Genomic DNA, 144179 nt, shown 5'->3' with positions numbered 1-144179 from the left:
ACATTTAAAATCTACATTCACTACATAACTACTTCTAAAGTCTATAAAAATTAAAAAAATCAAAAACTCTAAGGCATCACCCCAAAAAACATTTAGTTCATTATAATTTTCTCCATAGTTTCAAAATAAACACTGTATTATTAGCATTCTTTTAGTGCAGTAGCTGTAGAAATAGAGGAGAAAACATTCTCTGCAAGTTCTGCAAAATTTAGAGTACGATTATTTTCTTCTTACCTACTTTGCCAGGCAGTTTAGATTTGTTTGGACATATTATTAATCATAATTTTTTATTTCTTTTCTACCACAGTACTGTGGTAGTGCATACTTCTGTGGTACAGTCTCAGATCTATTTTAAAAAAAGCTTAAAACAAAATGCTGGAAAAATTCAAGTCCATTTACCTGCCAAAAATGTTTATTTTATAATCTATTGAGTCATAAGACATTTATAGCTTCTTTAACAATTCATAATAACAACAGAATTGGCACTTCCATATACATCTATAAAGATGTTAAAAGTGTATTATGGTGTAGTGGTTTGGACTTTGTTTTCCCCCAGAGGCTAAGAAAAGTGGTAGACCCCAAGGGGTGGAAACCCCTAGAAGTTTTGAAATTTTGTCCAATGGGCGCTCCTGCAGAAATGTAAACATATCACAACAGACCGGAAGAGAAGAGTTGTAGTTTTGGTTGTTGAGGAGAGGTGGCCATGTTGTGAGCCACGAGGAAGGGGCTCTAAGCCCCTTGGGCCCTCTGGGGCCTCCCAGCCCCTGGCTGGGGGGGGCTGCAGGGACCTGGAACAGCATAAAGCTGGGCTAGGTGCCTGTAGTTATGCCGGGAGATGTTTTTTCCTCCATGGGCACAGAGCAGCAGCCGGGACTGCCCAGAGAAACGGTGGCAGAGAGCCAGAGATAAGGACCTGAACTGAAGGAGCAGCAGAAGCAACATGCAGCACCAGAGAAAAGACTCCTGGAAAGGGAGAGAGAGAGAGAACCAGCAGCTGAGAGACAGAGTTTGGGGTAAGACTGTACCAGATTCCCCAAAACTCCCTTGGAGACCCTCTTGGAGAAGAGGGACATGGACTCCTATTTAGGAGAAGAGTTTTAGACATGCAGCACCAGAGAGAGAGGAGCTGAGAAGCTCAGAGAGTCCCGGAGCTGGACCGGGACGGCCAGATGGAATGCGGGGGGAGTTGACCTTGGCTCCCCCCCCTTGCACTGCTGCCACGGTGGCAGCCTGAGAGATAGGGCACAGAGGCCCTGCAAGCTTGAATCTCTTGAGATACCAGACCATCACGAAGACCCCGCTGTGTCTTCGTGATAAGACGTGGTGATACGACCTTGTCTGGGGTTACGAAGCCCACGGAAGACCCCTCGGTTGGAGGCAATGGGGCCGAGAGAGAGACTTGGATATCTCCCTCGTTGAGTGCTGGCAGAAAGCCAGCTATCAGCTGCTGCATGTGGAGAAGAGAGACAGACTGCTGCCTCAGAAGATGCTGCTGCTCAGAGACTGGAAGGGATCTGTCCTTCTTTCCCTCCTGGACTTTTATTTGGAGGGGAGAGGAGACCTGATCCACTGTAAATACTATATGTCATGGTAGAGATAGTTATGATCGTGTGTAATGTGATATGGTATTTATTTGTACAGTCACTGTAATATATTCCCTTTCCCCCACTTTGAGTCTGGTGTGTTTTGTCTGGAAAAACCCATCTCACATTAGGTTGAGATGTGGGAGGGGGGATGGAGCTAGGGAATTGGATTTTGGGACTATCTCAAACCATGACATATGGTTATAACAAAGGCATTAATGGGCAATAGTGCAGGGCATCACATGTCTATGCCAAGCCATAGTCACAGTAAACTCCGAGTGTGAGGTCCTGGCCCTGATGAAGTAAATGAAAAGTCTCACACTGGCTCTAGAGCCAATATTTCATCCTGTATGAACAAGCTATTAAAAAGGAACTGATTGGAAAGGAGAAACCCTAGTAGCTAGTGACCACAGAAAGGAAAACAGGAAGAGTACATGACATCTTAATGTGGCTTTAGTTTAGCAACATATTTTATTCTCTTAGGTACTGATGTAGTGTAAGAGTAATTCTTTGACTAAAACTGTAGCTTGGTGGTCTTTATATGATAAAGAAATGGACTCAGCTCTCCGATGAGATGGTAATCAAAGAGCTTTACTCAAACTCACCGCTCCCTCTTATCCCTTAAAACCATGTGACCTTGTGACCAATGGGGTTGTCTATTTCGGCGCATTCCTCTCGGGCTTCTCTGCCCTCGGTGCGTCCTCTGCATCCTTGGACATGCCTCCTACATAAATCTATCTACTTTACTGGTTTTGTGTCATTGCCACAATTTTATCAAATTTTATTTTTTAACAGTGATACCATAAGAGGCCTCTAAAGCTCAAAACACAGTGAGTAAACTCCTACATTCATTTAATGTTTCAGGCTCCTATGTTTAAATTTGGTGTTTCAAGGTGCACTTTGAGGCTTGTTGTAGCTTTATAAATGGTCATTATGAGATCATAGGAATGGGAGAATTCCATCCTCAAGACTCTTTTTTGATGTTACTCTGATTTGAGATTATTACCACAGTATGTTGCATAAGCCATGTTGGATATGCAGTAAATGACCTTGACTGGTAGGAAACCATTAAACAGCAAATCATCAACAAGATAAAACTTAGTGTCTCCTCTTGTGCATTTGGACATGAAGGACAGTGCGTGATTCTTCCCGAGCTGCTATAATTAGAAGAAAAATAATGCTGACTTCCTGGTGAGTTAGTGCAGTTTCGTTTTCATGATATCACGTTTTCCTGGTGAGGACAGGAAATCCTGCAGGCTGATATAGAGAATGTTTTGCTGACTGCTCTCCTGTTGCCAAGGAAATTCAGAACCTGGAATTTCTTGTTTTTATGCATTTGAACAAGTTGTTTGGAATAGTTTGTCTGGGACCCCAAGCTGAAGGCAAATACAAGAGCAACTTTGTTTGGAATAGTGACTTTTAAGCATGAAGAAGTGTCAAAAAACAGTGTAGTATGTGCTTCTACTAAAGCAGTTGAGGATTATTGTATCTCCCTTTCTCAAGAGGTGCAGGTGGACAAGGAAAACATGTTTTATAATCTTGGAGTGGAAGAAGATTAATATTCAGAATCCATTTTTTTTTGTGTTGCTGGTCCAGAGCACTGGCTACTTCGGTGATTGCCTTCATTATAGCTCCAAGCTCAGTTCAATTTTTCTGTCATATATATTTACATTTTATGTTTAGTAGAGTTAGATCTTAAAATAAGCATTGTCTTTTGAAATATTTCTGCTGCTTATGAGAATGCCTTAGTTAAACTAGCAGATATGGCTGATAGAAGAGGGAGAGTATCAGGAAAACTTGACATGAACCATCCTGAAATATGGTACACAAGCCTGTAACATGACCCAGTGTGATGCACTCACTCCTGATATATTTTTAAAATACTTGAGAGTCAAACTCAGCCAATGTAGGTTTGTGTACCTCTTTCTAACATACTTGAATAAAGTAGAAGACCCACTGAGGGGTCATAAAGTGGGAAGACCCACTGAGGGGTCTCCTTTATGCTGTTGACGTGTTTGAACAAGTCAGTTGAACCGCCCTCTGATCCAGTAGGACTGTTCAGTGAAGACTGGTTGGGTAAAGGGGTCTTGTCTTTCCTGGGTTGCTGACAGACAAATCAAACACGAAGGGTCGAGGAAATCTCCCCACACTAAGGGTTGAGGAAATCTCCCCTTTTCATGTGACAGTAAATTGGCATCATGGACAGGATTGCTATGGATAGCCTGCTGCAAAATCTAAATGTGCCCCTGTCCAGGCTGGGAAGGAGCAGGCTCAAAACTTTTGGAAGGATGAAGAGAAAGTAGTGGAATGTATTGAACAATGTCAGGCTAAACAGAAGTGTAAAGAAGGAAAAAGTAAAGGTGCCATTTGTGGAGTTTTAGAAGCCTGTTTGTCTTGTGCACAACAAGAAGCTAAAGATTCACTTGCTTCTGAATGGATTTCTGATGTAGAGTATACTGTTTTGAAATCAGAAAATGAGGTGTTGAAGTCATCATTAGCCTCTGAAAGGAATTTAAAAGAGAAAATGGGAGCTCAAGTTGATAAACTTGTTGCTGAAAATAAGCATCTTAAAACTGAGGTTGACCACCTTAAAACTCTGCTTGTGTTGCTAGAAAAACAGCCTCCTGTTTTGGTCAGGCAACTCTGAAAATCAATATCTTATCTGGATATTGAGACTTGGAATGGGGATATTAGGAGTGGTAGTGATGATGATGAATGTAGTTGGACCCCGGATTCCAACTCTTGGCTAGTTTCATTGTGACCCTTAATTTAAGATCGAGACTGCTGGCAATAGTTGTCATGGGTTGAGATCCCCCAAAAATCTAATTCCCTAGTCTAAGCCCCCTTCCACATCTCAACCTAATGTGAGATGGGTTTTCCAGACAAAACACACCAGACTCAAAATGGGGAAAGGGAATATATTACAATGACTGTACAAATAAATAAATATTATAATACATTATACACACGATCTCAACTATCTCTACCATGACAGATCAGTATTTACAATGGATCAGATCTCTTCTCCCCTCCAAATAAAAGTCCAGGAGGGAAGAAGGACAGATCCCTTCTAGTCTCTGAGGAGTTTCTCTATGGCAGCAGTCATCTGTCCTCTTCACATGCAGCAGCTGATAGCTGGATTTCTGCCAGCACTCACAAGGGGGGTATCCAAGCCCCGACCCCGTCATTTCCAAGCGAGGGGTCTTCCGTGGGCTACGTTCACCCCAGACAAAGGTCGTTCCACCACAGTCATATCAAGAGCACAGGGGGTCTTCGTGACAGTCTGGTATCTTCAGGGGACTCAAGCCCCTTGCAGAACTTCTGTGCCCTGCCTCAAGATGGCTGCGAGCTTCTTTGTAGCTTGCAGCAAGGGAGGGCCCCAAGGTCAACCTCCACACACTGTCCTGGCTGAGCTCTCAGGACAACCGAGCTTCTTAGCTCCTTTACTCTCTCTGGTGCTGTAGCACTCCAAGGCTCTTTCAAGTAAGAGTCCATCATCTTCCTCCTTTCCAGGAGGGGTCTCAAAGGAGTCTGGGGTCTTTTTTTCAGTTCTTACCCCAGCTTCCTCTCTCTCCCTGCTGCTCTCTCGGCTTTCTCTCTCTTCATTAGACATCTCTGTGTCTGCTTGCCTGACTGCAAGCCGCCTCTGCTACGTTCTTATCTTTTTGGCTCTCTGCCATCGCTTCTGGACGCTGCTTCTGCCACTGCTGTCTCTGCTCACTCACAGTGGAGAAAACTTTCTTAGCTCTCAACTGCAGGCACCTAGCCCAGCTTTATGCTGTTCCAGGTCCCTGCAGGCCCCCGCTGGGGGCTGGGGGGCCAAAGCCCCCCAGGGGGCTTCTGCCCTCTGCTCCTCGTGGCCTCAGAACATGGCTACCACTTCTACAACCAAACTACAACTAACCTTCTCTTCCGTTTGCTTGTGGTATGTTTACATTTCGCAGAAACGCCCATTGGACAAAACTTCAAAACTTCCAGGGGTCACCACTCCCTGGGGTTTACCACTTTCTTAGCTTCAGGGGGAAAACCTGGTTCAAACCACTACAACACTGATGATGAGACTCATACCATGATGTGTACAATTCCCTGGATGCCAGCAAAGTTATTAAAGTTACAGGAAAAATATTCCAGGCAACCAGGTGAATCTGAAGTCAAATATGTGTGGTGAGTTTGTTGAGTGAGGAGGGAGTGAAAGGCTTTTGGGGACCCAGAGTGTTTCTAACTACCACACTGGGACATCATGATTACTCCTTAACTGCATGGGCTGCGTACTGGGCAGGTGGTATAGATCCTCAGGAGAGAGGAGACCCACTGGTAATCAAAACTAACAGTCTCTCTGAGTTGGCTGCATCAGTGCAGAAGGCAGCATGCATACAGGCAATGTATGAGAGAGATCCTACAAGGAAATCCCTGATGCAAGCCCTTATTGACAGCACAGCTAACCCCCCTCATTTGTGGACTCCCTGAAAGTTTAAAGATGTATGTTGCAGATATTCAAGACCATCTGCAAAATAATAGACACAGTCCTCATAGTCGCAGACAGAGTCAGCAAGACCCCAAACCTCACTTGGGATGAGTTATTGGGCATCGTATGGACTGGACTTTTAAATCATCTGCAGAACAGTCTCTGGACCGTACATGGGGAGTCCACCAACTTAACATTTCACAGCACAAATTTAATGAAAAGTCTAAGGAAAGACCCAAATTCGATAAAGAGTGGAGTGACCTATGGCATCAGGCTTAGGAACTGGGAGTACCCCAGTTTTGGTTGCATGGTGCCTCAAAGGATGCCCTCTGCCCTCTGTAAGTTATTTCAGTCTTTAGTTGCAGTAAAGAAAAATAGTGGAAATGGAGAAAAAACAAAAATTGGCATAGTCCTCCCACAATCTCAGGAAAAATCTCTGCCTTGGGATGAGTGCATACCTTTCTGCAGTGAACAGGACTTAATTGATTTGGCAGAATCCCTGGTAAAAAACCTCATATCCCCCAGGAGGACAGTGAGCCACCCTGCTCATAGGATAACAGCAGTACAGTGGCTCCCAAATGAATACCATGAACCTTCAATTAATATCCTAGTTGGTCCTCAGAAAATTATGGTTCAATTTCTAATTGATACAGGGGCTCAAAGGTCAGTAATTATAAAATATACAACAAATATTTTAGGAATTATACCTAGTTGTCGCAAAGTTGAATTTACTGGAATTGATGGTATAATAAGGAAATGTCTCACAGTAAAAATTTCCATCCGGCTTCTGGAAGAAAAACAGTTAACAAGAGCTGAAGTACTTGTGGGAGTTGCCCAAACAAACTTTCTAGGATTTGATTTACTGTATGGGCAAATCTGGAAACTCCTGGACAGAACTCTATGGAGTTTCACAGTGAGAGACACTGGATTGCCAGGAATGCAAACAGATTTTGAAATAATGTGGGACAAATCAGACTCTAAGAAATGTATTAATCTATTAGAATCATCAATACCATTGCCTCCTTCCAAGGTTACTAATGTAAAGCAATACCCCTTGACTACAGCACCACTTACAGGCACTGACGGGGTGGTAACAGACTTGGAAAAAAGGGCATCATTAAAAGGACTCATTTACCTTACAATTCACTGGTGTGGTCAGTAAAGAAACCAACTGGGCAGTGGTGTTTTACAGTTTATTATTGACAGTTGAATGCTAATACTGCACGTTTAACTGCTGCAGTTCCAAGCATTGCTGAAATAGTAACACTAATACGAGGAGCCGCTCACACTTGGATGGCTGCCCTAGATGTCAGAGATATGTTTTTCATGGTTCCTTTCTGTGTGCAGGACAAAACACAGTTTGCTTTTACGTGGAGAGGTACTCAGTACACTTTCAACAGGCTTCTGCAAGGATACAAACATTCTCCAACTATTGCTCACAATGCTTTGGCTAAAGTCTTAGCAGAAATTCCCATTCCACCTGATGTTACAGTATATCAATACATTGATGATATCCTGATTGGGGGAAATGGTCAAGAAAGTGTAAGAGACACGATGAAAACCATTTGAGAAACACTAACTGAACTGGGACTGGAAGTTCCAGAATCAAAACACCAGGGACCAGCACAAGAGGTTAAATTCCTAGGAGTCTGGTGGATTAAAGGAGCTGCTTCTGTTCCTCTAGATACTCTGGAGAAGATAGAACATGGACAGAATACATCTAATGTAAAAGAGCTACAGGAAATTCTGGGAACTTTGGGCTATTGGCATAAACATATTCCTGTTTTTTCTATTATTGTCCATCCCTTATACAACCTGCTCAGAAAGGGAAGATCATGGGAATGGACTGAACAGCATACAAATGCACTGGAGTTATTAATAAAGGAACTATTTCAGCAGTTTGATCCTATACACCTGACTGACCCTATCCATGTAGAATGGGGGTTCAGAGAACATGACTCTCACTGCAACCTGTGGCAGAAGGGACCAGAAGGGACAGAAAGACCACTAGAATTCAGTTCTCTATCTTTGATACTGAAATGAGGTATTCAGATCTTGAGAAAGCTTTGCTGTCTCTGGTGTGAGTGGTAAAACAAGCAGAACAAATAAGGAGAGAACAGAGAATGTGGTCGTTCGGGAACCCTTCCGCCTCCTAGATGTAGTTCATAAAGGTACAATGCCACCAGCAGATATTGCTCAGAAACCTGCAGTCTATAAATGGTATACTTATCTAGAAGGCATTAATGAAATTATGCCAATCACTGAAGATAGTGTTAAAGCCAGAACAAGGACATTTGCCCCAGAAAAGTGCTGCCCTACCTCTGTATGGCCCCCTTCTCCTGCCACATCTTGTTCTTTCTTACAGCATGTTCTTATCAACAATCCTTGGTTGGCTCCACAACTATCTGGCTATTGGTGTTTGAGACAGACACATTAGTCCCTTATCTTCTGAGCCTCTATAACTGTTATCAGTAGTTTTGGTCTTAATCAGGGGTCTCATCCTCACTTCAGAATATCTTTTGGCAGGTCTCCACCTCCTTAGTCAGATATAAGGGTCAGTAGGCTTGCCTTTCAACTAGTTGTGCCAACTTGAAAATCCTGGTTCACTATTGGGAATAGTTTCAAGATCTGTCCAGTTGGGGGTTCCTTGTTCCCTCTCCTCTGTTTCAGACCATGGAATTTTTTTCTCAGTCCAGAGCATCAGAGACGGTGGTATGAAGCCATTGATTAGTATTCTGTTCCACAGCTAATTGATCTTGTAACACTTTACCAAGTCCTGCAAAGACTTAATTGTTTCTTCTTCTGCATGTCTAGTCAGATGGTAAACCTTTTGTGCTGCTGTAAGTGCCGCACCCAGCATGCCACACACCATAGCCTTTCCTTTCTCCTATCACCACCTCTGTTCCTTTGCAAGGGTGGTGATTTTCTGCCACAGCCTCTGGACTGTGCCAATTATTGGGTGCCTAAGTCATTCCTGGTGAGGAAGGATGTGCATTATATTCTTTCAGCTTTTCCAAAAGTGGGGAGCAGTCAAGCTCTGACATTTGCCAACCAGTCATGGCTTGCCACTGCTTGGACCTCTCCCAGATTTATTGCTAAGAGGTCTATTTCTAACTCTCCCTGCCCACTTATTGGGTGGAGGGTCAGTATCCCAATGAACTTTGTAACACGAGGGTATCCTGTCTGTGACATCAATTAATTGTCCTGACAAGGGAGGGGGAGGTAACTCAGGTTTGTGGATTCCCGGAGTTGGAGATGACAACTTTAAACAGGGGAGCAGTCAAGTACTGGCATTTTGTGGGCAGCCATGGCTTGCCACTGCTCAAATGCTTCCTGGCTTAAAGCTGAGAGTTCACTTCCTGGCTGTCCCTGCCCTGTCCCTTACTGGATGAATAGTCAGTATCCCTTAGGACTTTCCAACACGGGAGGGGTAGGAAAGCGACTCAGATTCAAAAATACCCTTGGTTAGAGAGGCAGTGAAACATTAGAGATCCTTTAACAAGTGACAATTTTATTTTGAGGAATACTCACAGTGGTGAATGATGAAGGCTAGCAAACAGCTGTATTGGTAAACATTGGAGTATTATATGAGAAAGGGGATAGGGGGAAAGGAGAGAGAGAGAGAGATATCACTGGTCCTGGATGTGAAAAATGAATAAGACGGTTTTATTATAAGCAGGGATTTCCATGGTTACCTCATGTTGAGATACCTGGAGGTCATTTTGTTTGGAGAGATTGAAGAACCATTTTGTGGTCAGAAGCCTGATGGGTTGCATGTTGTTCTGGTCACTTACTGACTGCTTTGTTTGCTGTTCTTATTGTTCTGGTTGTACTGATCACTGATCCCCATCCTTCCATGATGCTCAACCTTGCACACCCACCACTGTCTGTAAGCCTGCAGTGTCTTAACAGCCAGACACAGTAACCAGAATATGTAAAATTTCCTATAGGAACCCTGTAGGCCCATGGTAGTTACAGATAAACTGTGGTGTTGGTTGGGACTGTGCTGTAATTACCAGCAGCAAAGATAAAACCTCTGAACAGGCTCTCAAGCTATTTAAATTACTCCACTCAGTTTAGCAGCATTCTCCACAACAGCATCCATCTTTCAGCAATGTCATGTGCCAAAAGATGAGCCAACGGGGAAGAAGACCAGCTTGGCTGAACAGAGAACTTTGACTGGAACTCAGGGAGAAAAAGTGGGTTTATCACCTCTGGAAAAAGGGGCAGGCAGCTCAGAAGGACTACAAGGATGTTGTGAGGTCATGCAGGGGGAAAATTAGAAGGGCCAAAGCCCAGCTAGAACTAAGTCTGGCCACTGCTGTAAAAGAGAACAAAAAAATGTATCTACAAATACATCAGCAACAGACTGTGTGAGTTTCGTGGGAAGAACCCCTTTTTTTCCCCTTTTCCCCTTCCCCTTCTCTGTGGGGGTGGAGATCTCCATTTTCGGCTTCTCCTGCGCACCAGGACCCCAACGTGGCAACCGCCAGAGCCCAACAGCGCCCCCTGCCGGTCACCACAGAGCAACTGCAGGCTCTGCTCCTCCAGTGATCCAACAGTGCCCCCTGCTGATCATGGTTAGAATTGTACCAAAAGGTAGAAAGTATTGAACTGTTTCCTTTTTGAAGGGGACTTTTGAGTACAGGATTATTATTTAGTTGTTTTTGTGTTCTTTTGTTGTTCTACCAATACACATATATCCTTTAATAAAGGGCTGTTATTGTTTCCTTTCTCCATACTTCCTCAACTGGAACCTCTTAATTTCAGATTTACAATTGCTTAGAGGGAGGAGTTTGGTCTTCCTCATAACTCATCCTCCTTAGCAAAACACTTCAGTCTCATTAAACTGAGGCAGGTAGTTGATGCCTTCTTTGCCTCAGTCTTTAATAACAAGACCAGTTGTCATCAAGCTGGAAGAGAGAGAGTGCAGAATGAAGCCCCCACAATCCAGGAGGGAATGGTCAACAACCTACTATGCCACATAGACATGCACAAGTCCATGGGGCCAGATGGGATTCACCCGAGTACTAAGGGAGCTGGTGGAAGAACTCACCAAGTCACTTTCAATCATTTATCAGCACTCCTAGCTAACTGGGGAGGTCCCAGGCGACTGGAAGTTGGCAAATGTGATGCCCATCTATAAGAAGGGTTGGAAGGAGAATCCAGGGAACTACAGGCCTTTCAGTCTGACCTCAGTGCCTGGGAAGGTCATGGAACAGATCATCCTGAGTGCCCTCATGTGGAATATACAGGACAACCAGGTGATCAGACCCAGCCATCATGGGGTTATGAAAGGCAGGTTCTGCTTGACTAACCTGATCTCCTTCTACAACAAAGTGACCTGCTTAGTGGATGAGGGAAAGGTTGTGGATGTTGTCTACCTAGACTTTAGTAAAGCCTCTGACACAGTTTCCCACAGCATTCTCCTGGAAAAACTGACTTACCATGGTGTGAACAGGTGTATTCTTCTCTGGGTAAAAAAACTGGCTGCTTGCTTTTTCCATATAATAAACTCTTATTCAAAAACTTATAGAAACTCGAGACTTTGTTTATCACAGTCAGGATACCAGCCTTAGAAATGTAGGACACTGGTACAAGTATCAGAACCAGGTTAACCCTATCCAAATAAAGCTACTGAAGCATGAAAAAGAAGCATAAAGCTTCCAGTATCTTGTTGTAAAGTAAGATACATGCAGGTATTCCCCCAAAATGTGAAGGCAGTGGAAAGAATTCAAAAAGGTTTATTTAGAAGGCAAGAACACTAAAAAACTTCCAAAGCAAAATATCTGCACCATCAGCAAAAACTGGGCCTGAGAAAGTCACACCTCCTGTTTCTTCTTCAAGTTTTATTATCTCTACTCCCCTATAGCTTTATTAATATCATAAGTAAATAAACCATATGGACTTGGCTAGCTTGGGGGTTCAGAGCCAAATCCTCTTTATTCAAATGAGACAACAGCTTATATACGGGTTAACACGTCACACCATGTGGCCTTAACAACCAATTACTAGGAGGTAAGCACTACCCATGTGTGGGAGTACTTGGGAAACTACATCTCCCAGGGTGCTGTTTGGCACTGTTATAGATTAGGAATTCAGGGGAATTTTTCTTCCCCTGCCCCACTCCAAGGGAAAACAGAGTGGGGGGGGGGGGGGGGAAGGGAGGTCATTAGCTTTACAAAAGATGTACCCTGACCCTGCTGATGGACCATTTAGAGAGGCTGGGGAGAGAGGAGGGGCTGGCTCTGTTCTGAGCAGAGAGAGGCAGACTGCGTTGTTGGCTCTCGGGGTGGACAGGGGTTTGGGGAGGGGGACTGGAGGTCTAGTTTTTCTTTTGACTGCTCATCCTGGTCAGCTCAACTTCTCATCCTGATGGCTTCGACCTGCCTGACTGTCCCACTCCCCGGATCTGCTGTGTCTCATTGGAGAGTTTGCATGCCCGCGGGAGAGGAGGGGGAGTTTTTGAGATGCCATCACCTGAGACAGCGGTGAGTCCCTGTCACTTAAGACAGCGGTGAGTCCCGTGGGAGTGTACTGCCTTCCTTCCCTTTCTCCCCCACGGAGGGAAGGACCCCCATTTCCTTCTCGACTTCCTCCCGCGGTCTGGGACCGCTCCCTCCAGACCCCTCTTCCCGCGTGGTGACTGCCAGAGCCCAACAGCGCCCCCTGCTGACCACGACAGGGTACTGCAGGTCCTACAGCTCCAGCGATCCCACAGCACCCCCTGCAGGCAACAATTAGAACTGCGCTAAGGGACAAAGAAGTATTCCTTTAGTTTGTTTTTTTTCTAGGGCTACTGTCTAATTTTTTCATGTTCTATTACTTTTTTTGCCAACATACATATATCTTTTAATAAAGGGTTGTTATTTCTTCTGTTTTTTCCACACTTCCTCGATTAAAGCCCCTTAATTTTGAATTTACAATTGCTGAGAGAGAGGAGTTTGGTATATCTCATAACTCATCCTCTTTAGCAAACATTCCAGTCTCATCAGACTGAGACAATCTTGGCGTCCAATGTGGGGCCTGGAAAGCGGAAAGGTGGAAAAAGAATAACTACCCTTTGTGTGAGTTACGCGCATTTTGAACCCCTTGTGTGATTGACACGCGTTTTGAACTTTTAAGCATCATGATGTTAGGGGTTGTTGCTTTCCTCTGGCATATAACCATGCCAAGATACCTGTCACACCTGTCAATGTGTTTCAGTTCAGATACTAGTACTCTCATTGCGATAAGTACCTTTGAGTTTGTGCATTGGGTATATGACACAGTAAACTCAGCCTCTGTGATTTTCATCTGGAATATGTCCTCAAGGATGCACTAGTGTTCTAGCCTAAGCTGTTTTCTCTGGGGTTTTAAAAATAATAGCACCCATTCCTATGGAGAAACACAGGGGAATGCATGCGCCCAACCCTTTATTCTGTTTCCTTTTGGATACAATGCAATGGCCTCTGGGAAGTTTAAATCCTTTTTAGATGTCAGAGACGTTTCAATTGTTGGGCTTTTCATCCTAGTTTGTGCCATTATAGTATACCTGATATACGAAGCCAAGGTCAAGAATTACCGAGAAGGCATCCAGGAGCCTGCCCCAGGGGTGGAAAACCTCGAGTGGCATGGATTATGGGAGGACATGGGTAAATTCCTAGAAAGTTACTCAGCTCCCATAACATGGAAGTTCACCCTTGAACAACTCTTGAACCCTACAAAAATAATGAAAGCCGTGAGGGAGAGAGGTCGTGATGGATTCATGGAGAGGCAGTTGGCAGCTGCATGTGGGGCTTTGGCCATTGCCTACAGGAAGTTGCTCGGTATGGTGCAGCACTTCCAGGGGAAAGGAAAGGATGAGAACAAAATGCCTAATACCAAGGTCACTCAGGATAAGGCCAAAGCAAAGGGGCAGACCAAGCCAACAGAGGTTACCTCTATCCAAAGGAAGAAATATAAAGCCAAACCAGCTCGCTCAGTTGACGATGATGGGGAGGCAGGATCCTCACAAGTAGCTGCTCCAGAGCCAGAAATCATCACTGAGTCTTTATCGTATAACAACCTCCGGAACTTACGGACAGACATTGCTCATCGCCTGAATGAGCCCATTCTGGCCTGGATGATCCGAGTTTGGGACTCTACAGGTGATGCCGTAAACCTTGATGGCGGTGAAGCGAGGTTCTTGAGGTCTATTGCCCAGGATGTGGGTATTGAGGAGGCATTTGTGAGGCAATGGAAGTCCCTGTCTCTCTGGGCATGGCTTTTGAATGGTGTGAGGGGGAGGTTCATTTACAGAGATTCTTTGCAGGCAGATCATTATACCACAGGCTGGAAGACCATAGAAGAAGGAATTCTATGGTTGAGGGAAATGGCATTGCTGGAAGTATTGTTTGGAGGGGATGGGCAACCCACCAACAATCTTGACAAGGTTAAGTGTACACCACAGATGTGGTGGAGCTTCACACGTATGGGGCTGTCCACACTTAAGGTTACCTGACATCATTGCAGGCTGGGGAGAAGTGGGAGCCAGTGATGTCTGTAATAAATAAACTTTGGTTGTACGACAGTATGATCAAAGGACCACTACAGGCCCGCATCTCCTCTGTAGAGACAATGATTAATGAGCTCAAGGAATTAACTACAGGGTTGAAAGAGAGGATTGAGGGAAACAATTTCCATATGGCCCCAGTGAGAACCAGACGCCCCCCAGCTAGAGAGAGCGGACAGACCTCACGAACTGAGTTGTGGTACTTCCTAACTGACCATGGAGAAGACATGAGACGGTGGGACAGGAAACCTACCCGGGCCCTGGCATCCCAAGTACAAGAGTTGAAAGAGAAAGAAAAAGGGAAGTCTGCGAAAGTGAGTGCCGTATCAGTATACTGCGGGCAGGGATCTGACCCGCTAGAGGGCACCTCCCATCGGTATTCACAAGAGGAAAACGGTGACTGGCAGGATGAAGACGAATGTTAGAGGGACCCTGCCTCTAGCCAGGTAGAGGCAGGGGACAATCGTGTCTATTGGACTGTGTGGATCAGATGGCCTGGCACGTCAGACTCACAGAAATACCAGGCTTTGGTTGATACTGGCGCTCAGTGTATGTTAATGCCCTCAGGACATGTGGGACCAGAGACCATTTCCATTTCTGGGGTGACTGGAGGGTCTCAAGAGTTGACCATGGTGGAAGCTGAGGTGAGCTTGACCAGGAAAGACTGGCAGAAATACCCCATTGTGACTGGTCCAGATGCCCCATGTATCCTGGGCATTGACTATCTCAAGAACAGGTACTTCAAGGACCCCAAGGGACATAGATGGGCTTTTGGAATAGCTGCTGTGGAGATGCCCATGTGTGCAAATGAGGAGCACAAGTCAAGGCGTCACAGGTGGACCTGGACTAGCAGCACAAAGGAGAGTTGTTCCTAGCACGGTGGTCCCATGATGCCTCAGGCCATCAGGGCAGAGATGCCACCCATAGATGGGCACGAGACCGAGGGGTGGACTTAACCAAGGACATTATTTCCCAGATTATCCAAGGTAAGCGCTATGTGCTCACCATGGTGGAAGCCACCACCGGATGGCTGGAAACTTATCCGGTGCCTCACGCTGCTGCCCGAAATACCATCCTGGGCCTTGAAAAGAAAGTCTTGTGGCGACATGGCACCCCAGAGCACATCGAATCATCCATGACTGTGAGACCTGCGCTGCCATCAAACAGGCTAAGAGACTGAAGCCCCTATGGTATGGTGGACATTGGAGTAAGTATAAATATGGGAGGCCTGGCAAGTTGATTACATCACACTGCCACAATCAGAGTCCCTCCACACCATGGATGGAGACAAGGTCCCAGTGATTCACATGAGGAGTATGTTAGGGAAAAAGTTTTGGATTAACCCTGCCTCAAGCAAAAGCAAACCCATTCGTGGGATTGTTTTTGCCCAAGGGCCCGGTTGCACCTGGTGGGTGATGCAGGAAGATGGAGAAACCTGGTGCATAACCCAAGGGGACCTCATTCTCGGGTGAACTGGCTGTAACCGTATATTTGCATCTGTGTGTAACACTGTATCTGTATCTGTTTTTGTATATATCTATTAGTAGATGTGTACATAGTTAGAATAATGCATGTACTTATGAGGTTCAAAGATTTAATCTGATAAAGTGTGGTAGCATGGGAAAGAAAAATTAGGGGTGGATAATGTTATAGATTAGGAATTCAGGGGAATTTTTCTTCCCCTGCCCCACTCCAAGGGAAAACAGAGTGGGGGGGGGGGGGGGGAAGGGAGGTCATTAGCTTTACAAAAGATGTACCCTGACCCTGCTGATGGACCATTTAGAGAGGCTGGGGAGAGAGGAGGGGCTGGCTCTGTTCTGAGCAGAGAGAGGCAGACTGCGTTGTTGGCTCTCGGGGTGGACAGGGGTTTGGGGAGGGGGACTGGAGGTCTAGTTTTTCTTTTGACTGCTCATCCTGGTCAGCTCAATTTCTCATCCTGCTGGCTTCGACCTGCCTGACTGTCCCGCTCCCTGGATATGCTGTGTCTCATCGGAGAGTTTGCATGCCCGCGGGAGAGGAGGGGGAGTTTTTGAGATGCCATCACCTGAGACAGCGGTGAGTCCCCGTCACTTGAGACAGTGGTGAGTCCCGTGGGAGTGTACTGCCTTCCTTCCCTTTCTCCCCCACGGAGGGAAGGACCCCCATTTCCTTCTCGACTTCCTCCCGTGGTCCAGGACCGCTCCCTCCAGACCCCGCTTCCCGCGTGGTGACTGCCAGAGCCCAACAGCGCCCCCTGCTGACCATGACAGGGTACTTCAGGCTCTACACCTCTAGCAATCCAACAGCTCCCCCTGCAGGACTGCGCTAAGGGACAAAGAAGTATTCCTTTAGACTTTTTTTTTGTTTGTTTGTTCTAGGAATACTGTCTAGTTTTTTCGTGTTCTGTTACTGGTTTTGCCAACATATATATATCTTTTAATAAGGGGTTATTATTTCTTCTGTTTTTTCCACACTTCCTCGATTAAAGCCCCTTAATTTTGAATTTACAATTGCTGAGAGAGAGGAGTTTGGTATATCTCATAACTCATCCTCTTTAGCAAACATTCCAGTCTCATCAGAATGAGACAGGCACCCTTCCTGAAACCCGATCCCTACACTCCCCCCTCTCTCCCTACTGGATGGGACAACCTGTGGCTTCTGCTCTCTCCTCACATATCAGAGAGCAAGCTCCTGGAGCGTGAGGGGCGACAGAACAGCACTGTTTTGAGAAAGCAGCAGGGAAGCCTTTCCTAAGCGAAATTACCAACTCCTCTGCAGTGATGGTCCCTCACTCAGCACCCTTTTAGGCGACTGAATCCACAGGAGACAGACTTTGTCCAGGCAGAGCTCTCTTGTAACTTTGTTACTCCATTTATATACAGAAGAAGGATCCGAGCTATCAAGCCAGGTCAGGTGTTACTTATCTGCACACATTCCACACAGACACTCCCGTGGCTGCCTTCAGCCACAAAGAACAATGTAGCTGTTTACTTTGGCTGAATGCCAGGCGTCCACTGAGCCTGTGAAGGTTCCCCCCCCCAAAGGGGAGACAAAAGAAAAAAAAACGTGAAAACCCAGCGCTTACCACGAAAGAAAGTTTATATTAGAGAAAAAAAAAGGAAGAGACTAATAACACTACAAACACACAGGCAAAGGAAATTAACGATAAAAATTCTACCTCCCCCACGGAACAGCATCTCGGACAGGCGCAGCTGTCTATCGGGCTATCCTGGAAGGAGAAGAAGGGATGAGTTACCATTCCCTCCCCTTTTATAGCCTGGTTGAAGTAACATGGTATGAAATATCCTGTTCCTCTCAGGAAAGGAAGTGTTATTTAACTACATAAACCCACTACAAACAGTCATGCTTCAAGCGGCTTTCCAGCTTGACCTCGTGATTCTTTTCACACACACACAAATCTTAGCTCTGGCTCACTCAGGACCACAATATTTTTGCTTTAATATTTTCACTTTAATATTTTTGCTTTAATATTTTCTTCTTCTATCATCCAGGTGGATGGTGTTGTCTTGTTTAGCTGCTACTACATCTCTTCCTTTTTTGTTTTAGAACATCAGGTTCACAATGAGAGCAGCCAGCACCTTATCTTCAGTTCTTCTCATTTTCTTGATTGCTCCCCAGATGATTCACAGGACTATAAGAAAAAACAAGAGAAACACACATCCTATCCCTATAAACTATTTGTACTGTAGTTAGCATATAAAGGATTAGTTGCATTAATCTGATAGCTACCATTAACTAATTTAACATCTAAATTACTTGTCGCAAGACAAGCATAAAGTCATGAAGTGCAAATCATGATAGAATCATTATGCCAGCCAGTAAGATTTAACTACACAAGATTCCATTCTCTTCCTTCAATAATGACCCAGCAGGAGTCATGTATCCCCTGTCCAGGTAGAATCATTATTTAAAATGGGTACTTCTGAATTCCACCATGACAATTATCTAAAACCAGGTGGGTTTAAAACATGAACCTAATAATGCTGTTGACCATTGGCAAAAAAAATTAAATTGAAAACCATTGAATATTTCAGGCCCTGTCTTCAGTATTGTTGGAGACAGCAGCCAAATAGGCTAAGAAGGTGTTAATTGGATTGGGTTCAGCACCTGTCACTGCCATGATAGTACTTGCTTTTTGATGCAACTTCTTCACTTGACCCCATGTAATATCAGGGATGTCTTCAGTCCTCTTCCTCATGGTCTTCTGCTGCAATGACAGGTTCTGCATTTCTGGCCTCGGATTTTGTGTGGAGTCTTTCCAGCTCATGATATGGTTTGATGTATTTCACAGGAAACCACCGTGGGCCTGTTGGTAGAAGAACACAAGCATATCACCTCCCCCACAACCCTTTATTAAAAGAGATATGTATATTGGTAAGAACAGTAACAGAACATAAGAACAGCTAAACAATAGTCCTGTACCCAGAAGTTCCCTTCAAACAAAAGTCCGAATACTTCTCTGTCTTCTAGTGCAGTTCTATTCGCGGTTGGCAGGGGGCACTGTTGGATCACTGGAGGTGCAGAGCCTGCAGTACTCTGTGTTGACCTGCAGGGGGCACTGTTGGATCACTGGAGGTCACCATGCGGGGAGAGGGGTCTCGGGGTGGGGTGGTCTCAGGTCGCAGGAGAAGCCGAAAAGAAGATGGGGGACCCTTCCCCCAATGGAAGGAAGGGGAAAGGAAAGCAGTTCACCCGTAACAGGACTCACTGTTGTTCTCAGTTGATGGCACCCCAAAAGCTCCTCCTTTTCTCCCAGAGAGCACAGAGACTCTCCGATGAAAATGCAGCAGGTCCGGGCTGGAGACAAAAGACAGTTCGCAGGCAAGTTGAGGCCAGCAGTCAGGGCTGACCAGGATGGGAAGCCAGAAAGACAGGCTTCCAGGCCTTCTCTCCAAATGCACCGAACTAGACCCTGTCTCCGTCCCCAAAAAAGAACCCAGCAGTCTGAATCTCTCCCCTCCGAGCAGAGGCAGCCAGCCCCTCCCAGAACTCCTCCCCTCTCCCCCCAGCCTCTGATGGGCCATCAATGAGGAATGTGGCCTGGCCATCAACGAGGAATGTGGCCTGGCTAGCTAGTTCTTTTGTAAGGCTAATTAACTCCCTTCCCCCTTTCCATTCAAAGTCTGTCTTTCCTACAGTGGGGGGCAAGGGAAAGAAAAATTCTCCTGAAGTTCTAACCTATAACGGGGAGACATATTCCTCCTTTTTTGTTTTAAAAGCATTTGCTTCAACACTAAATCCATACGTTCAATGATTGCCTGCCCTGTAGGTGAATGTGGAATACCTGTAACATGTTGAACTCCCCATTGCTGTAAAAAATCCTGTGTCCAGCAAGAGACATAGCCTGGTCCATTATCAGTTTTAATTTGCTTGGGTAGGCCAAGAATAGCAAACGCCCGAGACCAATGCCTTTGTACATCTTTGCTCTTCTTCCCTGCATGTGCAGATGCACAAATCATATGCGAGAATGTGAGGGGGTTTTTTTGGTTTTTGTGTGGGTTTTTTTTTTCCATGCAGTACCATTATTCTTTGCATAGTTGACCTAGATCTCCCAATTATTAACCCCATCAATCCTTTCGGCAAAGGCCCCCAAACCGATGTATTTATTGCATATAGTTTAGGTTCTGTCAGTATTAATTCTGTTGTGGTTGCCAAGTCCAACCCAGCACTCCCTGCTGTTGAGGGGGTGAGGTCACAGACTGAGTGTTTGCACTGTAGACCCTGTTGTATTGAGATTTACACTGATTCCCCCAATGATAGCCTTTCAAACACCTAGGACATAATTTACTAGGCTGCTTCCTCATCTGTTTTTTTAGTTTCCTAGGACAGATTTTACTGATATGATCTTCCCAATCGCAATTAAAACATTTTATTGAGGTGTTCCTGACACTGAGATTAGACAGTGCTGTGGCCAAAACATCTGCCCGGTGCTGACATTCTGACAAGTTTTTATATACTCCCTGATGTCAGAAACTTTGTCTCTAATAGGAGCCAAAGTAGCCTTAAAATCAGCATTTGCATTTTCATATGCTAGTTGAAAAAGCAAAACTATGGCTGCCTCTGGGTTATCTATCTGGCATGCTGTAGCCGATCTACAAATGACACATAAGATTCTCGCGGCCCCTGTCTAACAGTAGCAAACGATGTTGTTGTCTTCCCTGCCTCTGGAACTTGTCTCCAGGCTGTCATAGCCATCCACGCTGCCTGTTCAAAAACTCTGCAGTCTAAGTGCACCTGTACTTGAGGAGAGACATATGGTCCCATCCCCACTAACATGTTTTCATGTGTGGGCACTCCATTCTGAATATTATCTAAAGCCTGTAAGACAACCATGTTTTGATATTCTAATTGCCACATCAAAAACTGCGCTGGTGTCAGTATTGTTCACATAAGAGTTTTCCAATCCCATGGCACCATAGAATTACTAGAAGCAATCATTTCTACCAGTCCCAGTGTGAAAGGACATTGAATGCCATTTTCCATTACAGATTTTTTCAATTCCTTGAAAATTGGATACGGAACCAGCTCATGTGTAGGAGGCTTATTCAGATAGTAAACCGCAGGGAAAGTGAAAGAAAAATCCCCTTGCTTTAACGCTTCCTCCATACAGAATTGCATAACTGTTTTTGCCATGTGTCGAATATGGTCATCAGTGTGATAAATTGAGAAAATAATTCGAGCTGATTAAGAGGAAACAGTGAAGGGTCAATATGACCTGGAGAGAAAAGAAAAACAAGTCGTAAAACTTAATTGGGCCCCTATAAAGAGATAAAACAAGTTACCTCCCTTTTACCTTGTGTAGGATTTATAGTGAGAGAATTTTGTTTAGTTAGCTAGATAATAGCACCTTTCTTAAAATTTATAACTTTGTATAGATAACAAGCGAACATCTACTGAAAGTCTAATTTAACAATGTGTAATGTTTATACTTATGTATAATGAATATTCATGTAGTAGCTGGAAATAAATGTAGAACAAATGTCTTCTTCGGGTGTGACAGGCGTTGGGAGTTGTTGGACCCCTTCCCTGATCACCCAGCGCTGAATTTGCTTTTATCATATAATAAAATTCTGATTGGAAATTGCCCGATTGGGTTTCTATTTCTCACAAACTTGGTGACTTCGCCCGACGTGATACCCTTTGTGTTCTGGGAGATACTTAGCGCCTGAGATAGGAGCGCGCCCGCTGCTTTTCAGCGGCCTATTCACAGGCCTAATATTTCAACAAGGACCAAGGGTAACACATGTATATGATAAAAGCAAGGAATTAAAAGCTCCTGGAGTGCTGCAGCAAAAAGCCCATAATTCTTGTGCACGAAGACCCGAGTGAGAACAACGGACTGTGAGTATCACTTCGGGGGGCGAATAAAGAGGTCGGAGTGAATGGTGAATGAGACGCAGAGTAGCTGTGACCCGAGAGCAGAGTCCTTCTAACCTCGTTTCCGTTTTTCCGCGAGGAATGCGGCAGGTGAAGGGACGAAGCGGTTGAATTGATGAGTGGACCTCTGGGGTCGGTGGGAGTTTTTCAGAAAGGACCACTGAGTCGGTGAAAAATTCTAGAGGGGATCCCAGAGGATCGGTGGAAAGGTAGGAAAACTTTAGAAGGGACCTCAGGAATATGGGGCAGGGAATTAGTAAATTAAGTTGCCCCAGGAAGGAAAGGAGCAGGCAGGCATTGCCGGATATACCCTTAGACAGTCCTCTAGGGGTAAGGATTTTAAACTGGGAAAAAAGGGAGAGTACTAAAAATAAAGAAAAACCAAAAATGATTCAGTACTGAATGATTGAGTGGACTAAAGAAAAATAAGGAAACGGTACCTATCTGGTTAGTTAGCAGCTGCGGGAAAGTTTTGTGTCCCGGGATAGGGGGCACGGATTCCTGAAAATTTTGACTTGGGCCCTCGGAACAGTCTAGAGAGTCAATTTTCAGGGGAGGCGAACAGGGGTTCGCCAGTTACCCAGGTCAGAGCGGGTCAACCTAGGGCTGTGTGGTTTGGAGGGGACGCCCTCCGGTGCTCTGACGCTGTGGGAGAGCCAGTGGGGCTCTGGAGTCGGTGTGACTCGGTAAATAGCCGAGAGGTTGCAAAACAGCCTTGTAACCTAAAGGTAGCAAGTTCGAAACCCCGTGTGTGACTGTGGTTTGCTTTTGTTTTGCAAGCATGGGTGGTGTGGATTCAAAATTTAAGATCCCTAAAGAATCCCCCCTGAGTTTGGTTTTAAAACATTGGAAGACGTTAGCTGGTTCTGAGACATCTTTAAAGAAGGAAGAGCTGTGTAGGCTGTCTCTAAATGCTTGGTCGTTGTTTGGACAAATGAGAGGAGTAGCATGGCCGGAATTTGGTCCGTTTGAACTGAACACAGTGTTTCAATTAATCTCGCTTTTACATGTAGAACAGAGGTGGCGGGAAATTCGATACGCAGAGTTGTTTTTGTTCCTATTAACATGCCCTGGATTGGGGGTGGAAGGTAAGAGAAATGGAAGCTCAGAAAGGGCAGAAAAATCGGAAATAGAGTTAGAAAAAGAGGGAAAAAGAAAGATCGAGTCAAAGCTGCTCCTATCCCACAAATCCTATTTAAGAACACCAGAGAGGATGATTTAGATATGTTGATATCACCTGACAGGAGAGAGAGTAGCCCGGGAGTTCCACTAATCGGACTCCCTGCTGCAGCAGCGGTGGGGGGAGTTGGAGCTGCCGGGGTGGTGGTTGCTCCTCCTGGACCGGCTCTGGCTGAGCAGGAAGGAGCCATTGAAGGACCCCCTGGTGCGGATCTGGCTGCACCGGGAGGGATTAGGCAAATTAAAGCCTCTGGAGAAGTTAGCTCGGGTCCAGCGGGAGTGAGTCCTGTCGGTTTAGTTGGAGTACGCACAGAGGTGCAGGTGAAATCAACTTTTGTTGAAGCCGCTTTCAGCGCGGCAGAGCAGAGGGAGGCTTACGCAGACGCTGCGGGGCTGGCTAGCCCAGAAATAACATCTAGTTTGATTGCAACGGGAGTAACAGCAAGAGAAACTCCCGGCCCCACAGGGGCAATGGCTGCGGGGTCTGCCCTGTCTGTTCCACCGAGCAAAGAAGCAGTCTGTAGCTCTGCAGCAGCTGGCAGCTTTGCCGGGGTAGATAAAGTTGCCATAACAACGGCAGAAGTGAGCTCAAAAGTAGAGAAACTAGTAACAGCTAAGGTTGATAGTTGTATCAGTAGCAGTGAAGAGAAGGCGTCGGCCCCAGGGGGGGCGACGGCCCCAAATGTAGAGGTGTTTCTGAGAACGAGTAGCCCAGCACCACTGATGGGTGCTCAGGCAGTTGATTCTGTTGGTGACGCTACTGATATGAGAGCTGTAAGAAAGTGCAAGAGAGTGTAAGAGAGTGCAAGAGAGTGTAAGAAAGTACAAGAGAGTGTAAGAGAGTGCAAGAGAGACCCCAAAGTTTGCTGCGGGCTGTACTGTTGTAGAGGAAACAACAAGAGAAATAAGTTGGGTCAAAATGTATGAAGCCAGGCAAAAAGCAAATGAGTCGCCCACAGACTTTTTGAGCAGATTGAAAGATGCTGTTAGAGAATATATTGATATTGATTTAGAATCAGACTTGGGAAAGAAACAGCTGGCATACCTGTTTGTGGGGCAGTCCACAAACGATATAAAGAAGAAATTATTAGAGATAGCTTGGGCAGTATATCAGAACAGAAAGCAGAAAGTTAGTACGGTGGGCGGTGAGGCGATTATAAGAACAGCCGTTACTGCGGCAACAGAACTCCCGGCTCAGAGAGCAGGGGAGGCTTCCGGAATGGCCGTTACCATGGCGACAGAACTGGCTGGCGCCGTGAAGAAAAAAGTGTTACCTGTGTGTGATACAGTGAGAATGCGTGTGACAGGAAAAGATCTGGGGACAGAGCGAGCGAAATTAGAGCAGAAAGCAATCCCGAAGTTTAAAACTGTGGCGAGCACAATAAAGCGAAGACAGGAAAAGCTAGTCCTAGTTGTTGCTCTGACTAGTGAAGAAGTTTTAGTTCCTGCTATTGTGGTCCAGGCAGAGACAGCAGATGCGAGTGCCGGGACAGCGTTAACCACGCGCACAGAAAGGATAAATCCAACTGTGGGACAGGTAAAATCTAAGTTTAGTACAGGAGCTGCTGCCACCTTCGCAGACAGAGCGGGGGCCGTAGCAGGGGCAAAGGCAAATTATTTCCTGGCTGTGGCCAACACGAGCGGAGCAACTCATAACACCTTAGCGGCTGCGAGCAAGAGATCGGCTGGGGTGCAGAGGCTGCAAGAGAACAAAAGAGCGGTGTCAGTAGCTAGAGTCCCAGTCCAGTCTAACTCGGGACCCTCCGCTCCCCCATCAGACCGAAAGGGGAGGGAAGACAAAAGCAGTGTAAATTCCCGGCGAACACAAAAACTAAAACCCACCGGTGCAATATATATATCATAAGGTAATAAGGTGATGCTTTGAAAACTGTGAGAACTATCTAAGGGAAAAGAAACTATTTACTAACCCTTGCATCCCCTGTCTTTTAAAACTGCCGCAGGCTCATAACTTGTGAAAGAATATTTCCTACCCTAACTCAGAAAGGGGTTTTGTCTTAAATGTAAACTAACAATGTGTCAGGAGTTAAATGTTCACAGGCAGTTTGTTCCAGCAAACAACCCTGGAAGCTGTACCACTAAAATTCAAACTGAGAAGCCAAGAGAACAACTTTTATGCAGGAGTAGACACATGTCTCAACTGCAAATGCAAACACGCGACCAGAGTGAAGGGACTTGTTGCTCCATCACCTCTGAAAGAGTGGACTGTGTCGTCAGCGCCTGGGGACCTACGACTTAAACTCCAAAAAGGACCTTTATGAATCCATCACCTGAATGGAGAAAACATATCGAAGGCTGGAATGAGTTATCCCCAGAACAAAGAGACTTAAAGACCCAAGAAGTATTTCCTGAAAGTTTCTGTATAAAACCTAGCCTGAGATCTTGGTTTCAATTAGTCCCAGGACAAATTCTTAGGAGACAGCGTTTTGTTTCCTGAAAAGAAGGAGCCATCCCCTGGCAGAGTGGAGGGGCAGGTGCATATTTTACTAATCGTTTAGTTAACCTAATCCTGGTGTTAGCTTGTGACCTTGAAAAAGAAGATCCCCTAACTCCTGGACCACCACCACCAGATCACATACGCTGTATAAAACATCCGTGGGCTCAGCATGATGGTTGGGTAGAGTGTCAGTGTAGGCACTGTCACCGTAAATGGTCCTGTGTGGCCTTTAACTGACATATACATTGCCCTGTGTGTCGTGACACACAAGGAGGTCAACCCCAATTGGAGTCAGTACAGATAAATAAGCTGTTCTGTGGGTGGGAATTGTTATTACCAGTAAATTGGGAAATATTTGAAACTGACTGGTATGCAGCATTAAGATACAGTGCGAAGAAATTCTCTGAAGAAACAGCCCAAATTGACTGCCCGCTGGATGACTTTAACTTTATAGACCCCATGTAAAGAATGTCACAATGGCTAACAATTTATATATTGACTAATTAGTGGGAATAATTTTGTTGACAGAATCCGTTGTTGTGAGATAAAGCGAACATTAACCTGGAAAAGGAAAAACTGAGCCTTAATTAACTTAGAAAATCTAAAAGGGGCAAGACCAGGTTAACCTCTGAACCTGCCACTGACAGCCAGCCACGGGATGCAACCCCGTTTGGGCATGGGCCGTGGAGGCTTAAGTTATGCTGGACCCTTTTGGATACTCTGCTGCTTTTGAGCTCACATCCTGTCTGAGGAGTGTACAAAATGCTACCAAATTACATGATATAGAGGCCGTATGATTCAAAGCTTAAGCTGCCACTCATTTGTCAACAACGTCTGCTATGACTCTACACAACTGAACACTTGCAACACGGGTTCTCGGCAACTATGGGTAGCAAAAATTAATAAAAGGGGGAACCAGGCTGGGACTTAGTTGTCCTAAGGGAGAGGAATAGATTTGTTTCACTCAAGAAGGCCATTGGGACATTTCTGACGGTGGTGGAAGGCAGGACATGAAAAGGGAGGAAATAATAAAACAGAGGGTGCAAACTTCATTAAAAGAAACGGCACAAGGAAAGCCTTCCAACACAAGTGACTTATACCAGAAATTGAAAGACAAGCTAGGAGAAGATTGGCAACTCCCGAGTTATGGAACTAACCTATATATTGATCTAATGGAACATATTATTCAAACCTTAAATTTACCTAAGTGCTGGATTTGTAATGGACCTTTGATGACAGCCCTTGTTTCATTAGATTGATAGTTTCTGTGGTACAAGGAATGCAAATATCAGCAATGCTGATAGATCCAAAGACGGCTCAAAGTGCCAAAGTACTGTTAGTCACCAGAACTCCACCTTCTCGGGACGAAGAAAATGTCAAATTAATATTGTCCAGATTAGAGCAAAAAACTCGAATTAATGATTTTATAGAAAGAGAGGAGGGATTGTGATAAATTGAGAAAATAATTCGAGTTGATTAAGAGGAAACAGTGAAGGGTCAATATGACCTGGAGAGAAAAGAAAAACAAGTCGTAAAACTTAATTGGGCCCCTATAAAGAGATAAAACAAGTTACCTCCCTTTTACCTTGTGTAGGATTTATAGTGAGAGAATTTTGTTTAGTTAGCTAGATAATAGCACCTTTCTTAAAATTTATAACTTTGTATAGATAACAAGCGAACATCTGCTGAAAGTCTAATTTAACAATGTGTAATGTTTATACTTATGTATAATGAATATTCATGTAGTAGCTGGAAATAAATGTAGAACAAATGTCTTCTTCGGGTGTGACAGGCGTTGGGAGTTGTTGGACCCCTTCCCTGATCACCCAGCGCTGAATTTGCTTTTATCATATAATAAAATTCTGATTGGAAATTGCCCGATTGGGTTTCTATTTCTCACATCAGCATCATTAACCTGCTTATTCGCAAAGTCAATAAGAGGGGGTGCCGTAGGGGGCACCGAATACAGATTCTTGGATTTCTCATTATCCGCTTAAAATGTCCGCATAGGTGTAAGGGGAAGGCATAAATCAGGTCCCATACCAGGGTTTACAAGTCCTGGATCAAAAGGACTGACATCAGGACCATCATCTTTAACATTTTTCTCTCTGGACAAATCACAAACATGTTCCCTATTGTCCCCCTGTTCACCTTGTTTTTCAAGAACTCTTTCTGCAGATTGCAACTGAGACAATGCTGTAAAAATAAATGTCCAAGTCAATAACAATTCGTCTGCAACATCAAGTCCCATTTGTTTCATAGCTTGTAAATGTTCACCAACACGTTCCCATATTTTACTATTAAATGAACCTTCTTCCCGGAACCAATTACAATTACTTTTTACCCATAATAATAGGGAAGTCACTTGTCTGTCACTTAAATGATATGATGAAGATTTTAAAATCTGCTGCAAAACTCGAAAATACACCTCATGTTCACTAGAAGCAGTCTGCCCCATCTCTAACACAACCCCACGGCTCCTTGTTCAACAAGTGCCGCTGTGCTCTATTCTGACAGAGCTCTGGACACAAAAAAAAAATTCCTCCCTTTTTATTTTTTTTTCTATTTCTTTTTTCTTTCTCTCTCTTTTTCTATTTTTTCCTGTCTTTTTTTTTTCTTCTCTACTCACCCTTTGGGTTGTGTGTTCACCACGGTGCAGAAAAACGGCTCACACAGGACACCAATTGCGGCGACGGTCCCTCACTCAGCACCCTTTTTTGGCGAATGAATCCACAGGAGACAGACTTTGTCCAGACAGAACTCTCTTGTAACTTTATTACTCCATTTATATACAGAAGAAGGATCCGAGCTATCAAGTCGGGCCAGGTGTTACTTATCTGCACACATTCCACACAGACACTCCTGTGGCTGTCTTCAGCCACAAAGAACAATCATGCTTCAAGCGGCTTTCCAGCTTGACCTTGCGATTCTTTTCACACACACACTAATCTTAGCTCTGGCTCACTCAGGACCACAATATTTTTGCTTTAAAATTTTCTTCTTCTATCATCCAGGTGGCTGGTGTTGCCTTGTTTAGCTGCTATTACACTCCTCAGTGCTTCCACCACGTGCAGGGTCTCTCTCTCCCCCCCCCCCTTCCGCCGCCCGGGCGTCCATGGGGCAGTCCCCGGGCAGGACAAAGGAGAGAGGTGGAGCTTCGCAGGCAAGGACTGAGCCCTGGTGGGAGAGAAGAGGGAGAACCTCAAAGCACACAGAGGTTTGGCGGTCCAGTTTGGGGGAGGGGTGGGATGTCGGGTCGGCCATGGGGGCCCTCGGGCTGGCAGGAGGCTGGGCGGGGCAGTCCTGTATGGAGTGTATGGTGTGTCGCGGGTGAGCACTGCATGGGTAGATCTGTGGTAACACAGTGAGGGGAGAATAAGGTTAGGGTGGGTAGTGGGTTCGTCTGGGGGTTGGGGGGTCTCGGCCAGGCTGGGGCCTTGGGAAGTACCCGAGCCCCGGGTGGGTGCGAGGACTGGAACATTTTTGGTTTTGGCTCTCCTGCGGCTACTGCCCAGGTTCGGTATGTTTTGGATATATTTACTGCATCCTGCATGGATGGTCAGGACAAAGCGATGTTCCTGGGCCTAGAAAAGGTGGTCTAAACAAAGCTTATCTCCACCTTCACCCGGTTGGTTAACCACAGACCAAGGGGTATCTTCTTCCAATGCAGTCGCACAAAGATCAAAAGACAAAGGCATGCACCTGCCTCCAAAGATGTACCTAAATTAACTCTTGCATGCTGGAACATCAGAACCATGCTCGATTCTGCAGATAGTGGATGTCTTGAGTGACGTTCTGCCCTAATCACCCATGAACTGGCTCGTCTCAACATCGACATTGCTGTTCCCAGTGAAGTTCACCTTCACGAGGAAGGCAGTCTCAGAGAACATGGTGCCGGTTACACACTCTTTTGGTCAGGTAAGCCCAGAACCAAAAAACGTCTCTTAGGAGTTGGCTTCATGATCAAAAACTCTATTCTTCCTAAACTCGAAAATCTGCCGACAGGTCACTCTGACCGCGTTATCTCCCTACTCCTTCCACTCCACAACAAGCAACACGTTGTCCTCTTTAGTATATATGCCCCAACTCTCCAAGCTGACCCTGCTGAAAAAGATAAATTTTACACTGACCTGCGCCGCCTTACACAAAAGGTGCCTGCAGATGATAAGATCATTATGCTTGGTGATTTCAATGCCAGAGTAGGTAAGAATTTTGAAGCATGGAAAGGAATATTAGGCAAGCATGGTGTTGGAAACTGCAATGATAATGGTCGCCTTCTGCTAGAATTCTGTGCGGAGCAACAGCTCACCATCACTAATACTATCTTTCAGCAGAAAAATAGTCTGAAGACAACCTGGATGCATCCTAGATCTAAGCATTGGCACCTCATCAGTTAGGTCTTGGTGCGACGGAGAGATGTCTGCGAGTTCCACCATACCCGCATGATGCCCAGTGCAGAATGCCAAACAGACCATCGGCTTGTGCGCTGTAAACTCAACTTCAATCTCAAATTCAAACCTAAAAGGGGCGGTATCCCAAGGAGGAGAATCCAAGTTAACAATCTCCAATCAGCCACAGTGAGAGACAAATTCCAGGCAAACCTTCAAACTAGGCTCGAAAACTATTCCACAGATTCTGCAGATTCCTCTCCTGAAACAGTTTGGCACCATATTAAAAACAGCATCCTGCAATCCTCTGAAGAATCCTTAGTGTTCTCCCTCAAGAAGCACAAGGACTGGTTTGATGAAAACATCAAGAAATCCAGGACTTGTTGAGGAGGAAGAGAACTGCCTACCAAGCACACCTTGCACTGCCATTCTGTCACGCATGAAAAATAGCCTTTCATCTTGCATGCAGCAAACTCCAACAGAAACTCCGTGGCATCCAGAAAAAGTGGTGGATCGATCTAGCTGAAAAAACTCAATTATGTGCAGATATGGGTGATCACAAAGGATTCTATGAGGCCCTGAAAACAGCATACAGGCCTATATACCAAGTCCAAAGCCCTCTACTCAGTGTAGATGGACAAATGCTTCTAACAGATAAAACCTCCATTCTGAATTGATTGTCTGAACACTTTCAGACTCTTTTCAGTACCAACCGTGCAGTCCAAGACTCAACAATTTAGTCCATCACACAACAACTGGTGAAATACGAATTGGATACTGCCCCCATTTTAGGAGAAACTGTCAAGACCATACAGCAGGAGAAAATCGGTAAGGCAGGTGGGGTTGATGGAATACCACCTGAAGTCTGGAAACATGGGGGCCTTGCACTCCATGCTAAATTTCATGAGTTCTTACTATGCTGTTGGGAACTGGGCAAACTATCATCAGACCTTCGTGATGCAGTCATCATCACCTTGTATAAGAAGAAAGCAATTAAATCAGACTGCTCAAATTACGATGGTATTACTCTGCTCTCCATTGCTGGCAAAATCCTGGCAAGAATACTTTTGAACAGACTAATACCCGCTATAGCAGAAGGAATTCTACTTGAAAGTCAGTGTGGTTTCAGAGCCAACAGGAGCACCACAGACATGGTATTTGTTCTCAGACAACTGCAAGAGAAGTGTAGGGAACAGAACAAAGGTTTCTATGTAACCTTTGTCGACCTCACCAAGGCTTTCGTTACTGTGACAGAAAAGGTCTGTGGCAGATTTTGGAACATTTAAGTTGTCCCCCTAAATTCCTTAAAATGATCATCTCACTCCATGAGGATCAGCACGACCAAGTCAGATATGGCGACGCACTTTCTGAGCCCTTTCTAATAAAGAATGGTGTGAAACAAGGCTGCGTTCTTGCTCCAACCCTTTTCACAGTCTTTTTCAGCATGATGCTCCAAAGGGCCATGGCAGACCTCGATGATCAGGACGGTATCTACATTCGATACTGTACCGATGGAAGCCTTTTCAACCTAAGGCGACTGAAGGCCCACACCAAGACCTTAAACCATCTTGCCCGGGAGCTGCTTTATGCTGATGACGCCGCCCTTGTTGCTCACACAGAAGCAGCTCTGCAACGTTTAACATCCTGCTTTGCAGATGCTGCTGAGCTCTTTGGGCTGGAAGTCAGCTTAAAGAAGACAGAAGCTCTCTATCAACCTGCACCTCAGGAAGTCTTCCATCATCCCCATATCACCATTGGCCAATCAGAGCTTAAATCAGTCCAACAGTTTAATTACCTAGGTAGCCTCATCTCCTCAGATGGCAAGATTGATGGGGACATAGACAACAGGTTAGCAAAGGCATATAGTGCTTTTGGAAAACTCCATAAAAGAGTATGACGTAATAAACACTTGAAGAAAAGTACCAAGATCAGTGTTTACAAAGCCATAGTGTTGTCTACTCTCTTATATGGTTCCGAATCATGGGTCGCCTACCGCCACCACCTGCGTCTCCTAGAACGCTTCCATCAATGCTGCCTCCGAACAATCCTAAACATCCACTGGTCAGATTATGTGACTAATACATCTGTTCTAGAACAAGCAGCAGTCACAAGTATTGAGGCCATGTTGCTGAGAACAGCTGCGCTGGGCAGGGCACATCTCAAGGATTAAAGATCACCACCTCCCTAAGATCTTGCTTTATGGTGAACTTGCCACCAGCTGCTGCAAGAGAGGAGCCCCAAAGAAAAGATACAAGGACTCCTTGAAACAACATCTCAGCCTTGGTCATATTGATCATCATCACTGGTCTACTCTGGCCTCAAATCGGGAGGCCTGGAGACACACCATCTATAACGCTGCCGTTTCCTTTGAGAACACACGCAGAATCACTCTCGAGGAGAAAAGACAACGCAGAAAGAATCGTGTCTTGCTGAATATACCACCTAAGGAGTCTTTCTGCTGTGCCTTTTGCAACCGGATGTGTCTATCTCGTATTGGCCTTATAAGCCACCAGTGTGCTTGTAACAAACGTGGATAGAGCCTTCCTAAATCTTCGTTCATGAAACCTAGCCATGATGATGATGATGATGACACTCCTCAGTAGCAAAATCTTCTGGAAAAGGCTTATTTACTCCTACACTTGTTATCGTCACATCAAGGCAGGATGTCTTACCAGAAAATCTAATTTAGCCAAAACCTGTGATGCACAGTAGGGAAACAGATACAGCTTTTGGTTAGGAGACTGGAGTAAATGTACTAGCTGTCTCTCTTCACCTTCAAAGTCACCTTTATTAACAGCCACTTCACAAGTTCCTGAAGCTTCAAGGAGAAATTTAGACATTTCAGAGCAAGGGAAGTGATAATGTAGATATTTATAAATATCCCAATGACTCTCAACCACATGGAATATTTGACTTACCTGGTAAGGAAGATTTCCACTGAAACTGCTGGATTGGCTGATGGGCTGAACCTGTCTTCACCCCATCCAGGGACACCTGTCAGGTGAGAAACTTATGCTATGTGTGCTAACTACTGCTTTAAGGACTAAAGCTTGTGTTTTGTTCAGCAATATATTAGTAGATTGTTTTGTTTTAGAGTTTGTGCTTGTGTTTGCTTTATAGCATTATTAGATTGTTTTAAATGTTTTTGCAGACAGGCCCTGTCACCGATGACCACGAACCTTATTGACTTGTCACAATTTGTGTTAATAAAGAGTGTGATTCTGTAAACTGTTAGAATGAGTCCTTTATAAGGTGCTGACAGTTTGCCGGCAGCGGGATAACATGTAGGAAGACCTGCTGAGGGGTCTCCCTTACACTGTTATGTGACAGTCTCTGAAAAAGAGCAATTGAATTACCTCAATCTTGTGAATCTGCTTGGTGAAGGGTTCCTGTGCGGGATACCTGACAGACTGGGTCGGACATATATGGTTTCCTTTTCCCTGGGGCACTAACAGACAAATAAATCTCTGTGGGTCAATAAAATCTCCCTACTCTAAGGGTTGGACATACCCCCCCCTTTCAAGTGACACAGCTCCATCCCTTCCCTTTTGCTCCTGTCTCTGGTACATCCCAACATGTTTCTAGAGACCCTGACTGGGGAGGGGGGTGGGACAATGGATGACCTCTTCCAGTTTCTAGTGGCAGCTGTAAATCATTCTTTACATTAACATGGGACACCTGCTTTAAAACTTTGCCTTTTTTTTCTCAAAAAAAATATTTTAATGGTCTTCAGGAAGGCTGTTTCATGTCCCCTGTGACCAAAGCAGACAGAGAGCGAGACTGAAAGTGGTGGGCTGTTCCTAAAGAAATATAGAATGTCTACATGTTTTTAATTGCATAGCTATGTGTGTACTTAATTAAATTTTAAAAAATTACCACAATTTATTACATAAATAGCTCTTTAGCAAACTGGGTTTGCAGTTGTTTTTGCTTTTTGACTCATTCTTTTGACAACTGTTTGTAAATGATCCTGGCTGATGTTTCACCTTACAGTGGAATAACAAAAGACAATTATTTAGTAGCGACAGAGGCCATTCATTTCTGGAGTGACATTAACATTTTTTTCTTTCTGAGGGAGGTTGGATGGAGGTGGCAATTTGTTTATTGGACTTAAATGAGGTTGAATTGTGTCCTGGTTACAAAGAAAGGGTGTGGACTTTTAGCGCTGTGTGGGTGTGACCAAGTTGTTTATTCCATACCACCCACATCATCGTTGGGGGTGTGGTTTTGGCAGGAAAAGCTGGGGGACAGAACCAGAAGTTGGCCATCTTGCCTGGCTCGCCAGAGTGGAGGGACTGTCCTCATCAACCCCGGCACACTTGGTTCCTCTGCTGCCTGCCAGTTCCCCCCTCCTGTTTTCTCCAGAGCATGACTACAGGACCTGTGGTGCTGAAGGGACATCTCTGAGGCGTGACTAAGCCAGTGGGGCCAGGTGGTGGCACAGGGTCGGCACCCTGGCAGGGATGTTTTTCCCCCCTCACATGGCACAGTGGAGAGTTGGAGGCAGCAGTGCAAGCATGTCATGGTTAAAATAGGTTTTGTATTCTATCCCCTTTTTACAACATTATTTTGGAGAAACTGTTCCTTTAAGAGCAAATCCCTTGCCACAGCTGGGCATGGTGGCTCACACCTATAGTGTCAGCTGCAAGAGTGGAAGCGGAACTCTCGATCTTGTTTGGAACCACATTTTTCTTGCTGGTAGGGTGGAGAGAGAGGGACAAAGACACACAGGCTGCCACAGCTGATCAATTTGGGAAACCTCACTACCGAGAACTCTTGCATCAGTACTGAGAAAGTGGCCACCACCATCCTGCGTCTTGGGAGTTGCGAGAAGTCATAACCGTTACCAAAACCGGAAAAACTGTAACTGTTGCCAGGCTCACGGGGCAGATCGGAGCCATCCCCGGGGAACCACCTCCACCTCAGCTGTTTCTCTGCAAGCTGTGCTTAAGAACAGCCCAACCATAGCGCCTGCATCGGAACCACCTGTGGTGGTTTGAGACCCCCAAAATCCAAATCTTGAGTCCAAGCCCCCCTCCCACATCTCAGCCCAGTGTGAGATGGGTTTTCCAGACAAAACACAAGACTCAATATGGGGGGAAAGGGAATTATATTACACTCACTGTACAAATAAATATTACAATACATCATATACATAATCTTAACCATCTCTCCTATGATAAATCAGTATTTACAATGGATCAATCTCTTCTCCCTCCAATAAAAGTCCAGAAGGGAAAAGGAAAGATCCTTTCCACTCTCAGGGCAGCAGCCTCTCTTCCTCCATGCAGCAGCTATAGCTGGACTATTGTAGCTGGATCTCCTTCCATTACACACAAGGGGGTCTCCTCTCCCCCCTCTCTTCCATGGACTGCGATATCAGGGACAAGCTCGCATCACCACATCATATCACGAAGTGCAGGGGCATCTTTGTGACAGTCCCTTTCCTCAGGGGATTCACCCCTGAGTCAGAACGTCTTGGGCAGCTTTCAGTTGAAAGCCTTTGCCTCAAGAGTTCTACCAGAGCTCCTGTGCTCTGTCTCAGGCTGCTAGCTTGGCAGCAGCAGCGCCCCCCAGCCAAGGTCACTCCCTCCGCATTCCGTCTGGCCGTCCCAGTCCAGCTCCGGGACGTCTTGAGCTTCTTAGCTCCTCTCTCCAGTGCATGCTGCATTTTAGGACTTTCATCCAGTAGGAGTCCACCGCTTCCACTTAGGAGGGGTCTCAAAAGGGTTTTGGGGGATTTGGCTCAGTTCTTACCCCAAAACTCTCAGTAGAGCTTTCTCTGCTCTGTGCCGTCTCTCTCCTCTCAGACCTCTCTGTGTCTCTGCTTAGCTGCATGCTTGTTCTTTATCTTCTTGGCTTTCTGCCACAGTCTCTCTGTTCACTGCTGCTCTGCCGCTGCTCCTACTGCCCACTCACAGTGGAGAAAGACTCCCAGCTTCTCAGTCACAGACCTCAGTCCAGTTTAACACTGTTTCCGAGTTTCTATGATCCCAGCTGGGGACTGGGGGGCCATGGCCCCCCACAGGGGCTCCTACCCCTTCTCCTCGTGGCTTTACAACATGACCACTTCTCTCCAACCACAACTACAACATCCTCCTTTTCTGGTCTGGTTGTGATATGTTTATATTTTGCAGGAGTGCTCATTGGCTCAACCCCAAGGGACACCACCCCCTCGGGGGTTACCATTTTTTTAACTCCAGGGGGAAAACTTTTTTCCCCACCACACCACCACAGCAGCAGTGTAGAGCAAAGCCCTGCAGAACTGTGGCTGCAGCTGCCACAGCTGGAGAGAAAATGAAAGTAAAACTAGCACTGCAGCCACTGCCACCTCACAAATCCTGCTCCACTAAATCTCGCTTTGGAGTCCCAGCTGAGGGTAAGCTGCATGGAGCCATCTGCTGTTCCAGCACTTTTGCCCCACTGTTTGCCATTTCTGCAGTCCCTGCCACTGTCCTGCCTGGGAGCCAAGCAGAACAGGAACTGAGCTTAGCCAGGTGATATGAACTGAGCAGTTTGATAGTATAACTTTTTGTGGACAAACAGTTTTTCCTAGGTTTTGCTTTTGTCCTGGAATTTTGGGGAGGAGGGGAGACTAGAGGCGATTTCTGCCTATTATTGGTTTAAATCATTCTCCATTCTGTTTGTATTGTCGTTGTTGCTGCTATATTTCTTGTCAGTAAACTGTTATTTTTTCCACTTATATCTCCTCTCATTTTGTCTCTCTGCATTGGTGCAAAGTGGAGGGGGCTCATTTGTTGGAGTCTCTGCCCCAGCATTTTTCTTAAACCAAGGCAAAGCAACTGCAGAGAACTGAGTTCAGTGGAGAAGCTGCAGGGCCCCTATTTGGATGAACCAGCTTAGGGGTATTTTTTGTGCCTGCTTTTCATTGGTTTTGGGCTGGGGGGGAGGAAACACATGTTAGCCGGGGGAGCTCTCATTGCCATATTGCCTTTGTTTCCTGAATACCACCTGGTGCGGGTACAGGAACAGTCGCCCTATTGCCTTTTTTTCCTGAATACCACCTGGTGCTGGTACAGGAACAGTCGCCCTATTGCCTTTGTCTGGAGACCATGAGGGCACAATCTATGGGGAAGCATCTGCCAACTTGCTTTTTTTGTTCCCAATGGTGAATCCCCTTTTGTGGGTAAAACACCTTCTCTTTTGCTGTTAATACTGCTGTTGTTATCGTGTGTGTCTTATTCCATTGCTTTGTGCTTTTAGTAAATTGTTATTTCAACCCATAATCTCTCCTTTATTGTCCCTCCCTTACCGTAAGGGGTCGGGGAATGGGAGTGGCTTATTTGGAATTTAGTTCCCTGCTGCTGTTAAAACCAGCACAAATTGAAAAATAAGAGATGCCAAGAACCTATGTTAAAAAACATGGTGTAAATGAGAAAGTCTCTTACTATACATACTGATTAGGAGAGACCTCAATAGGGAAAACAAATTCACGCTGCACCACTAAATTCCTTGAGATTAATTCACAAGTATGGATGGATATTAATTAGGAAAGGCAAGTATTTCACCAGTGCAGATATGCAATACTGTCCTTGAAGAAAGTGACAGGTGAATGCATTTGCTGAAAATATCCCAGAAAATCATGATTTTTTTCAAAATGATCCTTTTGTTTAAGTAAAGTATCCACAATAAAGGTCTTTCTAATGTGGGAGACAAATACTTGAAGTAGCAAAAGAACTTTATAAATAACACCTTTGGACTTGCATGACTTTGCAGAAGCTCAAAAAAACCTCTCAGCCCAAGCTAATCTTACAGTAGTGGCTGGAGATGCAGAGACTTTCCCCCTCCCCATGCCATGTTACAGTCAGGTCTGGTGCCTTGCTTGGGGTTTGCTGCCTGGATGAGACCACCTTGGTGCATTTTCTGCCTGGTGTTGACATTGCCTTGCAAAAGAAATCTTGATGCTGGTAGTTTGGCTGGCAATATCTCCAGTCCATCAGTCAAAGTAGACATTCAAAGTCTGCATCTAAATCCAGTTCCATGAAATAACAATATTTCTAGCTGTAGTGGTTTGAACCAGGTTTTCCCCCTGAAACTAAGAAAAGTGGTAAACCCCAGGGGATGGTGACCCCTGGAAGTTTTGAAGTTTTGTCCAATGGGCGCTTCTGTGAAATGTAAACATACCACAAGCAAACGGAAGAGAAGGTTAGTTGTAGTTTGGTTGTAGAAATGGTAGCCATGTTCTGAGGCCATGAGGAGCAGAGGACAGAAGCCCCCTGAGGGGGCTTTGGCCCCCCAGCCCCCAGCAGGGGCCTGCAGGGACCTGGAACAGCATAAAGCTGGGCTAGGTGCCTGCAGTTGAGAGCTAAGAAAGTTTTCTCCACTGTGAGTGAGCAGCAGCAGCAGCGGTGGCGGCAGAAGCAACACTGGCCGGAGAAGGTGGCAGAGAGCCAGGAGAGATAAGACCAAGCAGCAACAAAGGCATGCAGCACCAGAGAAAGAACTCCTGCAAGGAGAGAGAGAGAGAGAGGGAGAGAGAGAGAGAGAGAGCAGCAGAGAAACAGAGTTTTGGGGGTAAGAACTGAACCAGACCCCCCAAACTCCTTGGAGACCCCTCATGTCCTAGAAGGGAGGGGTGAAGTGCGACATGCACTGCAGAGAGGAGCTGAGAAGCTCAGAGCATCCTGGAAAGCTGGACCGGGACGGAGAGGAATGCAGAGAGGGGTGACCTTGGCCTTCCCCCCCCCTCGCCACTGCTGCCAAGGTGGCAGCCTGAAACAGAGCACAGGAGCTCTGGTAGAACTCTTGAGGCAAAGGCTTTCAACTGAAAGCTGCCCAAGATGTTCTGACTCAGGGGTGAACCCCTGAGGAAGGGACTTTCACGAAGATGCCCCTGCACTTTGTGATATGCCTGTCGTGAAGCGAGTTTTGTCCCTGCTGGCAGTCCACAGGTAAGGCCTTCGCTTGGAGTCGAAGGAGAGCCAAGAGGGGTGAAAGGAGACCCCCTTGTGTGTATTGAGAAGAAAATCCAGCTACAATAATCCAGCTATCAGCTGCTGCATGCATGAGATAAGGAGAACCTGCTGCCTTAGAAGATACAACTGCTCAGAGACTAGAAGGGATCTGTCCTTCTTCCCTCCTGGACTTTTATTTGGAGGGGAGAAGAGATCTGATCCATTGTAAATACTGATCTGTCATGGTAGAGATAGTTGAGATTGTGTGTATAATGTATTATAATATTTATTTATTTGTACAGTGATTGTAATATATTCCCTTTCCCCCATTTGGAGTCTTGTGTGTTTTGTCTGGAAAAAACCCATCTCACACTGAATTGAGATGTGACGGGGGCTAGGACTAGGGAATTAGATTTTGGGGATCTCAAACCATGACACTAGCACATGTAAAATTCTAGGGCATTCTGGACAAAGCAGAATAATATTGTGAGTACTGCTTTTTTTTTTTCTGTTCAAATAAAAAAAACCAGACTACCATAGTACTCTATTCCCCAATCTCTCCCTCTGCTATTTGGCCAGCGTGTTGGATGGGAAACCTGTTTCTTGAGGGTGAATGCATGCAGGTAACCCCAGGCACCAGGCACCCTGGTAGTAAAAGTTTCCTTGAGTGGACATTAAGCTTTTCCCTCCTTGGAATTTCTTCCAAAGGTTTTCTATACCTACACTGTGGAAGTATCCAACTTAGTGGTCAAAGTTATGAAGATCATCACAGGATTACAGAAATGTTGGCTGAGAATGATCTTTGGAGGCCATCCAGCTCAACCTTTTACTTGGAGTGGGGTTTTTGCCAACACTGAATCCAGTCAGCTGTGGCTTTGTCTAGATAAGTGTGTGAGACCTCCAAGGATGGAGATACCACAACACCTCTGGTTAGTCTGTTCCAGGGCTGCACCACCATGCTAGTGAAGACATTTTCCAATCTAAAACTCCAAAGGTGTAGTTTGATGCTATCACCCACTGGTATATTATCTGCTACTACTGAGACCAGTTGGTCCCTGGTTTTTTTTTTTGTAACTCACTCCAAGTAGTTGTGGACCCCTAGGCCTCCTCTTCCTCTGATTAAACAAACTTGCCTCCTTCTATGTCTGCTTGTAGGCCATGTCGTCCAGGCTCATGACCATCCTGATAGCCCTTTGCTGGACCCTATTTTCTCAACATCCTTTTTGAACCAGGGGACCCAAATATGGACATGGTATTGCTGATGTAGAGTGTCTGGTGGCTCATATTCAACATGGTCCATGGCCTTTCCACTCTCACTTGGCTCCCAGCCTGCACCAGTACATTGTTTTTAATCCACCATTGGCACAGCACTCTGCACTTCTCCTTGCTGAACTCCCTCAGATGTCTGTTGTCCCTCTGAATCTCTTTCTTTTTGCATGTCAACCACTCTCCCCTGACTTATTATCATTCACAATGAGGATGCACCTTGTCTTTTCATGCAGGTGGTTGATAACGGTACTGAACAATATTAGCCCCATTCTACTACTTGAGCCCAGTGGTCCAGTCAGTTTTCACCCCACCTAACAGTCCAGTCTTCCAGTCCATACTTCCACAGCTTCCTTCCAAGAGTGCTGTAAGGATGGTGTTGAAAGCTTTATTGTAGCCAAGACATTTCTATTGTTCATAGTTCACAAATCCTTAACCCTTGTGCTGACTGTCACGCATGTGATCTTGGCAGCAGGTCCTGTCCATTCTCTACAGAAGAAAAAAATTAAAAACAAAAAAAAGAGAGGATTCTTTAGTATAATCAAAACAGGACTTTGCTGCTTCTTAAAGAAAAATGTAATAAGTTAGTTTAAATGTCTATAAATGTTGAATACAAATTCCCCTGCATGTCAGTGCTGCTCATACAGAAAGGATTCTCCATGTCTTTGGCTGCATGTCTCAGATTTGGGTATATTAAAAAGCATGTAAATCTTCAGCTGAATCTCAGAAGGAAACTCTCAATAGCTAGTGCCTAACATCAGGCAACATATTTGCAGCAAGTAATTTATTAATGTAGTGAATTTAGTTCCATTTCCTGTTTGCAATGTAACCAACAAACAGACCTCAGTTGTTATTCCAAATGTGTTCATCATCACATTTTATTTCAGGTCTGGTTTATTTGTACATATTCCAGTTTACAGAAGGTCACATGCACTCCCTTGTTTCAAGTACAACTGTTCACTTGCATGATGTGGTGTAGGGTTGTGGCTTTATTAATATAATAAATAAACCCCACAACCCGGTTGCTTGGATTTCCAACAACCAAATCTGTTTATTGGAAGCGAACATCACCTTTTATATGCCTTCAAACAACATGTGATTTGCTTAGCCAACCACCATGGGACTTGCCACTGTCCATGTGTATTAGGGTATATTTTGGGGACTACATCTCCCAGGATGCATCGTCCAGCATCCCTAAAACATGTTCCCCACATCTCCCCCAACTTTATTATTAAGACGAATCATAGAACAGTGCAAATAATAAAACAGTACATTTTTAAACCTTGTAAAACCTTTAACAATTACCATAGTATCACAGTGACCCAGTTCACTGCTTACCTTGGTTCTTCAATAAATCTACTTATTTATTAGAATTTTTCTCTAACCTTTTGAACCTGCTTAATATAAACTTGAAACTTTATTTTCCTAAGGGATATAACGTAACTGGGATAAACAACAACTTTATTGATCTGAGGGTTTTGGCATAACTGGGTAGAACATTGATTTTACTTTTCTAAGGGTTTACGTGTAATTGGTAGAAGCATCAACTTTAATTTTCTGAGGGTTTTTATAAAACTGAGTGGTACTTATGTAACTGGGAACCTTTATTTGTCTAAGGGTTTGTGTAGAACAGGGGAAATTCAACTTTATTTCAACAACAGGGTAAATGTCATGAACTGAATTCTTCTAGTGTGACTGTGTGGCTGAGGTAATGTTACCTTTTTAAGGCTTAGTGTTTATAGTGCTTGTACACTCACACAATTCTCTTTCATTCACTCATACACATTCATACTGGCGGCCGTCACTCTCTTTCTTCACATGCACACATGGCTTTTAGCAAGACTGTATTTTGCCACATTGGTCATTTTCAGTAGTAAACATCAAGTGGTAAACATCAGTTGTGCGTCTCTGTCTGCAGTTTCTTCAATTATTATTCTGGTTCTTGCTGCTGCTGTGAGGGTGTACCTATGTAGGGTCTGACACACCTGGAGGGAATCCATTTTAGTTCTTTACCTGTAGATATACACGCATACCCCCTTCCCCATGTCACGAGATTCACTGGTCCCATCCATTGCCCTGAGATTGTCTTTTATCATGACTGGTGGTTTGGGAGAGGAGAATGCCTCAGGTCTGTGTTGTCTCTCATACCTGCTTTTCTCTGCACTGTCACAATTTAAAAAATTTATGACATATGTTGCCTTCCACAGACGTTCCTGTGGGCTACAGATGGACTCCCCCTTTCTTTGTTTTTTTAGCATGTCTTTTAGGGTACGGTGTGCTCTGTCTACCATGGCCTGCCCCATGGGTGAATGTGGTATGTCTGTGGAATGAGAGATTCCCCAGTCTGTTAGGAAAGTTTTGACTTTTGCTGAAATGTGTGCCCGGTCATTGTCAGTTTTGATCTTTTTTTGGGGTCCCTAGAGTTGCAAAGCAGTTAAGGCAGTGCCTTATGACATCCCTTACTTTTTCCCCAGTGTGTGCGGTGGCAGTTATATATTTGGAGTGTGTGTCGACTGTAACATGAACATATTTCAGCTGACCAAACTCTGGTATGTGCGTGATATCTGTCTGCCATACCTCATTAGCTATCAGTCCTCTGGGGTTAACTCCTTCCTGGGATGGCACTGGAGTAATTTGCTGGCAGTTTGGACATGACATGACTATGTCTCAAGCCTGATTGAGGGTGATTTGAAATTGTCTCTTCAAAGAATGTACATTCTGGTGGAAAAAGGAATGAGACAATTTAGCCTGCTCAAGTGTCCTAGGCACTGTAGTGAATATGGCTGCTGCATCAGCCCTTTGGTTCCCTTCTGCTACAGGCCTCGGCATTTCTGTGTGTGACCTAACATGCATTATGTAGAAATCAAACCTTCTGTGATTAACAAGAACCCATACAGTATGTATCTCAATGAGTAAGTGTGGATTTGCAACATCTCGAAGGAAGGAAGCCTCGAGAGGTGAAACCAAACCAGCTGCATAACGAGTCAGTAACAATGTTAATGGGTTGATCTGAAAACAGTTCAAAGGCAGTGTGAATAGCTGCGAGTTCTAGGACCTGTACAGAACCATAGTTTATGGTCTGTACCTCCTGTTCCCACTGTCCTGTGGCAGGGTTTACCCAAGTCACTGCAGCCTTTTTGGACTGTCCTGATGCATCAGTAAAAACCGTGAGGCCTTTTACTGGTTGGTGTTGGCATCTGCGTGCAGCTTTTAAGGGTAGGTTACCCATTTCTGCCCAAAGTCTGTGTTTAGGATAGTGAGTGGAAATGTCACCGTCATAGCCTGCCAAGGCAGCCTGGAATCCAGCGTCTTTGGCCAGCAGCCAGTTGAGGTTGTCCTTCGTCGCTGGGATGTAGATGGTCGCAGGATCCTGTCCGTCCAGCTACTGAAGACGTCCTCTGCCTTTAATGACAAGCTTGACAAACATTTCGTTAGTTCTCCGCACAGTTTTAGGTGGTGAGTGGGGCAGAAACAGCCACTCCAGGACTCTCAGTGGATCCAATTCAGCCTGGTCCCACTGAAACAAAACTGCAGTTGGCTGGAACCTGCTCGGAACAAGGGCAAGGTAGATTTGAAGTTCAGGATTTCTCCTTCTGCCTTGTCTGCTCTCGATTGTCTGAGAACGTCTTTAATGCCTGCTTTGCCTCTGTGGTCAGAGATCGACTAGATGTCAAGTCTGGATCGCCTTTCAGCAGCTCAAATAGGGGGTGCAGCTCCTCTGTGGTCAAGCCTAAGATAGGCCTTAACCAGTTGATGGCTCCTAAAAGTTTCTGCAAATCGTTTAAGGTTAAAGTGTCCTTTACCTTAATTGTCAGTGGCTGGGGCGAGATCTCCTGCTGCGTGATCCTCCATCCAAGGTAGGTCCAGGGCTGAGATCGTTGGATCTTCTCTGGAGCGACCTGCAACCCTGCTTCTTGGACAGCATTAATCAGAGCAGTTATAACAGTTTGTAACTCAGTTTCTTTGGCCGTGGCAACCAAGATGTCGTCCATGTAGTGGTAAATGATTGCTGAGGGGTGAAGCTTTCTGATAGAGTGAATAGCCTTTGCCACAACAGTCTGACAAATCGTCAGGCTGTTTCTCATCCCCTGAGGCAAAACAACCCAGTGGTACCTCTGCATGGGCTGCACGTGGTTTAGAGCAGGGATGGAGAAAGTGAATCGTGGCGCATCGTCGGGGTGTAGAAAAATGGTGAAGAAACAGTCTTTTAAATCAATTACCACTAAAGGCCATCCTGCTGGGAGCATAGCAGGTGAGAGAAGCCCTGGTTGTAATGCCCCCATAGGTTCTATTACTGAGTTAACTGTTCTTAGGTCATGCAGCATCCTCCACTTGCCACTTTTCTTGGGTATGCAGAACACCGGAGTGTTCCATGGACTGGAGGTTGGCACTGTATGTCCTGCATCGAGTTGCTCTTGGACTAAATCTCTTAAGTGAACAAGTCGTTCCTTTTTAATGGGCCATTGATTCACTCATATTAATCATGAGTTTTCCATGTCAGCTTAATTTGTCCTTGGAACGGCTGGTCAATGGCCCTTACTGAAAATTTTGAGCATCTCCAGTTGCAATTTGCGTGACAGTGCCGAATTGTCCCAGCACATCTCTTCCCCACAAAGTGCATGGAATAGGAGCAACAAAAGGAGCTACCTTGGCAACCTGGCCCTCTGGCCCCAACACTGTGCGTAGTTGTGCACTCTGCCTAGGCTTTTGTGTGCCTCCAACCCCCTGGATAGTCGAAGCAGGATAAACAGTGGGTCAGTCAGCTGGCCACTCAGTGTCCTTAACAATTGTAGTGTCTGCTCCTGTGTCCACCAGGCCTTTGAATCTGTGTCCGCCTATCCGACAGGTCATCATTTGTTGTGCCGCAGAAATGGTTTTAGCCCAGAATATTTGAGGCTCGCCTGTGCTCACGAAAGCCCCCGAGTCCTTTTCCCCTCCCCAGTCGGTGACATGCTGTAAAAGGGGATTAGCTGAGTGTGGGGAATCTCGGTTTGACCAAGACCCTTAATATAGAACAAAAAGCTGACTGGGAATGGAGGCCTTGGTCCTGGCAACATGCACCCTGGGAAGAGGAGAAAAACATCAGGAGAACAAGAACACTGTCTCGTGAGAACAAGGACACTGTTTCCATGAGAATAGAGACTTATTTTGAACAGACTGACTGAGAAAAATATAAACATCAAAGGAAAATAAGGACAGATGCGCAGAAATGTTGTGAGAAAGTAGAACTAAGAAAGTCCAGCTAAAATCTACCTATTGGCTGTGAGAATTGTCGTTTGTGTATTTAAATTGACCTATCTGTGTAATATACGTGTGCCTAAAGAGCTTTATTTAAGAGGTTGTAAACAGCAGCTCGTGGCTGCTGCTGCTTCCTATTCTTTCCAATAAACTTTCTTACTGAATATTATGTGTCGTACTCCGTCCTGACCACGACAGCTAAGCAAGCCGTTGTCCCTCAGGTATGTAACAGGGAGGCACTGGAATCCATGCCATGACTTGTATCTCGCTGTGAGAGTCAATCATTCTGGGTAAGACAAACAAACCAATCCTGGTGGTTGACGATCATCCGATTAGAAGGGCATGGACTCCTGGGCTTAAAGGTCCCTAAATCCCTGTAGGGATCAACACTACGGTGGTAGATGTTATAGTTACTGGCTCTCTGGAGGCCAGGTCCAGCCCAGCGCTGCCTGAGGTGGTGGTGAGCAGATTGCTAACCTGTTTTCTTGGGCCGTATTTATTTGTTGAACCGGGGCGCGCGGCCTCACGCCCCGTCTGCAGTTCCCTGATTGGAAGGGTTTTTAGACCCCCACTTCCCACAGTGACATTTTTGGCACATTGCCAAGGGGGGTTTCTTGGGGCAGTCCTTATAAAAATGATCAGCAGGACCACATCAGTAGCAGCTGCCTCTCCCTCTTGCCCCATCCTGCAACGTCAGCTGGGCACTTAAAGCTGTTGCTAGAGAGGCTGTGTGATGTTCAACCGATCCGACACCCTGGCACGCTCAGACCATCTTGGCAATGGTGCAGCTTTCCCTTTTAGGGATAGCCTGCAGAGCTCGCTTGCAGTCCGGGTTCGAATTCTCATAAGCAAGCTGCCTAGAAAGCATCTCTCTAGCCTCTTCATGTTCTATTTGCCTGTTTAAAGCTGCCTGCAGCCGACCGAGGAACTGGGAGAAGGATTCAGTCGATCCCTGAAGCCCCTTTGTGAAGGACAGGTTGCTGTCCCTGTCTGTGCTAGGGAGCTTTCTTATCACCCTCAAAGCCAATTTTGCAATCACCTCATATATCTCCCAGGGGTAGCCTGCCTGTGAATCAGCTGCCACATAATCCCCCTCTCCTGCCAAATGATTGCAAGTCATGCCTGTTTGTGAACCGCCTGGGTCATTTGCATATGCTGAGCAATTCTCCCGATAGTCTGTTAACCAGACACTGTACTGAGTGGTAGTTAAAACCATTTTCAACAGCATCTTCCAATCATGTGGTGTGAATACATAAGTGGTACTCAGTGTCTCCAGGTATGAAAACGTGTGAGACGAGGAAACGTCACTTTCTTTAACAATTTGCCTCAGTTCCTCTGTTACCTCATAGGGCAAGCTTTGGAACTGAGGGTTTTGGCACGGCTGGTATATAACTGGGCATGTTTTAATAACCTGCGAGTCTCCCGTCCGCATTGCTTCCTCATGGCATCTTTCCCACAGGTTAACTGACACCCCCGCGCCTGCACTTTCGCCCTCGCCTGGAGGAACCACCTCTGGTTCCTCCTCAGCATCCTCTGATGCCTCACTATCTGCGGTTCCGATATACTCGGCTCCCGGTGGCGGCATGGCAGAAGATGGTTGCCATGGTGGGAAAGCACGTCCCCCCCTGCGCACGCGGCTGGGACAAGATGGCTGTGGGGCCAGAAGAGACGGCTCCAGTTTCGGTCCGTTTCGCACTCAAGATGGCTGCGCCCAGGTCACATTTCTTTCAGCATGCAGCTGCGAGTCATCAGCGACAAGAGGGGTTGAGTTAGCTGGGTTCCCCTCCCCCAAATCACCCCTATATACTGGATTTGTGACTTAAAATGCTCAAAGCCATATCCAATCTGGCCTTAAATACTTCCAGGGATGGGGCATCCACAACTTCTCTGGGCAATCTGTTCTAGTGCTTCACCACCTTCCCATGAAAGAATTTCTCCCTAATGTCTAATCTAAACCAACTCTCTTTCAGTTTAAAGCCATTCCCCCTTGTCCTGTCACTACACAGTGTCCTAATTACAGGGGTTGGGACCAGTTTATCACTATGTGGGTATAATCAAAACTGTGTATTCCACACCCTCTATGTCATTTCTGATGGACTGTTAATAAATTCATTGTTTGCAGCAGCTGCCCAGGGCACACCTGACACCTCGGGCTACAAGCTGGGTGTTAAAGAAACCCTGAGAGGTAGGGGAGTGTTCATTTGTCTTCACACCAATGACTCAGCTGTGATAAGTCCCCTTCGGAAAGGCATTAACACTTTCACACCCAGCCTGAGGGGGTCATCTCTGCTAATGGGCCACCTTGGACTGGTATAATAGGCAGTTGCAAGGACCTAGACCATCAAAGATTCCAAAAATATCCCATGACTTACAGAGTTAAATCACCCATTGTGAAACTCCCCATCCTGGGGGAGGTACTGGGCATTCCCACCTGAACTTGAGCATATATAAACTTTGGGTTTTGGGACCTGGTACCACTCATCAGATTGAGAGGAGGACCAGAACTCCAACAGGACTGTGACTGCCACTCTCCACAAGACTGTGATCATTACCTCAACAGAACTGCCACCATCATCTGGACCAACAGGTTTTCCTTTCCTTTTATTTTGCACCCAGGGGGCCACGTGGTGCTCAGCACAGGGGCCAATGAACACTTCTGTTCTTGTCCCAGAGGGCTGGGTTATACTTCTGTTTTTGTGGATTAAAACCAGTTTTTCTCTGTATCATTGCATCTATTGTAATTTATTTTTAGTAAATTGTAACTCTGACTTATAATCTCTCTAGAATTGGGTTCATTTCTCCCGCCGGTTTACTTTTAAACTAGCACACATGGCCTTGTAAGAAGTCCCTCTCGAGATTTCTTATAGGCTCCCTTTGGGTACTGAAAGGCCGCAATAAGGTCTCCGCAGAGCCTTCTCTTTTCCGGGCTGAACAATCCCAATTCTCTCAGCCTTTCCTCATAAGTGAGGTGCTCCATCCCTGTAATAATCTTCGTGGCCCTCCTCTGGACTCACTCCAACAGGTCTATGTCCTTCCTGTGCTGGGGGCCCCAGAGGTGGATGCAGCACTCCAGGTGTGGTCTCACCAGAATGGAGTAGAGGGGCAGAATCATTTCTCTTGAGCTTCTTTTCATGCAGTCCAGAATATGGTTGACTTTCTAGGATGCAAGCGCACATTGCTGGTTCATGTCCAGCCTCTCATCCACCAGCACCCCCAAGTCCTTCTCAGCAGGGCTACTCTCAATCTGGTCATCCCCCAGCCTCTATTGATACTGGGAGTTATCATGGTATCCCTGATATGAGCCCCTGGTAAGCAACACACTCCTCTAGAGGGGTGGCAAATGGGTGCCCCCCCTACCTCTCAGGAGAGTCTCCTACTGCTATCATGTTTGCCTTTTCTTAGTTGTTATATGGGGAGCAGATTAGGTGTCCTTACTCAGCTCCAGCATCTCCTGATGTGATGGGTCTCTCTTCTTCAGTCTGCTTCAACCTTTCAAACAATTTAAGTGTCTACAACTGTTACGCCCCAGTCCAGAAGCTCCAAGCTCTTACCAGGTGTACACTTTAATTTTAGACTTCAAGAGATTTCACCCACATGAACCCTTGCAAAGTCTTTGATACCTTGAGTTCATGTCTGGAGAAAAAACACACATTTTTCTCCAAGAGATTTCTTTTAATTTGGTGAGAAAATAGGTGTTTTGGCAAAAAAGGTTTTACAGAAATAACATGCAACTTCCCAAAAGCATTACAACAGATTACTGAGACTAGCAAGCATTACTATAGCAGGGGAACCTTTGTTACACCCAGCAAACACAAACTCCATACAACTTAAATGAAATACAGACAATAGATGTTTAAGTTGTCCAAAAGAGTAAAGGAAGAGAGATTAGGAGAAGAAAGAATAAAGAGAGAAAGAGAGGAGAGAAACATATTTACCACTCTGGAGGTCACATGTTGACAGGTCAAAAGGGCAGAGACCAAGGGCAGATGGAGACCATGTGCATGTCTGTTTAGAGACTCTGGCTATTGTGGCCACTCCCTCTAGGTGGGACATTTGGTTCACTGCCATTCACTGTCCCCCTAGCTCAAGTGAGGCATTCCACAGCCAATCAGAGGCTCCAGGGGGAATGGTGTGGGCAGGCAACCAGGAGGACCTTACTGACAGCCCAGCCACATGGCTTTCCCTGCCATGTGCTCTGCATGGGTGCGGCCATGTTGGCTACAGGCCTTACATGTGCCTTCCTGCCATGGGCCTGCAGATCATTTGTCTGCAGGCCTGGCCTAGCCCTTCCCCCTCCCCCCCAACACACACATACCCCCACAAGGTGGTTCTGACACAATAATAACTGATCTGGTGTCTAACAACAAATTCCATAAAAATAAATGGCCAAATAGAGAAGATGCTTTTTGGAGTTGTAAACTCAGCTCATTTTTTTTTAACAAGCAGAGAGCCCCAAAGGGAAAATTGTTCTTGTATATATGCTCTCATTGCAGGAAAAGCTTGAGTAAGAGATAGAAAGTCCTTAGAGCACTGACTCAGGAACAAGATCTAGTACATTAGAGAACTGGCAAAATCAGGATCCTCAGATGTAAGTCCTCCTTGCTGCATGGAGAACTGCTTGTTTTTGAGTAAAGAGAAGTTTCAAGGTTTTGTTCACTTTAACAAACCATGTGTTATAAGGGAAAAAAACCAACAAAGGCTACTACTCATCAGCATTTCTTTCCCTATTCTTTTCTTCACACTATTACTACAGAAGCTCTTTTTCCACCTGAGTCAGAAGGTATTTCTTACCAGCAGCTTTTCACAGGCTTCATGCTGCTGCTTTGTAGGCAGGAAAAAGCAAGATCCAATGGGAGTAAACTCCAAGGGCAGTAGCTCTGACCATGCTTCTACCCCATCCAAAGATCCTCCCCTCCTACCCAAGGAGGCTACCTCTTACACACCCCTGGAATCACATTATATATTTGACACTTACAAAGGACTTGACAGGAAATGAGATGTTAAGTAATTAAACTATTGTATACATTAAGCATTACCACAGAATAAATGAGTTACTTTTAAAAGAAATTTGTACTTGTCTGAATCTGTGTCTCAGTTTAATGAGACAAAAGTGTTTGCTAAGGAGGGCGGGATAGGAGAAAAACCAAACTCCTCCCTCTGAGTAATTATAACTTCGAAATTAAGAGGCTTCAGTCAAAAAGGTGTGGAAAAGAAAATAACAGCTCTTTACTAAAAATATATATATATGTAACACAACAGAACAAGCAACAATTCCATAACCAAACTTCCACTGAAAACAATTGAGTACTTTTTGCCTTTCGGTGCAGTTATAATCACAAACAGCAGGAGCCACTGGCATGTCTCAGAAGGCAGGGGCTGCAGTGACTCACTCACCATCACCAGGTGGTGCTGTTTGGCCTCCGGAGGAGTGAAGGTTGCAGTTACTCACTGATGGTGGGCAGGTGGTGGTGTTGGACCTCCGGGAAGTGCAGGTGGAGGGGGGACACCAAGGCAGCGGTTGCTGACCTCCAGATGAGCCCCACGTGGCAAATGGCGGATCTCAGCTGCAGCAGCTGGTCTGAGACGCCAAGGCGAGCCCCCCCACAAGGATTATCTTGCTGTATCCCAGAGTGGGGGTGGTTGGAAGCTCCCCTCGACTGGTGGCAGCTGGCAAGGGACAGAGGTGCTGGTCCATCCAGCGAAGAGCTGGGAGACCCAAAGAGAAACCCACAAGGCACTGGCAGCCTCTTTGACAACAGAGGTGGTGTGAGACCCCCTCAGTGACTCTCTCAAGGGGGGACGAACAGGAGCTCCTTTGGTCCTTGGCAGCTCCGAAGAGCTCCCAGGCAGTGCTGGAAGTCTGCAGAGAAAAAAACAACTAAGGTCTCCCTTCCCCTTCAACTGTGGCTACAGGGGGGATGGAGTTTCCCTTATGCAATTTAGCTGGCGAGGTTATTTAGCATTTCAATAGGGAAATCATTAAGGCCCAAGCTAGACAAACAATGAAGTCTGAGTTTACCTCGCCCTAGCAAGAGACTGTTGATATGGAAAAATTCACTAGGAAAAATAGAAAGGTATAAAACTATAACAGTCTGGAAACCCCATTCTGTCGGGGTTGACAGAGAACCTGTCAGCAGCCTGGCAATTAGTGATGAGGAATTTAAACAACTTTTAGGAAATATTTACTGTAATGCCGGACGGAACAAACGTAATGCAACCTAGACCAAAGGTCACCAATCAAAATGTGTATAGTGTCACCAATAGCATGTCACAGCATGCACAGTGTCTTCAGTGTCACCAATAAGAGTGTGTGCAGTGTCTTCTGTATTACCAATTAAAGTATATACAGTGTTTTATGCTTGAGACTTTTGACCGATTGTGTTGTGGCACGATAGTGTACAAAGAGTATAAAAGAAACACTCAAGAGCAATAAACAGCTTCCTGATCACCTTACACCTGGACTACATCTGATATCTGTGTCGTTTTGGCCGTTCCGACTTTAATAACGACACCATTCCATATAGAAAAATAGATGGACACAATAAGGGAAACTAGGACGTAACAAGCTTTGACTATTCAAAGTGCCTGAAGCCCAGTTTAGGCAGAACTGAGGTATTGATCTTAAAGTTCTGTTTCCCAAACTGGTGAAGACCAGAGCCTCAGGAAAAATTGGAAATTACTTAGAAATTGAAAACAAATTCCATCAAGTATTGCATGCCTGTTGTGGGAAATAAATAAGGCAGTTTTATTACAAGCAGGGATTTCCATGGTTACCTTGTGTTGAGATACCTGGAGGTCATTTTGTCTGGGGAGATTGAAGAGCCATTTTGTGGTCAAGAGCTGGTGAGTTGCATGTTATTCTGTTCACTGTTACTTACTGCTGACTTACTGTTTTAGTAGAGAGGCAAATCGGAAAGCATGTAAGGCAGTAAGACCAATTTGGGCTTGCTGCTAAGGGGCGATGCGGCTGGGGGCAGGGAAACAACCTGATAGGTGGATGGGGACAGCCAATGAACTGCACCAAAAGGCAAAGATTACCTTTTAAGGAAGAAAAGAGCGAGGGCTGGCATGGGAGGAGCGAGGGAGTGGTTATGTAAATCAAGAGACCTTAAAAAGGGCTTGTCCCTCCTGGTCTGGTGTGCTCAAACCGGGTCATGAGTTCAGTGCACCCAGCTTGCTGTTAATAAAGTTCTTTGTTTCCCTTTATTTAGCCATCTTCTAAATTTTAATTAGAGATATTTCTCACACCTGTGATATACTGTAACCATTTGCAGCTCTTTAGCTTGAAAGGGTGCTTTATTTTGTTTTGGTACAGATTCAGTCCAGTTCACAGAGAACATAATAATTAATATGTCTTCACTTTGTAGGAGAAATGGGCATGACCACATGAGCACTCAGTCACCATCCTTTTGTAGCTAATTTATGCAACTTTTGCCTCTAAAGCATCATGTATGGCACACAAGTTTCACTGTAAAATCATCTCTAGAAACACAGGAGAAGTGGATGTAAATCACAAGGACTGTAAAATTATATATATGCTGCTTATGGATTTATCTTTCAGAATCATGTTTTTGACATTCACTTTAAATTTTGTTTTAAAAGAATGAGTCCCCCTCCTTGAGGCACAGGTTCAGTTCAGGTTATGACAGCGATCTTTGCTTTAAGCAACCATTGAGAGTTGAGGATCCAGAGCAGCCAAATATGTCTGAAAACCAGGTCTCCAGGTCTCTATAAGCTGCAGTAGCAGCTAACAGAAGGAAGGGTACCTGAATCTCATCAGAACAAAGCAGTCTCCCATGTTTAATCATTTTATTAGAACCTGAAATGACAACAAAGGTAAGGATGTTTGCTAAATCAGTCCCTGTTAACCTACCAAACATACCTTCTTTGTTAGATATAAGGTCTGGTAGCACTCATGAGGTTCTGGGGTTTTTAAAGCACAACATAGGACTTGATGCCTTAAGCCCCTAGTGGTTTTTTATTTTTCTAATATTTGTAAGACTTGTAAATTTTATAGGTAGGTTTTAAAAAGCAGAAACCCCTTTGTCCCTTGTTCCTTTCCCTTGTTTACACATTCCCTAACCCTCTTACCCCATTCTATGCTTTCCATATCAATCCTGCTTCTGAATACAGCAGAGTGTTTAGTCTTCTGTCAAGGCAAAGGCCTAAACAGTTGACAGAACAGCATATCAGGGCCTAAACCACAGAATACGGTCAAAAATTAGGTAACTATGTACCCTTTGTGCTCTGATGAAGCTGAAGATGATGAAGTAGGTGGTCCCAAAAAGTCCCCAGACCCAATTCTCAGGGGGAGGACCCAGGGCGGACCAGAGGAAGGGCCAAAGGGTGGACACATCTGGGATTGGATGGATAATGTTATAAAATGTAACCTCTCAGGCACGCCCGGGGCACGTCGTATAACATCTTGGCAAATAAACCCTTTCTTATCTCACCCCTAATTAACTGCTCTGGAGATTTTTTTCAGCACCAAAATACACAGGCAACAGACTCAAGACTCCAAAAGCTCATATATTTCCCCTAAACATCCAGGCTTATGCCAGGTGGTCTAGCAAAAGATACTGTCACTCTTCACAAACCCTTTGTGACTTAAAGTTCTTTGATACACCAAATACAATCTCTCCCCATCACAGACAGAGGTTCTATCTTTAAGCAAAATAAAAGTGATAAATATTGTAGGCACTTATCTTCTATGTGAACCCCCCCTCCCCCACAAAACCCCAAAACAAAACAACAAAAACCCTCTCTCTGGAAGGCATTAAAGAACAGTGACTTTATTTTAAACCATGTTGCCTATAAGGGTGACAAAATCCCAATATCTTTCACAATGTAACATGAATCTAGCAGGAACATGAAAAATACTGACAGAATGAAGATGAGAGGACAGAAAAAGGACTACAAAAGACACTTTCAGTCTGAAGCATGTTTCAAGTAGCTTAGATTTTCAAAGCCATTTTTAAAGTTTTGTGCACTCAACTTGCTCACAAATACTTTACTATTTTTCTGATTTTTCCACCTAATTAATTTTCTCTCCTCTCAAACGGCAACAGAAAATGAGAAAACAGACCATAGGAGAGAGAGAGACAATGAAAGCAATGAGTTAACATATACTATAAAGTAAAGAAAGTATTCTGTTAGTTTTCAAATATGAGCAACAGAGCAACTTTCATTTTTCCTCCACTTAAAGCAATCACTTTTTGAAAATGTTTAAAAGAAAATGTCCAAAGTTTATGCCGAAGGTCCTCAAGGTTTTAAACACAGCATCTTACAGATGGGGGAACACTTTATCTTTTTATTTGTAAACCAAAGTTTGAAATACCTTACAATATACTTTAAGTTTAATTTTTCTAAAGAAACATAATTCAAGAACTGAAAGAACAGTATGCCACTAAATGTTAAGGACCACGTTTTAAAAATCTTTATTAAAGAAAGGTTATATACGTATGATGAATTTAAGTTGTATTTTAAAATCAACTACTTAAGCATTTAAATTATTTAAAATTAAGTGCAAAATTGGAAGTCCAGTCACAGATGAGGCCATAGAGTTCTGCTTAAGATAGAAGAGGTCCACCTATGGCAGGCACAGCTGCACACTTATAAGCTAACTCTGTCCGTCTCAGCCATGAATCCTGCAGATCTGAGTGACACTGCTGATTAGGTCAGTTCAATCTACTTAATACAAACTCTCTCTTTCTAAGAAGAAGGACATTAACTAAAGCTTTCAGTTAAGCAATAAAACCTTTCTAATTAGCAACAACAACAAAAAAATTACATGCTTGCTCTGTTTCAGGCACTTTTAAGATCATAGTTTATTTACTGTAGGTAAAAAGTTAGTATACAGATAAAGGGATCCCTTAAATTTTAACTCTAAAGTTATATACCATCTAGCATTGTTGTTCTGAATATTAACTAAAAAAAGTTTCTAGACACCTGTAAGCCCCTCTATAAATCTTCATTGTTATGGGGAAAAAGAATGCATATAAATCGATGCTCAATTTGTTCAATGCATAATATTTGCACTGTGAAATCAATGGGAGATAACAAGCAGTGGCAAAGAGGCAATAAATTTTTAAAAAGACAAAGTTTTATATGTATATATTTTACAATAGTGTGCTAATCAGCATAATTGTATACAAAAAATTAAAATATAGCACAGCATCCCATTACAGAAATTTTAATCATCTGAATTGCAGTCATTACTTGCAAACCATTTACATGCAACACCTGCTAGAACTGACTTTTTGTTTTATAAGTGTAAAATAGATTGAGAGGTTTAAGAAACAAATATTAATTTGTGTACAACCAAAATTAAAAACTGCATTAAAGAATTGTACTAGTCACAAGCCTCTTCCATACAGGAGGGGGAAAAATCGAAGAAAAAAAAGTACAGATAATGATAGAAAGTGGTCTCTTTCTATATGGTAATTATCAAAGGCAATGCATAGGCTTAGAATATCTGGATGGCAAACTCCGTAGACACTGGAAACAAACAGCTTTCACATACATACTCTTTATAGGAGGCCTTTCTTTCTATCAAATGGCTGATGGCAAATAAGGGGGACCAGGTGTAAAACTAAGTAGATCTTGCAAAATAGTAAGATAGGTCAGTTATTAATTTACAATTTGAACTATATATACAATATAATGGAATGTATCCCATCCCAAAACAGGTTTATGAAACAATTGGACCTTTCAACACTAGACTTATGACTCAGTTATCATTTTAACGTAAACATAAGTACACAAGAGACTTGCATGAAAAGTAAAATTTATGGGACATTTTACAGGAACTATTGAAAAAGCTGCTTAATGGAATTTCTGCTTTTAAAGTAATTTTGTGAGATATAATTGAAACAACATCTGTATATAAAATGCCCTGACAGACACTTCAGCATGAAGCTTTGGTGATTTTAAAAGGCCCTTCTTCAATCTGTTAGAAGTTGTACTGCAGAAGTATTGATGCATGCACACATCTGTGTCAGCTGAGACTAGTGATCCAACTGCATGCACATTTCCTCCTTGAGGTACTTTCCGTGTTAAACCACTTCAATAACAGTAAGATGAAAAATAGATTGAACAAAGTATTTCGTATAACTCAAAACTGAATAGGAAATAGAATGCCAATATGGCAGTAAAAACTTCTTCTGTTGTTTTCAACTGGGAAAGTCTCTTGTACCAGCAGAATCCTGTATACAGGTACACAGAGAAGGAGGGAATACACCACATAATTCCTATCATACAAGAGTTGATTCATCATGTGAGAAGGTAGAAATTACATAAAACATGAATAGTCAATAGAAGAAAAACAACTGGTTTACATGAGAGAAGAGAGAACACCAGTCTGAGCACAGTTATTTTGTGAAAGCTGCTACAACAGCCCATAGAACCTCATTCATGTTGGCTTTCATGCATTCAACCTCGGGGTCTAAATCCAAAAGCTGCCGCACTCTCTTTGTGGCTAAATCATACTGCTCATCCAGAAGAGGGGCAAAAGCATTCTCCAGAACATCTGAAGCATGGGCTAAATAAACAAGTGCCAGCAAGCGTTTGTCCATGCGGTGGGGGTCATTCACCCATTTGTCAAGAACCGCTTCTTGAACCTTTTTGATGAGGCGCTGTTTGATATTGTTGTTGGTGAGAGGGTGTGTAGTCATGTCAAAAAGAAGGAAGTTCTGTTTTTCTGTTGTCAGTACGCCTTTTTCCACTAGATTTTTAGCTAACCTTTCACGGACATTTCGCAACTGGTAGTGCAACTTCAGTGGGTTCCATGTTTCACCTAAAAAAAAAGAAAAAAAGCCAAGAGTCAGGCAAAGTTTAAGCTGTATTTATTACGGCGATTCTTCCCCCCTCCTCCCGCCCCCCAGCTGCAGAATGAGCTGTCAAATTCATATAGCTGACTATTACACTAAGATATTGTGCTCATGTCAGCATTTGGATGAAATGCTACTAAGCCATGTCTTGATTAGGGATATGACAAATAAGCATTCTTGTAGTGAAGGGAAAGAAAAAAACCCCACAAACCCCCCAAACAAACCCCCAAACAAAACACCACAAACAGTCATGAAGACAGAGTTAATAAAACCAAAAATAAACATCTCCTCCAATCTTGTCCCTTTTGTCTACTTCCAGGCTTTTATCAATTCAGAAGCTGGAAGAAGTGCCATTGCCATTCTTTCTGCCACAGAGTAAGCTACACCTACACTATATGTCCTCCTCACTTCTCTATTTCTTCATATTTATATTCTTCTCTCTCTTCCTGCCCTCAGCAGATGAAACAGTGACATGCACTGTGTGAGTGTAGGTGCGTGCATTACACACAGGCACATGTTGGGCAGGGGTTTTGATGTTTCTATAAAAATTATTTCTAAATTTTTTTTGTAAAGGCAGGAGAACTGGGCACTTCGAAGTGTGTGTGCTTAGGGGAGGAAATTTTAAAAGCACAAAATCAGCATCAACAACTACCAAGAAAGACAAAGTTGCTAAGCACTTGATGGGGTCCTCACCTTGAATATTGTGTGCAGTTTTGGTCACCACAATATAAGAAAGTGTGGTGAGCTGACCTTGGCTGGACACCAGGTGCCCACCAAGCCGCTCTGTCACTCCCCTTCCAAGCCGTAAAGGGGAGAGAGAATAAGATGGAAAACAACTCATGGGTTGGGATAAGGCAGTTTATTAAAGCAGAAGCAAAGTAAAAGCTTGCACATGCAAAAGCAAAGTGAAAAATAACAAGATTTATTCTCTACTTCCCATCAGCAATGATGGCCAGCCACTTCTGAGAAGCAGGGCTTCAGCAATGCATAATGGTTTCTTAGCAGGCAACCATTGCAGACAATGAATGCCCCCCCTTCCTCCTCCTTTCCTTAGCTTTTATATCTGAGCTGATGTCATATGGTATGGAATACCCCTTTGGTTAGTTTGGGTCAGCTGGCCTGCTTGTGTCCTGTCCCACAATCTTGCCCTCGATTGGGGAAGGAATGTTACAGTGCTGATGCTGTGCTCAGCAGTAGCCAAAACACTGTTGTGTTATCAACACCCTTCTAGCTACCAATGCAAAGCACAGCACTGTGAGAGCTGCTATGGGGAAATGAACTCCATCTCAGCCAGACCCAATACAGAAAGATATTAAGCTATTAGAGAACGTCTAAAGGAGGGCAACGAAAGTGATGAAGGGACTTGAGGGGAAGCCTTATGAGGAGCATCTGAAGTCACTTGGTTTGTTCAGCCTGGAGGAGACTGAGGGGAGACCTCATCGCAGTCTACAACTTCCTCATGAGGGGAAAAGGAGGGACAGGCACTGATCTCTTCTCTGTGGTGACCAGTGACAGGACCTAAGGGAATGGCCTGAAGCTGTGTCAGGGAGGTTTAGGTTGGGTAATAGAAAGAGATTCTTCACCCAGAAGGTGGTTGGGTACTGGAACAAGCTCCCCAGGGAAGTGGTCACAGCCCCAAGCCTGCCAGAGTTCAAGAAGCATTTGGATGATACTCTCAGGCACACGGTGTGACTCCTGGGGATCGTCCTTTGCAGGGCTAAGTGTTGGACTCAACAATCCTTGCGGGTCCCTTCCAACTCAGCATATTCTGTGAAATATATCTTTGCTTAAGGGTTTACTTAACAAGCTAAAATTTTAGGTCCAGCGTACCTAAGTATTTATTGTAAGTATTAAAATCCCCTCGTGATATAAAAAAGCATATGCATTTTAAGAGGTGAGTGAAAAAACAGCGTAAAACATTTCATAGATAGATGAGGGTTTTCCCATAAATGATGTGAGAATTTCTATCATGGAGTCATAGAATGGCTTGGGTGAGAAGGGACCTTAAAGATCATCTAGTTCCAACCCCCCTGACATGGGCAGGGATGTTACCCACTAGATCAGGTTGCCCAGGGCCCCATCCAACCTGGCCTTTTTATATAAGAAAGCTTTTTAAAAAATCATTGGTTAATGAATAATAATAATACACAGATTACTTTAAGGTTTCTCCCATTGTGATGGAAGGTGATGTACACTGTATTCAAGTAATGGACAAGTAAACAAATTAGGTGACACCAACTGCATAGTGAAAGGTAGAAAACCCATCCAGGCCTGAACTCCACAAGTCCATTTAAGAATCACATTCTCATTTGATGTGATTCCCCAGTTTGACCATGAATGAAGCTATCACACACCAAAGAACCAACAAAAAAAAATTCGTCCCCTTACATTGTTTCACAGGGCAAAGGTAATTTCCTAGATGTTTCTAAATTTATTAGGTGGATGTGGCTATACAAGAATAAAAATCAATGCTGTGGTGACACCTTGTGATCAATCCCCTCAATTACACTGGCACTTGCTTCAAACACAGACAGATGTTTGTTACATCTGACATTTTGATTCAAGCTTCTGTATTCCCTATACTTGCTTCCCTTAGAGGCTATCTTATAAACAAGATCAGCCTAGAAAACACCACCTTAAATGTCCATATAAATATTTCCATGATGACTTTGAACACTAACTTCAAGCAGCGTTCTTCACATCGCTGATAATTATGGATAGAGTAGCTATTTTCCAGGATCAGGCCCTAAAGCAAAATTATAAAAGATTTTATCAAAAATCCAAAACAAAACACCAAAATATTTTTCTTTAAACGACAGTTCTCTAAAGCACAGGAAACACAAAGAACCTTAATGCCATACATGTAAATAAAAATGAGTGATCTAAGTCTCAGCCACAGCACTGATGATAACTATCTTCCCAGAGCCAAAGCTCAACAGGGTCAGAAAAACCTTAGCTTAGCTCAAGGAAAACCTACAACACTGTTCATTCATTAGTTGACCTTTTTGGAATCAATACTAACTTGATGTGATCTACACTGTGAGAGAAGGTGAAATGTCAGCACAAATTATGTATTTGGGACAAGAAAAATAGTTTTTTCAAAGGCTATAAAAGTGAAGGAGAACTGAGCAAGAACTAAACTGCAAGGCTATGCAGCAGACACACCTGGCAAGCCCCTGACAAGGGCTACTTTGTTCTACTGTCTCCCCCCTTTGCCTGACAGACAATAAGCAAGATGGAAGGGATGGCAAGGACATCAAGTATGAACTGTATGCAAGTATGCAAGGAAGGTTACTTCAAGTGGTATGGGACAAATGGGAAGAACATAATGAAAACAAGAAGGCAGAGAAAGCAGAAGGCATTTTGGTCATTATTTGAACTCTTACTTTTCTGTTGTTACAAGTAACAATTAGATGTATAACTTCATCTAATTACCCCCTACCTCCCAAAGTCATACTGTTAACAAAACTGGGTTTTTTTCCTACAATGTTTACACAAATAAGTACAGCTCCGATCTACTCCAGGGAAGCTGCATTTTGTGTATTTGTAAAAAAAGGACAAACCTTAGTCATGAATTTGGTAAAACCCTAAAAAAACCCCCCAAAAAACCCCAAACAAACAAAAAATAAAAGCACTGCATGTTAAAAGATGGTCATTGTTAATTTCAGATTAATTTATGCATCCTGAGAAAAGAAATGTTGGCAAGGTGTATGAAAAGTGCTAACTGCAATTGTAAAGACGAGATCTAATTGTGGTCAACGGCTCGATGTCCAAGAGGAGACCAGTGACAAGTGGCGTTCCTCAGGGGATGGTTTTGGGACTGGTGCTGTTTAACATTTTTTTTGGCAACATGAACAGTGGGATTGAGTGCAACCTCAGCAAGTTTACCGATGTCACCAAGCTGTGTGGTGCAGTCGACATGCTGGAGGGGAAGGGATGCCATCCAGAGGGACCTGGACAGGACTGAGGGGTGGGCCTGTGAAAACCTCATGAGGTTCAACAAGGCCAAGTGAAGGGTGCGGCACCTGGGTTGAGGCAATCCCAAACACAAATACAGGCTGGGTGGAAAATGGATTGAGGGTAGCCCTGAGGGGAAGGACTTGGGGGTGCTGGTGAATGAGAACCCTGTGACATGACCCAGCAACATGCACTTGCAGCCCAGAAAGCCAACCGTATCCTGGGCTGCATCAAAAGAGGCATGACCAAAAGGTCAAGGGAGGTGATTCTCCCCTTCTACTCCACTCTCATGAAACCCCACCTGGAGTACAGCATCCAGCTCTGGGACTGCCAACATAAGGACATGGACATGTTGGAGCGAGTCCAGAGGAGGACAACAAAGATCATCAGAGGGCTGGAGTACCTCTCCTATGAAGATAGGTTGAGAGAGTTGGAACTGTTCAGCCTGGAGAAGAGAAGGTTCCAGGGAGACCTAGGAGCAGCCTTCCACTACCTAAAGGTGGCCTACAGGAAGTCTGGAGAGGGACTTTTTACAAGGGTATGTAGTGATAGGACAAGAGCTTTACTGAAAAATGATTAGATTAGATATTAGGAAGAAATTCTTTAATGTAAGGGTAGTGAGGAACAGGTTGCCCAGAGAAACTGAGGATGCCCCATCCCTGGAAAGTTCAAGGTCAGGTTGGATTGGGCTTGGATCAAGCTGGTCTAGTGGATGGAAGGTGCCCATGTCAGGGGGGTTGGAACTAGATGATCTTTAAGGTCCCTTCTAACCCAAACCATTCTATGATTCTATAATTGACATTTCATTTTTTTCCACAATTCATTAGATTTACAGGAAGAGCTGTGTGCAACATACTTATCTTGAAGTCTTTGTTTTGAACAACTAGAAGTACCTAATATTTGAAAATATTTTTTACATTTCTCCGTTTAATGGAATAGTAGAAAGAACTCCTAACTCTTTGTTTCTTTGTAATTAATGGCCAAATTACCCTCAACTTTTATATCTGAAGAGTGAGCTTCTTATCCCCTTTCTTTATCAAAAGGTGTGAATACTGAATCCATACAGCTATACTCCAATATGGCAATTCCAAAATGTCAGAAGTCAAACAGACAAGGCAGAAGGCCTGCTTGGCTGAGCAGGGATCTCCTTCTGGAGCTAAGGCAAAAAAAGAAAGTGTATGGCTAGTGGAAGCAAGGTTGGGTGACATGGGAGGAATAGAGATGCTGCTTGTCACTGTAGGGTCAAAATTCCTGTGGCCAAAGCTCAATTGGAGTTGAAGCTGGTGAGTACTGTGGGGGACAATAAAAAGAGTTTTTTAAAATATGTTAAAAGTGAAAGGCAGTGCAGAAATAACATCGACCCATTACAGGATGAGGATGGTCACCTCACAAACAGGGACAGAGACAAGGCAGAGATGTTTAATGCATTCTTCGCTTTGGTCTTCAACACTGATGATGGGCTCTGGGGGTCCCAGTGCCCTGAGCTGGAGGACCATGGCTGTGAGAATGATAAACTCCCAGTCGACCCTATAAATCTATGGGACCTGATGGGATTAATTCAAGGATACTCAAAGAGCTGGCTGATGTCATCATGAGACCTCTCTCAATGATTTTGTGTCATGGTTATAAAGAAGGTAAGTGGAGTTTTTTAGTGCTGGCTATTCAATGACATCCACATCACGCCAGAGGGGCATGGTTTTCAGCATAAAACACCAAGCCGCCAGAAGTTGGAAGTTCATTGCAGTCTTACCTTGGTCATGGAAAGGTGTGGACTGTTCCCTTAAACACACAGCAAACCTTTTTTTTTTCCTGTTGCCTGCCAGAGCCGGGGGAAGCCATAACTGTTGCTGAAACTGAGGCAACCGTTACTGAAGCCCTGCTGCAGTCATGGTCCAGTCTGGGAGTCGCCACTCCACAAGCTGCTCCAGAATTGTTTCACAATCACCACTGCCAGTGTCACCACTAGAGACAGTGTTTTCAGCAGCATAACTCCTTTTGGGCAAAATAGCTATCCAGGTGTTGCTTTGCCCCTGTTCTCTGTTGTGGTTTTTTTTTTTATCTGGCTGGGGCAGGGCATTAAACCATGGAAACTCATTTGTCACATTGTTTTCTTTGTTCTCCTGAACTGCGTGGTCTAGTGTAGGAAAGGCCACCATTTTGTCTTTGTCTGGGGAAACCACATGGCGCGGAGCATGAGAACAGACGCCATTTTGGTTTTGTCCTGGGGACCAGGAGACATCTTGCCTTTGTTGAGTAACCACTCTTTCTTTTATCCAATCTTTTATTAATATTGTGTTTATTGCAATTTCTTTAATAAATTGTGACTCCAACTTAAAATCTGTCCTAGTATTTTTTCCTCCACTATTGAAAGGGGGTGGTTTGAGTGATGTTAATTTTCACCTCTGTTTTTTTAAACCAGCACATTTGAAAGGTCTTGGGAATCTGGAAGCTGTCAAATGTCCCAGTTTTCAAGAAGGGCAAGAAAGATGACCCTGGAAACTACAGGCCTGTCAGTCTCACTTCAGTGCCTGGCAAAATTATGGAGAAGATTACTGTGGGAGTTATTGAAAGACACCTAACAGACAATGCATTGCAGTCATTGGCCACAGCCAGCATGGCTTCATGAGGGCAAAGTCCTGCTTGATGTGGGGGTTTGACCCCAAAAATCCTATCTCCAAGCTCCCCCCACAATTTACCTCAACACGGAAGAGAAGTTTTCAGACAGGCACAACTCAGCATGGGGGAATTATATCAAAGTTTATTACTAACACAATAAATACTATAGAAACTAAAAAGCAAATAAATACACAGTATTAACACAAATTCTACCACCCCTGGACCCTCCCACATCAGTTCAGGAGAAGTTTTCAGGGTAATAGTTAAAGTCTCTCTCTCATTGGGGTATCAGGGAAGGGGTCTTTTGCACCCCCACCAGCTCCTCAACTTCTCCTGAGGTCTCCTCCTGGGCTACAAGGGAACACTTGCTTTACCAGGTCTTCATCACGAAGGTCCAGGGAGTCAGCTTTTGAGTTCTTTTTCCCTGGTTCGTGAAGGTTCCTCCCAGAGAGTAAGATGTTTACTCTTTCCTCTCCAGGTTGCAGAGTTTCTGGGTCTTGCTCAGTCTTTTTACCCCAAATAGTTTTCACCAAAAGTTCTTACCCAGAAAAAGCCTGCTTGGTTTGGCTTCTCTCTGTGCCAGCTGCTGCAGCTTCTCAGCTTCCAGGTGTTACGGGGAGGCATTCCTCCCCCTGCATTCCTCCTTCGGTTTTCATCTGCCCCTGCCCAAACCTCACATAGATCCTCCTCCGAGCCTCTCAGCCCGTCTCCCGTTTTGCTTCAGTCTCAGCTCAAGGTCGCTACCTCTCCCCCGCCATTATGGAGGGGGAAGAGGGTAGCAGCAAGACTGCTTCGGTCTCTCTCCTCTGCCTGGAGTTCTTCCAGCTCTGCACGATAGCAACTGCTTCTCCAGGCTCCGGACCATCCCTCGGTCCATCTCTGGCTCAGCTCCAATGCCTCACCTGCCTGCTGGGGGGGGGCTAGCTCCAACCCCTGGTTGGCCTCTCAAGTCCACGCCACCGCCTCTCCTGGGCAGTGTGTTGGGGAAAAGCCCCCTAGCCTTTTGGCCATGGGCACCCGGTCCAGTTTTAATACTGTCCCAAGCTCCCCTGCAGCCCGACTCGGGGGAAGAGGGCCTGGCCCCCTGCAAGGGGCCCACCGGCCTCCCTCCTCTCACTCATGGCTCCGAATCTCTCTCTCACACACTGCCAACAACTTCCTCCTGGCTGTTGTAATATGCTAATTTCACAGGGGCAAAAAAACAGCTCTGATTGGTCCCTCATCAGAAACTCACCGGGGGGGCGGTTCAAACCAAGACACTTGACAAACCTAATTTCCTTTATGATTAGGTAACCTATCTAGTTGATCAAGGGAAGCCAGTTCATGTAATCTTTTTAGATTTCAGTAAAGCTTTTGATACCGCCCCTCACAAAATGCCCAGCACACAGCTGGATAAACACGTCATATGATAGGTGAGCAACTGGCTCATGGTTTGAGCACAAAGGATAATAGTAAATGGGGTTACATGAGGCTGGCAACTGGTCACTAGTGGGGTGTTACAGGGCTCCGTCAGTTCTCTTCAACATCTTCATAAACAACTTGGATGTAGGACTTGAAGCTATACTAAGTTAGTTTGCAAATGACACTAAATTGGGAGGAGCTGTTGACTCCCTTGAAGGCAGAGGCCCTGCAGAGAGACCTTGACAAATTAGAGGGCTGGGCAATCACCAACTGTATGGAGTTTAACAAGGACAAGTGATGGATTCTGCACCTGGGACAGGGCAATCCTGGATGTACATACAGACTGGGGAATGAAATGCTGGAGAACATGTCGGAGGAAAGGAACCTGGAGGTCCTGGTCAATGGCAAGTTGAATATGAGTCTCAGTGTGCCCTGGCACAACTGTATCCTGGGCTGCATCAAGCACAGCATCACTGGCTGGTCGAGGGAGGTGATTGTCCCACTCTGCACTGGTGCGACCTCACCTTGAGTACTGTGTGCAGTTTTGGGCACCACGATATAAGAAGGACTAGTGATAAGACCCTAGGGCCTGTGTCAGGGGAGGTTTAGGTTGGATATTAGGAAAAGGTTCTTTACCGAGAGGGTGGTTGGACACTGGAACAGGCTCCCCAGGAAAGTGGTCATAGGACCTATGGGAAGATGACTGGGGGTAAAAATTAGAGGAAACTAAGAAGTTATATTCACATCCTAACAGAAGTTACAATGGTATGGAAATTATAGGGTAAAATGCAACTGCTACTCCCTGGATGGAATGTGGTCAACATGCTCCACGATGACTCCCCATACAACAATAAGCACCTGCTACAGGGGATGGAACGGAGGGTGGAGAGGAGTGGAGACACCGCAGCCTCCCTCCATATAAATCCTTGCAGGGAGGGGAACTTAGTGATACTTTGTAGTTGACAAGACCACATAGCACCTTTCAATCAAGGGAGATGTCCTGCTGTTGAGACAATAACTGTGGCGAAATGTCTCTCCTCAAATGAACTTGGTTCATTTAAGCCTAATTCTAATATTAATGCACACCTCCATCCCAAAGTTACCTGCTTCCAAGGTATGACCACCCCCCCCCGGGCATGCATCATATTTTTTTTTTTGGACTGTATCTTTAAAAGTGAAGCGAGATAATTTTACACCAATCAGAAACAAAAGTATTTATGACTAAAGTCACTCAAGCTCCACCTAAACATAAAGAAATAGTTGTGATGGTTTCACTCTGGGCCTTCCTGGAGGCCAGCTTGTAACCAGGAAGGAACTAGGAAAGTGATCACGGAAGTATTCCATGCTATTCCTTTACGTAACTTGAGGTATAAATAAAGCCAGCAGGAGGGACCTCCCTCTCTTCCTTTCCGGCGAGGTTCGAGAACGGTGGGTCCCTGTCTCGGTCTGGTTTATCTGGAGCTGAGGCCTACAGTGACTGCTGTTATCTGCCACGCGTGAGGGGGGAGCGCTGGGCCGTGTCTAGCCATCCTGCCTGTTCAAAGGGAAGTGGTGAGATTTTTGCTAGTTTGCCTTCAGTTGGCTGATTGACTTGCTCGGTCTTTGCCCCTTTTTGTCCTTCTCCCTTCTCCCTCCCCCTCTTCCCTTTTTGGGGAACTGTTTGGGATTTCTGGAGTTGTGGTGTGTGGTATCCTCGTTTTGTGTATCTGTCTCATCTGTAAAATATATATATATATATATTTTTTTGCTATAGCTTTGGCTACTTGGGTTTTTTTTTTCTTTTCTCTTCCCTCTCTGGGAGGCGGGTCCTTGTTGTCGGGTTTCGGGGGCTTGGCAGGAAGCCAGCTCAAAACTTGCACAACATTTTTTGGTGCCAGAAGTGGGATATTTTGGTTAAGTTTGTCTTGTTTTGATAAACATTTTCCGGGAAGACAGCCAAACTCGGTGTTGTTTTGCAAACCAATCTATTGTTTTGGGAACAGGTCTGGGAACACTGCCAGAGTCTGGGAAAGCAGCCAAGAAAAACTTTGTTTATATAAACAAAGATTTGTTTTGGGATCAAGAAGAAATAATAACAAAAACAATGGCTGTTTCATTAATTTGTCTTATAATTCTAGCCATCTTTATACCTGTTTTAGGCTACCCTATAGGGAGATGTCCAGACCTTGAGGATGGATGAAATGAATTGCTTCCATTCTTTAATTTTGACATCGAAGGTTTGGTAACGGAGATCCCCATGGTTAGAATCGGCTCTAATTACTATATAAATTTTGTTGCAACAGTACTGTCATTGATAAAGGTACTGGAAGTGCTCCTTAAACTTGGAAGAATGGTGTTGTATTGCTTTCCCTCTTGTAGGAAAGATCACGCCTCAAAGGGACTCGCTGGAACTTTGGAAAGGGCTGCAGACAGGCCAGTCCCCGGGTGGCATGGAGCTTGGGGAGATTTCGGTAGATTAGTAGGACATGTGTCACCCCCCATTAATTGGGAGTTCACACCAGAACAAATGTTTGATTCTGGTGAGATGGCCCACTGTTTGGCAGAAGGGTGTTTTTCCTACAAAGATCCGAATATGCAATTCTCCGCTTTGTGCTGCAGCCTGGCTAATGCTTATCGAGCTACCATAGACCACCTTCAAAAGGTTAAGGTCGACACAGAAACCCAAACCACGCCACTTGAAACCAGTGATGTCCCTATTAGGTCCACAGAAGTTGGGGTCCAAACACAACTTGAAGTCAATGCCGTTTCTACTAAGTCCACTAGAACTGGGACTCAAGCTAAGAACCGGAAAGTCATCATTGCCCCTATTAAGAAGAAGAAGACATGGGTAAGGGAGATCAAGGAACTTACGGACCCATCTCCGCAACCAGAACGCACAGAAGAAAGAGAAGAAGAAGAAGAAGAAGGAACAGAAGAACCTATCCAATCCACACAAGACGCAGTGGACGAAGGAGCGGCAGCAACGGGTGAAGGAACAACAGCAAGAGATGAAGGTGCGACTGCGAGAGAGGAAGAAGTGGCTGTGACTGAGGAAGGAGCGATTGGAGGAGGAGAAGCAGCTGTCAGAGAGGAAGAAATGGCTACACGGGAAGGAGTACGTCCAAAAGAACTAGGGGCACGCCCAAAGGAATATAGAGCAGTATCAAGAGAAAAGAAAGCAACAGTACAAATGGTCGGTGGTATATTGTCGCTTGATGATTTATATCCTGACTACACATTCAGTGTTACAAAAGACGCAAAGAAGGAGCCAAAGCAGCCCCCTCAATCGGAGGGAGAATTATTCCTACCCCTCCAGACCCAACCTTCTCTTGGAGGTGTGGATGATTGGAGGAGGAGGCCCTTATCTCAGCACGCGAAAGATTACTCACTACCTCCACTCGCTGGGTATAGCGAACGACGCAGGAGTCCATCCCCACGGCGTGAATGGCATAGAAGTCCATCTCCGCGGCGTGAATGGCGTAGAAGTCCATCTCCACGCCATGAACGATATAGAAGCTTATCCCCACGGCATGCCCAGTCCCCACCTCCACGTGAGAGATATAGGGAGGAGGTGGGAGCAGTCCCACGTAGGAGTGGAAGAGTAAAGAGAGAGGTGGAAAAGATTCTACGTGGGAGAGATGGACAAGAAATAATGCGAGAAAGCAAAATTACACAATCACTGACCACAAGAGAGCTTCGACATTTACGGAGAGATTATATGCGCTTGCCTGGTGAAGAAGTCCTCACCTGGCTGGTGCGATGCTGGGACAAGGGAGCTGATAGTCATGTAATTGAAGGTGATGAAGCACAACAATTGGGATCCATTGCTCGAGACTCTGTGATAGAGCAAGAAATGGGAAGGGAGAAAATGGCGTCCAGTCTTTGGCTCTGAATCCTCCATGCGGTGAGAGTGAAATACCCATTTAAGGAGTCCCTGAAGAGTTCTTCAAGAAGGTGGAGGACTGCGGAAGAAGGCATCCAATACCTACCGGAATTGGTCATGCTGGAGATCATCTATTCTGATCCAGATTATTATGACATCCAAGTTCCTGAGAATGTTCCCTGCACGCAACCAATGTGGAAAAAGGTAATTCAAGGTGCCCCTAAACCATATATTTCCTACTTGATACCCGTATATAATCCAAAAATGGAGGAACCAAGCGTGGATACCATGTGCGCTTGGATAAGAAGCATAGAGGAAAATATGGAAGACTCCTTCGATCCCCTGTACCGACGCACCTACGATAGGGAAAGAATGGAGAGAGATTATGAACACTCCAGATATGAGGACGACCTTAGAGACAGAGAGGACAGAAGGTATAGAGATTACAGAGAAAGGCCAATGGGAAGATCACGGCGAGATCGACAAAGACGACCTCGGCCTAGACCTCGATCCTGGTCTCGATCTTGCTCACGATCCCTGTCATTCACACATCGAAGGAAAGAGAACTCTAAGCGTCGGTCACGTAACCAACTATGGGCATACCTTCGTAGTAAAGGAGAAAACATGAAGAAGTGGGATGGTGAACCCACTTCTAAGCTTGAAGCTAGAGTGAGGGAGCTGAAGCGAAAGGACACTGACAAGAAAGTTGTCTATGTAGTAGATGGAGACTTCTTAGAAGAGAAACTGCGATCGCCGAGGCACAAGGAGATGGAGGTCCACTTGGACAATGGCAAAAAGTCTAAGAAGTCAAAGTCAGACTCTGACGACGAATGCTCTGATCAAGACCAATAGAGGGGCCCTGCCTTCTGCCAGGAGAAGGAAAGGGACCAAGAAGATAACCGAGTTTACTGGGCTGTGTGGGTTCGATGGCCTGGCACATCGGATCCTCAGAGATACCAGGCCTTGATAGATACTGGAGCCCAGTGTACTTTAATGCCTTCGGAGCATAAGAGTACCGAGACTGTTTCTATTTCTGGAGTGACAGGAGGGTCTCAAGAATTGTCAGTAGTAGAGGCGGACATGAGCTTGACGGGAGACCAATGGGAAAAACATTCCATTGTGACGGGGCCAGAAGCCCCTTGCATCCTTGGTATGGACTACCTAAGAAGAGGATACTTCAAGGACCCGAAAGGGTACCGGTGGGCTTTTGGTATAGCCACCGTGATTGAAGAGGAGTCTAAGCAATTGTCTGCCCTTCCTGGCCTTTCAGAAGACCCTTCCATTGTAGGACTACTGCGAGTTAAAGATCAGGAAGTGCCAATAGCCACAACAACTGTACACAGACGACAGTATCGGACAAATCGAGGTGCTGTGATCCCTATCCACAAAATGATCCGAAAGTTGGAGAGCCAAGGGGTGGTCAGCAGAACCCATTCACCCTTCAACAGCCCCATCTGGTCTGTGTGTAAGTCCGATGGAGAGTGGAGACTGACTGTAGACTATCGTGGCTTAAATGAAGTTATGCCACCGTTGAGTGCTGCCGTGCCAGATATGTTGCAGCTCCAGTATGAGTTGGAGCCCAAGACAACAAAGTGGTACGCCACCATCGACATTGCCAATGCGTTTTTCTCCATTCCTTTAGCGGCAGAGTGCAGGCCACAGTTTGCTTTCACCTGGAGGGGCGTTCAATACACCTGGAATCGACTGCCCCAGGGGTGGAAACACAGTCCAACCATCTGTCATGGACTGATCCAGGTCACACTAGAGAAGGGTAAGGCTCCCGAACACATCCAGTACATCGATGACATCATTGTATGGGGGGATACAGCAGAAGAAGTTTTCAAAAAAGGACAGAAGATCATCCAGATTCTCCTCGAGGCCGGTTTCGCTATCAAGAAAAGCAAAGTCAAGGGACCTGCCAGAGAGATCCAATTCCTAGGGGTGAAATGGCAAGATGGACGACGCCAGATACCAACAGACATAATCAACAAGATTGTAGTAATGGCTCCACCCACAAACAAGAAAGAAACCCAAGCTTTCCTGGGAGCAATAGGTTTCTGGAGGATGCATATCCCAGAATACAGTCAGATTGTGAGCCCTCTTTACTTTGTGACCCGCAAAAAGAACCATTTCCAGTGGGGTCCTGAGCAACAACAAGCTTTCAGGCAGATCAAGCAAGAAATTGCACATGCCGTGGCTCTTGGACCAGTCAGAACGGGACCAGATGTAAAGAATGTACTCTACACTGCAGCTGGAGATAAAGGTCCCTCCTGGAGCCTCTGACAAAAGGTGCCTGGCGAGACGCGAGGGCAACCACTGGGTTTCTGGAGCCGAAGCTACAGAGGTTCTGAGGCCACTTACACCCCTGTGGAAAAGGAAATCTTAGCGGCATATGAAGGTATAAGAGCAGCTTCAGAGGTAATTGGTACCGAAGCACAGCTCTTCCTGGCACCCCGATTACCAGTCTTGAGCTGGATGTTCAAAGGGAAGGTGCCCCCTACGCATCATGCCACCGATGCCACGTGGAGCAAGTGGATCGCTTTGATTACGCAACATGTCCGAATCGGGAACTCGAATCGCCCTGGCATTTTGGAAATCATAACCAATTGGCCTGAAGGTGGGAACTTCAGCCTGGCAGAAGAAGAAGAAGAGCCAGTGAGCCGAGCCGAAGAAGCTCCGCCATTTGATCAGCTGCCAGATGAAGAAAGGCGTTATGCCCTTTTCACTGATGGTTCTTGCCGTATTGTAGGAAGGAACCGGAAGTGGAAAGCAGCCATTTGGAATCCCACCCGACGAGTGGCAGAAGCCGCTGAGGGTCAAGGCGAGTCAAGTCAATTTGTAGAACTCAAAGCCGTCCAGTTGGCCCTGGACATTGCCGAACGAGAAGGATGGCCAAGACTCTACCTCTACACAGACTCGTGGATGATAGCCAATGCCCTATGGGGATGGTTAGACTGATGGAAGAAGATGAACTGGAGGCGTGGAGGAAAACCCATCTGGGCTGCTGACTTGTGGCAGGACATCGCTGCCAGAGCGAAGAGTCTGAATATTAGAGTCCACCATGTAGATGCCCATGTGTCCAAGAAGCGAGTTAATGAAGAACATAATAACAACAGAGAAGCGGACCGAGCTGCACAGATAGGAGTGTCACAAGTAGACCTAGACTGGCAGCAGAAGGGAGAACTGTTTCTGGCTCGATGGGCCCATGATGCTTCCGGTCATCAGGGCCGAGATGCCACCCACAGATGGGCACGAGACCGAGGGGTGGATTTAACCATGGATATCATTTCTGAAGTTATCCATGATTGTGAGACTTGTGCCGCTATTAAGCAGGCGAAAAGACTGAAGCCCCTGTGGTATGGTGGACGATGGGATAAGTATAAGTATGGAGAGGCATGGCAGGTTGATTATATCAAACTGCCACAGACCCACCAAGGTAAGTGCTATGTACTTACCATGGTGGAAGCAACAGCGGGAAGGTTAGAGACTTTTTCAGTGCCCCACGCAACGGCCTGGAATACCATTTTGGGCCTTGAAAAGCAAGTCCTGTGGAGACACAGGACCCCAGAATGTATTGAGTCGGACAACGGGACTCATTCCAAAAATGACTTAGTCACCACTTGGACGAGGGAACATGGTATCGAATGGGTGTACCACATTCCCTATCACTCACCAGCTGCTGGGAAGGTTGAGAGATATAACGGACTGTTGAAGACGACTCTAAAGTCACTGGGTGAAGGAACTTATAAAAACTGGGACAAAAACTTAGCCGAGGCTACCTGGCTAGTTAACACCAGGGCTTCTGTCAATCGAGCTGGCCCTGCACAGGCAGAATCCCTTCATATTGTTGATGGAGATAAAGTTCCAGCAATCCATTTGAGGGGAATGCTAGGGAAAGCTGTTTGGGTTACCCCTGCCTCAGGCCAAGACAAACCCATTCGTGGGATTGTCTTTGCTCAAGGGCCAGGACATACGTGGTGGGTAATGAGGAAGGATGGAGTGATCCAATGTGTGCCTCAAGGAAATTTAGCCTGGGGGAAAAACTAATTGTATGTCCTGAGTTGTGTTTTTACAGGAAGTCAGTCACCAGATGAGAGAGAGAGAGAGAGACCTGAACTAAGCTGATGCTGGTATCCAGTGATGAAACAGTCCAGTGATGAAACAGCCATAAATCAGAACAGTACTTGTGACCGAGGAGACCAAAGATCTGGACTGAACTGAACTGAACTGACATTGGTATTGACTTTCCAACGACGAGACAACTGCGCCGAGAGACCAACAAGAACTATATATATATATATATGTATATGTGTATATATATGCGCAGGATATAGATGAACACAATGTACAGGTGTTACGTAAAGAAATAGTATGGAATAAGGGGTGGAGAATGTGATGGTTTCACTCTGGGCCTTCCTGGAGACCAGCTTGTAACCAGGAAGGAACTAGGAAAGTGATCACGGAAGTATTCCATGCTATTCCTTTACGTAACTTGAGGTATAAATAAAGCCAGCAGGAGGGACCTCCCTCTCTTCCTTTCCGGCGAGGTTCGAGAACGGTGGGTCCCTGTCTCGGTCTGGCTTATCTGGAGCCGAGGCCTACAGTGACTGCTGTTATCTGCCACGCATGAGGGGGGAGCGCTGGGCCGTGTCTAGCCATCCTGCCTGTTCAAAGGGAAGTGGTGAGATTTTTGCTAGTTTGCCTTCAGTTGGTTGATTGACTTGCTCGGTCTTTGCCCCTTTTTGTCCTTCTCCCTTCTCCCTCCCCCTCTTCCCTTTTTGGGGAGCTGTTTGGGATTTCTGGAGTTGTGGTGTGTGGTATCCTCATTTTGTGTATCTGTCTCATATGTAAAATGTGCAATCACACAGCACCTTCAGGATGGACAAGGGATTAGACCCAGCCAGCATGGGTTTAGGAGGGGTAGGTCCTGTCTGACCAACCTGATCTCTTTTTACGATCAGGTGACCCACCTGGTGGATGTGGGGAAGGCTGTGGATGTGGTCTATCTAGACTTCAGCAAGGCCTTTGACACTGTCTCCCATAATATACTCCTGGAAAAGCTGGTAGCCCATGGTTTGGACAAGTGTATCCTCTCCTGGATTAGGAGCTGGCTGGAGGGTCGGGCCCAGTGAGTGCTGGTGAATGGAGCTGCATCCAGCTGGCGGCCGGTCACCAGTGGTGTTCCCCAGGGATCAGTGTTGGGCCCAGTCCTGTTTAACATCTTTATTGATGATTTAGATGAGGGGATTGAGTGTATCATCAGCAAATTTGCTGATGACACTAAATTGGGAGGGAGTGTCGACCTGCTGGAAGGCAGGAGGGCTCTGCAGAGGGATCTGGATAGACTTGAGAGATGGGCTGATTCCAATGGGATGAAGTTCAATAAAGCCAAGTGCCGGGTCCTGCACTTTGGCCACAACAACCCCATGCAGCGCTACAGGCTGGGCACAGAGTGGCTGGAGAGCAGCCAGGCAGAAAGGGACCTGGGGGTACTAATTGACAGGAAGCTCAACATGAGCCAACAGTGTGCCCAGGTGGCCAAGAAGGCCAATGGGATCTTGTCCTGTATCAAAAATAGTGTGGCCAGCAGGAGCAGGGAAGTGATCCTTCCCCTGTACTCTGTGTTGGTGAGGCCACACCTTGAGTACTGTGTTCAGTTCTGGGCCCCTCAGTTCAGAAAGGATATTGAGGTGCTGGAGCGGGTCCAGAGAAGAGCAACAAGGCTGGTGAAGGGACTGGAGCATAAGTCCTATGGGGAGAGGCTGAGGGAGTTGGGGTTGTTTAGCCTGGAGAAGAGGAGGCTCAGAGGTGACCTCATCACCGTCTATAACTACCTGAAGGGAAGTTCTAGCCAGGTGGGGGTTGGTCTCTTCTCTCAGGCACTCAGCAACAGGACAAGGGGGCACGGGCTTAAGCTCCGCCAGGGGAAATTTAAGTTGGATATCAGGAGAAAATTCTTTACAGAGAGAGTGATCAGGCATTGGAATGGGCTGCCCAGAGAGGTGGTGGATTCACCATCCCTGGAGATTTTTAAACGCAGATTGGACGTGGCACTGAGTGCCATGATCTAGTAAATGGACTGGATTTGGACCAAGGGTTGGACTCGATGATCTCGGAGGTCTTTTCCAACCCAATCGATTCTATGATTCTATGATTCTATGATTCTATATATATTTTTGCTATAGTTTTGGCTGCTTGGGTTTTTTTTTCTTTTCTCTTCCCTCTCTGGGAGGCGGGTCCTTGTTGTCGGGTTTCGGGGGCTTGGCAGGAAGCCAGCTCGAAACTTGCACATAGTATAAAAGTAAGTTGAGAATGGAGAGAAAATCAGGGAAGACTCCATCATAACTGCTGGGATCAGTTGATGGGTTGAACCTGTCTTCTCCCCCATAGGGATGCCTATGGGGTAAAGACTCTACTCTACGCGTGCTGAATACTTTTATTGGTATTAGAGCTTGTTTTTATATTGCTTTAAATACATTTTTGCACACAGATACTATCACTGGAAATCTTCAAACCTTAACCTGTCACAATTTTGTATTAATAGTGTTATTACATAAACTGTTAGAGTGAGTCCTTTACAAGTGGTAGCAGTTGCCAGCATCCGGTAACACATTCAAATAAACTGGGAAGACCTGTTGAGGGGTCTCCCTTATGCTGTTGGCTTAGCCCCCTGAAAAAGGCAGTCAAATCACCCTCTGATCCAGTGGAACTCTTCGATGAAGGGTCCCCATAACAGGATGCTGACAGACTGTTTGGGCACAAGTCTCAGATTTCCTGGGGCCCTGACAGACAAATAAATCACTAAGGGTTGAGGAAGTCTCTCCTTTTCACGTGACAGCACCAAGCCTGACAGAGTTCAAGAAGCACTTGGACAATGCTCTCAGGCACATGGTGTGATTCTTGGGATTGTCCTGTGCAGAGCCAGGAGTTGGACTTGATGATCCTTATAGGTCACTTCCAACTCAGGATATTCTATATTCTACGATACTCCAAACTTCCACTATCCCTCATTTCCAATAACAGAAAAAGGTGGTTATTTATCCAGGGTGCAGTCCTGATTTACTCGAGTCAGCAGAAGACACCTCTTCCACAAAGTAGAGATGTCCTCTGACACTTGGATCTAGATCCTTTCTGTACCAAGTTAAATCAAAAGCAAGTTACTCATATTTGATTAAAGGCTACAATTAACAAGAGACTACTCTAGATGACAGACTAATTAACTTTTTGGCATGCTATCTCCCCAAAAATCTTACAGTATAATCTCTAATGACACCAGATAATTAGCATTATTGGGGGGGAAGCAAATACATTATGTTAAAGGCTTACCACTAAGCAGTTCAATCCAATTTTGTACTGTTTCAGGAGGTTGGGTCTCTTTTATGTGTTTCAGAGCTTCATCAAGCAGAACATCCCCTGTAGGAGCATCTGACTTGCAAATCACCTAAGATAGAATGAAATGCAGTCAGTATTTTGACTTAATTCATATACCATACCATACACATCCAACAATAAAAACTTGAAAAATCTACCTGTTATCAGAACCAAGGAAAATTTTAAGGAGTGAGGAATCCTCTCTAAGAATATGCAAGTTTAAAAAATACCTAGTTGTTAAAAAAACTATTTAGTATTTTAATTACAAAGCTCTGTTATGTCTTAAGTTATCTATAACCTGTATTAACCTTACCTGACCAAAACTATAGTATTAATAACATGTTTAATACCTAATTTTTTAAGGAAGATAATTCACTAACCTGGCAAAGTCCTTTGCTTCTTTCCCAAAACAAAGTATACTACAGTGTTAAATTGCTCTCTGATGGCACTCAATTTTAGTGCTTCGAGTCAATTTATTCAGAATAGTGCAGATAAACAATTAGGCCATGTGAAATTGAGAAATCAATTAGAAAGTGAAAAAGCAGGAAAACTGATTTTCTTCTTCCATATGTTGATGGATAAAAATAGGTTCAAGAAAACATCCATCAGTTTTACAGCTCTGAAGAACATTTTAACCAGCAACACTAAGTTCCATTCACTAACAGTTAAAATACACACATTAGTCAAAATATGTATGTACTGATAAACTCCTTAATATGCAGTCATAAATGAAATATCACTTGTTTGTTATTAAATAACTTTTAAAATTCTTTGAGTTTTTCCCCCAAAAGAGCACAAGAGAGAGAAAAAAAGAATCATTCACAGTAACATAATAAAATTTAAGAATGTGAGGAACTGCTTGTTTACCAGTATAAGTAGTTGTATAAACAATGTACAAATACAATTTTTTCTGGTTAGAAAAACAAGAACATCAAACTAAAACACACAGATTTAACTAGCTCAAGTCACAGAATCATAGGATGGACAAGACTGGAAAGGACCACAGTGAGTCTTCTGGTCCAACCTCCCTGCTCCAGTGGGGTCATCCCAGAGCACATTGCACAGGATTGCATCCAGACGGTTCTTGAATATCTCCAGTGATGGAGACTCTACACCCTCTCTGGGCAATCTATCCCAGTGCTCAGTCACCTGCACAGTACCAAAGTTCTTCCTCATGTTCAGGTGGAACTTCCTGTGCATCAGTTTCTGCCCATTACCTCTTGTCCTATTGCTTGGCACCACCAAGAAGAGCCTGGCTCCATCCTCTCACACCCTCCCTTCAGATACTTATAGACATTGATAAGGTCCCTTCTCAGTCGTCTCTTCTCCAGGCTGAACAGGTTCAACTCTCTCAGTCTTTCCTCATAAGAAATGCTACAGTCCTCTCATCATCTTTCACCCTCTGCTGGACTCGCTTCAGGAGCTCCATGTCTCTCTTGTACTGAGGAGCCCAGAACTGGACACAACACTCCAGATGCAGCCTCACTAGGGCTGAGTAGAGGGGCAGGATCACCTCCCTCGACCTGCTGGCAATGTTCTTCCTAATGCACCCCAAGATAACATTGGCCTTCTTGGCCACAAGGGCACACTGTTGGCTCATGGACAGTTTAGTTGTCCACCAGGACCCCCAGGTCCTTCTCTGCAGAGCTGCTTTCCAACAGGTCAGCCCCCAGTCTGTATGGTGCCTGGGGTTATTCCTCCACAGGTGAAGGACCCTGTACTTGCCTTTGTTGAACTTAAGACGGTTCCTCTCTGCCCATCTCTCCAACCTGTCAAGGTCCTTCTGAAGGTCTGCACAGCGCTCTGTGGTATCAGCCACTCCTCCCAGCTTTGTGTCATCAGCAAATTTGCTGAGGATGCATCTGCCCCTTCATCCAAGTCTGATGAATAAGTTAAACATTACTGGGCCCAGTATTGAACCTTGGGGGACACCACTAGTGACTGGCCTCCAACTAGACCCTGTGCCACTGATCACATCTCTCTGGGATCTGCCATTAAGACAGTTCTAAATCCATCTCACTGTCCACTCATCCAGTCCACACTTCCTGAGTTTGCCTATGAGGATGTTGTGAGAGACAGTGTCGAAAGCCTTGCTAAAGTCGAGGTAGACAATATCCACTGCTCTCCCCTCATCCATCCTGGTAGTTGTTTCATCATAGAAGGCAATCAGGTTGGTCAAGCATGATTTACCTTTAGTGAATCCATACTGACTACTCCTGATCACCTTCTTGTTGTCCATGTGGATAGAGATTGCCTCCACAATGAGGTGCTCCATCACCTTTCCAGGGATTAAGTGGAGGCTGACTGATTGGTAGTTCCCTGAGTCCTCCTTCTTGGTCTTTTTGAAGACCAGGGTGACATTTGCTTTCTTCCAGTCTTCAGACACCTCTCCTGATTGCCACGACCATTCAAAGATGATTGAGAGTGGCCTAGCAATGATGTCCGACAGCTCCCTCAGCACTCAAGGATGCATCCCATCAGGGTCCACGGACTTGTGCATGTCAAGTTTGCCTAGGTGTTCTCTGACCCAATCCTCCTTGACCAAGGGAAAGTCTTCCTTCCAACATTCCTTTACCCTGCTCTCCTGGCTCAGAGATCCCTGAGGGCTGGTCTTGTCAGTGAAGACTGATGCAAAGAAGGCGTTCAGTAACTACCTTCTCTGTGCCCTCTGTTACCAGGGTTCCCCCTCCATTTACTAATGGGTCCACATTATTCTTTGTTTTCCTTTTGTTATTGATGTATTTGAAGAAGCCCTTCTTGTTGTCCTCGACATCCTTGGTCAAATTTTATTCCAGGTTGGCCTTAGCTTTCCTTGTCTCATTTCTACTTACTCCTGAGCTAAGATCCTTTTACCCCTCTGAGATGGGTGGATGTCACCTGTTGCCAGCAGACTCGGTGTTGTAAAAACTGACCCATGATCAAAACCACCAAAATTCTACTGGTAACACCAGTCTCAAAGTCAGGTGTTCATCTGCATGAATTCCCGGTTTCTTGCTCCATCATTCCCTGCAACTGGCAGGACAGAAAAGAACACAATTTATGCTCCAGATCCCTTGACCATTTGTCTCAAAGCCCTGAGGTTCCTCTTAATTCTCCACAGTCTTCTTGTTGGGACTTCGTCGGTACCCTCCTGGAAAACCAGTAGCAGGTAATAGGCAGTGGGCCGTACCAGGCTGAGAAGTTTCTTGGTGACATCCCTTATCTGGGCCCAAGGGAGGCAGCACACTTCCCTATGGGTTGGGTCCAGTCAGCATATCAGGCCCTGCATTCCTGCCCTGCCCTATGCGACCCCTCCAACCCAGATGGACCTTCATCCACTTCCTCATTTACCTGGTCCTCAGATTCCAGGGCCTCATAACTATTGTATAAGGGCACCTGGGGAGGTGAGGTAGGTCAGGAGGGGATTCGTTTGGCATCCTGAGCAGAAACCTGTTTCCACTCCCCTCCATCTCTAAGGTCCCCTCCTTCCACCTGGTGGTGAGAGGGTAGGAGATCCATTACTTCTTGTGAAATGGATGACGGGTCCATTTGTCTAAAGCATGGTAGAGTGTAGCTCCACCAGTCAATGTCCTCTTCAGAATACCTAATACTTCTTAGTCTTTCCACTTCATCTCTCAGTTCTGCCACTAGGCTAAGCAGACTGTTGATCTGAGATAATCTACTCTAGCCCAAGTCAATATGTTTGAATAAAAAGAGAACAACAACAAAATTCTGTCTTTCTTTAGGAAAAGAAGAATTGCTACTGTTTCAAAGCTATTTATGAAACTAATGATTAAATCTGACAATTTAAATAGTTTGACAAGTTAGCACTTTATAAGCATCAGATAAAAAGATAACAGGCAACTGACAGAAAAATTAACACATCAAAACATTTCCACATATACAAGGGAAGCAGCAGGTGAAAGATCTCATTTTTAGTGAAGTTTCACAGTATTCAGAAAGGTGTCCTGGAAAAGCTTTAAGTGTCCTATTGAAATATATCATAAGTTCTGTTCCATGGTTCTAATAATCTTTACTACAAACAATAGAGGAGTCCAATACGTTTTCAGTATGACGTTGAAATGAGTTGCAATGGCAAGACAGCTTCAATACTGGCAAGACATGTACAAAGTCAATGAAATAAAATTAAAAAGAAATGCAAAGTAGTATAGTCAGTATGAGAAAACAGATGACAAATAGAAAAGATATAATAAATGACTATATAATTCAGATTGACAGAAAAAAACATATAGCAACTGGTGGTAACCCCCCAGACGATTGAGACAGCTATACCACTCATTCATGACATCCCTGAAAATGCAGTATGGCCCTATACTCCAACTTCTCCCCTTATTTTACATGCTCTTTTAATATCATATTCTTGACTTCTTGTATTCCAGGCACCTTTGCAGATTTCCTGTGCCTTATTTAGAGGGGATAGCATTGAAACTGTTATTGGTGTCACAAACCCAACATTGAATTGAAGTTCGATCTGAAAAAGCGCAAGCCTCAGCTCTTCAATCTGTGTGGGCAATTACCCTATGTTGAGTTACCAAGCCTGGAGCAATATTGGCTGAAGAAACTGGAGTAACAGTGTATGTATTACTGGGAGGAGATGACACTCCTGTTTTCCTCCTTTTTCCAGCCCCAGCGACAGTGGTCTTTTAGGGAAGGGGATGGAATGCTGGGAGGAGTGTGTTAAAAGCAGAATACTGTCAAGGAGGATTATAAATAACCTCAAGTGACCTTGCAGTTGGGAATACATAAATTCTGGAAAGCAGCAATGTAGAAACACATATATATTATGCCTACTGCTGATTACCCTCTGTGTGCTTTGAGAAGTGGAACATCTGTGTATAGACATGCTTGTGCTCCCTGTCTTGGTACAGAGATCAAAGCACACTGAAGATCACAACCTGGTGGTAAACTACACATGCATGAATTCTCGATAAACATGTAAACAGCAGGCCGGTGACCTTCTACCACGGACTGAGTGAAGGCGAAGCGCTGGCTTCTGCACTTGGGTCATGACTCCATGCAATGCTACAGGCTTGGGGAAAACTGCCCAACAGAAAAGGAACTGGGAGTGTTGGTCGACAGCTGGCTGAATAGGAGCCAGTAGAGTGCCCGGGTGGCCCAGAAGGACAACAGCATCCTGGCTTGTACTTGGCACCGATGAGACCACATCTGAAATACTGTGTTTAGTTTTGGGTCCCTCACTACAAGAAAGACATTGAGACACTGGAGAATGTCCAAAGAAGGGCAACAAAGCTGGTGAAGGGTCTAGAGCACGAGACTTAATGAGGAGCAGCTGAGGTAGCTGGGATTGTTTAGTCTGGAGAACACGAGGCTCAGGGGGGACCTTACTGCTCTCTACAGCTATCTGCAAGGAAGGTATTGGTCTATTCTCCCATGTAGCAAGTGATAGGATGGGAGGAAATGGCCTCAATTGCATCAGGGAAGGTTTAGATTGGATATTAGGAAAACATTTCTTCACCAAAAAGGTTGTCAAGCATTGGAACAGGCTGCCCAGGGAAGTGGTTGAGTTGCCATCCCTGGAGGGATTTAAAAGATGTGTAGATGTGGTGCTTAGGGACGTGGTTTAGTGGTGGACATGGCAGTGCTGGGTTTACAGTTGGACTTGATGATCTTAACAGTCTTTTCCAACCTAAATGATTCTATGATTCTAAGAAGAGTGGGAAATCGAGTGGGTTGGGGATCTTGTGAATTGAATCATCACAGAAGATTATGATCATGGACTGGTGGAGTTTGCAGTCCTGAGGGATATGGATCAGGTAAGGAGTAAAGTTAGGCTCCTGAACTTCAGGAAAGCAGACTTCCAGCTCCTCAAGGAGAGAGTCAATAGGATCCCCTGGGAGATTGCCCACAGGGACAAGGGACCGGAATGGAGCTGGGAGATCTTTAAGGATGCTTTCCATAGAGCACAAGAGCTTTTGATCCCCAGGCACAAGAAATCGGGCAAGGAAGGTAAGAGACTGGCATGGCTGAGTCTGGACCTGCTTGTCAAACTAAAGGGCAAGAAGCATATGCATAGGCAATGGAAGCAAGGACGGGTATCCTGGGAAGAGCATAGGGACGCAGTCCAGTTGTGTAGGAATGAGGTGAGAAAGGCCAAGGCAAAGCTGGAGCTGAACTTGTCAAGGGATGCAAAGAATAACAAGAAAGGCTTCTACTGGTATGTCAGCCAGAAAAGGAAGGTCAAAGAAGGTGTACCACTGCTGATAAGCAAGACTGGCGAACTGGTAACAGTGGATGAAGAGGAGGATGAGGTACTTAACAACTTTTTTGCCTCAGTCTTCAATGGCATCCTCTCTTCCCACACCTCTCAAGTGGGTAGACTGCAGGACGGGGACTGTGGGAGCAAAGTGTTTCCCACTGTAAGTAAAGATCAGGTTCATGACCACCTGAGGAACCTGATTGTACATAAGTCTATGGGACATGATGACATGCATCCAAGAGTCCTGAGAGAATTGACTGATGTACTCTCCATGATATTTGAAAAATCATGACAATCAGGTGAAGTCCCAGGTGACTGGAAATGGGGAAACATTGTACCCATCTTTAAAAAGGGTAGAAGGGAGGACCCTGGGAACTACCAACCTGTCAACCTCACCTCTGTGCCTGGGAAGATCATGGGACAGATCCTCCTAGAAGCCATGCTAAGAGACACGGAGGACAGGGACTTGATTCAAGACAGCCAGCATGGTTTCACCAAGGGCAAGTCCTATCTGACCAACCTAGTGGCCGTCTGTGATGGATTGACTACATCAGTTGACAAGGGAAGGGCTACAGATGTCATCTATCTGGACTTATGTAAGGCATTTGACACGGTCCCCCACAACATCCTTCTCTGTAAAATGGAGAGAGATGGATTTGATGGATGGACTGTTTGGTGGGTAAAAAATTGGTTGGATGGTTGCATCCAGAGAGTGGTGGTAAATGGCTCAGCGTCCTAATGGACATTGGTGACATGTGGTGTCCCTTGGGGGTCCGTATGGGACCAGTGTTATTTAATGTCTTTATCAATGACATAGGCAGAGGGATCAAGTACGCCCTCAGCAAGTTTGCAGATGACACCAAGCTGAGGGGTATGGTTGACACACCTGAAGGACGGGATGCCATCCAGAGGGACCTGGACAAGCTTGAGAAATGGGCCCATGGGAATCTCATGAAATTTAACAAGGCCAAGTGCAAGGTGCTGCACCTGGGTTGGGGCAACTCCCAGTATCAATACAGGCTGGGGGATGAACAGATCAAGAGCAGACCTCCTGAGAAGGACTTGGGAGTGCTGGTGGATAGGAGGCTGGACGTGATCCAGTAATGTGCGCTTGCAGCCCAGAAAGTCAATTGTATCCTAGGCTGCATCAAAAACAGTGCGGACAGCAGGCTGAGGGAGGTGATTCTGCCCCTCTACTCCACTCTGGTGAGAACCCACCTGGAGTGCTGCATCCACCTCTGGGGTCCCCAGCACAGGAAGGACATAGACCTGTGTAGTGAGTTTCTGTGGCTAGGTTTTGGTAGCGGGTGGGGCTACAGGGGTGGCTTCTGTTAGAAGTTGCTAGAAGCTTCCCCTGTCTGGTGGAGTCAATGCCAGCCGGCTCCAGGACGGACTTCCTGCCACTGGCCAAGGCCAAGCCAATTAGGAGTAATGGTAACTCCTCTGTGATAACATATTTAAGAACAGAAAGTTGTTGTGCAGATGAAAACAAATTCCAGCCAGGGAAGAGCGGAGTGAGAATATGGGAACAACAAGGTAGACACCAAGGTCAGTGCAGAAGGAGGGGGAGGAGGTGCTCCAGGAGCCGGAGCTGAGGCCCCTGCAGCCCATGGAGAAGCCCATGCTGGAGCAGGTGGATGCATGAAGGAGGTTGTGACCCTGTGGGAGGCCCAAGATGCAGCAGGGTCCTGCTGGAGACCTGCAGCCCGTGGACAGGGAAGCCCATGCTGGAGCAAGTTTTTCCCAGGTAGGACTTGTGGCCCCTGTGGGGGACCCACACCTGTACGGCTCATTCCTGAAGGACTGCACCCCATGGAGAAGTGACCCACGGGACAGCAGTTTGGGAAGAACTGCTGCCTGAGGGATGGACTCATGCTGGAGAGGTCCATCAAGGACTGTCTCCTGTGGGAGGGACCTCACAGGCGCAGGGGAAGGACTCCTCTCTCTGAGCAGCGGCAGAAACAACTGACCATAAGCCCCATTCCTCTTCTCCCTGCACCGCTGGGGGGGGAGGAGGGAGAACATAAAAGGAAGGAGGGGTGAGGGGAAGGTGTTTTTAAGATTATTTTACTTCTCACTCTTTTGCTCTTACTGTGTTAGTAATAAATTCAGTTAATATCCCCACTTTGAGTCTGTTTTGCCCGTGATGGTGATAAGTAAGTGAACCTCTCCCAGCTGTTATCTCAACTCATGAATCCTTTGCTGTTTTTTTCTCTCCTCTGTCCAGTTGCAGAGGGGAGTGAGAGAGTGATTGTAGTGAGTACCTGGTGTCCAGCCAGGGTCAACCCACTACAACCTGTTGGAGTGAGTCCAGAGGAGGGCCATGAAGATGATTAGAGGGATGGAACACCTCTCCTATGAGGAAAGGCTGAGAAAATTGGGACTATTCAGCCTGGAGAAGAGAAGGCTCCAGGGTGACCTTATCACGGCCTTTCAATACCCAAAGGACTAGAGAGGAACTTTTTATGTAGTGACAGGACAAGGGGGAATGGCTTTAATCTGAAGGAGGGTAAGAGGAAGAAATTAATTACTGTGAGGGTGGTGAGGCAGTAGAACAGGTTGCCCAGAGAAGTTGTGGATGACCCATCCTTGGAAGTGTTCAAGGCCAGGTTGGATGGTGTCCTGAGCAACCTGGTCTAGTGGAAGATGTCCCTGCCCATGACAGGGGGTTGGAATGAGATGGTCTTTAAGGTTCCTTCCAAACCAAACCATTTTATGATTCTATGATGATTCTATGATTAAGCATCTTCAAGAGGGTATCTTTTCCCTCTTTAATAGATGAGCTAATGTAGAGAAAGAAGCTAAGATCCTGTTTCTTCAGAGATGATGGTCCTTAGCCTTATTGCAAAGAATATTTCTTTATTCTAATTTTTCAGTGATTTAGCACGTACTACATTTGCCTTATATTCAACTGCTGAGGATATTTCAATTATACAGAATATTAAATTTTCATTTTTCACAATACAGTTTTGCAATTAAGCAAAAATGCTAAAAATGGAGGATCTCCTGCACTGATTTTTAAGTAAACTTCATTATTTAGTTTTAACACAAAAATCAAGTCATGCATTAATAACTCAGAATTGTCATCTATAAAATACTGAAGTTAATCTGCCAAGGATTCTTTGGGATTTCTTTTAAGAACTGTAATTATTGGGTTTGCTTTCTGAGACTGTAAGGTAGCATAAAGTACCATTTTCTATCTTCAATAACCACTAGTCTTGGAAATTAATTTATTTATACATAAATCTCATTCATTTATTTTTTTCTAAAAGTGATAGCAGTAGATAGAATTCCAAAATTATGCAATGATTACATACTATGAAGCCAAATTTACAAGGATGTTGCAACATAAAATACGTCATACTGACTTTCAAAAGTTTCACTAACGTTCATCAAATTCTTGTCTGCCAGTTTCTCAGTCTTATTTGTCTCTTGATGGCATTCAAGCATGGATTTAATGCATCTTGATAATTTCTGAAGTTGTGTCATAAACTGCAAAAAATAATCAGCAAGTATCCACCTGATTTAATATTTGAAGTGGAAATCATTGTATCTAGCAATCTTTTGTCAGTTGTGTGACCAAGACCACAATTAGCTGGTTATAAATCTGTACTACTGCCCACAGAACTAGTTCTACCCTCTTCTTGTTCTCACCTTATCACTTATGCCATCAGTCTCACTTGTGCCCCATCTGATGACAAGATCAAGAAAGTGATTCAAATAAAAACTAAATCGATCAAAGAAGTGAATTAGTTTTCAGTCAAAGTGGTTACCTGAAAACTCTCCACAAACTCTAGCAACAACCCAAGAGAGACTCCAGTAATAAACCTCTTTGCAAAGACAGGACTACCCTTCTCAGCTACAGCACAGGCTAATGTGACTGAAACCTAAACTCTCTCCCTTCAGACCATGGCTTGAACATACAGGGTTTTAAGTTACAAATCAAAGCCTTAGTTTTAATGAAATTTTACCTCAGCCATCTCTCTCAGCCCCAGCAAACATCTCACAAACATTGCAAAATCCAGTTCCTTCAGCAGATTACAATTAGTGCTACTGGCTCTCAGCAGCAATCGCTTCCACTGCACCCTAGCCAGAACAACTTCCAACTGTTTGTGCAAGGTTCCCAACAGCAGCAGGAACACATCAACAGAACAAACAGGAACAGAGAACAAGTACAGATGATTTTACAAGGTACTTCAGCTCACCATTTAAACTTTTTAGGTAATAACTCTCTGCACCTAACTTAGGTCACTACTCAGAATCCCTATCCTCATATAAAGAAAAAAAAAGTATATTTCTTACAACCAGTTGTAATTTATAGCTACCGTATTGCCTGGAGCATGACACAAAAGTAAGTGTGACCATTTTCCTCCACTTACCTTTCTTGTCAATAGACTTTTGCGCCTCATTCCACAAACCTCTAACTGAAGACGCCCCCGCAATGCCAATTCGATTAACATACAGCCACGCAATCCCGAGGATATGCAGTCATTCCAAAATGATGTGTAACCCTGTGAAGAATGAAAGGCAGTAAGATATTTCCATTTCTATCTGAAAGCAAATAGAAAAAGAATCTTACTGCATTCTCTAAGCAGTTCTCTGGCCCTCATACACTTCTGAAGTAGCATCACTAGTCAACTACCATTACTGTATCAAAAACATGAAAGAGAAAACAGACTCATCCCCTATTAGTTTTGACACTTAATCTCTGCTCTTTGAAGAGCAGGGAAACTTCAGGAAAGAGATACAAAACAAACCAGCTAGATATCAAGAACCGTGACATATAAAGGGTAGTTTATATATAGTCAAAAGACCTCAATGGGCTGCAGGGGGACAGCTGGTCTTCACCTCCAGCACCTGGAGCACCTCCTCCCCTTCCTTCACTAACCTTGGTGTCTGCAGAGTTGTTTCTCTCACATATTCTCACTCCTCTCTGGCCGCAATTGCTCTCATGCAGTTTTTCCCCCTTCTTAAATATGCTATCCCAGAGGTGCTACCACCATTGCTGATTGGCTCGACCTTGGCCAGCAGCAGGTGCATCCTGGAGCTAGCTGGCATTGGCTCTGTCGGACATGGAGTAAGCTTTTGGCAGCTTCTCACAGAAGCCACCCCTGTAGCCTCCCCACTACCAAAACCTTGCCACACAAACCCAATACCCAATGCAAAACTGCAAGCTACATTTATTCTATGAACCACACTACCACACTTCTTAAACTATTTCTACATCAACGGCTGCCTACTTAAATGGCAGAACAGAATATTTGACATTTACTAAAAATCTAGAAATACATGTATTGACTTTGGTACTCCATTGATCAATGATTATAACACATCCCCTCCCCCCCAAATCTTATAAAAAAGATTCTATTTTAATTACAGAGTAGCCAACAGTTAAATATAAAAAAACATGCAAGAACAGTATCTAAGACAAAACAAAATATTTCTGAGAAATTATTTGTCTTTTGAGAAATGACTGTGAAAACACTTGTTACAATCCAGAAAGACTTGAATTGCTGCGACCCTTATGGACTTCCTTAGACCTGTTCACACAAATGATGCAGACAAGTTAGCAAAGTATGTATACTATATATGGTGAGCAGCCATCTTATTCTTGTCTCTGCTCCAAGAGGAGGAGAAAAACCACATGATTATATTAGCATACTAATATTAAACAAGGAAACATACATATTAAGCAAGTAAGCCTTACAGATACACTGGGCCTAGTTTTGCTGAATTCTTGCAGCTTCTTCCTATTTACTGTAGGAATCCCCCAGCTCAGATTGCATACACAACAGTGTAACCATATACTAGGACCCAATCTCCTACAGATGCTGGCATACAGAGTGCAACAGGAGACAGGGTTCATACACATAGCCCACACGGAAGGAAGGAAAGAAACCCTGAATGGAAATGCTCTATCAATGTCCCTTAAAACTTTAACTTACATTATTCCCACTATAACTCAATAAGTATATAAAGAAGATTCCAACATGACCAGATTGCCTGAAGGTATTTGGCAGAGATCAGTGCGAAGTGTGTTAGCAATTTCTACATCCGGGGTTTCCTCAATCCCAGGTGCAGAATCCAGCACTTGCCCTCGTTGAACTTCATATGGTTGGTGATTGCTCAGTCCTCTAATTTGTCCAGGTGTCTCTGCAGGGCCTCCCTGCCTTCGAGGGAGTCAACAACTCCTCCAAGCTGTGTGTCATATGCAAACTTGCTTAGTACCCCTTCCAGTCCTGTGTCTAAGTTGTTTATGAAGATGTTGAAGAGCACAGGGCCCAAGATGGAGCCCTGTGGAACCCCACTAGCGACAGGTTGCCAGTCTGATGTTACCCCATTCACTATTACCCTCTGTGCTCGACCCATGAGCCAATTGCTCACCCACCACATGATGTGTTTATCCAGCTGTGTGCTAGACATTTTGTCCAGAAGGATCCTGTGAGAGACAGTATCGAAAGCTTTACTGAAATCCAAAAAGATTGCATCAACTGGCTTCCCTTGATCAACTAGGTGGGTTACCTTGTCATAAAAGCAAATTGGGTTTGATGAGCAGGACTTTCCTCTCATGAAGACGTGCTGGCTGTGACCAATGATTGCATTGTCTTTCAGGCATTTTTCAATACTTCCCAGAATAATCTTCTCCATAACTTTACCAGGCACTGAAGTGAGACTAACAGGCCTGTAGTCTCCAGGGTCCTCCTTGCTCTTCTTGAAAATCATGACAACGTTCGGCAGCTTCCAGTCAGCTGGGACCTCTCCAGATTCCCAAGACCGCTCGAAAATCATTGAGAGAGGTTTTGCCAGCTCTTTGAGGATTCTGGGATGAATCCCATCAGGCCCCATAGATTTGTAGGGATCCAACTGGAGCAGCAGATCAAGCACAATTTACGGGTCGCCTGGGAGTGGATCATTCTTGCAGTCATGGTCCTCCAGCTCAGGGCACTGAGATCCCTTTGGTCCATCATCCGTGTTGAAGACAGAGGCAAAGAATGCATTAAACATCTCTGCCTTGTCTCTGTCCCTGTTTGTGAGATGACCGTCCCCATCCTGGAACAGGCCGATGATATTTCTATACTTCCTATTGCCATTACTATATTTGAAAAAACTCCTTTTATTGTCCACCACAGTTCTGTCAGCTTCAAATCCAGTTGAGCTTTGGACGCACGAATTTTCTCCCTACAGCAGCAAGCAGCATCTCTGAATTTTTCCCATGTCACTTGACCTTGCTTCCACTGGGCATACACCTTCCTTTTTTGCCTTATTTCCAACAGAAGATCCCTGCTCAGTCAAGCCAGCTTTCTGTGTCACCTGCTTGACTTTCAACATTTGGGAATTGCCTGGTCCTGTTTCCTTAGGAGGTGATGTTTGAAAAGTGACCATCACTGATGGACCCCAGCACCTGCAAAAACATTTTCCCAGGGGACCTTACTTATAATTTGCTCAGCAGCCTGATGTCTGCTTGTAGGAGGCATATCCAAGGCACGGGGGACGTGCCGGGGCACAGAAGCCCAAAGGAGCATGCATCTAAATGGATAACCCTATTGGTTAGAAGGTCACATGATATCAGGGTATAAAGGGAAGCGCCGAATTTGAAATAAACCTCTTTGATTACCACCTCAGAAGAGCATGCATCCTTCTTTACCATGTAAAGTACCCATCACACTATAAATGGTTCACCCGAACATGGGACATTAAACCTATGTTAGGTCAGTTTAGCATATCCTGAATCAGGCAAAAAACTCCGTAATTCCGGTATCATCTCAATTGTTTCGAGACGGGAATTTTCACCAAAAAAAACCTAGACGTCTGTAAATCGTTGTCTCAGTGGCACCTGAGAAACAGAAAGTTAAGATATTGAGCTCAAAAATATTAGGGAAAGTGCACAGGAACCGAGTTGCCCGTGCCACCGCCGCCAACTGCGAGCTGCCTGCAACCGCCCACGCCAAGGAGCAGCCCCGCGCCGCCAGCCACACCGAGGGACCCCCTGCCGCTGCAGCCAAGCCCCGGGGACCCGCGTCGGACCTCGCACACACGCTGAGAGAAAAAAAAAACAGCAAGCAACTGACTCAAAACCAAAAGTAAAAACAGCCAGACCAAAGGACTCCCAACCATGTGCGCCAGCGGCCGCCCAGAGTTAAGGTAACATAAGACGCTTTGTTTCCATAGAGACCTCATGAAACATTGAAACATTAACTCTACACATTCTGAACCAAAACACAAACACAGGCAATTGCCAAGCTTGCAACATAGAATCAGTTCACTCCGTGATAAAGTCTGCCCTGCACAAGTCACTGGGAGGGAACAAGCCTGAAATGCGAGATCCCTGCCCATGGGATCAGTGCAGAGGGCTCTGTTAAAGTGATGAGGGAGGTAACCCCGCCCCCTTGCCGCCTCCACCACCCACCACCACCCTCCCACAGGGAACCGAGCTTACTGGGGCCACAGGGGGGGAGGCAAAGAGGGATTGGGAGAAGGGACCAGGGATGGTTCCATCGGGAGGGAGAGAAGCGGCAAATGAGAGAAAGTCAGTTAACATGTGGGAACAATGTCTGGACAAGGCATTTCGAGTGAGAAGCTTGAATAATATTCAGGCATACTCAATCGATACTAGCCAACGTCAGCCCCCTCAATTTCAACCTCTATCACATGAGGCTACCGAGAAATTGAGGCAGTCGATAAGAGATACTGACATCTCCTTAACCAATACTTTCAAGTATTTGGAGACATTGAGTTCCATCTATTTTTTTACCCCACATGACTGGAAGAATCTAATGAAATTAGTTCTTAATAACATCCAATATACAGTCTGGTTAGCTGACTTTCAAAAGAATTGCTCTGAGTATGCTAATAATCCACAAGCAGGTGTCACAGCACATCAATTAACCGAGGATGGAAATTATAGTTCAATAGATACACAATCTAAATACCATAGAGAGATATACGGTGTAATAGCCAAACAAGCCCTGAAAGCTATGAAAAACCTTCACACTACAGACCAAAATAGCAACCTGCCCTCCACAAAAGCGTTACAAAGTTATACTGAACCAAATTCAAGATGTTTAGATTGACTGCAATCTGTTTTAAACAAACAAGTAGAATACAATAAAGCCAGAGAGATGCTGTATAAGCAATTGGCTTTTGAAAAGGCAAGCTCAAGCTGTGGAGAAGCTTTGCAAACCCCTCTTGAGAGGGAAGGCTACAGCATTGCTGAGCTAGTTCAACCCTACCAAAGAGTTAGCTCTGTGAAACACCAATCTAACCCTTTTGCTGTAAAGGGTTTTTGTAAATTTTAAAATTGTGACAGTGTTGGAAAGAAGCAGGTATGAAAAGCAACACAGGCCCCAGGCTTGTGCCTCTCCTGAACCACCGGTCATGGTAAGAAACTTGAATTCAGGGCAGTGGACGAGACCGTTGGATCTCGTCACTTGGGGACGAGGCTACTCCTGCGTGGCTACAGGAAAAGAACTTAAGTGGATTCCTTCCAGGTGTGTAAAACCCTATTTAGGTACACAATCACAGCAGCAAGAACCAGAGTAACGCAGAAGTTATAAAAGAGTTACGTTTATGTTTCAGGTTTACATTAAGGGACGACCAATGTGGTAAAAAGCAGTCTGTAAAAAATCTGTGAATGTGTGTGAGATGAATGAATGGCAGCCGCCGATGAATGAGAAGAGTGAATGAAAAAAGAGAGTTATTTGACTGGACAAATATTAAAACACAAAACACCTCACAAAATAACATTACCTCCGCCACAAGGTCACCTTAAGAGAATTTAGTTTTGCTAAGCTTATCCTGTTTCTTAAATAAAGTTGAACTCCCCAGTTATTAAAAACCCTCAGATTAATAAAGATTATAAGTCTATGCACAGTTGGGCTAAGGTCTTTAGGTTAATAAAGTTATTTCTCCAAGTTACACTACCCTTTAGGAATATAAGAAAGTTTTATAAAGTTTACCATAGAAGTATAAGAGGCCAAGCAAGCGATGTGCTGAGTCATTGCAAGCTTTGGTAGTTTACAATGTATTGTTCTGATTGTTTGCACTGTTGTTATTACACTGTTTTCGTGACCTTCTTAAATAATTGAGAGGGGAGTGATGTAGGAGGCGTGTCCAAGGCACGGGGGATGTACCGGGGCACAGAAGCCCAAAGGAGCATGCGTCTAAATGGATAACCCTATTGGTTAGAAGGTCACATGATATCAGGGTATAAAGGGAAGCGCCGAATTTGAAATAAACCTCTTTGATTACCACCTCAGAAGACCGTGTATCCTTCTTTACCATGTAAAGCATCCATCACGCTATATCTACTCTCCTCATGTTCAGAGTTGAGGTTTTACTGGCACTTTTCCTCCTGTCAACAGAGATTTTAAATTCGATCACTTTGTGGTCGCTGTGGCCAAGACGGCCACCAATAGCCATTTAACTCATGAGATCCACTCTGTTGACAAGCAGTAGATCAAGGATAGCATCTCTCTGAGTCGGCTCCCTTAGGATCTGGTCAAAAAATTGTCATCCAGGTTTTTCAGGAATTTTCTGGCCTGTGTGATTCTCCCAGTTAATTTCTGTCAAGTTGAAGTCTCCCATAAGAACAAGGGCAGATGACTTGAAAGTGTTACTTAGTTCCTCAAAAAATAATTCATCATCATCATCATCCTGGCTGGGAGGTCTAAAGTAGATTCCCATGATGACATCCACATTATTTGTTTGTCCCTTGATTCTTACTCAGAGGCTCTCAACTGGACCATTGCCAACTGTGAGCTCCATACATTCTAACCCTTCTATTACATACAGTGCCACCCCTCTACCTCTTCTGCCCTGCCTATTGCTCCTGAAAAGCCTGTAATGGTCCAACAGGGCACTCCAGTCACAGGTCTCATCCCACCAGGTTTCACTTATGCCAGTGATGTCAAACCTCTGGGACTGGGCCAAAGCTTCGAGTTCCTCTTGTTTGTTCCTAATGCTGCATGCATTGGTGTAGAAACATTTCAGGTGTGGTACATTGTAGCCAATACCTTGTGAGGTAGATTGAGGGATCCCATTAGTGCTGGTTTTCTCAAGTTTTGGCACACCATCCCATTGCTCATCACCAGCAAACCTGGTTTTGTCCCTTTCCCTCTTCCAAACTAGTTTAAAGCTCTATCAACAAGCCCCGCTAGCTCCTGGGCTAGAACTCTTTTTCCCCTCTGAGATAGGTGCATCCCACCAGGTGTCAGTTGAAATGAGGGTCAGGCCTAAAAGAGTTAACTGAGATATCTGGGCCTGGTGAGAAAGCCCCCCCTAACATCTACTCTGCCTGTGCTGCTAAGACTCTTTCTGTTCTGTTCAGTGGATCAAAAACATAGAAAAATACTAGAAGCAGTATACAATAAGTCTAAGGGTAATAAATTTGGATAAGGTAGGATAAGGTAGACATTTGAGTAGGAGAAACAGGCCTAGAGCCAAGACTTTCTCCAAGCTTCAGTAATTGGGGCAAGAACAATAGAAAGGTAGAGAGGTCAGAGTGAGAAAGATGAGAAAAAGACCCTCGACTTGAGGCCAAAGGCCGGATGTACCCCCAAAACTGAGTGCCAAAAGAAGCACCACCCTAAACTCCACCTAGACTCCGCCTATCATCAATATGTATAGATAGATGTTGCAATCATATGAATATGTATAAAAATCATGTATGAAAACTGTATAAAACCCCTGATTTTGTGTAATACCTTCGCACGAGTTTGTCCAGCGCGAGCTGGCTTGTTCCCAACATCGAATAAACAAATACCTTGCTGCTTAAAGATACAAAAGTCTCTGAGCAGTTAATCATTCTGAGGTTTTTCAGCATCACAGTAGACCAGGTGTTGAGTAGATCATCCCATGGTCAAAAAGCCCCAAATTTTTCTGATTACACCAACCTCGGAGCCACTCATTGACCTGATGGATCTGCCTATTCTTATCAATATTATTCCTTGTTACCATAAGGATCGAGGAAATCACTGCCTGTGCTCCTGATCCCTCTACCAATCATCCCAGGGCCCTGAAGTCTCTTTTGTTTGCCCTCGGACTTGTTTGAACAACCAATAGCAGATAGTAATCAGAGGGCCTTATTAGACTGGAGAGTTTTCCAGTAAAGTCCCTTACCCAAGCCCCTGGGAGACAGTAGACTTCCCTGTGAGTTGGGTCATGTCTGCATATCAGGCCCTCCGTTCCCCTTTAGAAGGCAGTCTTCTATTACAGCTTCCCTTCTTTTCCTCTTAACAGAGGAGGTCTTGATGTGGGGTACAGGTGGTGTTGTTTTAGGAGGCCCCACTACCCCAGAAAGACCTTCGCCCACCTCATCAGTTGTCTGGCCTTCTAGTTCCAGAGCCTCATACCTGTTGTAGAAGGTGCCAGTCCTACCTGTCAAATTCTGAGGAGGAGGAAGGTTCCTCCTGGTAAGTACAGTGACCACCTTTCAGCCTTCATCTTTAACAGACCCTTGACCAACAGTCCTTTGACTGCAGGGTTCTGAGTCCACCTGATTCTCTACTACAATTGTGATTCAAGACTCCTGAGAGTCTTGAGACTGTAGCATCTCTGAAAATAATAGGTCTCTCTCTTTCTTGTTTGCCCAAATACTACAAAGCCTGTTCACTTCTTCCTGTAGTTCCTTCACCTGGTGTTATAGTTACAAACGGGGGAGGAAACTTTAGTGATGAATATTCACACCATTATGTCATCTGGTGGGGGGGTGTGCGCCTCTCCCTCCCAACTCAGGGGGCTGGAGGGGAGAGGGGTTTGCATGGGTCGGAGTTCTTCGGGGGTCTTAGGAGCTGCCAGAAGGTGGTTCTGCCCCCAGCACCTGGGCAGAAGATAAAGCAGCAGCAGGAACTGGAAACATCTCCCTTCTAGCTTCAGTCACGGCAGCAGTGTGAATTCTCTGAGGTCGGTTTGGAGCCATCTCTTTGACAGGGTCCCGGTTGCTGCCATGTCGCCCCATGCAGCTATCACCACCGCTACCTCCCTAGCCGTGTGGGAATTGCTGCCACCGCTGCTGCCCCAACCTAGTTGATGTTCCATTTCGTAATCTCAGGTTTTAATGCTGCAAACTCAGTGCCCATAAGGTTTATTTGGAATGTGTATTCGGGGTTGTCTTCCTGCCCTAGCCTAAGCTGTTACCTCCGGGGGTCTACTGATAATGGCACCCCGCCCCATGGGGGAAATGGGGAGGGGGTGACTTTTCTCAGCCTTTCACCCCTTTCTCCTTTACGTCTGCTACAACAGCTTTTGAAAAGTTTGAATTCCCTCTAGAAGCTAGGGATAGCATACTCCTGTTGCTATGTCTGCAAGTTTTCCTCAGTATCATCTACCCCATGTTTGGAGGTAGGACCAAGATCTCTAGGGAAGGTGTCCAGATGCCAGCCCCAGGGGTGGATAACTTTGAATGACATGGAAGTGGGAGAACATGGGCCAGTTTTTGGAGAACCTTTCTGCTCCAATGACCTGGCAGTTCACCCCTGAACAACTTCAGGACCCTGTTAAAGTGATGAGATCTGTGAGGAAAAGCTGCCATGGCAGATCTATAGAAGAGCAGCTCACTGTGAAATGCTGGGGCCTGGCCACTGCCTACCTGACACTGCTTGGTATGGCACAGCAACTTCAGGAGGAAAGGGAGTAAAATAACAGACACCACAGCCACTCAGGTTGTAGTTAATCCAGAAGGGCAACCCAAGCCAGCAGAAGTTGTCCTGTCCAAAAGAGGAAATACAAGACTAAATCACTTCGCCTGGTGGATGATGATGGGGAGGCAGGACCTTCAGCATTGGTAGAATCAGAGCCAGAAATAACTACCAAATCTCTGTCGTTCGATAATATCTGCAATTTGCAGAAAGACATCACCCGATGACTGGGTGAAGCCCATATTGACGTGACTGATCTGAGTCTGGGATCTAATGGGCTGTATTGGGTCTGACTGAGCTGGAGTTCATTTCCCCATAGCAGCCCTCACAGTGCTGTGCTTTGCATTGGTAGCTAGAAGGGTGTTGATAACACACCAGTGTTTTGGCTACTGCTGAGCACAGCATCAGCACTGTAACATTCCTTTCTCAATTGAGGGCAAGATTCTGGGAGGAGACACAACCAGGCCAACTGACCCAAACTGACCATATGATGCCAGCTCAGATATAAAAGTTAAGGCAAGGAGCAGGAAGGCAGGCACTCATTGTCTCCAATGGTTGCCTGCTAAGAAACCATTACACATGCTGAAGCCCTGCTTCTCGGGAGTGGCCGACCATCTCTGCTCATGGGAAGTAGAGAATAAACTGTGTTATTTTTCGCTTCACTTCGCTCTTGTACGTGCAAGCTTCTGCTTTGCTTTTGTTTTAAATAAACTGCCTTATCCCAACCCACGAGTTGTTTTCCACCTTACTCTCTCCCCTGTCCAGCTGGGAAGGGGAGTGATAGAGCGGCTGGGTGGGCACCTGGCGTCCAGCCAAGGTCAACTCACCACATGGGCCAAGGTATGCAGCTTGATGGTACTGAAGCAAGGTTTTTAGGATCTCTGTCCTAGGATGTGGGTATCGATCAGAGGTTCATGAGGAAATCAGAACCCCTTCATGTCTGGACATGGCTTTTAACAAGTAGGAGAGATAGGTTTGCTTACAGGGATGACCTCCAGGTGCATCATGGTCCCTGGAAGACCATGGAGCAAGGAATCTTATGCCTGAGAGAAATGGCGTTGCTAGAGGTACTTTTTGCAGGGGAAGGGCAATTCAATAACAACACAGACAAGGTCAAGTGCACATCACAGATGTGGCTAAAGCTGGCAGACCAAGGGCCATCAATATACTTATTTCTTAATGACAGTGCACTGGAGGGAAAACCAAGAGACAGTGGGTGCTGTAACAAACTCTGGACATACGATGAGATTGTCCATGCCCTGTTACAGGTCCATATCTCTTCTGTAGAGAAACTGGCTGCAGACCTCCAGATTCTGACAGAAGAAGTTAGAAATGGCCACCAAAGACTAAGGGAGTTTAAAGAGAGCATCGTCCATGTCTTGGTGCAAACCAGAGTCCCTATTATTAGAAACAACCATCCCCCAGCTAGGGAAAGGGGGTACACCACATGAGGCAACCTGTGGTTCTTCCTACACGAACATGGGGAAGACATGAGGACATGGGATGGAAAACCCACCTCTGCTCTAGCAGCACGGGTACAGGAGTTAAAAGGAAAAAAGACTACTAGAGAAATTCATCAAGGGTGAATGTAGCTCCAGTCTCCCTTGGGCAAGCTCCTGGACAGAACAGGGGAAATGATGACATGTCCAATCCTCTGGAAGGGACCTTCAGGATGTATGCAGAGGGAGAAAGCCATGACTACCAAAACAAGCACTAGAGGGGTCCTGCCTCTAGCCAGATACAACCGTGCCTATTGGACTGTGTGGATCCAATGGCCTGGCACATCAGACCCGCAAGAATATAAGGCTTTGGTCAACACTGGTGCACAATGCACTCTAATGTCATCAGAACATGTGAGGGCGGAGTCTATTTCCATTTCTGGGGTGACAGGGGGGTCCCAAGAGTTGACGGTGCTAGAAGCTGAAGTGAGCTTGACTGGAAAAGAGTGGCAGAGACACCCCATTGTGACTAGTCAAGAGGCCCCATGTATCCTAGGTATTGATTATCTAAAGAACATGTATTTCCAAGACCCAAAAGGACATCAGTGGGCCTTTGGGATGCCTGCTGTAGAGACAGAAAGGATTAAACAGTTGAACACTGGTCTCTCAGAGGACCTTTCTGTTGTGGGACTGCTAAGGTTTGAAGAACAGCAGGTGCCGATCACCACCACAACAGTGCATTGTTGGCAATACAGCACTACCCAGGACTCTGATCCCCATCCATAAGATGATTTGTGAGCTGGAAAGCCCAGGAGTGATCAGCAAGACTAGCTCACCCTTTAACAGCCCTATGTGGCCAGTACATAAGTCTAATGGAGAATGGAGATTGACAGTGGCCTATCGTGGCCTGAATGAAGTTACCCCATCGCTGAGTGCCGCTGTGCCAGACATGTCGGAGCTTCAGTATGAACTGGAGTCCAAGGCAGAAAAGTGGTGCCACCACTGACATTGCAAATGCATTTTTCTCCATTCCTTTGGCAGCAGAGTGCAGGTCACAGTTTGCTTTCAACTGGAGGGGTGTGCAGTATGCCTGGAACCGACTGCCCCAAGGGTGGAAACACACCCTCACCATCTGCCATGGACTGATCCAGGCTGCACTAGAGAAGGGTGAGGCTCCAGAACACCTGCAGAATATTGATGGCATCACTGTATGGGGGAACATGGCAGAAGAAGTTTTTTAAAAAAGGAGAAAAGATCATCCAGATTCTCCTGAAAACTGGGTTTGCCATCAAACAGAGTAAAATCCAGTTGCTGGGAGTGAAGTGGCAGGACAGAGGCTGTCAGAACCCAACAGAAGTGATTAACGAGATAACAGCAATGTCCCCTCCGACCAGCAAGAAGGAAACAGGCTTTCCTAGGCACCATAGGTTTCTGGAGGATGCACATCCCAGAATACAGCCAGATTGTAAGTCCTCTCTTGTCGCGACGAGGGAAGAGAGTGATGCTCAACATGAGAAACAGCAAACTTCGTTTATTGATCACTGCTAACAGCTTAATATATGCTTTATAATTAGCTCATACATATTGCAAAAGCTAAGCTCATTATTGGCTCTGGCTTAAATGTTGATTCCGCCTTTTACTCCTTTCTTTTGTTGACACAGGTGGCTCTCAGTTGCTTTTGTTTTGCTAATCACAACGTCCTGTTTACCAACCAACTAGCACATACAAAGACACTGTAGCCTTGCCATGGCTTTGCTATCTCAGATTTTCTCACCGGCCTAGACAAGCCGTGTTCTATATTCTAACAGCTCATCCATAGCTTTAGCTATATCCATATGCCCTTGTCCTGCTAGCTAATTCTCCACAATACCCCCGTTTTTATGTGAAGCAATTGCTTCAGGGCACCATACATCATCTCCACAATAGCCTGTCCTGTAGGAGAATGTGAGTTAGCTGTAACATGAGTGACCTTTCGCAAGGCAAAGAAAACTTGGACAGATTTAGAGACACAAGGTAGTTCATCGTTCGCCCGCACCTGAGTGGGCATCTCAAATGCAGCAATGACACCATGACCTTTTTGTATAGTACATGTATTAACAACCACTACGTGGGAAGACATGCCAATGGACACATGGACATGCTCCAAATTACCAATTTCATCGACTTGAATCATCTGATTGCCAAATCTGTAAGGCTGTAAGACCTTGAGGGTTAGTACTAAAATAGACAGTACAAGCATGACGACAATCTGGACAAGAGACAACAACTGAGCGAGCAATAGAATGAATTAAGCTAAATTGACATCTGAAGGCTTCTGTATGCTGTGCTCTCAGTTTCTCACCAGTGTCCTCCTCCTTGCCCTCAGCCCTGTCGCGAGACTCAGGCAACATGGTCGAGGCGGGTGCTGAGGCCAGGCTGAAGGATGAGCTGACCTGCCCCATCTGCCTGGACATTTACAGGAACCCCATGTCCCTGGGGTGCGGTCACAGCTTCTGCAAGGAGTGCATACAGAAGGAACAGAAATGCCAGCAGGGCCCTTCCAAGTGCCCACTCTGCCTTTACCCCATAGGCCCCACTGGGGAGCTAAAGCTCAACTTCCATCTCCGCAACATAGTGGAGTGTTGCGGATCCGAGGGGAAGAGGGGACAGGACACGAGGGTGGGTGCAAGCAGACTTGTTTATTCAGGCGTGTGCCCGATTCTTAAACGTCCCGCCAGGGGAAGGGGGCAGAACATTGAGTGGGCTATCAGACAGACAAATGGGGGAGCAAATCAGAACAGGGCACAGGCAAAAAGGGGGAGGAGGAAGCCTGGGCATGTGCAGTTGTGCACTGTGTAGCATGAATACAGTGAAACCACATAATAACAGTAAAGTCCATTCAATCGCTGTACATATTTTTCCATTTCCGGAATTGTTCCCATTCCGATTCCTGGTCCTCGACAGTGGAGAACTTTTTGGATGCTTCTGTTCATCAAAGGGAAAAGCAGAAAGTGCAATGCAAACAGAAGGAGGAAACCTGAGCAAGCACAGCACAAAGAACACCCAGAAGAACTACGTCCTGGTGGAGCCCTGTGGTGCCCAGGTTTTGGCTGAGAGGAAATGCCCTTAGCACAGCAAATTGCTGGAATGCTACTGCGAGAAGGACAAGGTCTGCATTTGCATGCTATGCTCTATCCTCAGTTCCCACAGGGACCACAAGACCATCAGGTTAGAGGAGGCTTTTAGCCAAGCACAGCGTGTTTTTCCCAAAACTGTAAAAGAGGTGAAAAACTATGAAGCTGTACTGGATCGAAGCATAGGAAACCTGCTGGAACAATCCTCTGCAAAGGAGTTCTTTAGAGTACAAACAACGTTTGAAAAATAAGACTTGACATAACTGGTCTGCTCTGGCCTCCAGCCAGGAGGCCTGAAGACACACTATCCACAACACTGCAGATGTTTTTGAGAAGGCACCCAGGATGGCCTTGACAGTCTGCAAGGGCCCCCCTGCAACGAGCTGAACAAGCAAGGCAGCAACATTGACAACTCCTGATTTAAATCCTGGAAAACACAGAAAAGCTCAAAACGACCCTCACTACTGCCATAGCAGATGCAAATGCAATTATTTGATAGTCTAAGGACCTCACCCCGGCACAAGCCTGCATTATCTCTGGCTAGTTACGTAACTAGCAACTTCTGTAACTGTCACAAAACTTGTTTCTCTACAGCGTCTTGCAGCTTTTCCACAAATTGTAAGAATGGTTCCCAGGCACCTGGATGCATAGTGGTGCACCTTGCTTCGGGCTCTGCTAACCTTGCAGTCTGCACTAATGTTCGCTGGCTTATGGTTTTTACTCGCTCTAAAACTAGTGGTCTCCTGCGCAGCTCACACAGCTAAGGAACAGCAGCAGTGGAAGAACTCCACCTGAGACTTAACTTTCATAAATTTCTGAAACAAGGCAGAAATAGAACACCAAATTTGTGTAAGAACCTCTTATTTAACTTCAGTTCAGATCAAATAGCTAGCCGGACAGGGCTAGTCTTGAAATAACTAAAACCTCACCACTCATGGTGGGAATTTGAAGAATTCATATACCATCCAGAATAAGGATTCACTATGGTTCAACAGAATCATGTTACACATCTGTAAAATCTTGACACCGGCAGAAAGTATTTGTAAGTTTACACAGTCACACATTCATGTAGCTTTTCTCTTTCACACAACATTCAGGTGGCCACCTCAAACACTCTCCTCAGTCACACACAGATTTTCAAGTAGTCATTGGCTGTGCACTTCTTATCAGTTTCATAATTCAAAGGAAATTTATGGCATAGCCGCCATCAGCAATCTGCAAATCCTGCATAACTCTCCATGCAAAAGACAAATACAGCAAGAAAGAACAGAATATTATCTTGGAAATCTTCAACCCTTCTCATAGAGCGATGATATTCTGTCATAAAGGCAATAAAACTACTTTTGCAAGAGGCAAGACTATATCCCCTTCTGTCTCATTGTTCCGTCTCCAAATCTTCTACCTGCACCCTGCCCCTGGGGGAAACAGCCAAATTTCATGTAAGAGATGCGAAATGGCAAACTATAGGAAATTCTTAATAACCTTCTGTAATATGCAAAAAGCTAAGCACGGATGTTCCGTTATTTCTAATCTTGCTTCAAAGGATTTTTCATCAGTCTCCCTTTCTGTTTTTGAAGAAAACGTTTGAGAATGCCATGAGCACGCTGCTTGCGTAACACCTATTGCTGTAAAAACAGTGCAATCTTATTTGATTTATAAGTTGGGGTATTGTTAATTTTAAGTTGTTTTTTCCCTTTTCCCTTTTTTCCGTGTTTTACCGTCTTTGCCTCCCCCCCACACCCCTCATTGCTGAAGGACAAAGGAGGGGGAGGAGGAGCCCAGCTCACCCAGAGAAAATCAGCAGAAGGAACTTAACTTAATCACAGGGTCTGCTTAAGAAAAGACAAAACATAAGAGAGGGAGAGAACAGTTGCAAACAGGCACGCTTCAGAGAGGGGGTGATTGGAGTAACGAGGAAAAAAGACAAACAGCTTTCCCCCTCCCCCAGCTGCACTCCCCGAAGCCGTTGCTACCGTTATCAACTCGCCGCTCTAGGAAGAGGAGCGGCACCAGGGAAAAAACACTCGCTGCAAAGAAGGGAAGGGGAACGCACACCCCCCGGGACCATGGTTGTCAGCAGTGCGGGGGAAACAGAGTCCCCCCGCCGCGCCCAGGGCCACCGGCGTGCACGCACGCGGGCGCACCGCTCCGAGCCGGGGCCGCGCACCGCTCTGAGCGATTTCACCGGCCCCCGGCTCTGCGTCATCCGGGAGCACTCCGAGCTGAGGCCATGCAGGCGCCGCGACCACCGCCACTGCCCTGCTGCCCGGCGCCGCCCCGTAGGCACCCGCCACAGGCGGAAAGACCCGGCGCCGGCAAGGGTTCACACAGCACGGCGGCGTAAGCACACAGTGCCGTGAACACAGCCACAAATGCGCAGCGCAGTCCCGCAGCACAGTTCAGATGAAAAGCTGGAAATGTCTTAAGGTGGAACTCAGTCATAGTGTTCGTAAAGTTCATCCCTGGTCCATCAGCAGTACTTTCACGCTGCAACCGTCGTCCCCGATCGTCCTGGATATGCACTGCCGAGATGCTAGCACGGTGTTCATGTTGGCGGGGCTGCTCGGTTGTCCCCGGCCCCGCTCTGTGATCTCTGGTCCCGCTCCGGCTCCCTTCAACTTCGTTCGACTCCCTTTTTGCACAATTTCTCCGTATGATGGTATCTAGTAGCATTCTAATGTTCTCAGACTGTGCTTTAATGCCTTTTACTGTTCCAGATAACAATCGCCAAGTTGTAAGGAGGGAAGCAGCAACTTTTTCTCCCTTAGAGGCAGCAGTAAAGAGCTTATCACTAAGTTCTTTCCAAGTAGAGATAGTAAAGGCAGTTACAGTGTTCGCTTCATATCCCTGGTCCTTACATGAAAGCAGCATCTGTTGCAAAGCCAGTTCGTCTAATTTTTCTCTCTTTTTTAAGCAGGATAGACTTCCATATAGATGCAACATTAGATCCCTCTTGTTCTCGGTGGCTCACCTGTCCAGGTGTCTTGTCTGGTTGGCCTGGCAGCTTCTCCACTTCTCTCATGCTACACCAAGCTCCGTCTCTGCGGCAATCTCCCATAACTTAACCCCATAACGTCTCCATTCTCCTTCATCAAAAACTGTATTAGGGTCCACAAAACAACTTTTAGCAACCCCCGTCACAAGCAATCCTGGTAATTCCTTTTTCAAATCTATACCCTTAACTCCGCGCTTTTCTAAAAAGCACTGGAGTAATAAAAGCACCGCTTGTCTTTCCATACCTATAAATCTTCAGCGCGCTGTTGCAGCCCTTTACAAGACGTCGGCGGCGTTGTTCAGGACCCTCCTGTGAGGTCACCCGGGGCACGGAGTCCAACTCTTTTGCCTCTTGTGCTGCTGCAAGACCGACCGGCTTCAGCGTCGGACCGTGGCTTCGGGGACTGCAGATTTAACTTAGCCCCTGTTCAGGTTTCGGGGACTGCAGATTCAACTTAGTCCCTGGGACTGCAGATTTAACTTAGCCCCTGTTCAGGCTTCGGGGACCGTGGGTAACTGTGCAAAACTCAGCAGGATCCTCGTTATCGTCCCTTGTTTGGCACCATTATGTCGCGACGAGGGAAGAGAGTGACGCTCAACATGAGAAACAGCAAACTTCGTTTATTGATCACTGCTAACAGCTTAATATATATTTTATAATTAGCTCATACATATTGCAAAAGCTAAGCTCATTATTGGCTCTGGCTTAAATGTTGATTCCGCCTTTTACTCCTTTCTTTTGTTGACACAGGTGGCTCTCAGTTGCTTTTGTTTTGCTAATCACAATGTCCTGTTTACCAGCCAACTAGCACGTACAAAGACACTGTAGCCTTGCCATGGCTTTTCTATCTCAGATTTTCTCACTGGCCTAGACAAGCCGTGTTCTATATTCTAACAGCTCGTGCATAGCTTTAGCTATATCCATATGCCCTTGTCCTGCTAGCTAATTCTCCACACTCTCTACCTCGTAACACGCTAGAACAATTTCTAGTGGGGTCCTGAACAGCAACAAGCCTTTGAACAGATCAAACAGGAGATTGCTCATGCTGTAGCCCTTGGACCAGTCAGAACAGGACAGGAGGTGAAGAATGTGCTCTACTCTGTAGCCAAGGGAATGGTCCTTCCTGGAGTCTCTGGTTGAAAGTGCCTGGGGAGACTCGAGGCCAAACACTTGGATTCTGGAGCCAAGGCTACAGAGGGTCTGAGACCAACTACAACCCAACAGAGATGGAGATTCTAGCAGCCTATGAAGGAGTTCAAGTTGCCTCAGAAGTGATTGGCACGGAAGCACAGCTTCTCCCAGAGCCCCGACTACCAGTGCTGGGGTGGACGTTCAAAGGAAAAGTTCCCTCCATGCATCATGCCACTGACGCTACGCAGAATAAGTGGATTGCCTTGATCACTCAGCACACCCAAATCGGAAACCCTAATCATCCTGGAGTCTTAGAGATAATCATGAACTGGTCTGAAGGTGAGAACTTCAGTCTAGCAGATTAAGAGGAAGAGGAACAGGTGGCATATGTTGAGGAAGGTCCACCATACAACCAAGACGAAAAGCAATACACTCTTTTCACTGATGGTTCCTGTCGCATTGTAGGGACGAACCAAAAATGGAAAGCAGCCTTATGGAGCCCCACACGAATTGCAGAAGCCACTTGTAGTGGGTTTCTGTGTCTGGGTTTTGGTAGCGGGGGGGGTCTACAGGGGTGGCTTCTGTTAGCAGCTGCTAGAAGCTTCCCCTGTCCAGTGGAGCCAATGCCAGTCGGCTCCAGGACGGACTTCCTGCTGCCCTCCAAGGCCAAGCCAATCAAGAGTGATAGTAACGCCTCTGTGATAACATATTTAAGAACAGAAGGTTGTTGCACAGAAAGAATTCCGGCCAGGGAAGAGCGGAGTGAGAACATGGGAACAACAAGGTAGACACCAAGGTCAGTGCAGAAGGAGGGGGAGGAGGTGCTCCAGGTGCCAGAGCTGAGGCCCCTGCAGCCTGTGCTGCTGACCATGGTGGAGCAGGCTGTCGCCCTGCAGCCCATGGAGGACCATTGGGGTGCAGAGACCCACCTGCAGCCCATGGAGAAGCCCATGCTGGAGCAGGTGGATGCATGAAGGAGGCTGTGACCCCGTGGGAGGCCCAAGATGGAGCAGGGTCCTGCTGGAGACCTGCAACCTGTGGACAGGGAAGCCCACGCTGGAGCAGGTTTTTCCCAGGTAGGACTTGTGGCCCCTGTGGGGGACCCACCCCTGTACAGCTCATTCGTGAAGGACTGCACCCCATGGAGAAGTGACCCATGGGACAGCAGTTTGGGAAGAACTGCTGCCTGAGGGATGGACTCATGCTGGAGAGGTCCATCAAGGACTGTCTCCTGTGGGAGGGACCCCACAGGAGCAGGGGAAGGACTCCTCTCTCTGAGCAGCAGCAGAAACAACAACTGACCGTAACCCCCTGTGGGAGGTGACTGAGCTGTGGACAGCTTGGGCCCTGAATTTGAGTGGTTGCAGCTGCAAAGTTGTGAAGGAATGTAAACATTGAAGATGAGAGGGTGGACTGGGAGGATGGAGCTGCAGGGCAGCTGTGATAGCCAGAAATCCTGAACTGTCTGCTGAGTCACTCTGAGTTTGCAGAAGTTATAGAACAGCCAATCTTGACATGTTTATATAGTAGGGGCACCAATGGTAATGAAACATGCTGGCTAAAAAAGACTATAAATTGGCAATGTTTGTATGAAATAAAAGTCTTTCTGCGTGAAATCCCAGTGTGGTGTCCGTCCCAACAACGACAACCCCCATTCCCCGTCCCCCTGTACCGCTGGGGGGGGGGGAGGAGGGAGAACATGGAAGGAAGGAGGGATGGGGGAAAGGTGTTTTTAAGACTGGTTTTTTTCTCACTCTTTGGCTCATATTCTGTTAGTAATAAATTTAAGTACTATCCCCACTTTGAGTCTGTTTTGACCATGAAGGTAATCAGTAACTGACCTCTCTCAGCTGTTATCTCAACTCATGAATCCTTAACTGTTTTTTTTCTCTCCTCTGTCCAGTTGCAGAGGGAAAGTGAGAGAGTGGCTTTAGTGGGTACCTGGTATCTGGCCAGGGTCAACCCACTACACCACTGAAAGATAAGGTGGATCCAGTCAAGTTGCAGAACTCAGAGCCATCCAACTGGTCTTGGACATTGCCCAATGAGAGAAGTGGCCAAGTGTAGGGGCGTGTCAAGGTGGCACAGAGGATGTGCCCAGGTACAGAGCCCAAGGAGCATGCCCCAGAGTTAGTAAGCTGGTTGGTTAAGAAAGTCACATGATATGTAAGGATAAAAGAGCGCGCGAGTTTGAATAAATCCTCTTTGTCCACACCATCGCACGAGGAGCATCATTCATTCCTTGTTATACAAGGGTCCCATGCTACATATGGCACCCCAGATGGGACAATTTTAGCTTATATTAAGCGAGATATTTCACCCTGAATCAGGTATATTAAGTGGTAGTTTCCGGTTATCAGGTCTATTAGTTTGACTTGGGAATCTTTGACCACAAAAAACTTTGACGTCAGTAAACCCCGTGGTCTTAGTGGCATCTAAGAGATGGATAGTTAGTTTAGCGAGCTCAAAAAAGATTAGGTAGTGCACGGAAGAAGAGAAGAAAGAGTTAAGGAAGAAGCCGAGAGGTCAGAGCAGGCAACCGGAGAGAGCGGAAAGGGTCAACGCAACATCAAAAGCGGTGAGTCTGGGAGGCACCCCGCACGCCTAAGACTGTTCTCTGGGCGAGACGTGCCTGCAGCTCAGAGACCCGAGCTGCGGAGCACCTTAAGATCGTCAGGGAAAAGCCTGTTGATTCCCTAAGTGTCGGTCATCTGGTAAAAGCGGCATCCCGCTACCGACTACTGGATCACGTGCGAGAAGCGGTTTCGCTGCCGCCCGTACCATCCCAGCTCCACCGCGCGACCCCCGCATTGCCTTTCTGCCTAGCGGAAAGCGCAGAGCTCCGTGCCCGCTGCACCGCTGGCCCGGCACCTAGTGCCTGTTGCCTAGCAACTACTAAACCCGTAGTTTGAAAGTACCGGGGAAACGGTCGAGCCAAGCACGTGTGCTGACCGCCCCCTGCTCCGTCTTGCGCACCGGAGGAGGCTGGCCACCTCCTGCCGACCCCTGCCTGTTTGTGATGACAGTGGAGAACCTCCAAGCTGAGGAAAAACCTTTCAGAAACCGCGGAAACCCCAAAAGAACTTTCTGCCGCTTTTCGCCGCCGGCCCGGCGCTAGGACCGCCCACCGACCCCGCGCCTCGCGGTGCCTGCCGAGCCGCGCGCGCCGAGGACGCCCCGCGCCTGCCGACCCTGCCCCGCCGCTGCCCCGACCCGGCGCTAGGACTGCCGCGGCCCCGAGCACGCCGCCGGGGCCGCCCGCGCGGGTCCTGCCCTGGCCCCGCCGCCGCCGCTGTCCCGAGCCCGCAGCTTGCAGCCTGCACCGGGACACCAGCCGCCAGCGCCGGAACCCCACGGCCTGCCATCGCCAAACCAGCATCTACCGAGCCTGCCCCCGCGCCGGGAGCTGCCCAGCGCTGCAGCTGCCCCCAGCCGTGCGCAGAACCGCCCACGCCGCCGGAGAAGCGCAGTGCACCTCCCTCGCCGCAGCCGACACAGCCGGACCCCATAAAGCCGCAGAAAAAAGACTGCAGTTAGCCCAATCTGCTACAAAAGGACTCAAAACGTGTGCTCCCAGCCGCTCGAGATAAGGTAACATGAAACACTCTGTTTCCATAGAAACCTCATGATACATTGAAGCAAAACTCAGACTCCAGCGTTTTGCTAAACTTTGCAACATAAAGCAGTTTTACTCTGATAAACTCTGCCTGCACGAGGCACACAGGAAAGAACAAAACAACCCACACCACACCCCCCTCCGCACACATTACTAGTAGCAAGCACAGCACAACATGGTAATACAAACTCAGGGATCATACCGGGAGACACGAGAGCCACGTAAAACGAGTCGCTGGGAAGAGACAGACACTGCCATGCGAACTTCTGACCCCCGGGTCCACACAAGGCAGTCCTGTTACAGTGATGGGGAGAGTAATTTAATGTATTCATCCCCTTTCGCTGCAAATGAACAGCGACCACGTGGTCAGCCATGGCTGCAGCCATTTTCCTCCCCCACACAGACTGAACTCCAACCTTTCTTTTCCGGCCGAGGAGCCAGCTCCGCCCCCCACTCATCACCTGCACCGTCCACCATCCCCCCACAGGGAACCGGTTTTGCCGATACCACAAGGGAGGAGGGATGGGAGGAATGGGAGAAATGGGGGGAGGGGGAGAAGGAAGGAGAGAAGGAGGGGGAGAAAGAGCCAAACATGGTTCCAACGGGAGGGATCAATAGGGCACAGGGGGAGATTTCAGCTAACATGTGGGGACAATGTCTGGACAAGGCAATTCGAAAGGAAAACCTGAATCTTAATCAGGCATGCCCAGACGATATGAGCCAAAGCCAGCCCCCTCAGAGTCAAGCCTTGTACGAGGCCACAGAAAACCTGAGGCATTTGATAAGAGGTTCTGGTCTGTCCTTAACCAATATTTTTAAATATTTGGAGGCATTGAGTCACATCTACCCACTCACCACATATGACTGGAAAGAACTGATAAAACTAGTTCTCAGTGACACCCAATATACAGTCTGGTTAGCTGATTTCCAAAAAAATTGCTCTGTTCATATTAAATACCTACAGGCAGACACCACGGCACATCAATCAGGCGGAAAAGCAAATTATAATTTAGATTCACAATCAAAATACCATAAAGAGATAGCCAGGCAAGCCCTAAAAGCTATGGAAAACATTATCACTGCTGATCTAAATGATTATCTATCCAACAGTAAAAGGTTACAAGGTTATACTGAGTTGAATTTAAGATGTTTGGACCAGCTGCAGTCGACTTTAAACAAGCAAATTGAATACAATGAAGCCAGAGAGATGCTGTACAAGCATTTGGCTTTTGAAACAGAAAATGCAAGAGCTTTGCAGAGCTCTCCTGCAAGGGAGAACTGTGACTTTACTGAGCTAGTGCAACCCTACCAAAAGGCTAGCTCTGAGAAGCAGCTACCTGCCTCTCTAGCTGCAGCTTTAGATGCCCAGATAAGAATACACAAGGAAGTCAGACACACAACTAGTTGTTATAGTTGTGGAGAAGTGAATTACTCTCTGGAGAATTGTCCCTGGAAGCCCCTAATTGCAACATTCCATAAACACCCTAGCAGCAGAGAAATGACTCAGTTGTACCAAGGGTGCCATACGCAAAACAAAAGATATGCTACAAGCATTGTATTGCTTGTAATAGCATTGCTAGCTGTACTCTTTTTTAGCACCACTTTTCATGTGCAAAAAGAGAAAACTACTTAAGGCAAGCCACACTATACCAATAACCAGCCCCCAAAATAACCATGTACCCTGTACCCCAAAGAAAGGTGACAGGTGGAAAACATTACAGATGCTAACAGCAGAACACGCAGTCAAAACACATGCAGAAGCCTTGCAGATTGGACTGCCTCTATCTATGAAGTTTCTAGCAAATTTGTCACCCTGAGGATGCCCAGAAACCCCTCTTTCCCATCATGGTTTTAAGCAGTGCACAAACTATTCAAACTCACTGCTGGGCTGTACCTCCTCAGGAGATGCAAAATACCTCGATGAAATATCAGACAGCCATAATACATCATTATGCAGAAGACACATTAATAACCAATGCCACAAGAAATGAACTGCTAATTGTTCCTGCTGTTTTAATCAAAACTGCCCAAGGTGCAGATCTTCAGTTCGTTTCAGGAAAAATCCAACAACCACAATTCTGGACTTGCCATGGACAAGACAACACAGCAAAAAAGCTCTACACAGGTGACACAGCTCGAGGTAAAAAAAAAACATTTGTATTTACACGAGTTGCAGAAACCTCAGAGAACCACCAGTTGCTTAAAACTGGTTTTAGCCATAAACAGAGGGAACCTACACCCTCTCTTTGTGTTGCTAGGGGAGAACTCCAACTTAAAGTCTGACGAATTACTAACTGCTGAGGCAAACCAAATGTTAGAGAATTATACCAAGGTAATGAAAAGCAAACAAAACAGGAGAGATCCTGAAAGGCAAATCTGCCTAGTTTTTGTTTCCAGCAGGTATGAAGCATTGCAGCTTTGTTTCAGTGGGATCAAACTGAGAGAAGCCGCTGTTGGTTCTAAAACAACTCTCTCAGTCATACCCCACCACCTAAATCTGTGTAAGTTGCTATTGAGTTTGTAAGCTTGTCATTTAGGGCAGAGCACGACTGAAGAACTGGATGGAAGAAATCCTGCCTTTACCAACATTCCAGCTTTGAAAGGACAATTTGGATAGGATGACAGCTGAGGACGCTGGATTTCAAGATGTCCTGGCAAGTTTTAGTGGTAATATTTTAATCCATCTCCTTAAGCACAGATTGTGGCAGAAATCAACAGTTTACCTTTAAAAGCCACACCAGATGCAAAACTGAACCAATGAAAGGCCTCAGGGCCTTCACACATGCATCTAGGAAAACACGATATGCTGCAATAGACTTAAATAAATCCTACCACGGAACAGTGAGAAAACTACAAGCCATGAACTAAGCTTTTGTATAGTTCTGGACTGATTGTCATTACCTTGAGAAAAATTTAAAACAATCCTTTGATGTTATGATTGTGCTTATTATGCTATGAAGTTGATAATCTGTTTTGAAAGTTAATTTCCTTGAGATATTGTTAACCCTTACCTGTTTTTTGAAATGCGTTCTGGTTGGTTCCTGTGAGTTACAAAAGGTATGATTTGTATACAAATGCACGCAAAATCACATCCTGACCTGCCACAGCCAATGACTGACAGAAACTGGAAAGCTGCTAAAGCAGCAATGTTTAACACTATACCCAGAGTTTTAAAGCAAGCAATTGCTTCATTCATTCTCCATCAGAATACAGGTTCTCTAAGAGACCATTCAAAATAACAATCAATAAAGCTACATCATCAAGGTATGCCACACTGTCAGGAAACCACCCTAGAGAGTTAATAGCAAATGAGGCTTGGCGGTCAGAGATATACATTTTTGAATTGGACATATTAAAGTTGTACATGCAGATAGATATACATTCACAAAACATAACTGCTATTACATTCACTAGACAAAACACAAAGGTGTAAAACACATGAGTTAGTTGCTTAGCAAACCTTTGGTACTCTAAAATAGATTAACATTAATAATAAGCTGTTACTTCCTATGAAATAGGAAAATTCTCACATCAAGCATTTCACACTAATCCATAAAACAGTAAAAACACATATTGAAACACGTTCTAAGTTTAAACAAAAGGGGGGAGAACTGGTGTAACCTGTAAGAACATCTGTATAAAGCTATGTATGTTATCAAATTTTGAGTTGTGACAGTGCTGAAAGAAGCAGGTCTGAAAAGCAGCACACACCTCAGGCGTTTGTTTCTCCCAAGTTGCTAATCATAGTAAGATTTGATTTCAGGACGATGGATGAAATACCTAGGTTTGTGAGATGGAGAGAAAGCTATGCCTAAAAGTTATAAGAAAAGACTCAAGCAGGTTTCTTCCAGGTGTGTAAAACCCTATTCAAATATGTGACCACAGCAGCAGGAACCAGAGCAATGCAGAAGTTTGGAAAAGAGTTATGTTTTCAAGTTTACATTAAGAAATGACCAACGTGGTGAAAAGCAATCTCTGGAATGTGTGTGTGTGTGTGTGTTCATGTGTGTGTTCAGTGCGGTGGCCACCGACGTATGTATGAGTGTGTGAATGAAAATAGTTGTGTGACTGGTCTAATAATAAAAAACAAACACCTCACAAATAACACTACCTCAGCCACAGGTCGCTTTTGAGAAATTGTAGTTTGCTAAGATTACCCTGTTCTTAAATAAAGTTTGAAATCCCCAGTTATTAAAAAACCCTCAGATTAAAAAAGTTATAAGTTTATACACAGTTAAGATAAGCCCCAAGTTAATAAAGTAATTATCCAAGTTGCACTACCCTATAGGAATATAAGAAGGTTTTAAAAAGGTTTACATTAGAGTTAAGAATCTGAGCCAAGCAATGTGCCGGATCACTGCGAAGCTTAGTAGTTTTATAATGTTCTGATTGTTAAAATTGTTGTTTGCATTGTTGTTTGCATTTTTGTTCATACTGTTGTTGTGACTTCTTAATATAATTAAAAGAGGGGATGTGTAGGGGCGTGTCAAGGTGGCACAGAGGATGTGCCCAGGTACAGAGCCCAAGGAGCATGCCCCAGAGTTAGTAAGCTGGTTGGCTAAGAAAGTCACATGGTATGTAAGGATAAAAGAGCGCGCGAGTTTGAATAAATCCTCTTTGTCCACACCATCGCACGAGGAGCATCATTCATTCCTTGTTATACAAGGGTCCCATGCTACAGCCAAGACTTTACCTCTACACTGACTTGTGGATAGTGGCCACTGCTCTGTGGGGATGGCTGGACAGATGGACAAAAGCAAATTGGCAACATAAAGGGAAACCCCTCTGGGCTTCCAAAATGTGGCAAGACATTGCTGCCCGGGTAGAGAAGTTGATCGCGAGAGTCTGTCATGTAGACGTACATGTGCCTAAGAGTCGATCTAATGAAGAATATCATAACAATGAACAGGGAGATCGAGCTCCCCAATTTAAAGTGTCGCAGGTAGATCTAGACTGGCAGCACAAGGGAGACTTGTTCCTAGCTGGATGGGCCCATGATGCCTCAAGTCATCAGGGAAGAGATGCCACCTATAGGTGGGCATGAGACCAAGGGGTGGATTTAACCATGGATACTATCTCCCAGGTTATCCACAATTGTGAAACGTGCTACAATCAAACAGGCCAAGCGGATAAAGTGTCTGTGGTATGGTAGACAGTGGTCGAAATATAGACATGGAAAGGCCTGGCAGATTGATTATATCACACTGACACAACCCTGCCAAGGTAAGCGCTATGTGCTTAACATGGTGGAAGCAACCACCAGATGGCTGGAGATGCACTCTGTGCCTCATGCCACTGCCTGGAACACCATCCTGGGCCTTGAAAAACAAGTCTTGTGGTGACATGGCACCCCAGATCAAATGGAGTCAGACAGTGGGACTCATTTCAAGAATAGCCTGGTTAACACCTCAGCTAAAGAGCATGGAATTGAGTGGGTATATCATATCCCCTTATCATGCACCAGCTGCTGGGAAGGTTGAACGGTGTAATGGGCTGTTGAAAACCACATTGAAGGCATTGGGCAGGGGGACCTTCAAGCACTGGGATCAGCACTTAGCGAAGGCCACTTGGTTAGTCAACACTAGAGGCTCTGTCAATTGAGCCGGCCCTGCCCAATCAGAGCCACTTCACAACACAGATGAAGTCCCCATAGTGCACATGAGAGGTATGTTAGGGAAAACAGTTTGGATTAGTCCTGCCTCAAGCAAAGGTAAACACATCCATGGGATTGTTTTTGTTCAAGGACCAGATTGCACTTGGTGGGTGATGCAGAAAGATGGGGGATCATGGTGTATATCTCAAGGGGAGCTGATATTTGGGTAAAAAACTGTCTGTAACACTATGTGGTGTGTATATTTGTATATATATGTATATATATAGTTGAAAGGTGTAAATCCAGCATGACATAATGGTATGAATAAGAGGTGGATAACATTATAGTTATAAACTGGGGAGGAAACGTTAGCGATGAATATTCACACCATTACATCATCTGAGGTGGGGGGAAGCTGCCTCTCCCTCCCAACTCAGGCAGCTGGAGGGGAGAGGGGTTTGCATGGGTCAGAGTTCTTCTGGGGTCTAAGAAGCTGCCAGAAGGTGGTCCCCCCCCAGTGCCCAGGACAGAAGATAAAGTAGCAGCAGGAACCAGAAACAGTTCCCTTCTTGCCTCAATCGTGGCAGTAGTGTGAATTCTCTGAGGTCGGTTCAGAGCCGTCTCTTTGACGGGGTCCCACACTCCCACCGCTGCCTGCCCAGGATCGCTGCCACCACCGGCACCCCAGCCGTGTAGGAATCTCCACCACCGCCCCAGTCGCACAAAGTAAACTGAAGAACCAGGGGAGCCCAAGTCCAACCAAGCCAAACAGGCAGTGCCAGTGCCGTGAGGGGTGGCTCAGTGCAGAAGACTCTTTGCCATCTTCGTTTTCCCTTTGTTTCCGGGAGTAAGGGGGGGCTCACGTGGTTGGTGGATCCCTCTTCTGTGGGTAAACAGTTTCCCCTGTATTTTTTGCAGTCATTGCTATTTTCTTTTAGTAAAATTGTTATTCTTTTTTCACTTAAATCTCCTCACATTTTTGATCTCTATAAAAGGTCAAGGGGTTCATTTCATTTGAGTTCTCACCCAAATATATTGTCTTTAAACCAAGATACCTGGCGACACAGCTCTTCAACCACAGTACACCTTCTGCAAAATAACTGTTTGTCAGCCCCAGCCTCATGAAGAGGCATCAGGTACTCCCAGCAACCTGTGACGCAGAGAACTGAGAGCAGCAGTTCTACTATACCTGGCTGTTATAGGTTAGAAATCCGAGAGGGGGAATTTTTTCTTCCCCCTGCCTCCTCACTGTAGGAAAGACAGAGTTTGAATGGAAAGGGGGAAGGGCGTCAATTAGCCTTACAAAAGAACTAGCTGGCCAGGCTGCATTCCTAACTGATGGCCCCATCAGAGGTTGGGGGGAGAGGGGAGGAGTTTTGGGAGGGGGTGGCGGGCTCTGCTCAGAGGGGAGAGAGCTGACTGCGGGGTTCGCTCTCTAGAAGGGAGACAGAGTCTGTGTGCAGGCAGTTTGGGAGAAGGGAGTCTTGAGGTCAGTTTTCTTTTGCTGGCCTCGGCTTCCTCGTAGGCTGCCTTTGCCTCCGGCCCTAGTTTTGGTGTGTTTTCATCGGAGAGGTCTTCGTGCTCACTGGGAGAAAAAGGAAGAGCCCTGAGACACCATCATCTGAGGACAACAGTGAGTTACATGGGGGTGGACTGTTTTCCCTTTCCCCCTTCTTCCATTGGGGGAAGGGTCTCCATTTTCTTTTCAGCTTCTCCCGCGATCTGAGACCACCCCCCCAGACCCCCTTCCCGTGAGGTGACCGCCAGAGCCCAACAGCGCCCCCTGCAGGTCAACACAGAGAGCTGCAGGCTCTGCATCTCCAGAAATCCAACAGCGCCCCCTGCCAACCGTGATTAGAACTGCGCTAGAAGACAGAGAAGTATTCAGACTTTTTCTTTTGTTTGAAGGGAACTTCTGGGTACAGGACTATTGTTTAGTTGTTTTTATGTTCTGTTATTGTTCTTGCCAATATACATATATCTTTTAATAAAGGGTTGTTATTCCTTCTTTTCTTCCACACTTCCTCAATTAAAGCCTCTTAATTTTTGAATTTACAATTGCTGAGAGAGAGGAGTTTGGTCTGTCTCATAACTCATCCTCTTTAGCAAACATTCCAGTCTCTTCAAACTGAGACACTGGCACAGACCAGAAAAGGCTGAGGAAGAATGAAAAATCCATGTAAATATCCAATTCAAAAGAAAGGAAAAGGAAGCACTTGCAGAGTTCCAACCCTGAGGCTTCAAGACACATGGTAATAAAATAAAAAAATTATGTGTTTAGGTTACTTGGTTAAGGCCATCTATTTACAGAACCTTCTACAGTTGAATGTAGATTGTAGCTGCAACCATTTCCTGATCCAACCTGGTGAATCTCAAGATATTATAGATTACTTTGCAGATCCACAGAGCCATGGCAAATGAGTCTTCTATGAGTCTTTATGAGTCTTTTAAAAATGCATCACAGAAACATGTAATAATCTGTGAAGATAATGTAGGGTTACAATATCCTGCTCACCATGAAATAAAATAAAATAGGTATTTATTTTCACAACAACAGGCCCCTCAGGGCCATCCTCAGATCCACACAGACTCATATTCACTATTAGAGGTCAGTGTTAGGTCAAAGTCCTGGCCCTGACTCAATTTCCATTTATGAAGAACCACAACAGAGCTTCTCTGGGATGTGTGTAACATTGCCCAGTCTAAACTTCACTTTCTAACTGCCTATTCATTTTATATTCATACTTAATGACTTTACTCCTTAAATCCTCAGCTAGCACCCTCTACTTGAAAGCAAAACAAAAGATTTGTGTAATGGGGTTTGTTATACTCCCTGAGAGGGAAAAATGGAAATAGGATAAGTCATTTGATGTGTATTCCACCAATAAGATATTCCATACCATGTTATGTCAGCCCAGTTATTTAAGCAGCTGGGAAGGAAAAGAGTTGTTTCTTCTAGGTCTGAAGGGGGAAGGGGCGGCAACTGGGCTCTCCAGAAAAAAGCCTAAGGGTGTAGAGCCTGAGTTGAGAATAAAATCAATGGCCCAGCTGAAGTGCATGTACACCAATGCACGCAGTATGGGAAACAAACAAGAGGAGCTGGAAGCCATAGTGCAGCAGCAAAACTATGACATAGTTGCTGTCACAGAAACGTGGTGGGATGACGCACACGACTGGAGTGCTGCTATGGGGGGCTACAAGCTCTTCAGAAAGGACAGGCAGGGAAGGAGAGGTGGAGGGGTGGCTTTATATGTTAGAGAGTCTCTTGACTCTGTTGAAGTTGAGGTCAGCAGTGACAAGGTTGAGTGCCTGTGGACCAGAATCAGGGGGAAGGCCAACAAGGCTGACATCCTTGTGGGTGTCTGTTACAGACCGCCCAACCAGGATGATGAAGGAGATGAATTATTCTACAAGTAGCTGGCAGATGTCTCAAAATCTCCAGCCCTTGTGCTTGTGGGTGACTTTAACCTGCCGGATATCTGCTGGGAGCTTCATACTGCAGAGAAGAGGCAGTCAAGGAGGTTCCTGGAGTGTATAGAGGATAATTTCCTTCATCAACTGGTAAATGAGCCTACCAGGGGTAAGGCCCCACTAGACCTACTGTTTACAAACAGAGAGGGGCTGGTGGATGATGTAGTGGTTGGAGGCCGCCTGGGGCATAGTGACCACGAAATAATTGAATTTTCAATCCTCAGGGATGTAAGGAGAGCCATCATTAAAACCTCTACTCTGGACTTCCAGAGGGCAGATTTTGGCCTATTCAAAAAACTAATTCAAGGTATACCCTGGGAAACAACCCTTAAAGGCAAGGGGGTCCAGGAGGGATGGACATGCTTCAAGCAGGCAATTTTGAGCGCACAGGAACAGGCTATACCAGTGTGCTGAAAGGCCAGCCGGAGGGGAAGACGGCCGGCTTGGTTAAATAGGGAGGTTCTAAAAGAAATCAGGGATAAAAAGAAAGTTTACAGACTGTGGAAAAAAGGGCTGGTTACTTATGAAGAATTTACGAAGAGAGCTAGGTCATGCAGGAAAAAAATTAGGGAAAGAAAAGTGGAATTTGAAGTTAATTTGGCTAATTCAGTTAGGGATAACAAAAAGTCCTTTTATAAATACATTAATAGCAAAAGGAGAGGCAAGGAAAACCTCAATTCTCTGTTGGACTTTGAGGGAAATATAGTTAACAAAGATGAGGAGAAGGCTGAGGTACTTAACACCTACTTTGTCTCAGTTTTTAGCAGTAAGACAGGTGGCCCTCAGGACAACTGGCCTCTAGAGCAGATAGACAGAGACAGAGACCTGAATAGCCCTCCTGTATTCCAGGAGGATGTAGTTAGCGACTTACTGAGCCAGCTGGATCCCAACAAGTCTATGGGACCAGACGGGATCCATCCCAGGGTGATGAGAGAGCTGGCAGAAGAGCTTGCCAAACCGCTCTCCATCATCTTCCAACAGTCCTGGCTCTCTGGGAAGGTCCCAAATGATTGGAGGTTGGCGAATGTCACCCCAATCCACAAAAAAGGCTGCAAGCAGGACCCTGGCAACTATAGGCCTGTCAGCCTGACCTCGGTGCCTGGCAGGGTTATGGAACAGATCATCCTGAGTGCAATCACACAGCACCTTCAGGATGGACAAGGGATTAGACCCAGCCAGCATGGGTTTAGGAGGGGCAGGTCCTGTCTGACCAACCTGATCTCTTTTTACGATCAGGTGACCCACCTGGTGGATGAGGGGAAGGCTGTGGATGTGGTCTATCTAGACTTCAGCAAGGCCTTTGACACTGTCTCCCATAATATACTCCTGGAAAAGCTGGTAGCCCATGGCTTGGACAAGTATACCCTCTCCTGGATTAGGAGCTGGCTGGAGGGTCGGGCCCAGAGAGTGCTGGTGAATGGAGCTGCATCCAGCTGGCGGCCGGTCACCAGTGGTGTTCCCCAGGGATCAGTGTTGGGCCCAGTCCTGTTTAACATCTTTATAGATGATTTAGATGAGGGGATTGAGTGTATCATCAGCAAATTTGCTGATGACACTAAATTGGGAGGGAGTGTCGACCTGCTGGAAGGCAGGAGGGCTCTGCAGAGGGATCTGGATAGACTTGAGAGATGGGCTGATTCCAATGGGATGAAGTTCAATAAAGCCAAGTGCCGGGTCCTGCACTTTGGCCACAACAACCCCATGCAGCGCTACAGGCTGGGCACAGAGTGGCTGAAGAGCAGCCAGGCAGAAAGGGACCTGGGGGTACTAATTGACAGGAAGCTCAACATGAGCCAACAGTGTGCCCAGGTGGCCAAGAAGGCCAATGGGATCTTGTCCTGTATCAAAAATAGCGTGGCCAGCAGGAGCAGGGAAGTGATCCTACCCCTGTACTCTGCGTTGGTGAGGCCACACCTTGAGTATTGTGTTCAGTTCTGGGCCCCTCAGTTCAGAAAGGATATTGAGGTGCTGGAGCGGGTCCAGAGAAGAGCAACAAGGCTGGTGAAGGGACTGGAGCATAAGTCCTATGGGGAGAGGCTGAGGGAGCTGGGGTTGTTTAGCCTGGAGAAGAGGAGGCTCAGAGGTGACCTCATCACCGTCTATAACTACCTGAAGGGAAGTTCTAGCCAGGTGGGGGTTGGTCTCTTCTCTCAGGCACTCAGCAATAGGACAAGGGGACACGGGCTTAAGTTCCGCCAGGGGAAATTTAAGTTGGATATCAGGAGAAAATTCTTTACAGAGAGAGTGATCAGGCATTGGAATGGGCTGCCCAGAGAGGTGGTGGATTCACCATCCCTGGAGATTTTTAAACGCAGATTGGACGTGGCACTGAGTGCCATGATCTAGTAAATGGACTGGATTTGGACCAAGGGTTGGACTCGATGATCTCGGAGGTCTTTTCCAACCCAATCGATTCTATGATTCTATGATTCTATGATTCTCTTTCGGTGGCCGAGAGAGGCAGTTTCGGGAAGAGGAGCGTCGGTTGTTTGGGAAGTATCTTTATTTTTAGCTCTTCTTTGTATACATATTGCTTATAGTGTTTCCTATCTTTGTGTAATATAATCTTTCTTAGCAGTTCTCATAGGTTTTTTTTCCTTCCTCTCTCCTTTCCTCCCCCCTTCCTCCAGAGGGACTTGGGCACAGGCCCAGTGGATACCTGCTGCTCAGCCAAAGTAAATGATAACAATTGTAACCAAACTGAAATAAACCAAAAGGGGACCTTCTGAAGGAGAAACATCACCAGAGTTACCCAAAACCCTGAATTCCTGTTCTCAGGAAATTCCAAATTTTTCTTTTATGAAAGACACAAGCAAAAAGATTTCAAAATTTAGTAATGAATGCAGTTTCTGAAACTTCATTTAGAGACAGCAAAACTAAAATGTTTTAACCCTTTTTAGCCATGATAGTCCCATCAGAAAGAACATGGAAAGAAACAGAAAGCCAAGATAGGCAACAATTACAGCTCCTAGGGAATCTGAAAGTCTTAGCTCTAAGGGTTTCTCAGCTAGGAGGCACAATGTAGGTTAGAGAAAGCTTTCACTTTAGCCAACGGTAAATTCTGAATTTACAGGTAACCTGTTTTCCATTAGAAGAATATTTCAGAGAAAAAATTTCAGCCGGCTCTACTTGGATGCTTTAAGATAGAAAACCTAGAGTTCCTGAACTCTAATGGAGTTTGCTATTACTTTTATTAATTCTGCATGGATGGCATTCAAACACTGTGTCGATGGTAGCAATATAAAAGGTCTGAGACATAAAACTATTGTTTTGTTTATACATAAACAACTAGCTAGCTTTCTTAAACAATGGTTTCTTCCTTGCCATCTATTCTTTCTGATGTGTGGTAGACTATTTTTATGGAATGTTCTTGCATTTCATTTGCATGGCAAGGTTAGGGGGGTGGGCTACAGGTGTGGCTTCTGTGAGAAACAACTAGAAGCTTCCCCCATGTCCTACAGAGCCAATGCCAGCCAGCTCCAAGAAGGATCCACTTCTGGCTAAGACCGAACCAATTAGCAACGGTTGTAGCACCTCTGTGATAACATATTTAAGAAGGGGAAGGAAGCTATTGTGCAGAAACAATTGCAGCCAGGGAAGAAAGGAGTGAGAATATGTGAGAGGAACAGCTCTGCAGACACCAAGGTCAGTGAAGAAGGAGGGGGAGGAGGTGCTCCAGGCACCAGAGCAGATTCTCGTGCAGGCACTAGTGAGGCAGGTTGTCCCCCTGCAACCCATCGAGGTCCATGGTGGAGCAGATATCCACCTGCAGCCCATGGAGGACCCCACACCAGAGCAGGTGGATGCCCAAAGGAAGCTGTGACCCTGTGGGAAGCCTGTGCTGGAGCAGGCTCCTAGCAAGACCTGTGGACCTATGGGGAGAGGAGCCCACACTGGAGCAGGTTTTCTGGCAGGACTTGTGGTCCCACAGGGGATCTACACTAGAGCAGTCTGTTTCTGAAGGACTGCATCCCGTGGGAGGGACCATGCTGGAGCAGTTCCTGAAGAACTGTAGCCCATGGGAAGGACTCATGTTGGAGAAGTTTGTGGAGGACTGTCTCCTGTGGGAGGAACTCCATGTGAAGAGCCCTCCCTCTGAGGAGGAAGGAGCAGCAGAAAGAACATGTGATGAACTGACCACAGCCCGCATTACCCGTCCCCCTGTGCTGCTGGGGTGGGGAGGAGGTAGAGAATTCAGGAATTAAGCTGAACCCAGGAAGAAAGGAGGGGTGAGGGAAGGTGTTTTTAAGATGTTTTTTATTTCTTATTATCCTACTCTAATTTGATTGATAGTAAATTAAATTAATTTTTATTCCCCGAGTCGAGTCTGTTGTGTCCATGATGGTCATTGTTGAGTGATCTCTCCCTGTCCTTACCTTGCCCCACGAGCCTTTTGTTATATTTTCTCTCCCCTGCCCAGCTGAGGAGGGGAGTGATAGAGTGGCTTTGGTGGGCACCTGGCATCCAGTCATGGTCAACCCACCACAGTTCTCAGAAATCACAGATGACATACTGGAAAATATTCTGTGCTTACTGGCATCATGGGAAGTTACTGAGGGCAATTATTTCCAGGTCTCGTTAATCATCCTCACAAAATTTACACGTCAACCTAATAAAAATACAACTTGAAGACCTGTAAAACATACAAGGTTCAGTTCTACTTTTAAGATAAGAATGAGAAGAAATAGTTGACAGATGTATAGCCTGAGATGGACGTATTAAAGCAAATATGGAACTTGGAAAAACTTTGAAAGTCAGTGTCATGGTTTGAGATAGTCCTAAAATCCAATTCCCTAGCTCCATCCCCCCTCCCACATCTCAACCTAATGTGAGATGGGCTTTTCCAGACAAAACACACCAGACTCAAAGTGGAGGAAAGGGAATATATTACAATGACTGTACAAATAAATACCATATCACATTATACACACGATCACAGTTATCTCTACCATGACATATAGTATTTACAATGGACCAGATCTCTTCTCCCCTCCAAATAAAAGTCCAGGAGGGAAAGAAGGACAGATCCCTTCCAGTCTCTTAAGCAGCAGCATCTTCTAATGCAGCAGGTTCTCCTCATCTCATGCATGCAGCAGCTGTGGCTGGCTTTCTGCCAGCACTCACGAGGGAGGTATCCAAACTCTCTCTCGGCCCCATCGCCTCACAACCGAGGGGTCTTCCGTGGGCTTCGTAACCCCAGACAAGGTCGTATCACCACGTCATATCACGAAGACACAGGGGGGTCTTCGTGACGGTCTGGTATCTCTTGCAGGGCCTCTGTGCCCTGTCTCTCAGGCTGCCACCGTGGCAGCAGTGCGAGGAGGGGAGCCAAGGTCAATTCCCCCCGCATTCCATCTGGCTGTCCCGGTCCAGCTCCAGGACGCTCTGAGCTTCTCAGCTCCTCTCTCTCTCCGGTGCTGCATGTCCAAAACTGCTCTCCAAAATAGGAGTCCATGTCCCTCTTCTCCAAGAGGGGTCTCAAGGGAATTTTGGGGGATCTGGTACAGTCTTACCCCAAACTCTGTCTCTCAGGCTGCTGGTTCTCTTTTTCCCGGCTCTGTCTTCCAGGAGTCTTCTCTGCGGTGTTGCATGTTGCTTCTGCTGCTCCTTCAGTTCAGGTCCTTATCTCTGGCTCTCTGCCACCGTTTCTCTGGTCAGTCCTGGCTGCTGCTCTGTGCCCATGGAGAAAACATCTCCTGGCATACTACAGACACTTAGTCCAGTCTAGCACTGTTCCAGGTCTTTGCAGTCGTCCCCCCCCCCAGCCAGGGGCTGGGGGGCCCCAGAGGGCCCGAGGGGCTCAGAGCCCCTTCCTCGTGGCCCTACAACATGGTCACCTCTCCTCAACAACCCAAAACTACAACTCTTCTCTTCCGGTCTGGTTGTGGTATGTTTACATTTCTGCAGGAGTGCCCATTGGGCAGAACTTCAAAACTTCCAGGGGTTTCCACCCCTTGGTCTACCACTTTTCTTAGCCTCTGGGGGAAAACAAAGTCCAAACCACTACAGTCAGTTTAGGTCATTTGTAGGATTAAGCAAAGCAAATTGAGTAGTCTGCTGGTATAAATTATGTGTGATGATTTTCATGTTGCATAGCACCATTGGCAAAGAACCTGCTTACTTCTAACATTTACACAGCAGTGTCATGAAGTGAGAATACCTGAATGCTTGCTTTGAGCAGTTATCTCAATACTGAGAAAAAGACCCATGGTGAAGCAGGCTGTCCCACTGTGGCCCATGGAGGTCCATGGTGGAGCAGATATCCACCTGCAGCCCATGGAGGACCCCACACCAGAGCAGGTGGATGCCTGAAGGAGGCTGTGACCCCATAGGAAGCCCGTGCTAGAGCAGGCTCTTGGCAGGACTTGTGGCCCTGTGGGGGACCCCTGCTGGAGCAGCCTGTTCCTGAAGGAATGCATCCCATGAAAAGGGACCTATGTTGGAATAGCTCATGAAGAACTGTAGTTCGTGGGAAGGACTCATGTTGGAGAAGTTCGTGGAGGACTGTCTCCCATAGGAGGGACTTCACACTGAAACAGGGGAAGGAGTCCTCTCCTTGGAGAGGAAGCAGCGGTTGAAACAACATGTGACAAACTGACCATAACTCCCATTCCCCATCTCCCTGCACTGCTGGGGGGGAAGGAGGTAGAGAATCAGGAATAAAGTTAAGCCCAGGAAGGAGGTAGGGGTGGGGGGATTTAGGATTTTTAGGCTTTTTAGGATTTATTTTACTTCTCATTATCCTAGTCTGATTTTATTGGTAATAAATTCAATTAATATCACCGAGTCTGTTTTGCCTGTGATGGTAATTGGTGAGTAATCTCTCCCTGTCCTTATCTCAACTCATGAGCCTTTTGTTATTTTTTCTCTCCCCTGCCCAGCTGAGGAGGGAAGTGATAGAGCAGCTTTGGTGGGCACCTGGCATCCAGCCAGGGTCAACCCATTAGAGAAGCATGTCTCCTCTTGGCACTGTGATTGCCTGTGCTACACAGGATGTTCAAAGGAAACAGCCCCTCTACATATCATGCAACCAGTGGAGTTAGTGGGTAGCATTGATCACACAATGAGCTCAACTGGGGAAACCTAACTGCCTGGGAATCCTGGAAGAGATTATGGACTGGCTAGGAGCCAGAGATTTTGAAGCATTGCCTGAGGAGGTGGCTCGTGCTCAAGAGGCACCATCATATAACTAATCAGAAGATGAAAGGCATTATGCTCTGTTTACTGATGGATCCTGTTGTGTGGTAGTAAACAATTGGAGGTGGAAAGCTGCTGTGTGGAGTCCCACACAACAAGTCATTGAGACCACTGAAGAAGGTGAGTCAAGTCAGTTTGCAGAAGTGAAAGTCATCCAACTGACCCTAAAGATTGCCGAACGAGAAAAGTGGCCTGTACTGTATCTCTATACTGACTCCTGGATGGTGGCTAATGCCCTATGGGGGTGGCTACAGCAGTGGAAGAAGGCCAATTGGCAACGCAGGGGTAAACCCATTTGGGTTGCTGCATTGTTAGAACATAGTACTAATAAACACCAAGGTTGTGGGTTTTATCCCTGCATGGGCCATTCATTTAAGAGTTGGACTCGATGATCCTTGTGGGTCCCTTCCAACTCAGAATATTCTGTGAAATTTCTGTGAAAATTGTGGCAGGACATTGCTGCACAGGTGGAAAATATGGCTCTAAAGGTACGTAGATGCTCACATGCCCAAAAGTCGTGCACTGAAGAACATCGAAACAATGAACAGGCTGCCAAAATTGAAATAGCTCAGGTAGACTTGGACTGGGAGCAGAAGGGTGAGCTATTTACAGCCCGATGGGCCCATGAAACATCAGGACATCTAGGGAGAGATGCGACATACAGATGGGCTCGTGATCAAGGGGTGGACCTGACCATGGAGGCCATCACACAGGTCATTCATGAATGTGAAACGTGCTGCAATCAAGCGACCCATGCAAGTAAAATCTCCCTGGAATAGAGGGCAGTGGCTGGGTTTTCAATATGGCGAGGCTTGGTAAATTGACTATATTGGACCACTGCCATGAACATGCCAAGGCAAGAGCTACATACTCACCATGGTGGAGGCAATGACTGGCTGGTTGGAAACATATCCTGTAAACCAGGCCACTGCTCGAAACACCATCTTGGGCCTTGAAAGGTACATTTTGTGGCAGTGTGGTACCCCAGAAAAAATTGAATCAGACAATGGGACTCATTTCTGAAATAACCTCATAAACTCCTGGACAAAGAAACATGTAACTGAGTAGGTGTATCACATTGCCCATCATGCACAAGTCTCTGGAAAGGTTGAGAGATATAATGGACTGCTAAAGACTTTGTTGAGAGCACTGGACAATGGGGCATGGAAGCATTGGGATACAAATTTATCAAAAGCCACTTGGCTGTTTAATACCAGAGGATCTGCCAACAGCCCTGGTCCTGCCCAAACAAAATCCCTACATACTGTGGGAGGAGATAAGGTTCCCATACTACACATAGGGAAGTAGTCTGAGAAGGTGCTGTGAATTTCTCCTCCCATGGGAAAAGGCAAACCCATTTGTGGGATTGTCTTTGCTCAGGGACCAGGGTGTACCTGGTGTGTAATGTGGAAGGATGAGACCACCTGGTGTGTGCCTCAAGGAGATTTAACCTTGGGGGGAAAATACTCTGTGGTGTGAGTTGTATGTTACAGGAAGTAAAGTAGCAGGAATGACATGAACTGATGATAAAGGGTGAATTTCATGAGGAGCAAAGCAAGTGCAACGATGCCCTGGGCTGGGCCAGTGTTGATGCCCAACGATCGAGTGTGCTGCTTCTCCTGTCCTGAGCACCCATCTTGATGGAATGGAGCTCAAGTCATGGCCTGTTTTTGAACATTGGTAGGGGAAGCCCATGGAATGGGGAAATAATATCTATCTGTGAAAGGATGGGGGATAGTAGTTAATGGAAATGTATAAATCTGTATGTTGGGTATAAAGAAGGTTTAAGGATGTAGATTATGTTGTAAGTGTTGGTACAAAAAGATTTCAGTAACAAAATTAAATACAATGGAATCATCATCATCGTGGCTAGGCTTCGCGAACAAAGATTTGGGGAGGGCTCTGCCCACGTTTGTTACAAGCGCATTGGTGGCTAAAAAGGCCAATACAAGATAGGCACATCCAGTTGCAAAAGGCATAGCAGAAGGACTCCTTAGGTGATATATTCTGCAAGACACGATTCTTTCTGCGTTGCCTTTTCTCCTCAAGAGTGATCCTGCGTGCTTTCTCAAAAGCATCAGCAGCATTACAGATAGTGTGTCTCCAGACCTCCCGATTGGAGGCCAGAGTAGACCAATTATGTTGATCCATATGGCCAAGGTTGAGATGTTTCAGGGAGTCCTTGTATCTTCTCTTTGGGGCTCCTCTCTTGCGGCAGCCGGTGGCGAGTTCACCATAAAGCAAGATCTTAGGAAGGCAGTGGTCCTTCATCCTTGAGACGTGTCCTGCCCAGGGCAGCTGTGTTCTCAGCAACATGGCCTCAATACTTGTGACTGCTGCTTGTTCTAGAACAGATGTATTAGTCACATAATCTGACCAGTGAATGTTTAGGATTGTACGGAGGCAGCGTTGATGGAAGCGTTCTAGGAGTCGCAGGTGGTGGCAGTAGATGACCCATGATTCAGATCCATATAAGAGAGTAGACAGCACTATGGCTCTGTAAACACTGATCTTTGGACTTTTCTTCAAGTGTTTATTTTGCCAAACTCTTTTATGAAGCTTTCCGAAGGCACTATATGCCTTTGCTAACCTGTTGTCTATCTCTCCGTCAATCTTACCATCCGAGGAGATGAGGCTACCTAGGTAAAATACAATGGAATAGTTAGAAGATATATAGCATTATTAAATTGTGTTGGATTCGAGTATGACACAGATGGTATGGAATAAGGGGTGGAGATTGTATTGGGTCTTGCTGAGATGGAGTTAATTTTTCCCATAGCAGCCCTTACAATGCTGTGATCTGTATTGGTAGCTGGAAAGGCATTGATAAGGAGGCTCCTAATAGCAGAGGCTCTGGTCTGTATTGGCGGGGCATGGGACATTTCCTCTTTAAATTGCAGGAAGTCTTTGGGCAGTCTTTCCACAGTTGAGATGCAGGCCTGTAGGGGGGAAGAGAGACTTTCTTAATATTGCCAGTTAGGCAATCAATTTATCCACTGTTTGTTTGCCTTCTTTCCATGACATCACTGCCAATGAGTTGGCATACAACGATGGCGTGACCTGTAGAAACTTCTGCCACATGGGTTGTGTATACTGGAGTCCATCTGGATCTATAGGGGACTGCTCGTTATTTGAATCCTTATATGGTACCACCAGCATAGCTAATTTTTTCTGGTTACCTTGATCCATGGTGTTCCACTTGCCTCGGTGCATGGATAGATTGTCCTTGAAAAGATACCTTTCCCTCACGCTTGACAGGAGTCCCCTCCAGAGGCTGAGGATTTCTGTCTTTTTCCCAATCCCCTTGTCAATGCCTGCATCCCTGGACAGGGATTCCAGTTGCTTGGCTTCACTACCCTCTGATTTCCAACAGTGGGCTGCGCTGTCCCAGCATCGGAGCAGCCAGGTCACAATGTGCTCACCCCAGATGGCAGCTGAAATCTTTTTGCATATCTCGAAGCTCACCTGGGGATAGGGATTGGGTGATTATCTTTGGCCCTGCCTCTTCCTCCTGTTCTGAGGGCCCTGCTTCCTCTTCATCCCTCACTAAGAGAACTGATTCGGTCTTGGATTTCTTCTTCTGTATAGGGACGACTGCTACTGACACGGGTTGTTCCTCTGGTTCAGCTTCAGTTTGAGGGACCACAGTGCCTGTTGGTCTGTTTTCCCTCCTCCCCCCGAGGGTGCTGTCTAGTATAGAGCAGTGTCTGGTAAAAAGTAGCCAGAGCCCAGAATGTTGCATAACTTTGCGCCTTTCTGGAATCGCCACAGCCTTTTCCTTTCAAATATTCTGTCATTTTATCAGGGTCCTGTAGTTGTTGAACTTCCAAACCATTGGAGGAGAGAAGTCCTCCAAAACCTGGCCCATTTTTTACTACATTCCATGCCACTCATGACTATCCACCCTTGGGGCAGATCTCTGAATGACCTTCCTAGAAATCTCTGTCCTGACTCTAAACATGGTGTGGACCGCACTGAGGAGACCTGGCAGACTTAGCAACAAGAACATGCTTTCCTTAACATCCAAAGGGAATTAATAATTCTCAAAAGCTGTTGTAACAGGCCTGAAGGAGAAAAAGGGGGTGAAAAGCTGGGGAAAATCATCCTCCCTTGTTTCCCCCACAGACTGGGTACGATTATTAATAAATTCCCAGAGGTAGGAAGTAAGGGCAGAAGAGCAACACTGAATACATATCCCAAATGACCCTCATTGTCCTTGATGTTATCACGTCATAAACTGATATCCCACAGTACAGCAACAGAACAATCCTGATCCCTCTCCCTGCTCTGAAAAAGAACATCATGAAGAGCACATAGTGCATATATGGGAATATATACAGGGTTAGGTACCACAACCACGTGAACAGACCAAGCAACACTGTGACCAGTGGTTCTGGACCTAATACAACAAATGCTTAGATCAAATTTGTTTCTAACACGCTCTGGGCAGATCTGTTGCTATCTCAACCCTTAGTGTTCCATGTTGGGCACCAAATAAGGCTGTCATGGTTTAGGAATGGTATTCCCCCAACTTAAGTGTTCCCACTGAAACATCCCAGACCACGCACCACTCACTAACAGTAACAACAACAATACTAATAGCAGAGTGTACAAGATAGGTGAACAATTCACATACTCACAGTAGAACCCGGTACCACCTGACCACATACTCCACACACCCCAGCCAAACCGGAAGGGTACCCACCCCCCTCCATACCCCCTGTGCATGGCAGGAGGTTGTATGGAATAAACCCAGGGTCTTGGCTATGCCCATCCTGGCTGATGCAAAAATTAACCCTGTCTTGGCCAGAACCAGGACAGTAGCTTACAAGTGCTTAAAAGAATATCAGCAACAGAAAGATATGCAAAAAGTTTGATAGCCTAATTTCCTATTGTAATGAATAAATCCTGTAACATCCACAAATAGTAAAAGACCTATGAGTGTTTAACAGCTCTCTAATTACAAAGATCTAGCTTACAACACATACTATTTTATTATCTTAATGATCCATCACAAACTGGAAAAAAAGATATTTTTTTCCATGTCTGATATGTGTATGTGAAATCATTGTGCAGTAACATTTTATGAATGTTGCTGAAAGGAAAGAAAATCAGTTACTGAAATTGATCTGAGACCTGTCTGCAAACTGGAAAAAAACCCCAGTTAAAAGTGGCATGTGATTAATTGACTATTATTTTTTTTCTTTCTTTACTAAAAGTTATGAGAAAACAAATTGAGAATGCTGTCTATGCAGAGGAAACTGAGCCACACATTTACTCCAGACTAGCTTTCCCTTCCCATCCTTTTAGTGGATGAAAAATTGAACATGAGATGGCAATGTGTGCTCACAGCCCAGAAAGCCAACCTTATCTTGGGCTGCATCAAAAGCAGCATTGCCAGCAGATCAAGGGAGGTGATTCTCTCCCTCTACTCCGCTCTCGTGAGACCCCACCTGAAGTACTGCATCCACCTCTGGGGTCCTCAGCACAGGAAAGACATGGACCTATTGGAGGAGGTTTAGAAGAGGGCCACGAAGATGATCAGAGGGCTGGAGCATCTCTCCTGTCAAGACAGGCTGAGAGAGTTGTGGTTGTTCAGCCTGGAGAAGAGAAAGCTCCAAGGAGACTTCATTGAGACCTTTCAGTACTTTAAGGGGGCTTATAAGAAAGATGTGGACAAACTTTTCAGCAGGGCCTGTAGCAATAGGACAAGGGGTAGTAGTTTCAAACTAAAAGAGGGCAGATATAAGGAAGACTATAAGGAAGAGATAAGAAACTAGATATAAGGAAGAAACTAGATATAAGGAAGAAATTTTTTATGATGAGTGTGGTGAAACACTGGCACAGGTTGCCCAGAGAGATGATAGATGCTCCATCCCTGGAAACATTCAAGGTCAGGCTGGACAGGGCTCTGAGCAACCTGATCTCATAGAAGATGTCCCGGCTCATTGCAGGGGGGTTGGACGAGATGATTTTTGGATGTCCCTTCCAACTAAAACCATTCTATGATTTCCCCAGTAATGCAAAACAGAAATATGTGCTGTAGTAATTATTTGCTCTGTGAGTAGGAAAGTTATTCTTGAATATACTGTCTGTAACACTTAGCCTGGTCAATTTAGCATTGCAAAGGCAGCCTGTTACTGTGAAGCTTAAGTAACTGAAATAAATGCTGCAGTACTTCAACTACTTTAGGATCAAAGAACACCTGAAATAACACCACTTTTTCTTTAACATAAAATGATGTTAGCTTTTAGTTCCACTTCTAGCAATTAACAGCAATACTTTCTCAGTTACATTTCATGCAAAATGTTTAATAAAAACAGATTGCTACAGGAAATTAAAAGGTTACAGCTTTAAGAGTGCTTAAAAATATTGAGAAGTATCACTAGAAAGGCTTTAACATTGTTTTTGACTTTGTCCTACACTGGACAGCTTGACATGAAAGAAGGGACTATACTATACTCAAAGTTATTCATGAATAAATAATATAGATTACAGATTAGCCATGCTAGATAACCACACTAGCTGCATACAGAACCATGAAATACAAACACCATTTTAACACAGAGTCTACTTGTATTCAAAGTGCTGCTTCCAAATGAGCATGTTGTTCTCCAAAGAACCCAAAAGCAGAATTTACTCAGCAGCATGATAAAGAGGCACTTCACTGCATCTTATAGCACACACCTTATCTTCTGCTAGCCTGTAATTTAGGTATGGACACAAAATAAAAAAGGACCAAAAAGGTCTATACTATACTAGAAAAGAAGGACTTTTTTATCACAGACATTCCATACTTTGTTGTTATTAGGCCCTGAACATTTTGCCCAGAGAAGTGGTCAAATCACCATCCCTGGAGGCGTTTAAAAGACATGTAGACATTGCACTTAGGGACATGGTTTTAGTGGTAGACTTGGCAGTGTTAGTTTAACAGTTGGACTCAATGATCTTAGAGGTCTTTTCCAACCTAAATGATTCTATGATTTGAGAAAAAGCATGCCTTTGTCAAGGTTTCAACACATTCATACGTCATTCTTCAACTGAAATGCAAATTCTCAGTAGATGCCTCTTCATGTTTCACTCATTTGTCTCAGAAATTTTCCAAATAACTTGGGAGCTTTTGAGTTGACATTCAGGCTGTTGCTGAAACTTTTTTTGAGGGAAGGGAAGAGGGGGGGAAAAAAAAAAGATACAAAGATGGCTTTTGAAAATTCAATTGTTTGTTACACAGGCAAAAAAATCACAGACTTCTGAATCCTAATATGAATTTCACAAAGGCAAATCTTAAAATCAGGGAAAATGCCAGTCATATTTTCAATGTTTTCAATATTCCTATTTCACCTTTCAGAAAAATCTCTTTAGGATAAAAATATAAAATTCAGTAACAAATCCAGCTACTCAGATTTGTAAGAATAAAACCCCTACATTTTAGCACTAATCTAATCAACACAAAACAGCACATCTGAAGCAGTGTGGTGGGTTGACCTTGGCTGGATGCCAGGTGCTCACCCAGCTGCTCTATCACTCCCCTTCCCAGCCAGACAGGGAAGAGAGAATAAGATGGAAAACAACTTGTGGGTTGAGATAAGGCAGTTTATTAAGGCAAAAGCAAAGCAAAAGCCTGCATGCACAAAAGCAAAGTGAAAAAAATAACAAGGTTTATTCTCTACTTCCCATCAGCAGCAATGTCCGGCCACTTTCCCAAGAAGCAGGGCTTCAGCACACGTAATGGTTTCTTAGTGGCCGGCCATTGGAAACAATGAATGTCCCCCCTTCCTACTCCTTTCCTTAGCAGTATGGAATATCCTTTTGGTTAGTTTGGGTCAGCTGGCCTACTTGTGTCCCCTCCCAGAAGGAATGTTACAGTGCTGATGCTGTGCTCAGCAGTAGCCAAAACACTGGTGTGTTATCAACACCCTTCTAGCTACCAATGCAAAGCACAGCACTGTGAGGGCTGCTATGGGAAAATGAACTCCAGCTCAGCCAGACCCAATACAAGCAGGCAAACTAGCTCCCTAATAACGTATTTCAATACAACAAAAAGTATCATAAACTGGAGACTTTCACATGTACTATTTGGAAAAAAGCTATGCTGTAACACTAAATCTTCAGCAATAAATGAAGTTTCTGAAAGCCAAACATGAGTAGTAAAGATCCAAGAGAATTTCTGTACCTACGTGATTTAACATTACTTTACTCTCACAAAGGACATTTTAATGTTCATCAATGAAAATGTAAATAAAACTAGAAATATTTACTGTTGCAGCAGACTGCAGTACATGACAATTATTTCAGTGTACTTTATGTATTTTCTTTCAGCAAATAAAGAATAAGTTACAGATCAAATAGGTATTTTATCTTACTAAATATAATTATCTGAACTACAGAAGTAGGTGCTGTGACTCTATAGCTGCTTCAATTTGCTTAGTTGTGGCACATTGTATGGAGGACAGGAGCAGCTGTGTGCATTACTGTATTTTTATAGATTCCCAACTTGTACTGAGCGAGAACTCCAAAAAGAAAACCAAACCAAAAAAACCAAACCAACCATAAAACCCGCTACATGTATAAAAAACTTAAATGGAGCAACAGTTGCAGAGAACCTAGCAATCTCTCGGTTTTCCATGGGACTGAGTTACAAGATGTCTGGAAAAGTTGTAATGAAAAAAGTGACCTGTACTCATCTCTTAGCTGTCATTTGTAAATAAGCAAACAATATTTATCCCTTCCTTCTTTTGTGAGAGGTGACCTCAGAAGCTTCAGTAGTTCTACAGAATAACCTCCCTGCTATGGCTTTGACCTATCTTACTGCAATACTATTTTTAACATAATACAGCAAAGTATTTTATTTCAGTATGTTTTATTCCTATAGCAACAGGCTATTGCTCTATTCTAAATAAAGGAATATTAATCCCTTTCCCAGTCATATTTCTGAAGGGTTTCCAAATAAATTATAGATGCTCCTTTTGTTCTAGTGCTCCTGCTCCTCCCAGGACACCGGATTTGTCATGTTATACAAGCATGTACATATTTTAGCACATACCCCTTAAAACCTATCTTGACCTTGGAATACAGAAATAGTTATGTATACACAGAAGAGACAAATGGAAGAACCATTCGTGGAAAAAAAGAGCAACCAGCCCACATACATAAACTACCCTTTATTAGGCCAAATGAAAAAAAAAAAGGACCATGTCCAAGAAGCACATGAAAATATAGTTAATTGTGTTCAAGCATTAAGAATGGGATTGAAGCGTGCTGTGTTTGTTTTAGGGCAACTGGACATTCCCATGACTGCACCCATACTGCAGCAACAACGCAAAACTTTTGGCTGTGGTTGTTACAATCATTCCACTATCCTGAAAGCAGGATTCACGTAAATATCTAACCATCTCCTAGAAACACTAAACTAATCAATCCATCACCATCTGAATCTTCCTGAAAATCTCTCTCCTGCGAGTAAAGGTTCTGCCACCTACACTTAAAAATTATAAATGGCAGCTCCTTGCGTACAAGGCTTTTTTTAAAATAAATTTATGCAGTGTTAAGCCATATTCACCAGTGTTTAATACTAGAAATAAAATTACCAAAAAAACACCTCCGTTCTCAATGCAGTTATCAGTGACTTTTCTGAGAAAGAAGCTATTTTTAGGGAAACATTTTCTTAGACTAATTCAGACTATTTTATTTATTTGCTTTAAACTCAACACTTAATTATTTTATCCTGTTGCAATAAAAAGGAAGGACGTTATCATGTTATCAGCTTTAAATTTACTGGCTTTCAATTGAGCTCATAGCTCACATACCTGTCTTTGCCTTTCCCTTACACTTCATGTAGTTTCACAATTATACAATTATACTTTACAGACTCTATTGCTTTTCTCTGCTTGTTGTCATGGAAAAATCTCACACAAATATCATGGGAAATCAATTCTATCAGAAGTAAAAACTTTATAAAAAGCATTTCCAGATGCATAAAGTACCTAAGTTTTGCTTACTTATCATTAGAACAATAGAGAACAAAAAAAACTTTGAAATTTAATCTAGAGTTTTATTTTCAGTTTTAAAAGGGGAAAACTCATGGAGACAAAGCAGTTTACATAGTGTAAGAAAAAAAGAGTACAACCAGACACAAAACCAAAATACAAACTCTAATGAATCATGTCTAACAAAGTACAGAAACAATGCATGCTGAGGTTTGTGCACATAAGCTCCCTACCCTAAAGACATTATCATCCCTTTTGTCTGTCTCAACTGCAAAATCTCAAGGGAGTCACAAATATTTGTGCCACTGTAATCTCTTAGTTTCTTTTTCCATACAAATAAATATTAGATTACCTGCAGTGTTTGCCACTGCTACACTTAGCAAAGTTAGATGATTTACAATTTCAATGCACATGAGTGCAAAGCTGGATTTTTAGGCCCAATGTTAATTATTAACTTTTGATATACTAGGAATACTTGCACCATATATTTCTAGGCAGACAGATTGTTCCTTGCCTTGAAATCTTTACAGCCTAATGCTTGCAAATTCAGAAGATTTAGCAATCATGGGGGGAAAAAAGGGCTGAATGATCACACAGTCTATCCCACCTTCCTCAAGGCAAGATCTCCTAGGTAATCCTGACAGAAATCTGTCTTGCCATGCTTAACTTACTTTCATGCAACTATTCAGGTATGTAGAAAGAGAAATGCACATACACACAAATCTTCAGATTCAACAGATGGAAGAATACAACACTGAATATCTACTGACTTTATTAGGATGCCATGGCAAGGTCCATCTGAAAAAAATGGGATTACAGGAATATGGCCCAAAATACACAGTCTGAGAGACAAATAAAATACGTTATTGTGGCAAGTATATATACAGATATACAAACACACATTAAAAACAAATGTTAACTATGAAAGCTACTCTTTAACCTATTCTTTATCAACCAGTAAATCTATTTTAGATGCAACGTAGAGTCAAAGAACACATAATTTAGCAGCTTTCCCCCCCATTATTCTGTGCTCACGAATGCACAGTTTTAAGAGACTTCCACCCAAATCAATGAACTGCTTCATTAGTTTGCTTCTCACCAAAAAAAAGCAGGTTGCTTAATTAAAGTCATATTATAACACATATATAAAATAAAGGTATATTATACTTCACCATACATCACATCAAACTAAACCAACAACTGACTTTCTGCAGTGTGCGTGCTTTTTATATTGATTACCTCTTTGAAATAAAACAAAAAATCCAGCACACTGGTAGAAGTATACCTTCTTCAATGGTTGTTATTCACAGTATCATGACACCTAATTAAGCTATAAATTCAGTAAAAACACATAATTACATAATAATGCCATTTCCTCATTTTGAAAAACTTCTCATTATTCAAGGCCCATTTTTGTCAAACATATCCCCAAAGTTTAAGACATTTTTAACACACATTAGTCTGTAAAGCCTTATTAAAAAGGGCTGCTAAGCATACTAAAGCACCCGAGAACCCCATAAGCACCATATAGTTGTGTCTGACAAAATATATAGGAGTAAACAAGTCTCCCACATTAGAATTACAGGTAAGTACAAGAGTATAAATATCACTGGTCTAACCAGGGCCTACCGACCAAGTCAACTACCGACGCTGCCAGAGGCTCCAGGTCCCCTTCTTCCTCCAAGCCCTACACTGCCTGCCTTGAGATAGAATCATAGAATATTCTGAGTTGGAAGGGACCGACAAGGATCATCGAGTCCAACTCTTAAGTGATTAGTTCATACGGGGATTGAACCCACGACCTTGGTGTTATTAGCACCAAGCTCTACCAAGATCTGTGAACTCTCCTCTGTCCCAGCCCAGAGGTGCATACTACAAATATTAGAGCCCCTGCATTCAAAGGGCAATCCGAAATCTCCACCAGTTTTCCTTTCGCCCAACATCCAATCACCTTCCCCACTTCCTCCAAAATCCCGAGCCTGTTCCAGCACGCGCCCCTACCCCCAGCAACATCACAGTCCACCGTCCCCCGAAACGCCTCTGCCCCAAACCCACAGCAACACTCACCCAGCAGCGTCCTTGCTCCCATCCCACCCGCACCCTAGCTCCACTTAGGCTCCCCTTCCCCATCAACGACCTCCATAATCCCCCGAATAACCGGTATCCCCTCAGCCACCCCCTACTCAGCGCCCCCGGCCGCACCTCACGGTCCTTGAGGCCCAGGAGCAGCACCTCTTCCATAAGGGTGAGCCGCGTTTCCTTGGAGTCGCCCTTCTCGTCGTCTCCGGGCTCGTCCCGGCGGCCTCCATCCTCGGAGCCGCCTCCCGCCTCCCGATCCTTGTCGGCGGCGGCGCTGCGGGAGGCCTCTGTCCGGCGCTGCACCAGCCCGGAGCTACGCTGGGTCAAGGAAGTCATGGCTGGAGGCGGTGGAAGGTCAAAGACCCACCACAGGGAGAGGAGCTTGGCGACAGCTAGGGAGGGGAGAAGGGACGGGAGCCACTCCTGCCTCCGTCTTATCCGCAACGGGACAGTGGCCGGCCGAGGAGAATCATAGGGAGCGGGATTCGGCCGAAGCAGGAGAGGCGGAGGCAGTGGCGGTGGTAGCCGGCGTTCCTCACCTGATGAGGCCGAGCTGGCAGAGGTGGCTTCTCCTCCAATATGGCGGCGCGGGCTGATGTCAGCAGAGGATGTGGTAGCGGCAGGCGGGGGGGTACGACCGGAAAGCGCCGCGGACGGGAGGAGCCCTCCACTGGGCTGGAGCTGTCGACGGGACGCCCCAGGGATGCAGCCCCCTCAGCTTCAGGGAGTGCGGGCGCTGTTATTGACTGTTACTAACCGTTACCTGGGGCTGTGGAGGACAGTTAATCCAACGGTCTGGGCGGAGGGGAAGGGGGGCCGGACAGCCGGTGCCCGCCGTCGCATAACCCAGAGGCTGGGTAGTACACTCTCTTAAATTAATATTTTTTTCTTAAAAAGTGCTTTATTTACAATCTTATGTCTGCTGGATTTCACTTTTAACCATAAGACCAAGTCTGATTGCTGGTGCAGACCCCCAGAAATAAATACATACATATTTATATATATAATTTCATTTTTTCATGGCTAGGTTTCGTGAACGAAGATTTGGGAAGGGCTCTACCCACGTTTGTTGCAAGCACGTTGATGGCTAAAAAGGCCAATACGAGATAGGCATGTCCGGTTGCAAATATATATATAAACTCAGCAACTAAACTCAGGTGAGCACACAGAGCTCTCAACAGTCTGGACTTTAAACGAGTAAAGTGAGTCCCTCGGCTCTGCTGTCAACAAGGCATCTTTTCAAACCTTGAGCCCTTTTGACTGTGGCATGCCAAAAACTCAAAACTACTTATCAAGGCTAAATGCCATATATGTTTCTAGGTAGCATATTTTATTAAAGTGCTTAAGATGGAAAGACTGCCTATACTTTTTAGTCTACAATTAGGATATTGCATATAGATTTTTAAAAAATAATACATATAACATGTATCTAAGATATAAATAAACTATTTCTATAAATATATATATATTTAGGTTCACTCTGTTTAACAAAAGCTCCAAGTCACTTTGTAAGTCACTCCATTATTTCCCGCATCCCCAATTCTTGCATAATTTGCTGATGTGACATGGTGATAATTCAGTATAGCTTCTTCAAGATTATTGATGAAAAAGGATAGCAGACAGACAAAACTGATCCCCAGAGGATCTGAATCACTCGAACAAGTGTTTGCAGATTGTTCCTCTTCTGTGTTTGGAGGCCTGCCAATTATTCACAGTTCACTTAGTGTGTGACACTGTGATTTTTTTATCTTTCTAGTTTTTTTAATTAAAATTTTTTGCTGTACCAGGTCAAATGCCAAAACAAAGCTTAAGGATATGACATCACTGTTATTTTTATCAAATAAGCATTTGCTCAGAGATACCACAATAGCATTACAAAATCTGTTTTCTGAAAATGTCTTTTCTGAGTAGTAATTTTACTCAAATCTTTATTAATTTAGTCCTATATGAGCCACTCAGATATTTTGCTGAGGATTACAATCAAGATGATAGTCATGTAATTAACCTGGTATTGTAGTTTAACCCCAGCTGACAACAAGGCACCACACAGCCACTCGCTCACTCACACCACTGATGGGATGGGGGAAAGAACCAGAAGAGTAAAAGTGAGAAAACTAGTGGGTTGAGATAATGACAGTCTGACAGGTAAAGCCAAAGCCACATGAACAAGCAAAGCAAAACAAGGAATTCATTCACAATTTCCCATGGGCAGGCAGGTGTTCAGCCATCCCCAGGAAATCAAGGCTCCATCATGCGTAATGATTACTTGGGAAGACAAAACGCCATCACTCCAAACATCCCTACACCTGTAGTGGGTTGACCTTGACTGGACACCAGGTGCCCACCCAGCTGCTCTATCCCAGCAAGACAGGGGAGAGAGAATAAGATGGAAAATGGCCCATGGGTTGAGATAAGGCAGTTTATTAAAGTAAAAACAAAAGTTTGCATGCGCAAAAGCGAAGCAAAGCAAAAGATAGCAAAGTTTATTCTCTACTTCCCATCAGCAGCAATGGCTGGCCATGTCCCTGGAAGCAGGGCTTCAGCAACGTGTAACAGTTTCTCAGCAGACAGAAGTTGTGAACAACGAATGCCTCCCCCTTCCTGCTCCTTTTCTTAGCTTTTATATCTGAGCTGGTGTTATATGGTATGGAATATCCCTTTGGTTAGTTTGGGTCAGCTGGCCTGCTTGTGTCCCGTCCCACAATCTTGCCCTCGATTGGGGAAGGAATGTTACAGTGCTGATGCTGTACTCAGCAGTAGCCAAAACACTGGTGTGTAATCAACACCCTTCTAGCTACCAATGCAAAGCACAGCACTGTGAGGGCTGCTATGGGGAAATGAACTCCATCTCAGCCAGACCCAATACATTTCCCCAGCTTTCTATGCTGATCATGACATCATATGGTGTAGGATATCCCTTTAGTCAGTTGGGGTCAGCTGTCCTGGCTGCGTCCCCTCCCAACATTGTGTGCACCCCCAGCCTACTTGATGGTGTGGTGGTGTTAGAAGCAGAAAAGGCCTTGACTCCATGTAAGCACTGCTCAGCAGTAACTAAAACATCAATGTGTTATCAAGTGTTTCTAACAACAATCCAAAATGTAGTCCCACATAAGATACCATAAAAAAATTTAACTCTATCTCAGCAAAAACCAGCACATTCTAAACCCCTTATCCCATACCATTTACATCCCACACTATCCAATACATCCTCATTAACTACCACTCTCCTTCCATCCTTTGATATAATACACAGATATCATTCTGTCCTGATTTGACCCTGGCTGGATGCCATGTGGCCACCAAAGCCACTCTATCACTCCCCTCCTTAACTGTACAGGGGAGAGAAAATATAAGTATTACTATTAGAAAGCAAAAGCACTTTTTATTATGGCAGCCAGATGCACAGGAAATGTATTCCAAATTGTGCATGTTGAATTTCACAGGTTCCACAGCTTTATTGTGTCACCTAATTACAAATTCAGGTATTACCTCATCTGTCCCACCTACTTCCAAAACCATTCCACCCTTGACATGCCTCTTAAATTTGAGTCAGAGGTCCTGTAATGACCCCTGGTGCTCATCTCCTTCCTCTTCCTCAGCTTGACCTTTTCTTGACCCCTTGCCTTTTGCACAGCATCATGTCTTCTGGAATGGTTTCAAGGCCTACAACCAGCTCCAACCAGTTTGCCAGTTTTGTTTCTCTTTCGGTTCCCTTTTATCAGTCCTGTTTCACAGATAGAGGAAACCCTCTTTCTTGTTAAAATTCCTGCCTGTTGAGACTCTTAACAAAGAATGATAAACTACATATTTTAGGCCACACTGGTGAACTATACAGTCACTAATAAGCTACATAGGTTTCTATGGCTACACTTTCTTCCCAGGCTTAACTTTATTCCCAAATTCTCTACCTCTTTCCCCCTCAGCCATGCAAGGGAACGGGGAATGGGAGTTGCGGTCAGTTCATCACACTTTGTTTCTGCTGGTCCTTCCTCCTCAGGGGGAGGGCTCTTTGTAGTCTTCCCCTGCTCCAGTGTGGGATCCCTCCTACAGGAGACAGTTCTACATGAATTTTTCCAACATGAGTCCTTCCCATGGGCTGCAGTTCTTCACGAACTGCTCCAGCATGACCGCCTTCCACAGGGTGCAGTCCTTCAGGAACAGACTGCTCTAGCGTGGATCTCCCATGCGGTCACAAGTCCTGCCAGCAAATCTGCTCCAGCTTGGGCTCCTCTCTCCATGGGTCCATAGGTCTTGCCAGGAGCCTGCTTCAGCACAGGCTTCCCATGGGGTCACAGCCACTTTTGGGCATCCACCTGCTCCAGCATGCTGCAGGTAGATTTCTGCTCTACCATTGACCTCTATGGGCTGCAGGAGGACAGCCTACCTCACCATGGTCTTCACCATGGGCTGCAGGGGAATCTCTGCTCTGGTACCTGGAGCATCTCCTCCCTCTCCCTCTGCAGAGTTCTTTCTCTCACATGTTCTCGCTCCTCTCTTCTCTGGCTGAAATTGCTTCTGCATGGTAACTTTCTCCCCTCCTTAAATACATTATCCCAGAGGCGCTACCACTGTTGCTTATTGTTTCAGCCTTGACCAGCGGCAGGTCCATCTTGGAGCCAGCTGGCACTGGCTCTGTCAGACATGGGGGAAGCTTCTAGCAGCTTCTCATCCCTGTAGCCCCTCTACTACCAAAACCTTGCCATGCAAAACCAATACATATTCCATTAGTCTATGGACCACCCCTGTAAAATGACCATAAAATGTCTATTGAGTTCATTTAGTCCATGACTTTGGGCTCCATCTGCTATGGTGGTCACTCAGGACAGGAGAGGTGGTGTGTTGCATGGAGTTATTGGGCACCACCTCCAGCTCAGGTCAGGTCACTGCTGCACTTGCTCTGCTTCTTGTAATGCTTCTCCTCCATTGGTTTGGGTGATTCCTGTTATAGTAATGATGAATTCCTGTAACATGCAACTCAAATCCCAGGTTACAACAATTCAAAGGTATATCCAATAATGTTCACCCCTGGTCCCCTTTGAACCAGACCATAGGGTTTAATATTGCAATGAACTCTTCCCCTTGTCCCTGCTACATCTTGAACATTCTCAGACTGTAGTTTCTTAGGGGAGTACCTTCTCCAAGTACAGCCTTATCTATGAGCCACAGTCCCTTCAGGAGTATACTTGCTCTGTTGTGGGGTTATGCATTGCCACATGCTTTGAGGTGCTCCAGCATGAACTTATCCACAGCCACAGATGCTTCAAGGTGTACCTTTTCTGGCATGGACTTATCCTTGGGCCACAATTCCTTCAGAGGTATACCTGCTGTGACAGAGACATAACCATGGCCACAGATGCATCAAGATGCACCTGCTCTGGCACGGGCTCATACACAGCCACAGATGCATTGTGGTATCCTGCTCTCATGTGGACTCATGGGCAGGTCACAGTCCCTTCAACTCAAGTTCACACTGGAGTTCTAGCCTGTCCAGTACAGCAGCACAGAAACAGCAGCAACACCCTATCTGCCAGCCCAGGCACATCACCACGGCTGTTATCAAAATGTTCTCAGGCACAGCAGAGTAAGGTGATAAGCAATTCAGTAGTACAGCAAGCAGTGAAAGCAAAAAGCAGCCACTAACGAGCACTAGAGTCTAATATGCAGTCAGGCAAGCAAGCCCATGGCAAGCACAGGAGCCTTTCAATTAATAGCTAAACAGCAATAACAGCTATAAATTCAATCTAACACATTACAGTCAAATCTGTCATTATCTTGAACAACAGGCTGGAGAACCTCTCCTGTGAAGACAGGCTGAGAGAGTTGGGGTTGTTTGGTCTGGAGAAGAGAAGGCTCCAGGGAGACATTTTAGCACCTTCCAGTACCTAAAGGGGGTCTACAAGAAGGCTGGAGAGGGACTTTTTACAAGAGCATGTAGTGATAGGACAAGGGGAAATGGTCTTAAGCTGAAGGAGGGTAGGTTTAAATTAGATATTAGGAAGAAATTCTTTGCTGTGAGGGTGGTGAAGCACTGGAATAGGTTGTCCAGAGAGGTTGTGGACTCCCCATCCTTGGAGGTGTTCAAGGTCAGGCTAGTGGAAGGTGTCCCTGCCCATGGCAGGGGGATTATAACTAGATGATCTTTAAGGTTCCTTCCAATCCAAACCATTCTATGATTCTATGAACCCTTCAGATCCCACCTTGGGCACCAAAAAGGACTGTCATGCTTGAACTCCAGCTGACAGCTAAGCACCACACAGCCATTCACTCGCTCCCTCCCCCGGTGATATGGGGGAAAGAATCAGAAGAGTAAAAGCTAGAAAACTCATGAGTTGAGATAAAGGCAGTTTAATAGTTGAAGCAAAAGTCACATGCACAAACAAAACAAGGAATTCATTCACTACTTCCCATGGGCAAGCATGTGTTTGGCCATCTCCAGGAAAGCAGGGCTCCATCACGCGTAACGGTTACTTGGGAAGACAAAACATCATTCCAAAGGTCTCCTTCTTCCCCCAGCTTTCTATGAGGATCATCATATGGTATGGGATATCTCCTTGATCACTTGGGATCAGCTGTCTCGGCTGTGTCCCCTCCCAACTTTGTGTGCATCCACAGCCTATTCCCTGGTGGGGGTGGTGTGAGAAGCAGAAAAGGCCTTGACTCTACATGAGCAGTGCTCAGCAGTAGCTAAAACATCCCTGTATTATCAACACTGTTTTCAGCAAAACACAACCCCATAATAGCTGCTATGAAGAAAATTAACTCTATCCCAGCCAAAACCAGCACAGACTGCTCACTCAGCAACAAAGCAGTCCTACAGGCACTGCCATTTTTCTGTTTTGACCTGTGTTCCAGATGCTGCTATTGACTGAAAAGCAGAAAGCTTGAGAATATTGCCCTGTGAACATTTTCCCATAGGGTTAAAAAAAGCCAAATGTGGATTGATTTTCTTTGGGTTAATTCTGCACTGGATTATATATGTGCAACACTATTTGTCTTCAGTATTGTAAAATGATATTATCACTAGATCATTTCTATGATGTGATGGCTTTTAAAGAGATCTCACTGGATGTCACTTTACCATTCATGCAAACATTTATTAATACATTTGATGCTGAAGAGATGATATTCAAACAGAAATCTCTTCACAGGGGATTTGCAAGGAATTTTTTAATGAAATCTACACTGTAGACCACATTCTTAGTTCAAATTAAAGTAATAATTTAAATTGTTGGGACAAAGGACACTTAGGACATATTACCTGTATAGTATAGATT

General features: G+C 45.3%; 1 protein-coding gene across 1 annotated transcript; it reads right to left on the bottom strand.

Annotated features, from left to right (window-relative positions):
- Positions 1-54180: 54180 nt before the first annotated feature.
- Positions 54181-137520, bottom strand: LOC135405141 (Golgi phosphoprotein 3-like). The gene is made up of 4 exons (XM_064639852.1): positions 137029-137520; positions 87031-87162; positions 76390-76504; positions 54181-57193 (listed from the first exon to the last, which is right to left on the bottom strand). Exons 1-4 carry the CDS (start codon positions 137239-137241, stop codon positions 56769-56771), a joined length of 885 nt encoding a protein of 294 aa, XP_064495922.1. The 5' UTR covers positions 137242-137520; the 3' UTR covers positions 54181-56768.
- Between the last annotated feature and the right edge of the window lie 6659 nt (positions 137521-144179).

This window comes from Pseudopipra pipra, chromosome W (assembly GCF_036250125.1).
Source record: "Pseudopipra pipra isolate bDixPip1 chromosome W, bDixPip1.hap1, whole genome shotgun sequence".
In the NCBI taxonomy this organism is placed as follows: domain Eukaryota; kingdom Metazoa; phylum Chordata; class Aves; order Passeriformes; family Pipridae; genus Pseudopipra; species Pseudopipra pipra.
The sequence above is the reverse complement of the archived record's forward strand: the minus strand, read 5'-3'. Positions and strand labels throughout refer to the sequence as shown.

What these genes read in the sequence shown, in the direction of transcription:
- LOC135405141 (XM_064639852.1), bottom strand. Translation starts at nt 137,241, where the DNA reads ATGACTTCCTTGACCCAGCGTAGCTCCGGGCTGGTGCAGCGCCGGACA. An exon ending in TGGGCCTCAAGGACCGTGAG is followed by an intron (nt 87,163 to 137,028) that starts GTGCGGCCGGGG and finishes CATTCTTCACAG; the next exon opens with GGTTACACATCATTTTGGAA. An exon ending in TTGGATTGAACTGCTTAGTG is followed by an intron (nt 57,194 to 76,389) that starts GTAAGCCTTTAA and finishes CTTTTTTTTTAG; the next exon opens with GTGAAACATGGAACCCACTG.